Source organism: Cetorhinus maximus, chromosome 7, assembly GCF_964194155.1.
Source record: "Cetorhinus maximus chromosome 7, sCetMax3.hap1.1, whole genome shotgun sequence".
In the NCBI taxonomy this organism is placed as follows: Eukaryota; Metazoa; Chordata; class Chondrichthyes; order Lamniformes; family Cetorhinidae; genus Cetorhinus; species Cetorhinus maximus.
In genome coordinates, this window is record NC_135885.1 from 21,832,030 (window position 1) to 21,948,124 (window position 116,095).

The 116,095-nt window shown below is 42.0% G+C and overlaps 1 protein-coding gene and 2 long non-coding RNA genes across 5 annotated transcripts; 1 reads left to right on the forward strand and 2 right to left on the reverse strand.

The window, feature by feature from the left end:
• Positions 1 to 1,401: 1,401 nt before the first annotated feature.
• LOC144682406 (uncharacterized) lies at positions 1,402 to 6,777 on the reverse strand. The gene is made up of 2 exons (XR_013577024.1): positions 6,743 to 6,777; positions 1,402 to 1,975 (listed from the first exon to the last, which is right to left on the reverse strand). It is a non-coding gene; the product is annotated as an uncharacterized LOC144682406 (long non-coding RNA).
• A 17,695-nt stretch (positions 6,778 to 24,472) lies between these two features.
• Positions 24,473 to 51,583, reverse strand: LOC144682634 (uncharacterized). The gene is made up of 4 exons (XR_013577080.1): positions 51,465 to 51,583; positions 43,943 to 43,994; positions 42,322 to 42,479; positions 24,473 to 24,818 (listed from the first exon to the last, which is right to left on the reverse strand). It is a non-coding gene; the product is annotated as an uncharacterized LOC144682634 (long non-coding RNA).
• ube3a (ubiquitin protein ligase E3A) lies at positions 34,346 to 93,679 on the forward strand. Of its 3 annotated transcripts, XM_078545155.1 has the most exons (12): positions 34,346 to 34,800; positions 37,208 to 37,321; positions 52,688 to 52,732; positions 61,978 to 62,291; positions 71,139 to 72,385; positions 79,072 to 79,216; positions 81,683 to 81,888; positions 82,431 to 82,595; positions 84,489 to 84,644; positions 84,753 to 84,826; positions 89,735 to 89,878; positions 91,827 to 93,679. In XM_078545155.1, coding segments are annotated over exons 3-12 (2,574 nt in total). In that variant the 5' UTR covers positions 34,346 to 34,800; positions 37,208 to 37,321; positions 52,688 to 52,730; the 3' UTR covers positions 91,948 to 93,679. The 3 variants fall into 3 exon arrangements, with proteins under 3 accessions (XP_078401281.1, XP_078401279.1, XP_078401280.1); XM_078545153.1 differs by lacking the exon at positions 37,208 to 37,321; XM_078545154.1 differs by lacking the exons at positions 34,346 to 34,800; positions 37,208 to 37,321 and adding an exon at positions 42,354 to 42,467.
• Positions 93,680 to 116,095: the final 22,416 nt, after the last annotated feature.

The following is a 116,095-nucleotide window of genomic DNA, read 5'->3' on the forward strand; positions in this document are numbered from 1 at the left end:
ATCATGCTTTGATCATAGAATTAGACACTCCAATGGACAATTGTAGCTTAAGGTGGATTTTGATAGGACAGTATGACCCTGTCAACAGAACACCCTGCCCACCTTGGAAAGAGTAGTATAAAGATCATTGTAAAGGTGATTGATGCTGCAGCCAGGCAACTTGGTCAGTTATTGAAGAGTACAATCAACAGGAGGTGACTGCTCACTGGGTGAACGTACGTATAATTTCTTTAATGTATTTGAAACTAATAGGTATACTGTATTACTATCTGGTGTTCCTACCAAACTTAGTAAAGGCATTACCATTTAATTTTGGTGTTGAATATTGTTTCACAACTTCTTGTAATTCTCCAATCCGAACCACAGAGTAACCTGTCAAGGATAGAAGATCACGTCTTATAGGAGAAACAGTTTCCACTTAGAGGAGGGTTGATATCAGATTTAAGAAAATTGCCAAAGAACCAGAAGGAAGATTAGTTCTTTTTTCATGTAGTAAATTTCGATAAACTGGAATACACTGCCTGAAAGAGTGGTGGCAGCAGATTCAATAGTAACATTCAACAGGTAATTGAATATATGCTTTAAAACAGGGGGAAAATGCAGGGCTTTGGGGAATAAGGAGGAACGGCATTCAGCAATTTTCTTTTTCTAAGAGTTGGTACAGGCACAATGGGCTGAATAGCCTTCTTCTGGGCTGGACAATTCTACGAAGAAGCAGTTTTATATTAGCTGAGGGGGCTTTCCCAGCGGGATTTATTTAATCTAAATTGCTGAATCTCTTTCATATCACTGGAGTAACAAAGAAACAACAGTATATGCATGTGAATCAAAATCTTGATGTTATTTTCTAGATTCTGGACCATCAACGTTTATCTCATGCATTTTCATGTAACAAAACAAGTCCCCAAAAAGAAGCAAAGCACGTTTTGGTTCTGTATAGGAAAGCCAAATCACTCATCATGCCAACAGCTAATAAACATGGCCGTGGATTTCAATGGCCCTGAATGAATATAGCGTGTGGGCATGATTTTTGCTCTAGGTTATTTGATGCAACATAGTTTTGGTAGCAAAATGGTAGAAGTCAACCAATCATGATTTATCTATACCAGAGATCTCTTAACAATGCTCAAGCATCCAAATAGCATCTTGAGTGGGATAAATGACCGCATGTTTAGTATTCCAGCTTTGGGATGGGCAAATATTGGGTGTAACAGTTCCACGAAGATTAAGAAAATCCCAATGTACTCATAGGCCTGACACATAGTAAGAATTCCAGCAATAATTTGAGAGATTGTTGGGTGGTTCCTTGCTGATTCAATCTGAAAGGAAGAAAATAACAAAAGTGGATATGCATCTTAACATACAATGGACTTTTATTATAAAAAACAAAATGGGCCAGAATTTGTTACAGTGAGCAAACCATTTATTAGTGTCTAAATATTCCAGTAACTTGTGCTGAAGGAGACATATGCCATGAGTTGCAAGTTGCTGGACAATTTAGCCTTGCAAAAATGGGAGCTTACCATCAACCTCTCCATGGGTTTCAAGAAATTTGCCACATTTGTACATTAATTACAAATTAAAGCCACCACAGAAAGTTACAGTAGATACTTAACAGCATAAGGACCCTTTTAATGATGAGAATTATGTTCCTGCAATGCAAGTTAACCTCTCTGACCCAGACAACAAGGAATTAAAACTTTGGAGTGTCATTCCTGCAGATAGTAAATTGCTCTTAAAGTGTCTTAACATTTAATTTTTTCTTAAATTTCCTTTCTGTCTCTTTTGTCCTCTTTCTCATAGTCCAACCTTTCTTTCCTTCTCTTTATTTCTCTTTTTGTTCCTGATTTGTTTCTAATTCACCCTCTTTTTTCATCGTTCTTCTGTTTCTATCTCAGTTGGTTCATCTCAGTGGTTGGTCCAATTGTTCACGAGGTCTCAAAAGCCCCATTATCAGCTCGCACCTCCAGCAATTCTGTAACAATAAAGTTATTTGAGCTAAAGCGTGAGGGAGAAAGTCCAACTAGTGGGACACATCACAAGATGCCCCATTCCTGCAAATTCTGGGCCATTATGTATTTATTCTTCACAGATCATCCTATGATTAATACGTTGGCACAAGTATTCTAATGTATGTAGCTTTCAAAGAACAGAATCATAAAAATTAAATCAAAAAAGGTTGGAGGACACAAGAATTTTACAAAGTTGGCAGCTCAGAAAACACAAATGTTTCCATCTTTATACAGTAATTCATAACATTTATATTGCATATAAAATCAATCATTATCATTGAAATTATTAATGATAGATCAACCAAAGATAACTTTCCGAGGGAAGACATGGCTCCTGATGTTCATTATGGTCCCTCTACAGCCTAAATGTAACACCCCCCACTGAAATGTAGCAAATTTACTGAAATTGTATGTCATAGGATTGATGCAAACAAGCTAAACATGTTTACTGATACCAGAATGTTCAGGGCCTTAAATATCTGTAATATATAATTAATGCTTTACCAAACTTGTTCAAGATGTTCGTAATTTAGTTCTTCCCACCTCAAAACTTCTTGGTCTTAGTTATTTGCATCAGGGTCTGTTTAATAAGGAAAAGAAATGGGCCTGAATTTCACACTTGGCGTGTGCGCCAAGTCAGCAGGAGCAAAAGCGGATGTGGAATCCGCTCGCGGCCGTAGTCAAGTTGCAAACGCAATTTCATGCTGGATGGCCAATTGAGGTCCGCCCTGCGTGAAACATGTCTTCTGAATGGTCGGGAAGGGCCGGGCGAGGGTGGGAGCCTGTAGGGCGCCGAGTCCAATGGCGACCTGGTGGGCACTTTAAAACCAGCAAAGGCAGCTCTGTGAAAGCTGCCAGGGGAAGACCTTTAGAGTCAGTCTGGAGACTGGGACAATGGCCTCACCAGCAGCAGGAAAGATCAGGCAAGAGAGCAAGTCAGGTGGGCACTCAGCACCCCCCCCACCCCACCCCCACCCCAGCCCCCGACCGTTTCTCAGGCAAGTGCCTCGCGGTCCTCGTTTAGGGGGTCGGTGTCAGGTGGGACATTCTCGTACCCAGGGATGGCAGGAGGAGGCCACTGTACCAGATCAAAAAAGCCTGGAAGGAGGTGACAGCCAAGGTCGGCAGCCACGCCATTGCGCAGCGCACATGGGTGCAATGCCACAAAAGGTTCAATGACCTGCTGCACTTGGCAAGGGTGAGTACCGAGTTGACATTAATCAATGTAGGGAAGGGCTGGCTGACCCCTGTGGAGCTCAGGGGTGTTAGAGTCTGAGTGCCAACTGTCAATGATGTCGGAGTTGGCCAAAGGGGTGGGCCCTGGCTGTTTGGCCTGAGTGCCTTGCAGATCGAGGGCCACGAGTCAAATGTGCCCTGCAAGGTGTTCCTCAGGCGGGCTTGGCCAGGCTACAATGGCGCTGCAGGTAGACAGTGAACTAATCAATGCTCCTCTGGCCTTTCAGGAGAAGATGAGCCATAAGATCAAGGACAGGCAGAGGACCCCAAACCTCCTAATCTTGATGAGGTACGAAATAGACGCATTGGAGCTGGAGAGCCGCCAGACACCTCGGTCAGTCAGTCATGGGGAGGCAGGGTACAAAGGTAAGAGGGACGAAGGTAAGGGTGCAGTGCACAGAGGTGAGAGTGTGGAATTGTGCAAACATTCTTGTGTAGTCTCCTCATTAATGGGAGCCTCAAACCTGGAGTTCACACTAATCATTGAAAGATGATGGACCTTGATGCAGATCTCCATTGTGCCCTCAGGGCACCTGTCATGCACAGTGACAGTGTGATGGCTTAAACTAATGACATGTCGTTGTTCTCCCTTAGACTCGCCAGTATGCACGCAATCGCAGGACCCCGAAGAGCCAGCCTTGAGGCCAGAGGACCACGGGACTCTAGATGCACCTCTCTGAACCAGGCATCAGTGCCAATACCAGCACCTCGGTGAGCATTAGATCATTGGCTAGAATGTTGGTGCACAGCTTGACACTTCGCACTCGCTTGAAGAGCAGGCGGAGGCAGAGAGTGCCCAGGGCGCCGGCAGTCGGAGGACTGCTGGAGACCATGACCATGCTGAACTGAAGGCAGATGATAAGCCTCTGGAGTCATCCATTAGGCGGCAGTTGCTGGATCTCCAGCGGGATGTGCGGGAAGATCTGGCGGAGATCCATGGGGGTATGCATGCCTCGGTCTCTGTTGGGGAGGAGTCCATGTGGAGCATGAGCACTGCGTTGACCCTCATTGCCGAGTGCACTGCTTCCTCCATTGAGAAAGTGGCAACTCTCATGGAGAGTCAACTCCAGGGATAGAATCAGGGGTTCCTGGGGGTGTGCTCGGACCTGCAAGCCCTCACACGTGCAATGATCTCAGGTGGTCAGTGTCACTGTGGGAGATGGATGAGACACCCAGTATCCCAGTTAGATACCCGTCCATCAATGGTGAGCAGGAAGGTCCAGAGCGACCTCATGTTGGCACATGAGCTGCTTGTCGTCTCTGCGGGTTCCTCTCAGGGCACCCTGGAGGATGACAGCAACTCCTCCGCCCCTCTGCCAGTGGCTGTGGCATCTGATGAGGCTGCGATCTGTTCTGCCATGTTTTGTTTATTTGTTTACTGGTGTAACCTTTAATACCATGTATAGTTCTGTTCATTTGATGTGAGTGTCAAAATGATACAAATTTTGTTTTTGTCTTAATGGCCTGAGTATACTTCACTTGTTTCGTAGGTACAGGGCACGCCAGTACCTAATGCTGGATGTGAGTGGCTCTAAACTTTGTTGCACAGGCACTGAGTGGACTTTGGGTACCCCTGGCATGAAGTGGAAGCAGATCTTTGGCAGCCTGATTAAAGAAGCGTTGGGTCAAGGCATCCCTAGTGTCCCTGCCTCCCTGAATGATGCAGAGGTCTGCCTGCACATCCTCACCATGCTCCTCTTCTGACTCACCACTGGATTCTTCACCATAAGACCATAAGACATTGGAGCAGAAATTAGGCCATTCGGCCCATCGAGTCTGCTCGCCATTCAATCATGGCTGATAAGTTTCTCAACCCCATTCTCCCGCCTTCTCCCTGTAACCTTTGATTCCCTTACCAATCAAGAACCTATCTATCTCGGTCTTAAATACACTCAATGACCTGGCCTCCACAGCCTTCTGTGGCAATGAATTCCATAGATTCACCACTCTCTGGCTAAAGAAGTTTCACCTCATCCCTGTTTTCAGTGCTCTTACCCCCACCAAACCTGCTTCCCCTCCTGTCATTCTCCCATTGTAGTCCTTCACTTCATTCTGTTGGACGGATTTCAAACTTGAGGGTATGCAAAACTATCCTAGTTATTCATCAGCAGATCAAGCTTAGCCTTTTGAGTGTTTCCCCCAGCCAAACTCAAGGCCATATATGTACCTACATCTGCTTAACTTTTTGTTCCTCTTGATCCAGGGCTTAAATCCAAACCCCTCCCCGCCTCCATGTCTATCATCCACTCCAGCAGTAAGCCCTTGTCCTCTGCAGTTTCACCCCTGTCCTCTCCAAGCTCATCTCTTCTATGAAGCCTACCTCCTGTTGTCTTGATTCTCTCTCTCCTATCCAACAATCTTCCCTTCCTACCTTAAGCTAACAGGTATCGTCATGCTTTTCTTTCATACAATATCTTCTCCCTTTCAAAATGGCTGTTATCGCTCTCTGCTCCAAAAAAACAATCTACTTGCTCTTCCATTCATGCCCATTGACCCAAATCTCAACCTCCATTCCTCCTGATTTATTGCTTTGGGATATTCTGAGGTTGTGAAAGAAGCTATATAAGATTTTATTATTTCCTTTCTTGAACACGGCTTTTCTGTATTCTTAAACAGGATGTACACCTAGGGCTTTTAAAAAAAAAACATTTAAAGGCGTTATGTAAATGCCCATTGTTATGGTTCAGTCACTCGCCATCATATAGAGTCATAGAGGGCTACAGCACAGAAAAAGGCCCTTCGGCCCATCGAGTCTGCGCCAGTCAAACAAGTGCCTAACTATTCTAATCCCATTTTCCAGCACTAGGCCCATTGCCTTGTATGCCATGGCATCGCAAGTGCACATCCGAATACTTCTTAAATGTTATGAGGGTTTCTGCCTCTACCGCCCTTTCAGGCAGTGAGTTCCAGATTCCCACCACCCTCTGGGTGAAAAAAATTCTACCTCACGTCCCCTCTAAACCTCCTGCCCCTTACCTTAAATATATGCCCCCTGGTTATTGATCCCTCCACCAAGGGGAAAAGTTCCTTCCTGTCTAACCTATCTATGACCCTCATAATTTTATACACCTCAATCATGTCCCCCACCTCAACCTCCTCTGCTCCAGGGAAAATAACCCCAGTCTATCCAATCTCTCCTCAGAACTAAAACTCTCCAGCCCAGGCAACATCCTGGTAAATCTCCTCTGCACTCTCTCTAGTGCAATCACATCCTTCCTATAACAGGGATTCTAGAACTGCACGCAATACTCCAGCTGTGGACTAACCAGCGTGATGGCTGAGTTATCAGGGTGCTTTTGTGAAAAAGTATTTTTGAAAACTTCACAAATGTTTTCAATGTTGAAAAATAACTTCCTTTCAAATCAAACGTAAACATCTGGTTAATTAACTTGACACAAAAATACAAGCCCCAGAATTATATGTTTGAAAACATATCATCTGTGTTCATGATTTTTCTGGGTCACATGTTTTCATTGTGTGATGGAGCTACTTACTTCTTGGTGCTTTCACCCTCAATAAATCCTCTTCAGTCTATAACAAGGAAGGAAGGAGAAGGAGAGACTTTATGCTATCTAAAAATGAGAAAAGCTTCACAAAATGAGATCTAAGTTATGATCATTGTTGTGAATTGTACAGAGGCAATATCTTACCAGTTCCTTTATCCTCTTGTGCTTTCTGTGTTTGCCTTCGGGTTTATTGAGATGACTTGTTAAGTCAAACAAGGTGGGTACTGCATTATCCTTAAGGACTGTTCTGTAAGGGCTCTGGAAACAAGTTTACGATTTTAAATAATGTTGGATGCTTTTTGCTGATGCCAAATGTTTTTTTTTTAAATTTTCCCATCTACAGTTTCTCCATTGATCTCTCACAAGCTCTCTAATGTTTCAGTCAATTTCTCATGTTGGAACCAGTCAATGAGCACTACAAATTATTCAGAAGTTACAGGCGTCATAGCCCAATAATGCATAAAGCAATTAGGATGCTTTGAGAGGCTAATTCATTTTGAAAGGCTAACAATTCAGCCAAAAAAGAATGAACTAATCCTGCTGCTTTATAATTTTTTGACATAATCTCACTTAGATTACACTGTATAGTTCTAGTCAGTTTAGTAAGAATAGTGTACCGCTCCAGATAATAGAGAGAGCAACCACATTGATTTAAGGGATTGAGGAATCAGATTATGAAGAATGGTCATGAAAATTGGGCATGTTTCCACTGGAAAAGGAAGCCTAAGATTTTATAGGAAACAGATAATGTAGGCCAGGACAGGCTGCTTTATTTTGTCCAGGACAGTAAAAGTAGAAGGCAGAGCACGTATATTTTAAATATATCCATAGATACAGCATTTCAGTAAGTGGTCAATCTACTGAACTGGCTTCTTTGGGAGGCGCACCTGTGGCCTGTGGAGCTGCCTCAGGATCCTCTTCCTCCAGTGGGTCCCTCCTTGCCAGAGCCAGATTGTGGAGAGCGTAGCATGCAACCATGGTCATTGACACCCGCTCTAGGGGCTATTTTAGTGCTTCCCCTGAATGGTCCAGGCATCGGAAGCGCATCTTCAGAAGACCTATTGCCCTTTCTATCAACGCCCTTATGGAGGTATGTCTCATATTATAAAACTGCTCTGTTTCTGTTCTTAGGTGGCTGAGAGGCACCCTAAGCCACCTTTTCAAAGGATAGCCCTTGTCACCCAGCAGCCATCCATCCAGTCGAGCTGGAGCAGTGAACAGCCTTGGCACCTATGAGTGTCATGGGAGCTGCCAAGTTACCTTGCATAGACCTGCAGTTTTTGCATCTTGTGGTCACAAACTATCTGGACATTCATCGAGTGGAAGCCCTTCCTGTTGACAAAGGCACTTGGCTGACCCGCTGGCGCCACATGTGTGCAGTCGATTGCACCCTGGATGCAGGGGATCCCAGCAATCACTGCAAACCCCCTGGCTCGATCAGCTTGGCTGGCCTCGTCCATATGAAAGTGAATAAATGTCATTACCCACCTGAACAGAGCTTCTGTCACCAGCCTGACGCAACTGTGGACAGCTGATTGGGAGATTCCACACAGATCTCCCATAGACCCCTGGAAAGAGCTGGAGGCATAGAAGTTTAGGGCCACTGTGAACTTCAGAGCCCCAGACATGGGGTGTCCACCGACACAGTTGGAGATGATTTCAGGCCTAATCATCTGACAAATAGTGGTCACAGTCTCCCTGTAGAGGCCGAGCCTCCTTCAGCATTGCACCTCGGCTATGTTGAGGTAGCTGCATCACTGCCTATAAACCTTGGCAGCAGGATAGTGGCATCTTCTGCGGCCCCTTCCGCCTTGGACTACCTGCTGACCCTGCTCCCCTTGTGCCTGCGCCTCTCCAACCACAGGTCACTCCCTTGGAAGCTGCTTAGCGACACCTGGCCCCCTTTCCCTTCTGCCCCTCTCTTCCTCAGAGGAGGAGGTGCCACCAGTGGAGACCACAATCCCATTACCAAGGTTACAGAAGGCTGTCTGGTGCCTGGAAGGATCCACATGGTCAAAATCCTCCGGGGCCCTGGAGACACCAATGAGTCCTGAAATGAAGCACAGAAATGCTAAGACTGAAGCTCAGAACTGGGATGAAGCTGTCAAGTTCAAATAAGCAACCAGCAGCAAATTAACTTCTAAACTCCTCACTACTCACACTGGCAATGCTGCTGACCCTTTTTATCCCACCCTTGGATGAGGTTTTGTTAAGAGTGGGCTGCCCATTTGCCTATTTTGCCCGTGCAAAGAGCGCAAAATCACATGGGCAACGTAAAATCGGGATCAATTGCCTTTTCAATGGCCTTAAGTGGGCCTTTAATTGTTGGCGGGTGCAGCTCTGAGACCCGCGCACACCCGCTGACCTGAAGATTGTTCGGGACGCTCGCCCGACGTCATCTCACTCTATTTCACGTCCGTTCATGTCGGGTGCACACCCGCCCGCAAGAAGTAAATTTCTGGCCTTGCATTTTTATAGTGCCTTTCGCAACCACAGGACGTGCCAAAGTGCTTTGCAACCAATTAAATACGTCTGAAGTGTAATCACTGCTGTAATGTATTAAATCCTTCACCATAAAAATTAGATGCGACAGTAGCTGCTTTTTCAGGTACCGCTTTGCCTTCAAAATGGACAGTATGTCTCACGCGTACACTTCTGACGCTGGCCCTGCCTGATGCCTTTTGGTGGGGGCATTGGCGGTGCACAGGGACCATCCACTAGAAGTATGCAGTCTAGGCAGGTCATGATGCCAATCAGTGGGTAATGCTGATTTGGTGCCAGTGGTGACATTTTAGAGATTAACACTCTAAATAGCACCTTCCCTTAACCTCAAAAAGCTGAGTATTAATGAGGTAGCTGTAAGAACGACCCACCAGCGCACTTTAAACTACTTTAAAACGCATACATACGAAGATATGAATTAGGAGCAGGAGTAGGCCATTCGGCCCCTCAATCCTGCTCCGCCATTTGATAAGATCATGACTGATCTGATTGTGGCCTTGACGTTGCTTTCCTGCCTACCTCTATACCCTTTGACTCCCTTGTTAGTCAAGAATCCATCTAACTCTGCCTTAAAAATATTCAATGACCCTGTCTCCACCCCTCTCTGGGGAAAAGAGTTCCATAGACTCATGACCCTCTGAGAGAAAAAATTCTCCTAATTTCCCTCTTAAATGGGATTTCTATTTGTTCTTGCTGTGATTGTAGAAGTGTTTGGTGGTTTCCAGAGTCCTTTAAAGTTGCTGAAGTCTACAAGGAATGGTGTGCTGAAGGACATTGTCCTGTTTTTAAGGATTCTGCACACCTATTTGCTCCTGAACAAGAGAGTGCCGTAGTTTTCACCCCCTTGGACTACAGCATGACAAGGAGAATGAGAAGAGAACACAGAGCAGGACAAGATGCTGGAAGGAGGTGGAGTGGGGGCAGGGTTCTCAGAGGGGAGCAAATCTCTTATCCAAACCTCAGCACAATGCCTTTGCATCAGCAAGGAGGTCCTCACTGCTGCAGCCAGAACTGCTGCCGCAGAGCAGAGAGAAGGTGGCATTGCCAGTGGCAAAGAGGGTGAGAACAGGCATTATTTTCAACTTCCGTTGTACACTGTTGCTGAAAGGAGATTATTGAGGATTCGTAATCCAAGACAGCTGAATACAATTTCATTCTCTCTTGCCAAAGGGAAACAGACAGAACAAGCGTAACGTTTAATGATTGTGGACTTTCCAATGGTGCCAGGTGCCAACGACTGTGTGCAGATTGCTTTGCTGATGCTGCAGACCAAATCTGAGGTGTGAGGCAATTGGAAGGGATACCACTCCCTCAACAACCAGCTAGTGTACAAACATACAAAGCATATCATGCAGGTCAATGACCAGTATCCTGGCACTAGTCCCAGCACTATTCTTCTGCAGTTCACTGTGCCAGGTGCACTTGAGCCACCATGATGAACCAGATGGTAGCCATTCAGCGAAATGGCTATCCGCTAACCACATGGCTCACAGGTCCCATGCACAACCAATCAGAACAGGCTAGCATGTATATAATGAAAACAATGCAGCCACATGAAATGTGATTGAATAGACCATTGGGGTGCTTTAACCACCCTTTTTATGCTGGACTGCACTGGGGAAGCCCTGCAGCCAACAGCAAAGTATCTGTCAAGATTCATTAGGGTCTCTTGCGTTCTACACAACTGTATCATCATAAGCCTTGCCACCAGATATACAGTGACCAGTGGAAGAAGCAACCAACAGATCCCCTTTTCTGGCTAGGCTCTCCATGATTGGCTCATCCATCTGCAATAAAAGTGAATGCAATCCCAATTCCCCATTCACCAATAGAGCCACACCCTTTCTTACCTCTATTACTAACTGTCACAGCCTCTTATTGGCCACAATGGAAAAACAAAAGCCAACACAAATGAATATTCCAAACCAACCTTACAATTAAACCATGCCATGTTGCAGACAAACATCAGCTAGTCATCCTTGTGCATTCATTCTCTTTTTGCCTGTCATCCAAGTGCCTTTGTCTATCCTAGTGCTCCTACACAGTGCTAATCCCAGGGCCTGCAGCAAGGCTGGTGGAAGCAGCTGGCTTTCAGCGGGCGAGATTGTAGTTGGCCTTACAGGACATCAGCCCTGGCCCTAGAAAGCCTAGCTGCAGATTGCACCATCTCGGCTTCAGCAACAGCAGTCTGGGCTGGCTGGCTGACAGGAAACATCAAGGGCACTGGCTGAGTGGCAGTGGTCTGAGGATGAATGCTATCACCCTGAAAAAAGTTCATGCCTTGTGGAGCTACTGCCAGTCCCCCAGAACAGTGCCTCAGCAATCCTAGCAATGTGTTGGAGCACAGATTACTGGACTGCTATGACACGCTGCAAGCCCATTTGAACTTTAGTATCCACAGCTATGATGGTAGCAGTCTGCAAGCTGAGTTTGGGTGACTTCAGTCTGTGCTTCCATTGTAGCACCCAGAGCTTGAGTGGCTTCTGCTATGCTGCAGTGGAAGCTGAGGAATTAGACACTGCATCATGGTTGGGCCCCAAAGGTGTCCTGCATCTACTTCTGCTTTGGCTGTGTTGACATCACAGCCTAATATTCATATTCCGCCAACATATATATGGATAGCGCTAGCTAAACCAGACTTGACCTTCTCATGGAGTTGGCCACCACTTCCACACTGAAGAGGATGGGCTCCAAGTTCCACACAAAGCCTTGAGCCAAATTAGATCTGGACTCTTCCATGGACTTTCTCATTGAGCTCAGGCTTGTCGGCAGGCCGACCAACAGACCAAGCATTTCATTGGTGCATATCCATCAGCTTTTTTCTATAGGCTGTCCCATCAAAATCCTCATCTGAGTCCTCTGCAGCAGAAAGTGCGTGTGACTTTGCCTCCCATAGACCTGCATCTATGCTACCATTGTCCCCTGTCCTTGCTGTAGGACACCCATACCCAGTATCTCACCATGTGCAGGCCCCTGTTCTGTGCTATCCTCTAAAGTAAATTGAGTGTCAGTATCTGGGATGATGACTGTGAATGTGAGAATTCAGCGAATAAAGGAAGATAAATCCCCCGGGCCTGACATGATATTCCCTCGGACCTTGAGGGAGACTAGTGTAGAAATTGAAGGTTCAGACACTTGGTATCCATGGAGAGGTTGTAAACTGGATTCGAAATTGGCTGTGTGGGAGAAGACAGAGAGTGGTAGTGGATGATTGCTTCTCAGACTGGAGGTCTGTGACTAGTGGTGTGCCTCAGGGATCTGTACTGGGACCATTGATGTTTGCTGTCTATATCAATGATTTGGATGATAATGTGGTGAATTGGATCAGCAAGTTTGCTGATGACACTAAGATTGGAGGCGTTGTGGACAGCGAGGAAGGCTTTCAAAGCTTGCAGAGAGATCTGGACCAACTGGAAAAATGGGCCAGAAAATGGCAGATGGAATTTAATGCGGAAAAGTGTGAGGTGTTACATTTTGGAAGGTCAAACCAAGGTAGGACATACACAGTAAATGGTAGGGCACTGAGGAGTGCAGAGGAACAAAGGGACCTGGGAGTTCAGATACATAATTCCCTGAAAGTGGCGTCACAGGTAGACAAGGTTGTAAAGAAAGCTTTTGGCATACTGGCCTTCATAAATCAAAGTATTGAGTATAGGAGTTGGGATGTTATGGTGAGGTTGTATAAGACATTGGTGAGGCCAACTTTGGAGTATTGTGTGCAGTTCTGGTCACCTAACTACAGGAAGGATATCAGAAAGATTGAGAGAGTGCAGAGAAGATTTACTAGGATGTTGCCGGGTCTTAAGGAGTTGAGTTACAGGGAAAGATTAAACAGGTTAGGACTTTATTCCTTGGAGTGTAGAAGAATGAGGGGAGATTTGATAGAAGTTTACAAAATTGTGAGGGGTATAGACAGAGTAAATGCGAGTAGGCTCTTTCCACTTAGATTAGGAGAAATAAACACGAGAGGACATGGCTTTAGGGTGAAAGGGGAAAGGTTTAGGGGGAACATTAGGGGGAACTTCTTCACTCAGAGAGTGGTGAGAGTGTGGAACGAGCTACCATCTGACGTGGTAAATGCGGGCTCACTCTTAAGTTTTAAGAATAAATTAGATAGATACATGGATGGGAGAGGTCTGGAGGGTTATGGACTAGGTGCAGGTCAATGGGACTAGCGGAATAATATTTCGGCACAGACTAGAAGGGCCGAATGGCCTGTTTTCTGTGCTGTAGTGTTCTATGGTTCTATGAGTTTCTTCTTCATCATTACTGTCTTCCTGCTCTTATCTCTCTCTTCCACCGCTACCTGGCCAGGTTACAGTTCTAGGGTACATGAAAGGAGAAAGTTATAAGGGTAGGGTTATGGTGAAGGAAATGGATGAGGGAAAGTGAGAGGTGCATTCTTACACTTCCTGAAGCTTGTCAATCCAAAGGGATTGTGGAATGAGGGGAAAGTGGGGTGTGAGAAGGAGGTTTAGGCAAAATAATATTGTCATCTTCAATGGTTTCAGACCACAGCTTCAGTCATGGCTGCTCCAATGATGGCAAGCACCATCTCCTCCTTATAAGGATATGCAGCCATTCCTGTTGTCACCCACCATCCCCCTCCTCCCCCCAAACCGCCCCCTCACCCCCACCACCACCCCAACCCCCATAACCATTCCCTCTCCTCTCCAGCCTCCATTATACACTGGTTTGTCCTGTAAGAAAAAGAGAAGTCTGTCAGCCAGTGTAGTGCAATTTGTTTGGATGATATGCCTGTCATGGTTGAATAGCTGCCAATGTGTGCAAGCAGTGAAATGCAGACATGAAGTCTGCAGAATTGCTAATGTATGAGGGTGAGCTGAAGCTATAAATGTTAGGTATGAATCATTATTAATAAAGATTATTAGTAGGTCAGTGAGGGGGTTGTGGTGCATTGTGCAGTACGTGAGGCTACTAGTGCAACTGGTGAGAAATGGCATTTGAAAATACATTCACCGAACTCGACCACTTGTGTGAGCTCATTGAGCTTCGTGCGATACTGCACCAAGTCGTCAGGGCTTTAACTCCTGTCATTGATTGCCATGTCTATCTGCTCCCACAAGCTTTGCAAAGTTTGTCTGGGGGAGGTGCCTTCTGACCCCATGTAGAAAAAGGACCTCCTCGTCCTCTTCATCTCCTGTACCAAAGCCTCCAGTATGGTATTAGAAAATCTTGGAGTCTACTCCCATGGTATTGTTATGTCTTTTCCAAGTCAAACTCACTTTTGCAATAAATTCCAGCATCTGCTCCAAGAGCTGCAGGCTGGCTTTAAATAGCTCAGGCTAGCTTGAATTACTGCTGGCCTCTTACGAATTTGAATCCACCCCCTGCTCAGGAATGTAGCCATTCAACAGCGCGATTTGAGTAAGCTGTAGGCTACAATCATTTAAATGAGCAGGCAGCATGAAGTTTGTCTGCAGCCTGCACCGCAGTGAACCTACATTTAACCATGCATGGCAATGCCTGCACCCATTTTAGGGTGCTATCCAATTTTGCAGTACTAGCCCTTGACTCATTACAAGTGTCCAGCCAGACCTTCGAAATAATGGGAAACACTGTCCCACTAGTATAAAAGCAAAATACTGTGGATGCTGGAAATCTGAAATAAAAACAGAAAATGCACAACTGGGAAACAAGTTTGTCCTGGGGGAGGGGCCAGAGGTTCTGCTGCTGCAGTGAGGAGTGTGAGGTTATGAAATCAGGGGATGGGTGCGCAGTTGGGAAACAAGTTTGTACTGGGGGAGGGGAAAGTAAAATAGGCATTACTGTGATCGTAATAAAAACAGAAAATGCTGGAAAAGCCCAGCAGCATCTGTGGAGAGAGAAACAAAGTTAACGTTTCGAGTCCATATGACTCTTCTTCACAGCTACATGCTGCCAGACCGGCTGAGTTTTTCCAGCATTTTCTGTTTTTATTACGATCACAGTAATGCCTATTTCACTTTCCCCTCCCCCCAATACAAACTTGTTTCCCAACTGCGCATCCATCCCCTGATTTCATAACCTCACACTCCTCACTGCAGCAGCAGAACCTCTGGCTCGTCGTGAGAGGGAGATCTGCTGGTACATTAAAATAATGGTCCATCTAACATGTCTCTGTTATACTTCCTATGTCCTTCAGAATTTCAGTTCTCTTCTAGTGCTCATTTGCATTATTTTGCTAATTAGCATAATTATCAATGGTAGTAAATGCCACCTCAGATAACTCTAGATAGGACACTAACAATAAAAATGCAGGTAAATTGAATTTAAATGAATGTGGATCACAACTGAGGGACAAAAATTCAGAGAGGGAGAAAAGGCACCTCAATCCTTAACCAAGGCTGAAGGGACAGAGACTTTAAAAAGTGACAGGCACTAAAACCAATCATTTTATCTCGTTTAGTTGTTGATTTATTTGTTGAGAGAGTAGCAGCCTAGTGGCAGTGATGCACTTAGCAGCAAAATTCAGACCAGTGTTCAGAGTTCAATAAATGCAGATACAGGCCTCCTCATAACGTTGCTTTAGTGTTCTTCTTATCACTTGTTAGTGTATATCCATTCAGCTTTCTTAAACTATTGAAGTCAGTGGAAGTAAGACTGGGACAGGATATGTGGGGATGAAGCTTTGGTCGAGGGAGGATTGGAGGCCAGCAAGTAAGACATTGGAGCAATTGGATGCACTTTTGGCAAAAGTGTGATTGAGGTTTTGGTGGGGTTGGGGTGTGGTCGGGGTGGAGGCAGGCAATGTAGCACCTGGTGGAAGCATGCAATCTTGGTTATGGATAGGATGGGTTTGGAGCCCAGCTTAGGGTTGAACCAGACAGCAAGCTGAGGTGGACGAAGGAACCAATGCATTCTTACAATGGTATTATTACAACAACTAACTTGGAAAGCATCACATGTCTCAGGTGTTAACCCTGCTTTACTCCCTAAATATCTTGCTGTTTACATATTGAAAAATCCAAACCCCCTAAACAAGGACAAATCACGAATCTATTAGGATGCCATGACCATAACACCAGGTTCACTATAAACATTAATCATCTTGTTTAATAAGTTATGAAACTGGGGTCAAAAAACTGAATGTCTGTATGCAAAACTTAATAAAATCTATGGTGAATTTTCAGTCTACCACTGGAAATGGTTAAAAGAGGAATGTGACCCCAATCACTCCCAGCTACAATGAAGTACAGATCACTATGGAAATTGTCTGGTTTTCAAACTGAAATGTGCCAGATATGCCTTTTAATACCAGCATCAGTGTCAAGCTATAGAGAAGCAAAAACAATCATATTAGCACATCTTTCCTCCAAACCCACAGATGCAATTTAAATTTAATTAAGTGAATAGACTCATGAACCCCTTGAGTGTGCTTTGTGAAAACAAATTCTGCATACAAATAAACTTTGAGATATTTTTTCTCATTTATTATTCTGTTTTGCCCCAGGGATTCCTTGTTAATCTCTTAATTTACAAACCTGCAACCAAAGATCTGATCTTCAATGAGAAATTCCAATTGTATTGACCCAATTTGGATGGAAACAGTTTAAATGGCGAGGTGAGAGTGACTGCCCTTAACATCAAGCCAGCATTTGACCAAGTGTGGCATCGAGGAGCCCTAGCAAAACTGAAGTCAATGGGAATAAGGGGGAAAACTCTCCGCTGGTTGGAGTCATACCTAGCCTAAAGGAAAACGGTCGTGGTTGTTGGAGGTCAATCATCTCAGTTCCAGGACATCACTGCAGGAGTTCCTTAGGGTCATGTCCTAGGCGCAACCATCTTCAGCTGCTTCATCAATGACGTTCCCTCCATCATAAGGTCAGAAATGGGACTGTTAACTGAAGTTTGCACAATGTTCAGCACCATTCATGATTCCTCAGATGCTGGAGCAGTCCATGTCCAAATGCAACAAGACTTGGACAATACCATCACTGAATTCCCCACTATCAGCATCACGGGGGTTACTATTGACCAGAAACTGAACTGGACTAGCCATATAAATACTGTGGCTACAAGAGCAGGTTAGAGGCTAGGAATCCTGTGGTGAATATCTCACAGAATCACAGAACCTTAACGGCACAGAAGGAGGCCATTCGGCCCATTGTGTCTGCACCAGCCCTCCAAATGAGCATTATGGCCTAGTGCCATTGCCCTGCCTTTTCCCTGTACACCTGCACCTTGTTTCTATTCAAATAATCATCTAATGCCTCTTAAATGCCTCAATTCAACCTGCCTCCACCACACTTCCAGGCAGTGCATTCCAGACCCGAACAACTAGTTGTGTGAAAAAGTTTTTTCTCACCTCCTGATTCCCCAAAGCCCGTCCACCATCTACAAGGCACAAGTCAGGAGTGTGATGGAATACCCTCCACTTGCCTGGATGCATGCAGCACCCACAACACTCAAGAAGTTTGACACCATCCAGGACAAAGCAGCCTGCTTGATTGGCACCACATCCACAAACATTCACTCCCTCCACCACCGACATACAGTGGCAGCAGTGTGTACCATCTATAAGATGCACTGTAGGAATTCACCAAGCATCCTTAGACAGCACCTTCCAAACTCATGACCGCTACTATCTAGAAGAACAAAGGCAGCAGATAGATGAGAACACCACCACCTGGAAGTTCCCCTCCAAGTCACTCACTATCCCGACTTGGAAATATATCGCTGTTCCTTCACTATTGCTGGGTCAAAATCCTGGAATTCCCTTCCTAACAGCACTGTGGGTGTAACTACACCATATGGGCTGCAGCGGTTCAAGAAGGCAGCTCACCACCACCTTCTCAAGGGCAACTAGGGATGGGCAATACATGCTGGCCCAGCCAGCGAAGCCCACATCCTGTGGATGAATAAAAAAACAAAATCAATTAAAAAAAAACTTCATAGCTTTGCCCGCATGACAGCCAATCCATGACAAAATAATTCATTGGATGTCAAGATTTTAAACATTTGAGAAATATGATAAGGAGCTTTATGTCCCATCTTCCATACACTTGAGCTCATCCTCTGCTGCATCTATCCTAATTGGTATCTAGTCCTATTCACCTATCACCCCTGTGCTCACTGACTTACATTGTCTTCTGGTCCAACAATCCTTTGTTTTTAAAATTCTCATCCTTGTTTTCAAATCCCTCCCTATATCTGTAAATTCCTCCAGCTCTACAATACATGCATTCCTTCCACCACCAATACACTGTGGCATCAGTGTCTTCCATCTAGAAGGTGCATTGCAGCAGCTGACCAAGGCTCCTTTGACAGCACCTTTGAAATTCGTGACCTCTACCACCTAGAAGGGAAAGGCAGCAGGTGCATGGGAACACCACCACCTTCAAGTTCCCCTCCAAGTCACACACCATCCTGACTTGGAGATATATCGCCGTCCCCTCACTGTCGCTGGGTCAAAATCCTAGAACTCCCTTCCTAACAGCACTGTGGGTGTACCACAACACATGGATTGCAGCAGTTCAAGAAAGCAGCTGACCACCACTTTCTCAAGGTCAGTTGGGGATAGGCAATAAATGCTGCATCTGTATACTCAAAGCACTGAGCACACGATAATATGCCACAGTTATGTAAGAGGAGTCAAGCATAGCACAGAGGGTATGCATGCTCTTCAATACAGACTGAAAAACATTTAAACCATTATTTCCACCAGAGCACAGGAACACTGTTGGAAAAGTGCAATTGTCTTTCATAGCCCAAATAATATGTCTTGAAGATCCCTTCAGCTATTTTGGGGCTTGGTATTTGGATTGTAGACATTTTTTGTATTTTTTTTAATGTTTTGCTTGCATTTTTATTCATTTCTTTGGTCATATTGGATTAACTTTTTCAATTTTTATCAATCAGCCCATGTACCATCTGCTAATGTTTACTACACTTAAGCAGATCAAGAAGGGTGGTACATTATCATTTGGAAAGGCCCTCAAGATCATTGTAAGTTTGTCTGCAGTGGCACCATCCAAATAGGCATTGCTTGAGAGCAGATGGTGTAAAATGTCCAAGCACAATCTCTGCCGCAATGGGACTTCGACCAGCAGCTTGAGGATATCCATGCACTACCTCATTCACAGACACCAAGAGTCTCGTTGATGACAACTTCACCTAAAGTTTTATGCCCAATGAGGTGGAACAGTTTTTTTTATTCATTCACGGGATGTGGGCTTTGCTGGCTTGGCCAGCATGTATTGCCCATCCCTAGTTGCCCTTGAGAAGGTGATGGTGAGCTGCCTTCTTGAACCACTGCAGTCCATGTGGTGTAGGTACACCCACAGTGCTGTTAGGAAGGGAGTTCCAGGATTTTGACCCAGCGACAGTGAAGGAACAGCAATATATGTTGAAGAGTCAAACGGACACGAAACGTTTATTGTATTCCTCTCCGTAGATGCTGTCAGACCTGCTGAGTTTTTCCAAGTATTTTTATTTTTGTTTTTGTTGCAATATATGTACCATCTTGTAGATGATACACATTGCTGCTGCTGTGCGTCAGTGGTGGAGGGAATGAATGTTTGTGGTAGGACTGCTTTTTCCTGGATGGTGTCAAGTTTCTTGAGTGTTGTTGCTCAAGGAACAATTAGGCATGACTCAAAGCATCATTATGTGATGAACTTCTCAAAGCAGAGAGGCTGGGTCCTTGAAATGACACATCAGACAGAGAATTCTGAGGCAGAAGATGAAGATAATGATGAATCTGAGCAAATTGTACTAGTCACATGGAGTCCAACGATGAACGCATTAGTCGCAGACTAATTCAACTCTGCTGTGCTAGATAGCACTTGCATTTCAATGTTATCTGGAAAGATTAGTTACAATGTTATCTAGATTCACTAAATAGTGAGGATTGATGCAAGATTCAGGAGTATACTAAAGAGAGTTGTAAATCCATGTAAAATAGCTGGAATAAGCCACTTTATCAGTGCTGATATAGTTTCTAGTGAGATACCTTTGCTGTTGAACAAACCTTCTATGAAAGAAAGCACAAATGAAACTTGACATAGAACATGATAAAGCAATTATTTTTGGAAAGTTGGTGAATTTGCAGGTTAACCAATCAGGGCATTGCTTTATGCCCTTAACAAAACCTAATGTTTCTCATCAGAGTGTTAGACAAGTATTAATGGAATCAGATGATAAGAATCAGAGAGAAAAAAAACAAATTGTCTTAAAGTTACATTGTTAATTTGCTCGCCCTGCTTGTCAAAGATTAAAACCCTGCTAAAGGATGCAGGTGTAGGTGAAGAGTATACAGGGCTAATAGAAGAGCTTAGTGAGAAGCATGAAACCTGCAAAGGCATTGGTGGATGCTGCCATGTCAGATAGTAAGCCTTCCACTGGCACATGACTTTAACGAGGTAATTGTCTTGGAATCTCTCTCTCTCTCTTTGAGAACTGACCACCAGTTCTAGGAACCAGCAGCCTGCCCATACACGACAGCTTAGCACAATTCAGCAATTTAAATGCTAGTACTGAACCAGGGATCCCTAAATAGAATTTCTTCAATCTTTTATTCTCCATTGAATAGCCATCTGTTTTCCGAAATTTAAAAAGTCACACCATGCCTCATAGGCATTTAATAGATCACCTTTCTTGCAAGTCTCATCCAAGAACTTTAGAAGATCTAAACCTCCATCAGTAGCCAACAGACAGGCATCCAGTTCACACGAACATACAAAATAGGAGCAGAAGTAGGCCATTCAGCCCCTCGAGCCTGCTCCACCATTCAATAAGTTCATAAATACCTTATTCCTGATCTTACTTCTTGAAGGAAGTGATATTGCAAAAGCCATACAATGTTTCCGCTTTGATAGGAATGTAACCCGTGTCCACATACCCACTTCATTCTTCCAATGGCCATATGGTTCAAACTCTGAGAACATTGGAGGGCAATCATAGCCCTACAATTTACACTTGCTTTCTGCCATTTCTCATGATGGCTGCAGTCTACTTTCTGATCTTTTTTTGCCTTGCAACCTTCACCTTTAGGCAACTATTCTCTGCTACCAAGTCCTGTACAGGAAATCCAGTTGGTGAAGGATAGAACTAAAGTCAATCTTACTTTAATACACAGAGTGAAACATTGCAAGCATTGCTGCAGTGATTTTACGCTGCAGGTAGCCTAAGTAAGAAGAGAGTGGGACTTCAGCCCCTCAATAAAAGGAAGTCAAGCCCTCAAGATCTCTTGCAGTCCCAACAGTGCCAGTACTCAGTAGTGGGAAATGCTGGGATTGCAAGCAGTCCCTGGGAAGAACATGACAGTTTTTGGTAGACTTGATAGGAGACAGGTAAGTTGGGCCTTTTTGGGCAAGGAGGGATCAGGCATCCTAGGGAGGGGAGCGAGACAGGTTGGGGGAGCGGGTTTTGGATACTAGATGTGGAGGCACAAGAGGGAGATATGATCTTAGGGGGTTGACCCTGATGTGCATAGGGCAGCCCCCAAAGGATGTACCCCTCCGTTCCTTCCTGCCCTTCATCAACTTTGTTAAAATATGGCCTTCCAATTCTCGCCTGCCTTCCACTGCCCAATGTATTATGGCAGTGGAGGCAGAGTGAGGTCCTTAAGTGGCCATTAATTGGTATGATCTTGGGGGTGGTGGGGTGAGGTGCCCCTCATGCGCATAAGCCATTAATTGGCTACTTAAGTGCCTCAATAGGTCTAAGGATGGGCAACCTAGTGGGCACCTTACCCACCCACTGTATTATGGGGACCATTTGGGGGTGGGTTGGAAGACAGTGGTCTACCCGCTCCATCATATTTTATGTGTTCCCTCCGCACCCCCGCCCCATCGCCCCCGTTCTATTCCCTCGCCGTAAACACGCCTGGCAGGAGACCACCAAATCCAGTTCCATGTCTCTTCAGGCCTATTATGTGGCAATTTATCAAAGGTCTTTTGAAGTCCATATGCACCACATCAACTACATTACCCTCATCAACCCTTTCTGTTACCTCATCAAAATACTCAATCAGGTTGGTTATACATGATTTGCCTTTACCAAATCTGTGCTGGCTTTCTTTAATTAATCTACACTTGTCCAAGTGACTGTTAGTTTTGTTCTGGAATATCATTTCTAAAAGCTTTCCTGCCACTGAGGTTACTGACTGGCCTGTAGCTGCTGGGTTTATTCTTACATCCTTTTTGACCAAGGATATAACATTTGCAATTCTCCAGTCCTCTGGCACCACTCCTTAACTGAGGAAGATTGGAAGATTATGGTTAGTGCCTCTGCAATTTCCAGCCTTACTTTCCTCAGTATCCTCAGATGCATCTCATCTGGTCCCAGGATTTATTAACTTCAAGTCCAGCCAGCCTTTCTAATACCTCCTCTTTATCAACTTTAAATTATCCAATGTCTCAACTACACCCTCATTCACCATGACTCTGGCACACTTTTTCCTCAGTAAAGGCAGATGTAAAGTACTCATTTGATAACCTCAACCATGCTCTCTGCCTCCATGCATCAATCCCCTTTTTTGGTCTCTAATTGACCCTCCCCTTCTTTTATTAATTCTCTGCTTATAGAAGACTTTTGGATTCCCTATTTATGTTAGCTACCATTCTCTTCTTAGATACTCTCTTTGCCTCTTATTTCCTTTTCCACTTCCCTTCTAAATGTTTCATCCCAGTTCTCACTTATATTATCTACCTGACACCTGTCAAATGCAATTCTTCTTGCTTCATCTTACTCTCTATCTCTTCTGTTATGCAGGGAACTCTGACTTTGTTTGTCCTACTTTTCCTCCTCATAGGAATGTATGTACATGGGCCATTTACACTTTAAAGTTAGCCCAGTATTCTACTACAGTTTTGTCTGCCAATCTTGCAGTCCAATTTACTGGGGACAGGTCTGTTCTCAACCCACTGAAATTGGCCCTCCTCCAATTAATTAGTTTTAAACTAGATTGCTCCTTGTCTTTTTCCATAGATCAGTAAATTCATTTAAAAAAAGCAAACAAAACACTGGGGTCCATTTCTAAAGGGATGGAATTGATAAGTAGAAAAGTTATATTAAACCTGTGTAAAACTTTGGTTAGACCACACTTGGAGTACTGTGAACAATTCAGGTCTCCAGATTATAGAAAGGATATAGAAGTGCTGGAGAAGGTGCATAAAAGATTTACTAGAGAGATATCATTTTATACCTGTCAGGAAATATTGAACAGACTGTGGCTCTTTTGTCTAGAAAATAGAAGAGCTGATAATGATCTTTAAGATTATGAAACAGTTTGATATGATAAATGAAAAGATGTTTCCTCTTGTGGAGGAGATCAGAACTAGGGGCTATAAATGTAAGATTGCCACAAATAAACCCAATAGGGAATTCAGGAGAAACTTCCTACATTACAATAGTGACTACATTTCAAAAAGTCCTACAATGGCTGTAAAGCGCTTTGAGAAGTCCTGTGGTTGTGAAAAGCTCTACATAAAATAAAATCTTTATTTTATTCTTTTTTACCCAGAGCCTGGTGAGAATGAGGTATAAGCAAAGACAATAAGCTGCTAAGTTAACTACTTGCAGCTGAGGGAAAGGGGAGGGGGGAGGAGGGGATGTTGATGGTGCTACAATTGGTCTCAGCATCACTGAACTAGTGGAGAAAAAAAAATCATCTAGGGTTCCTGATTACTATTCCATGATACTTGCTGGGAAGTGCAGGGAAGCCAGGATGGTGCTTTCCAAGGTTAAATAACCTGACCGCACTCATTGTGTGAACTGGCAGGTGAACAATATGGACAATGGCAACTTTGAATTGAGACAACAAGGATTTCCAACAATGGAAATAGGAAATAAGAAATGGAAGTAGGCAATATCACAAATCATCCCTTCAGGAAAGAAAGCAAGTAAATTGAAGAAAAGAAAAGAAGCTTGCAATATGGCACATATTGTACAATCTTGTTCTCCCATTACCCCACGCCAAAAATATTAAGCATATCTTTAAGAATAAGCGCTATTAATTGGTTAGCAAGTAAGGGTTGATCTATTCCGGAAAGTAAGTTGATTTTGGAGCCAAACCTTACTCAGTCTTACATTTATTTACATAATGAAACATTACAGGCACATAACCAGTTTCAGTAAGTGCCTCTTTTTGTGCGCTCGGGTGAAAATCCAATTAATGCCCTCCACCTGCTTATAATTAAACACAATTGACATACAATTAACGTTGTATGTTTGAGTGTGTTTGTCAGTGTGAGTGTGTGTGTGCGTGAGTGAGTGTGTATGTGATTGTATGTGAATGTCTGTGTGAGTGTGTGTGTGCATGAGTGTGTGTAAGTGTGTGAATGTGAGTGTGATTGTGTGTGTGTGTGCGATTGTGTGCGCGTTGGAACATAGCTTGTCAAACTTTTCTGGAGTAAGCTAGTTCAAAATGCCTCTGACTCTCCTGAAGATTCCATCTTCTTTCACTTTCAAGGAGTTGGCATCTCATCTAGTGCTGTTTCTGGCAATCTTGAAATAGTACTGGGGTACACCTCTACCTCCTCCTCCATCCAAAGAATTTCCAAGCATCATTATGCATTCTTGGCTGAGAGCCCAGACATCCATTAGTCTGTTGAAACAGCTGCACACAAAGGAAAACTTTGCTTGATTGACAGTTCTTTCTCTTAGGTCTATTTTGTCAATTGCACAATGTTTATTTACACAAGATAAAGAGGTGTCAAGTGGTTGTTGTTTCTGCTATTGAGAATATAAAGGTTTGGTTGATTGACACTTTAATAGGGCTGTAGTAAAAGCAGATTTTTAAAGAAAATTACGAATGAATGACTTTTAAAAATAATTCTCACACATGCCATTGTTGCTGTAGGGTTCATTGGTTCTGCACATAGTGTATACTGGGTAAATGGGCATGGAGGTGCCATAGGTTGGCATGGAGGGTGTGTGGAGCCATTGGGGGCGGAGGGGAATAAGTTGGATGGAGGGTATGAGGGGCCACTGGGGGTGGGTGGAGGGGCATATGTTGGCATGCAGCGTATGGGGCAATTGGGGGTGGGTGGAGGGGCATAGGTTGGCATAGAGGGCATGAGTAAGACCATTTGAACTTACCCTTCAAAAGGTTCTCTCACCCAGACTATAGTTCATGGTACCTCTAAGGGGTTGTGAACCACAAGTCCCTGAAAAGCTGGCCTGACTCCATGAAAATTGCAGGAGGTTAGGAGATGCCTATCTCCACAATGGACTGGTCCGCTTGAGAGTGCAGGGTGCAGACTTGCAACTCACACCAGCCCACACCCTTATCCCACGCTGATGAAAATTGGGGATGTCGGGAATGCGGTCAGGAATCCTGGAATTGGATCCCGTCAAACATTTTCAAAGGTACACAGAGTCTCCCAGACTCCATAAAAATCCAATCCATTGAGTGAGAATATGGGCAAATAAAAAGAAAATATATCCAATTTTACAGAACTTTATTATATCTCTTGGAAAAATCTCAACAAAATAAATAACTTTAAAATGGAGGGATTGTTACGCTGGAACTGATGGCTATTTTGTGCACAGCAATATGCCACAAAGCAGTAGAATAAATGGCCAGCTAATCTGTTTTGGTGGTGAGAGAAACAGAAAAGGCAGGAATTAAACAACAGATCAATTGGAGGAGGGGCAAACACCTGAGACACCAATGAACTGTCTTCATTCTTTACAGATACTGGCTAATCTTTTGTGTCTTTGTAACATATCTATTTTTGTTCCAGGCTTGTCTTTGGCAGGTTTTCCTTTTCATTTTGATGGTTTTGGTTGTCTTGGTTGGGTGAGGAATGCTGGTCAGAATGAAAGGGAATCTTCTCCTCTTCTTTGAGTAATGCCTTGAAGATTTTGTTATGCCCGCCTGTGCAAGTGTACAGGACTATGGCTTAGGTGTCTCATCCCGAAAGACAGCAGGTCTGTAACCAATGATTAATTTAATTAATGATTCCTGTATTTTTTTAAATTACAGTTAAATTAAGAGGAGGAAGGTTTTCCTTTTGATAACAATGGTTATAGTGGTCTTCTTCGGTTTCTTAAAATTCTTACGGTCTTATGTATCATTGTTTGATCTCCTCTGTCATTGCACATGGGAACTCAAGACCAATTCCAAGAAATATCTCAGAATACTGCTCCCATGCTTCTGCCACCACCAGTCAGTTTAACTACAGTGGTGGGGAAGCTTGTAGAAACTATTATTCGTGATAGAATTAGTAGTCACATGGAAAAATGTGGGTTGATTAGGAGTAGCCAGCATGGATTGCAAAAAGGGAAATCGTGTTTAACTAACTTGATGGAGTTTTTTGAAGAGGTAACAGAGAGGGTAGGTGAGGGTAATGCTGTTGATGTAGTGTACATGGACTTGCAAAAGGCTTTCGAGATGGTGCCACACAACAGACTTGTACGAAAAGTTATAGCTCATGGAATAAAAGGGACGGTAGCAACGTGGATACAAAATTGGCTGAATAATAGGAAACAGCGAGTAATGGTCAATGGATATTTTTCGGGCTGGAGGAAGGTTTGTAGTGGAGTTCTCCAGGGGTCGGTATTAAGACCCTTGCTTTTCCTGATATATATTAATAATCTAGATCTTGGTGTGGGGGGAACAATTTCAAAGTTTGTGGATGATACAAAACTTGGAAGCATTGTAAACTATGAGGAGGACAGTGTAGAACTTCAAAAGGACATGGACAAATTGGTGGAGTGGACAAATAGGTGGCAGACGAAGTTTAATGCGGAGAAGTATGAGGTGATGCATTTTGGTAGGAAGAACATGGAAACACAATATAGAATAAGGGGTACAATTCTTACGGGGGTGCAGGAGCATAGGGGCCTTGGTGTATAAAAGCAGAGCGGACCCGCGGGGGACAATCGGGAGCTGAGTTAGAATGGAGAGACAGGTGTTATGTTGCAGCTGTGAGATGTGGGAACTTTTGGACGCTAAGGTGATCCATGACAAACATGTCTGCAAGAAGTCTAAGCAGCTTGAGGAATTCCGGATCGGGGTTATTGACCTGGAAGCCGAAATGCAGATACTGCGCAACCTAAGGGAGGGGAGAAATACCTGAATACTTTGTTCCAGAAGACAGTCACACCGCTTAGAAGAGGGACATCTGTTTTGGTCAGCAGTGAGGGACAGGAGGATGTGGCTGTCAGTGAGGCAGGTAATGGGACCAAGCAGGCAGTAGGGGAGGAGCCTCAGGCTTTGTAGTTGTCAAACAGGTTTGGGGTGCTCACAGCCTGTGTGGATGAAAGCGAAGTCTGCAAGGTGGATGAGCTGGCTGACCATGGCACTGTGGTACAGGAAGCCGTTCAAGCGGGGTGAGCAAAAAGGAATGTAGTGGTAGCAGGGGATAGTATAGTGAGGGGGATTGACACTGTTCTCTGCAGCAAAGAGCGAGAGTCCAGATGGTTTTGTTGCCTGCCCGGTGGCAGGGTTCAGGACATGTGCTCAGGGCTGGAGAGGAACTTGCATTGAGAGGGGGAGGACCCAGTTGTCGTGGTCCATGTAGGTACCAATGACATAGGTAGAACTAGGAAAGAAGTTCTGCAAAGTCGGTATGAGGAGCTAGGTACCAAATTAAAAAGCAGAATCTCAAAGGTAATAATCTCTGGATTATTATCTGAGCCACGTGCAAATTGGCATAGAGCAAATAAGATTAGAGAGATGAATGCATGGCTCAAAAACTGGTGTGTGAGAAGTCGGTTGAATGAGTGGGCAAAGATCTGGCAAATGGAGTTTAATGTGGGAAAATGTGAAGTTGTTCACTTAGGCAGGAAGAACAAAAAAGCAGAGTATTACTTAAATGGAGAAAGCTGCATAATTCTGAGGTGCAGCGGGATCTAGATGTTCTAGTACATGAGTCACAAAAGTTAGACTGCAGTTACAACAAGTAATTAAGAAGGCTAATGGAACAGAATCACAGGATCACAAGTGCAGAAGAGGCCCTTCGGCCCATCGAGTCTGCACCGACACGTGAGAAACGTCTGACCTGCCTACCTAATCCCATTTACCAGCACTTGCCCATAGCCTTGAATGTTATGACGTGCCAAGTGCTCATCCAGGTACTTTTTAAAGGATGTGGGGCAACCCGCCTCCACCACCCCAGGCAGTGCATTCCAGACCGTCACCATCCTCTGGGTAAAAAAGTTTTTCCTCACATCCCCCCTAAACCTCCTGCCCCTCACCTTGAACTTATGTCTTCTCGTGACTGACCCTTCAACTAAGGGGAACAGCTGCTCCCTATCCACCCTGTCCATGCCCCTCATAATCTTGTACACCTCGATCAGGTCACCCCTCAGTCTTCTCTGCTCCAACGAAAACAACCCAAGTCTATCCAACCTCTCTTCATAACTTTAAAATGTTTCATCCCAGGCAACATCCTGGTGAATCTCCTCTGCACCGCCTCCAGTGCAATCACATCCTTTCTATAATGTGGTGACTAGAACTGCACACAGTACTCCAGCTGTGGCCTCACCAAGGTTCTATACAACTCTAACATGACCTCCCTACTTTTGTAATCTATGCCTCAATTGATAAAGGCAAGTGTCCCATATGCCTTTTTCACCACCCCACTAACATGCCCCTCCGCCTTCAGAGATCTATGGACGGACACACCATGGTCCCTTTGTTCCTCAGAACTTCCTAGTGTCATGCCGTTCATTGAATACTTCCTTGTCAAATTACTCCTTCCAAAGTGAATTACCTCACACTTTTCAGGGTTAAATTCCATCTGCCACTTATCTGCCCATTTGACCATCCCGTCTATATCTTCCTGTAGCCCAAGACACTCAACCTCACTATTAACCACCTGACCAATCTTCGTGTCATCCGCAAACTTTCTAATCCTACCCCCCACATAGTCATCTATGTCATTTATATAAATGACAAATAATAGGGGACCCAGCACAGATCTCTGTGGTACATCACCGGACACTGGCTTCCAGTCACTAAAGGATCCTTCTGTCATCACCCTTTGTCTCCCACAACTAAGCCAATTTTGAATCCATCTTATCAAATGACCCTGTATCCCATGTGCATTTGCCTTCTTTATAAGTGGGACCTTGTCAAAGGCTTTGCTGAAATCCATATAAGCTACATCAACTACACTACCCTCATCTACACACCTGGTCACCTCCTCAAAAAATTCAATCAAATTTGTTAGGCATGACCTCCCTCTGACAAAGCCATGCTGACTATCCCTGATCAAACCTTGCCTCTCCAAGTGGAGATAGATTCTCTCCTTTAGAATTTTCTCCAATAGTTTCCCTACTACTGACATGAGACTCACTGGCCTGTAGTTCCCTGGCTTCTCTCTACAACCCTTCTTAAATAGCGGAATGCTATCCTTTATTACAAGAGGGATTGAATATAAAAGTAAGGATATTATGCTTCAGTTATACAGGGCATTGGTGAGACTGCACCTCAAATACTGTGAGCAGTTTTGGTCTCCTTATTTAAGGAAGGATGTAAATGCATTGGAGGCAGTTCAAAGCAGGTTTACTAGATTGATACCTGGAATGAGTGGGTTGTCTTATGAGGAAAGGTTGGACAGACTGGGCTTGTTTCCACTGGAGTTTAGAAGAGTGAGGGGTGATTTGATTGTAGTATATACAAGATCCTGGCTGGCCTTGACAAGGTGGTCATCGAAAGGATGTTTCCTCTTGTGGGTGAGTCCAGAACTAGGAGGCACTGTTTTATAATTAGGGTTCGCCCTTTTAGGACAGAGATGAGGAGAAATTTTTCCTCTCAGATGGTTGTGCGACTTTGGAATTCTCTGCCTCAGAAGGTGGTGGACGTGGGGTTCATTGAATATTTTTAAGGCAGAGGTAGATAGATTCTTGTTAGGCAAGGAAACCAAAGGCTATCGGGGTTAGATGGGAATGTGGAAATCGAAACACACGAAGATCAGCCATGATCTTATTGAATGGCGGAGCAGGCTCAAGGGGCCGAATGGTCTACTCCTCTCCTATTTCTTATGTTCTTATAGATCATTGAAGGTGGCAGGACAGGTAGAGAGAGCAGTTAATAAAGCATACAGTATCCTTGGCTTTATTAATAGCGGCATAGAGTACAAGAACAAGGAGGTTATGCTGAGCTTATATAAGACACTAGTTAGACCTCAGCTGGAATATTGTGTATAGTTCTGGGTGTCATACAATAGGAAGGATGTGAAGTATTGGAGAAAGTGCAGAAGAGGTTTATAAGAATGGTTCCAGGGATGAGAAACTTCAGTTATGAAGATAGGTTGGAGAGGTTGGGACTCTTCTCCTTGGAGAGGTGAAGGCTAAGAGACGATTTGATAGAGGTGTTCAAAATCATGAGGGGGGCTGGATAGAATAGATAGAGAGAAACTGTTCCCACTCATAAAAGGATCAAGAACTAATGGGCACAGATTTAAAGTGATTTGCAAAAGAAGCAAATGTGATGTGAGATAAAACTTTTTCACACAATAAGTGGTTTGTGTATGGAATGCGCTGCCTGGAAGTGTGGTGGAGACAGGTTCAATCAAGGCATTAGATGATTATTTGAATAGAAACAATATGGAAGGGTATAGGGAAAAGGCAGGGGAATGGCACCAGTCCATAATGCTCAGTTAGAGAGCTGGTACAGACACGGTGGGCAGAATGGCCTCCTTTTGCACTGTAACAGTTCTGTAATTCTGTGACTTGCCATGATCTTAACAATGGCAATTCCAACCAAATTCCAGAACCAAGTAATGTCATCAGGAGAAGCAGAGCTCGAGGTAAGGGAATGATTGAGTCAGAGCTCACAGATGTAATTCAGCCCCCATTTTAAAGTCATTTAGTCTGTCATTATTTCAATATTTCCATTTTGACTTATTATGTTCACATTTAAAATGGACACTTCCTACGTAAACTTATTACATTGTGATTCATTCTCCCCTCACCTTCAGTGCATCATAACTGGAGGACAGGTGCAGTTACAGTGCAACAGGTTTACCTTGGTGTTAGCCTTGACTCACTGGTAGCTGTCTTGACCCTGTATCAGACGACAGTGGGTTAAAAATCCACTCTTGAATTTTTGCTTTAATTCTTTCATGAGATGTGGATCCTGGGGGTTACCATTGACCAGAAACTGAACTGGACTAGCCATGTAAATACCGTGGAATGCTGTGGCTACAATAGCAGGTAGAGGCTAGGAATCCTGCGACAAGTAACTCACCTCCTGACTCCCCAAAGCCTGTCCACCATCTACAAGGCACAGTCAGGAGTGTGATGGAATACTCCCCACTTGCCTGGATGAGTGCAGCTCCCACAACGCTCAAGAAGCTTGACACCATCCAGGGCAAAGCAGCCCACTTAATTGGCACCACATCCATAAACATTCACTCCCTCCACCACTGATGCACAGTAGCAGCAGTGTGTACCACCTACAAGGTGCACTGCAGGAATTCACCAAGGCTCCTTCGACAGTACCTTCCAAACCCATGACCACTACCATCTAGAAGGACAAGGGCAGCAGATAGATGATGGGAACACCACCACCTGGAAGTTCCCCTCCAAGTCACTCACCATCCCGACTTGGAAATATCTGGCCGTTCCTTCACTGTCGCTGGGTCGAAATCCTGGGGCCAGAATCTTTGGCTCGGCGAGCGGGGGCGGGGACTGCTCACTGGCACGTAAAATGACACGTGGTGATGTCGGGCGTGTGTCCCGACGTCACCGTGCATCATTCCGATTTTCAGTTCAGCGCGCATGCACCTGAGTCGACTGTGTGCCCACCGAACTGTCAACTGTTAAGACCATTTAAAAACTAATTAAACCACTTAACATTGTTGCCCGTCCAACCTTAAGGTTGACGAACAGGCGAAGAGCCCAGGCGGCCTTCACATTTTTCATGAAACCTCATCCAGGGCGGGATGAGGTTTCATGAGTGATCTATAAATGAAATAAAGATTTTCATTAAAATTCATAGACATGTCCCAGCTCATTTGACACTTTCACATGAGGGGACATGTCCTAAATTTTTCTTTTATTAAAATTTTTGAAACTCAAACTGATCTCCCTGAGGCAGCTCTGTGCCTTAGGGAGATTTCTGCGCTCTTTCTCGCACATGCGCAGGCCCCGACTCAGCCTACTCCCCCCGCCCGCACAGGGAGCACTCAGCGCTTCCAAGTGCGCGTCATTAAGGCCCGCCCACGTAAAATGGCAGCGCGTAGTCAATTGGCTGCGTGTCCGCCCACGCCCGCTCATACCCAACCCCCCTGACGGGGAGAAAATTCTCTCCTGGAACTCCCTTCCTAACAGCACTGTGGGTGTACCTACACTACATGGACTGCAGCAGTTTAAGAAGGCAACTCAAGGGTAACTTGGGATGTGCAATAAATGATGGCCCAGCCAGCGAAGCCCACATCCCATGAATGAATAAAAAAAATGTTTCTGGTCAAGCCAGCATTTATTGCCCATCCCTATTTGAGAAGATGGTGGTGAGCTGCTTTCTTGAACTGCTGAAGTCCATGTGCTGCAAGTACACCCACAGTGCTGTTAGGAAGACAGCTCCAGGATTTTGACATGGCGACAATGAAGGAATGGCAATATAGTTCCAAGTCAGAATGGTGTGTGACTTGGAGGAGAACATGCAGATGGTGGTGTTCCCATGCATCTGCTGCCCATGTTCTTTTTGGTGATACAGGTTGTGGGTTTGGAAGATGCTATGGAAGGAAGCTTGGTGCATTGCTGACATGCACCTTGTAGATGGTACACACTGCAGTCACAGAGCAGCAGTTCTGGACGGAGTGAATGTTTAAAGTGGTGGAAGGATTGCCGATCAATTGGGTTGCTTTGTCTTGGATGGACTTCTCTGAGGCCAACAATGTCAAAATTTGGAGTTTTGACAGCTCACGTGGCATGACTGCAGTTTTTCTTTTTGGACGTCACCCTTGAGTGTTCTAATGTTCCAAAAGGCAAAATTTAAAGGTTTCTTTCTTTGACCACAAAGATGGTGATCCATCAGGGTGTGGTTCCCCAGCCAGAAGAAAGTGGGACAGCTTTTTAAAGCTCCTTTTCTAGCCCCGTTCCCATTTGGGTTGAGCAGAGGGTATCCTGAAGAGGACTGCTCAGTCACAGATGCTGCTGCCAAAACACACTTCTGTCCTAACACAAATATCCAATGATCTTCTTGCATCTGTCGCTTGACTAGGGACTCCCAGGTTCACAGCCCTGTCCTCATCACCAATTCTCCATCGACACAAGACTTGGCAAAAGGACCCTGGTAGAAGCCTGCACATGACATTGTTTAACGTGGGGACATTGGGGGACTGTCATTGTCCACATGATCTTGATTGCTCGGTGGTCAGATTTCGGTGTCATGTTGAACCACAATGACCAGGACCACCTTGCCGCTGCAGCCCTCTTACTTCTTCACAGCCGGTGAGATGCACAGTCTTCAGCCTTTCCTGTCTACTGTTGTGCACATTCTTACACCTGCCCCTAAACTTGATGCCATGGGTGGCCTACCAGGAGCAAGGAGCTCCCAACAGCATTACTCAACGGATCGTCAGAGCGCAAAAGCATCTCCACCATATCAAGGTGGTGATCCATGCGGAATGAAGAAAACTGTAAACAGCATATGAAAGCACATTTCTTGAATTTTTAAGTGTTCAAAGTTCTTGCCTTCGTCATAACTGCCATCTCTTTGCATAACATGGTGCAACCTGAGAGGAATTGCTCATTCGGGGAGCCGGTGCAGACAAGATGGGACAAATAGCCTCCTTCTGCGCTCTATCAATTTTGTGTGATTTCCCAAATTGTTGAAAACATTTGTCCCGTGACTGATTTCAGTCACAATTCAAAAGGTTTCTCTTTTCTTCATTCGATTTTCAAGTGGGTTTGTTTTTCTTTTGAAAGTTCATGTTTTAATGTTAAGGCATGAAACATTCAAAACAGAAACTTGAAAATCGAATGAAGGCACTTGCTGAATTCGTGTGCTGTTTGCTTTCAGGGTGTGCACATGCAAAGTTGGAAAGTTGCACAAGGACTTTGGCCAGGCTGAGCTCTTGCTTTGGGAGCTGAGCCTGGGGTGGGCGCTGTCCCTTTAAGAGCCGTGGGGTGGGGTGGGGGGGGATGGGGGTTGGAGAGGCTGACACTTGCCATGCGCGGCGCGGTGCAGGCTGGGAAGCGCCAGCGGAGAGTCGCCCTCACATCAAGATGGCGGAGCGGGGAGGCCAGGAGCAGCGGCGGCTGCAGCAGCGACAAGAGCGAGGCCCGGGCCAGCTGGAGTATTAGACAAGGGCCACCGAGGAAGCGCGTCTCGCCGCCTTTCAGAGCCGTTGCCCCCCCGAACTCCTCTGGAGCGACATTAAAATCTCCAAAAGCTCCCCGGGGGGGGGGGAGTGAGTGAGCCGGACATATACACACAGGGACAGAGGCTGCTCGGTGCGGGGACACACACACACAGACAGACAGACAACACCCTCCCTCCCCCCCCCCAAAAAAAAACACCCATCCACACACCGGGCCTGGAGAGGAGGGAAACCCAGGCTGAAAGGCGACCACCTCCACTTTCGTATGAATTCCGCCGAGGCCAGCTCGGAGTGTGCGCCACCAGAGGCGAACGCAAGGTCGGTGCTAGTTAAACCCAACTCCTTAAGCTCGGCCCCTGGTCTCCTTCCCCCCACCCCCCCTTCCCTTGTGACCAGGACTTGGGGCCTAGTCTAGCTCTGCTTCTTAAGCACACAGGCAAAAAGGGCTCTGGTAGTTTAGCCCCGCTGCTTGGCACTATTTAAATGGTCATTTTTAAAATTAATTGATGTTTTTTTAAAATAGTAATTTGTTGCTTTGACATTAACTTTTTTTTATGGTCAGTAAGTTGTTTGATTTATGTTTTCTGTATACCTAAACTTTTTTTTTTTAAAAATATGATGCTTTCCTGGACCAGAACTTGCTCAGCTCCTGCTGGGTTTCTTGCTGAAGGGTCACAGGAGACTCCCAAGAAGTCTGATTGCTTTTTGGAGGGCTGGCAAATGGGGTTATTTTGCTCCAATAGAAAAAGAAATGTTGGAAATGCTTAGCATGTGTGGCAGCATCTGTGCAGAGAGAAACAGGCCAGTGACCCTTCATCAGAGCTAGTGCAGATAGTGGATCTGAAACGTTGGCTCTGTTTCTCTCTCCACGGATGCTGCCTGATCTGAGTATTTCCAACGTTTTCAGTTTATATTTTAGGTTTCCAGCATCTGCAGTACTTTGCTCTTCTATTATATGCTCCATGCTGGGCTTTTGTATATGTGCTTAGTTTCAATTTAAAATGAGAAAATATTTATAATTCGATGCAAATTGTAATTTTTCTATTAAAGCCAAATTGTGTGAATAGAAATAGTATATTATTACAGGTGAATTGGTGCAAATTTACTGGAAGTTTTGACATTTTTAAACTTGGAAGTGAAACTAGGGGCCATGCGCCAATAGAATATGTCACTGTTAGTTCAAGGTATTATTTGTGTATGGGATATTTTGCAGTACATGTGAGGTTTAAGTCTTTTGGATGTTGCTGTCTGGATATCACATAGGGCCAGGTTCAAAGAAGCAGTGCTGGTTGCATAACATGAATGACCAAGTTGTGTGTAATTGACAAAGCTGTGGGGTGTAAAGTGTATCATACTGTACTGAAACCTTAGCTTTTGATGGGCTTTGTAAATGAAGGCAAAGAGTTCAAAAGTCAAGAAGTTTTGCTAAACCTATATTAAAAAAGTTTGACCCCACTGTGACTATTGTTCCCAATCCTGGGCATCACACTTTAAGAAGGGTGTGAGGCTTTGTAGAGAGTACAGAGAGACTTACTCAAATGGCTCCAGGGATGAAGGATTACAGCAAAACTGGTTGTTCTCCTTGGAGCTAAAAAGCCTGAAGGGATTGGATGGTGATTAACATTTATGGAGGGTTTAAATGGAATAAATAAAAACTTTCCAGTGGCTGAATGATCAATAATTGGGTAAGATTTAACTTGGCAAAAGAACCAGAGGTAACATGAGGAAAAACTTTCCACAAGACTGGTTAGAATTTGGGAATCACTCCCTGATAGTGTACTGGATAGAGATTAAAATTAGTGCTCAAAGAGAATTGGATAAATACTTGGAGTAAAAAATTATAAGGAGAGAGTGGGAGGGGGTGTGTGATAGGATTAACTGGATTTCTCTTTGAAAGAGCTGGCGCAGACACGATGGGCTGAATGGCCTCCTGTGCTGCACTATTCAACGATTTCAGCTGAAAACGTTGATGAAAAGTTCCCCAGTTTTGAGTATGTTACATAGAACCACCACTTGTAATATGTATTGGGAGGCTTGTATTTTGTAAATTAGTTTCTTTTTTTGAAATCATGATTTGATTAGACAGTGATTGCAGTAGTGTAAAATACAAATGATATGTCATTCATGTTATCCAGTCATTTCCACCTGTTTAAACCTGGCACTTTAGGTCCTGTACAGTACACACTCTCCAGGAGCATCAAATGTAGTTCCCAATCTTGTGAAGGAGTGTGATTGTGTTGCTGTAAAAGGCTGCAGGTGTCTAAATGTCATCCTAAATATCGGATTGCCCCAGATAGCTTCAGGATGTAGTAAATCAATAATTTTAATAAAGGTTGATTGATGAGAGCAGTGGTATGTTGGTTGATTTTAATGATCAAATGTGAGTATTGACCTGCATCACTGAAACTACCATCACTTGCTCAGTGGTGAGAAATCCTCTGTTTTGCAGGTGTCGTATACCAACAATGAAGTAATTATTTCCACAAATTGCTTCTGGAGTTTTGTCATTTCAAATTTGGACTTGGTGCACCATGTAGAAAAATATAATCATAAAAAGGGGTCTTTCCCTAGAAATGGAATAATTTCTTTTTCTGGAAGCAGTGATGGATCAATGGGTATTTTCTACCTAATTTATTGCAAGGGAGTAAATTTATCGCAGAATTGGCTATAATGATTATTCTGCTTGCATTGAAAATAACTTTGCTATGAATTATTCTGTATTTAGGTCGTAAACACAGTAGAGTTGCCACATTTAGTTGGACTAGTGAGTTCTGATCACATACATTTGCACAGACAAGACCAGAATACCTCAGATCGGCTGTCCAGATGGTGAAGTTATGTAAGTTTATCTCCTCCTTGGCTTAGCACCCAACAGACCAGGAATGTCCTAAGTTGTAAGCCGTCTCTGCTAGTCAGTGGTAGGGGACCACTGCTGGTCATGAAGTGGAAACTTCCTGTTCCTGATTCCTATCCATTGACCCCTCCAGAAAATGTGCACATAGATACAAAATTGGATTCTAATAATGACCCTTGTACACTCGAAGTCATTTCTGTGGCTCACACCTAAGCAATTTAGATAAGGTACTGAAGAGTTGCTGAAGAGAAGAAAATGGGGGTAGAGAATAGGGGAATAAAACCTCAGTGGGAATTACATTGTCTTGTGACTTAACATTTCAAGTAATATTGAAATAAATATTCAGGTAATGTGCTGGTCATACACTAAAAATAGCATTCTACTCATAGCTCCTAATTTTTTTAACTACTTTAATACGGTAACTTTTTGTTTGACTTTTTTTTGCGCTGAAGAACGTATTGAATGTTCTGTGGTAAAGTTTCAAATGTAACTGCAGCTTTTAAAATTATTTATAGAACCGCATTCTGCCAGGGCTTACCATTTTGGTCAGACAGGTTTGATTCATTTTGTTAAATTTGAGTTGATTGTTATGCATAGATAAATAGCATCTGTGAAGAAGGCTTAATCAAAATAGAGGTAACAACTTTTGGTAAATAAAAGCTCAGAATTAGAGAACCTCAAAGTTAAAGTAATTTAATATTCGATCATTGTTAATTTAGAATGAACTGTAATGTGCAGCTGACTTCAATCTCACTAAAATCCCATTCTAGGAACATTAAAAATGCCAACAGCACTGGGCACATTCTTAATCACGAATGCTGCTTGTGCAACTGAAACAATCCGCGTTACACCCTTAGTTTTGTAGCATACGGCTTCTAAGCTGGAGTCTGAATTTCCAAGGGTAGAAATTCTACTAGTTTGTGCTGGAATCTGGATGAACTAGCACAAAAGTTTGTGGAATTTAAAACGTATGCTACATCCAAAACACACTGGTGCTCGTGCTTTCTGCCATCTTTTCTGCTCGTTGAAGATTCAGTATTCCTAAATCAGGCTCTGCACGTAAATCCGATCACCTCCCCAGGTCAAAATTGACAGATTTTGCTCCTTGCACTGATTCTGGGAGGCTCTTCAAATTGCATTCAGTTATTTAGGTATGCAGGCACCAGTCGGCAGGTTTTAAAAGAATATTTAATTTACTAAGGAACTGACTAGTGGACACCAATTAGTTTATAAAACTATGAATCATTTAAAGTCACTTTCAGTGATTTTTTTTTTAAAAGTCCGATTACTTGCAAGTGAAAGTCTGAACTCACTTAAAATGTCTTTTAGTGATAAATCCATTTTCAGCAATATTAATAAAACTGCATCAGGTTACCGCTTTTAAACATATCAAGGAATACTTTTCAGTATGGGGGAAAGGAACAAAATCCGTTCTAATACTCTGCCCGATTGTCTGCGTTTTGGTAGATTTTGTGCTTGTGATTATGAGGACGCATTTTAGCAGAAATTTGAACTGTGAATGTGACCTGTGCAATTTCAAGTGTATTTTCCAGATTGCATCCAAAGTGGAAACTATACCCCCTAGACTTTAAACTTCTTCTGTATCTCCTTACACTAGGAACGTTACTTTAAAGGATTCTGGAATGATGTACCTGAAATGAATCAGTGCAGATGAACTTTTTTGAGTACTGAATGTCTTTTGGAACTTGCACGTTTGTTAACTACTCTCAATGATTTTTCTCCAGATTTCTAGATTGGAAGGAAGTTCCCTGGTGACTTTATAAATTTACCCCATATAGCTGAGCTATATAGACCAAAAAGGCTCTGCATCCGAGCCCAAATCTGTGTTGAGTTAGGTGAGTCTGTGCCGGGGAATTGGCTGGGATCCTACAGTTCACCTCAGAATCAATGGGTTAGGAAAATGAAAATCAGCTCAGCCTGACCATTATCTGTAAAACCCTACTGAACACGATTGTCAGGTTAAGATTGGATAGGTTCAATTTCAATAGCCACTTGGTTGAGCTGTTCAAAGGTGTCCTTAGGACTGTACCAAGAAGTTGATGCTGTCAGGAACAAAGCTGAGAAAAGTGACAAAGAGAAAAGCAAAGTGGAAATTGCAGCCTGTAACCAGTCACTCCACATAAAGTACCTTTTGTGGGTTTTTTCAATGGGGATCTTGGTTTGATTGCTGATATCCTCTATTTAGACTCTTCGGCTTATTGCCGAGTCGATACCATGAGCTTCTAACAGAGAGATGTGCGATAACCAGATTTGTGTTGTATCATTTTCACAGACCATGACTGCAGTATTGAAATGTCCCGAGTAAGGCCTCCTGTGCACCATAACAATTCTATGAAGTATTGTTTCTGAGCAGCCTTTGAATTTAGCCTGAGCGGGCTATCAAAATGCTGATCTTTGGTAGGAACGTGAAAATGTACATAATCAGAAAATCCCAGTGTAGTCTATCCAGTTGGTTTCATTGACTGGGAAATATAATTTCCAACAATATTGCTTTTATGCCACATATCAAATTTTTCTCCACATACTATTCAATTCTCTCCCAGATTTTCTAGTACAATATTTGTCGAAGGAATTATTTCTAATGGGCTGCTTGTGTTGAACTAGTGTAACTCATTTCTGCTTCCGTAAATCAACCCTGAAAGTACTATTATAACTCAATTTTGCATTTTTTTTATTCGTTTGAGATTTGAGCAGTAGCATAGCTATCATTTAATCCCTAATTCCTCTTGAGAAAGTGATGGTGAGCCGCTTTCTTGAACTGCTGAAGTCCTTGTGGTATGGGTGCACCCACAGTGCTGTTAGGAAAGGAGTTACAACTTTTTTTGACCCAGCTACAATGAAGGGAATGGTGATTATAGTTCCAAATCAGGATGGCATGTGGCTTGGAGGGAAACTTGCAGATGGTGGTGGTCGTCCCATGCACCTGCTGCCCTTTTCCTTCAGTGGTAGAGGTCACAGGCTTGGAACGTGCTATTGAAGGAACTTTGACGAGTTGCTGCAGTGCATCTTGTAGATGTGCACAGATAGGGGAAGGAGTGAATGTTTAAGGTGGTGGATGGGGTGTTGACCAAGTGGGCTGCTTTGTATTATATGGCGTAAAGCATTATTTGACAACGGGGGTATTATTGTACAAAGCAACTAATGAACTGAAGCACATGCAAGAGAAAGCAGCTAGAAAAAAGGTTGATCAGAGGCTATCTGTCTTAGAATGTTGCCAGTTTATTTTCTCAAACTCTTGTGGTTACTGAGGAATAAGTCTAGTTTGGAGAGTTTTTCTCATGCTGATTAATGGTCACTAACAAATGTTTTATCAGCGGGGGAGAAATATCCATGCATTGTTGCCCAGGATTTTCTCAGTCCCACTCACGTGGAAATTGTGCTGTAATCTACGCCTTTTTTATGCCAGTTTTGCCAATGGCAATGTGGATGAAATTATCTGATCTTTAGAATCATTAAACAAATGAAACTCAGCATAAATCGGAAGAGAGCGCAGAACCCGCATCATAATTCTTTATAGAAAATTATGGTTTGAGCATCAAACTATTTGTGCACATTAGGCACAATTTTTTAAAAAATGCTATTCGGTTTTTAAAGTCATGCATCCTGATGCCATAAAATGTATTCTGATACACAATGTGCTGAGCTGGTCTTGGTGAAGAAAAAAGCAATCACCAGAAGTTTGGTTTCTAGTGTGCCTAAAATTTTGGGTATAAATTTATAACCATTTACAGAATTGGTGTAAATACAGGAAAGTTGAGTTGTCTGGACTTTTGGGGACAGAGCTAATGATGGAGAGAGGGGATTGGCAGAGGTTCACCTTAATTGGCACAAACATTCAAAAACTGTAGTGTAAAATGACAGCAAACGTTATGCAAAGGAGAATTTCCTCAGTCTTTTGCTGAACATCTGTATCATGCTGGTAATCTGACACAAGTTTTGAAGAAATTCCTGGCTTGTTAGTTATTGGAGCAGAGGGTGGGAAATGAATTGAATTATGAGACACAGCAGCACCTCAATAAAATTGTCACTTGTAGCTGGGCAAATGGGGTGAAACTATAAATGCATTGCTCTTTCAGATCAAATGTCATTTTAATGCCAGTTACCCAGGATTTTTGTAGTTGTTTGTGCTTATGTGTGTTAGAGTTACTAGATTATACTTCAGTAAATTTCTCATGACATTGCTGAGTCAGTCAGATACTGCGTTACAAGGAGATAGACAGACAATATTCCGTTTTTAAATTGAACTAACGCACCATCTTGATTCTGAAATTTACAGGCAGCTACAACTGCCGCCTGACATCACTGGGTTTCCGTTCCTTAAAAAATGGCTAAATCCAAGTTGTAGCAATGGCTTTAAACACACAGGCTAGGTTAGCAGCTTAAATATCAATGTTCCATGCTACACGGGAGCCTCACCATAGGAGACCTGTTAGTATCTTTCAAAATTAGAGTTCTGTTAGCATTCATACACCAGCTGAATTTTGCTTGTGTTTTAAATCCAAGTCTTTTGAATTGTAGCTCTGCAGCTTTCAATGCCTTACAACCGAACTAGAGAATATGGGCCCTTCGCGTGCTGCAACATAATTTGGTTTATCTTGATGAGGATGGATGTTGTGGGTAAGAGAAACTTAGTGGATGCAAAAGTGGAACATGCACAATTGGGAATAATCGCTAAGCAAGCCACTACTAACCAGACAGTGAGCCAGAGGGTTGCCTAGCCTCCGCTCCCCAATCCCTTATCAGGGATATTGAGGCAATCTGAAGGGGGCAACAGCAATAACTTTACGTTAAGAGGTAACTCAATGAAACAGCCGTGCCCTGAAACAGCATACTTCTGCTTGTTGAATTTAAATATGCTTTGGCTATAAAGCAATCTTTCCCAGTGCTAGGTGTAAATATTATGGGTTTGTAAAAGTTGCAACATTAACTGGTGTGTTTTCTCCACAGATGCATGCCTGACGTACTGAGTCTTCCCACATTTTCTCTTTTGTTTCAGTTGCAGTTGCTGCTTTTGAGCAACTCCCGTATTGCTGCTGGCACACTGATAGCTGATCCACAGTTATTAGGCAGAGAACCTCAGTACAAGAAGCCCCAGTGCACCTTGCTTCAAGTAAGGGCAGATCTACAATTTGAAACGGAGCACAAGTTAACAAATAGCGAGTCATTAATCTTGGGTACTTCGTGCATCTTGCCTTAGTTTAAGGAAACTTGAGCTTACAATTGTGGAGAGAGAAACAGAGTTAACGTTTTGAGTCCGTATGGCCCTGCTTCAGAGCTGTTTCTGTCTCCACAGATGCTGCTAGACCTGCTGAGTTTTTCCAGCATTTTCTGTTTTTGTTTCGGATTTCCAGCACCCGCAGTATTTTGCTTTTATCTTGAGTTTACAATTGTTGGCTCCATATGTATTCCCAAATAGCTCGGTGTTTATTAGCTAAAAGGCAATAAAGATAGGGAAAACCAAAAGGAATTTAATCTGTATCTTTAATGGAATTGTTGATGGTTTGACTGCTACTGGTAAAATCTCTCTTATACCCTTGTATATTTCTGCATTGCTGCCCCCGCCCCATGCCTGCCCAGAGTGTTATAAAATAAACTGGATTCCTAGTATTTTGTGATGCTTCAAAACCCAATTATCTGCTAGACTTGAATCAAATTCTGCAGGTAACGAATGTAGATTATGCAGTGCATTACAAAGTAATCGCATATTTATACGTTAGAGTGTGAACAGCATTTTTAGCTTTATCAAAAAATATTAAGTTTGGAAAACAGCACTTAAATTTAAAGTACCCAATGAATTCAAGTTTGGAAAACAGCACTTAAATTTAAAGTACCCAATGAGGAAGAGAACAGACAGAGCAGAAGATGAAGTAAAGACTGTAGCAGCCAACAGCAGATCGGAAAACCTGTTGCAGGCAACCAAGACGTAGTCAGCCAGCACTACCAGTCACTCCCATTAGAAGCAGTAAAAAGAGTTTGGGTTTCTCAATTTATGGGAGCAAGAGCAATAGAACAAAAAAGTTGGCAATTTTGGGATAGACAGTGGGTGAACTGAAGGCTACAGAAGAGACATGAGAGACAGGAATAAGAGAAATACCATTTCCAACCGGCTTTTACAGTAAGTCTCTTGTTTAATAGAGCTTGACTCACTGGTAGCATACTCACCTTCTGAGTAAGTTAGTTGTGATTTCAAGCCCGATTCCAGAACATAGAATGGGCTGACACTTAATGGGGATGATTTTGGAACGAGAGATTAAATCAAGGTTTTGTCTGCTCAGGTGGCTGAAAACAATCCCTTGGCAATACTGTTCAAAGAAAAACAGTTTCCCCCCAATATTTATTCTTTAATATACAGGAGCAATGGATTCACTGGTCATTTATCTCAATGCTATTTGTCAGACTGCTGTGCACAAATTGCTTGTTGAATTTTATTGACGCACAAGCTTTTAGTTTCATAGAGGTCTTTCGCAACTTCAGGGTGATTCAGTTTTTTTTTTCCCTTTTTAAGTACAGGAACCTCTGAGTCCAAGACTTTCCTAGTAACTGAGATTTACTGCAAAAGCCACCTGTATTTCTCATGGTTCTCACCTGATTTTTTTCCACAATTCTTCCGCTCTTACCAGCTCTCCTGCTCCTCATGCTGCAGGGGACAAATTGTGATACAAATTCATAATTCATTTCCTATCTCTGAAGGCAAAAGTTTGCAGATACTAAAGGTTAACTGCTGTTGGGTGTGCCATTTGGGTCTGGCCATGAGAAACCTAAGCTTGGTTGCTATGTCATCGGTGCAATTTTAGCTTTGTTGGCCTGAATGAACATTCCCTCATGTTGGCAAAAAGTCCATTGACTAACATGGTTGTAAATATGTAGAAACTGCAGCTGCAAATTGCTAAATCCACCTTTTTGTTTAGATGGGAGACTTTGGCACAACAGGAGTGGCATCATTGAATGTCTTGTACTCCATTTACAATCAGATATGCCAGATGGGAAACTGACAGTTCAGTTCAAGAAATATTTTTTAAAATATATTCATTCACGGGATGTCCCTCACCCAGAGAACATTCTGTGCCCTTGCCACCCTCAGTGCCTTCCTCCAAGTGATGTTCAACATGGAGGAGCACTGACTCATCAGCTGAGAGAGGGCGGTACGTGGTAATCAGCAGCATCCCCCATAAATTCCCATTCTTCTAAGCTCATTTTGCAAAGGTTTGAGAGTTCTTGTAGCTTTGGAAATTGGTAAATGGTTAGTATTGGTCTGGATTTTGTGGTTGTAATCGTGGCAGAACTGTCAAATGTTCACCATCACTACAACTGTGAGGTGTCAGCTGTGGCTCAGTTCATAGCACCCTCGCCTTTGAATCAGAGGGTTGTGGGTTCATGTCCCACTCCCGGAAACCAAGAACTGTGATTGTACTCAAAAGAGTTGCAATCTGTGACTGTTGATAACTCGAAAGAGTATCACTACAACTGTGGAACTGACAGTAACCCCTGTCATCCACACAGGCAGGTAAACATGAATCCAGAAATAGCTATTGGTGATGCCTTGCTCCTCTAGGTGTGCTGTTAAAGTTCTCGCAGATGACCAATCTTTAGAAATCACTGAATTGACAAGAACTTTGCAAAAAGGAATGTAATATTGTTAACAGAGCCCTGAAGAAGTTATGCCTTGTTAATGAGGTATAACTGGATTTTTAATTGTGTCCTAAGTCATAATTACTGCTGAAGAGCCTCTGGCCCTGTTAAACTAATTTTATATTTGTGTGGCATCAATTTTTTTCAGTTATGATTCTATAGTTTAATATAAAAACTATTTTAAAGTTTAAATTGTGTGTTGCAATCTTTATCTCGGTTTGTCAAATTCCTAAAGGGGAAGGGTGATTAATGCATTTGACCTCTGGTTTGCTGTCTGTGAAAAGACTTCAGTGTGCTTAGCCTGCTTAATAACATCAGTGCTGCAAACCTGGAGATCCCCTTGAATCAGCATGAAATTCACGCAACAGGTATTGTTAAATCTTTGTGGGCAGTTTTATTTGAGGTCTGTCGCTTCACCGCTGACTGCAAAATCCGAGCTATTGTATTGCAAGCTTATCACAAGGAAGTATTGGTTTGCAATCTATTCATGTTAACTATGATTCAGTTTTTAATGATTAAATTCCTATTTTGCTCTTAATTATGTTCCTTAATGGAAAACTTCAAAATGCAATGCGTTGAGGTACAGACTACCTTCAATCCATTAATCTACAATGGATGTCATGAATCATTAGAATTTTGTCCATATTTGAAAACTAATTGGATGCATTGTACAAACTGGTTTTAATTCACTGAGTTCAAGTATAAAATCAAGAATAAACAGCTGATAGAAATCTGGAATTGTTAGTTCACCGAGATATGCTGGTTGTATTATTTCATTTCTGCAGTGGAAGCCTTGCACCTCTTGGGGACTGGCCTTCTCAAGTTAAAAAGGTCCTGTATGGGCAGTTTCAATTCAGTTGTAAGCAGGCATGGACCAAAATGAAAATGGGTGCCTAAAATCCTCACCACTACAGTTGAATGCTCTAGTAGGTTTAGGGCAGAAGCATATTTGGTGCAGAGTAGATGAATTTTGCTTGCTACCCTCAGAGTACCCAAAATTTTTTTGAGCCTGTAAATTGTCCATTATTTTAACAAGTAGTCACTTGCATCTTTCACCTTTCATATGATTGTCACGTTTTGCATACAAATTGTACACCGAGAACACTGTACATCACAATGTATAAGTCAACTCAGTGTATAAAATGCCCCAATTTTTTCAGTGCCAAAAATCATGCTTTTGCGTATACTCGATATGTAAGTCGACTGCGCTTCCACCCCCCACCCCCCCATCCACCTTTCAGCTACAAAATTCTATGCTTGCATTAGTAGTTGGCCTCAATTTTTCACCCCAGGAATGCATATTTTATTTACCTTACACTGTAAATTGACACATGGTATCAAGCAGGCGATACAGGTTGTCTTGCAAAGAAGGTGCACAGGAGTTTAAGATGAGCCCACACAAAGCCGACTGCGCAAGGCATGGGGAGCGATGAACTGGGTCTTGCAGCACAACAAATGAAATATGAATCTGCTTTCAAATTGAAAGTCATAATATTTTCTAACTTGTCAAATAATTGCTGCAGCAAGGAAATATGATGTTAGTGAAAAACTGGTGCGAGAATGGAAAAAGGAGGAATTCGTCTAGAAGAAGATTCCCAAACCAAATGTGCCTTTAGAACAGTGGCCAGCCACTGGCTGAATCTTGAGAAGCATTTATCAGAATGAGCCCTCAAATTGTTGGAATGGTTACATCATTACCAGGAATGCAATGTGTATATACGCAATTAAGTGGTGCAAATTAAACCAAGTCCATCAAAGGTTTCAAGCCAATTGCAAGTTGGTGTAGCCACTTTATGGAGCGGAACAGTTCAGTTTTGTGTAGATGATCAAGCTTGCTCAGATTACCAAAATACCTTGATGCCAAAATTACCAGTTTTCAGCAATTTATTAAAAGCTGCAAAAACACACATGCCCATTAACTCACATCAGCAACATGGCTGGCACACCCTTGAGGTTCAATATGTCCAGCAGCCAAACTGGAGTGGAAAGTTCTGAAAGCTGTCCTAACAAACGATAGGACATGAGAAGAAGAGATTCGTGGTGATACTAGCTTTCATAACCAACGGAACAAAATTAAAGCCTATGGCAATTTTCAAAGATAAAACCATGCCGAGCATCAAGTTCCCTACAGGAGTTTTTGTGCATTGTCATGACAACGGTTGGATGGTTGAGGATGGAGAGTTGTTATGGAATTCTCTACCCCAGATGGCTATGGAAGCTCAATCATTGAGCATGTTCAAGACAGAAATCGATAGATTCCTGGATACTAATGACATGAAGGGATATGGGGATAGCATGGCAAAGTGATGTTGAGGTAGATGATCAGCCTGGATCTAATTTGACTGGCGAAGCAGCCTCTGGGCCAAATGGCTTACTATTGTGTTCCTATATTACGGCTTGATAATGTGTGGTATAGGCATCCTGGTGGCCTATATAAGGAATGCAACTTATTAGTGTGGGACATGTTCAAATCCCATTATAACAAATGAGATTAAGAAGTGCTTGCAAAGAAATAACACCCACATTGCAGTTAAAATGGTCGGTTGTGGGGGGAAGTCCAACATCCGCAGTTCAACCTTTGGATGCATGCTTCAACAAACCATTTAAGGATTATGTTGACGCTGAACGGAGTAAGTTGACGGAGGAAAAAACCCTGCGTGAAAATGTGTGCTGCCCTGCTTGATGTTTTGTGTGGTTTCGTTACCAAATCATGGAGTGCTGTTAGTGCATCAAGTGTCATCAGATCATTTAAAAAATGCAGAATATCCAAGTCAGTGTGTGGAGAGGAAGATGATTTGTTCTGGAGGGATAATTCTGAAAGTGAAAGGGCCACATCTGATCCATAGTGAGATCATTATGATGATGCCATAGCCAAAATGACTCAATGAATACAATAACGCTTGGCATCGGATGCCAAACAGAATGAATGTGGTTTTGAAATGTTTTGTTGTTAAAGGTATCTTCGTAGAATTAATTAATTCATCCAATGAACAATGCCACAATATGAATTATCGGTGTTACTTTATTTTCAAAATGGTGATCGCTCGCACCCACACTGGCAGTTCACGTTTTATACTGTATAAATGCGTCCCCGTTTTTTTAGAGTTCTTGGGGATTTCAAAGGTCATCTTGTATTCTGCATTCTATGGTGAATGGAAATTTCAAATAATTGCTATGGTTAAAAATTCTTTATGGGATTAATTTATTTATTAAGTAGCCCTTAATACCGGTGATGAATGGACTAAACGAATCCTCTGCTTATAGTCACTGAAGCTGATGCAGAAATTACAGGTGGCTGAGTAGGATGGGGTGTTTGAAGTCGATCATTTCCTGCAAGCACTCTGGGCAAATTTCTGCTGAACTTAGATATTTATATTTAAGTGAGATATCACATTAATATGACCTTTGAAAAATTGCATTTGTACAGATAGTCAGTTAGAATATTACAAAATTGTAATGAAGTTCAGGCATCCTCTGGGCAATTAAGTTTATCTGTGTGGCAGAAATTAGTGAGATACTATCAGTAGTTTACTTTTGTTTAGGTGTCAGCTTTGCTCAGTGAATAGCACTTGCATCTGAGTCAAAACGTTGTGCAGTCTAGCTCCATTCCAGAAACTTGAGCACGCAGCCTTAGCTGACGCATCAGCACAGTGCTACCCTGTTGGAAGTGCCATCACTCAGATGAGACATTAGATGGCAAACATAGAAGATTCTATGCCACTATTTGAAATAGAGCAGTGTGTTCTGTAGGAGTCCAGGCTAACATTTATCCCTCAACCAATACCAGTAAAAACAGTTTATGGTCATTGTTTTTGGTGAGACCTTGCTGTACACAATGGCTGCTGCATTTCCCAACAATACAAACAGTGACTGAACTTCAAAAAGTACTTGACTAGCTCTGAAGCACTTTGAAACATGATGAAGTAGCAAAAGGAGCTATAATATTGTGAAATTCCTGCTAGTTCTGCAACTACCAAGCTAGCATTCTAGAATAGTTATGCCAGCCCAACACGTGTTTTGTTTCAATTTGTTTATGGCATGTGGACGTCCCTGGCAAAGCCAGCATTTGTTGCTTATTCCTAATTGCCCCTAAATTGTTTTTCTTGATCGTTGGCGATTATTGCAACCCAACTTTTAATTAATACAGTTAAAGTAAGTTTATGATCCATAGATGAAGAGCAAAGGAAAATGATTTGACCTTTTTCGTTCTAGCTTCATCTACATGTAAATATGTAGTGTAGCCGGAAGTGAAGGGTAGAGAACAAAATCTTTAGTTTCAGCTAGTTTAAGTCTTGAAGCTTGCAGTTGCTTGTGGGAATATCCCAAGTACAGACAGACAAAATAAATAACATCTATTCTTAAATGAAAGATTTAACCTGGAACGTTTCAAGATTTTCCATAAGTTATAAAGTTCTGAGAATGCAAAATGATGTCAGCTTATACAAAAAAAATGATTTTTTGAGTTCTGTTTTATCCAAAATGGTTCATTCTCAGGTAACGTGTTTCCCCAATTCCTCAATCACGGCCACACCCTTTTTTTAGCTTTGAACCTTCTTACCCATCCCTAACCCCCCCTCCCCCCTCGCCCTCCCCCCCCCCCCCCCCCCCCAAACAACTTTATCTTCCTCTGACCATTGTGCCTGCCCCCTCCCTTTGTCCCATCATTGATGGTTGGGCAGTGAGTTGCCTCAACTCTATTATAAAATTTACTCCTAGATTTCCTCAGTCCCTTCACTTCTCTCTTAAGACCCCCTTCAATCCCACTACTGACCAGGCTATGGTCATTTTCTATTTTTCTATTCTATTTTTCTAATGCCTAGGAAGCACCCTGGAACATTTTCTTATGTGAAAGGCACTGTATAAATGCAAGTTCTGTTGTGAACGGTGGTTTAACTATTCAGTCACATCTTGCTGTTCCAGCTTTAGTTTCACCTCTTCGCTATTTTGTTTCTTACTATACTCTCGTAAACTGCTTAGAAATATATATCATTTTTGTTCAATTTTTCTGTCTTTCATTTCAACTTTTGTTTCTTACTATTATCTAAACAAACCTGTGGCACTACCACGATGTGCACTTTATGCTGTTACCATTGATTGAAGGGAGAAGGAGATCAGAGGCTGTCATAACACTCAGCAAAGGCTGAGATCTGGGACAACTTGATATACAGTTGTGACAAACTAGAAAGTTAGGACAGAACAGGACAGCTGGGCCTGGGACAAATTGGAGAGCTAGGATAGAGTGAAATATTGCAAGGTCAGACAAGGTAAAGGAGGCAAATATGTATTTGTGTTTTGCAAATGTTCTATAAATAGCACTTTAAACACCTATTTCATTAATATGCTGTAATAAACCATGTAACCTTTGTTAAAACAGTGTAGTTACAAACTTCTATATGAAAATAGAATAATTGGAAATTTCATTCACTCAGTACACAATGTGCTGTGTGACACTAGGCATCCACATTTTAACATTGTTACAGTACATAGTAACTCAAGGATTTAACTTAATTGCCATTTTGATGACAGTTCTTGTGGTACCAGGACCAGTAATGAGACATCTGTGAAGTGTACAAGTTCAGAGGGTTGCTTTATGGTTGCCTTCTGGAGAAAACTTAATTCTGTAGAATTATTTGCTGGTTTGCCAGCTACAGAAGATTTGGATGGATTAAATCTAGCGATGGGCAAATTATACAGGCAGTGTAGAGGGAATGGATTGGATTTTTTTTTTTGACCCCACCCTCCCTTTACATTCAATGAAGACGACTCGGAAGGAAGGTTTATGAAGTGAAGCAAAAATGACTTTCGCAGAAAGCAGAGGAATTTGTACTGATGGTTTAAATCTTGAGGATAAGTCAAGTCACTACATATATACTTGGGCATATGAAACAAAGCTATCATCTCTATCCCAATTTCAATATTAAAAGAAAGAAAGCTCCTTTGAGTTTCATCCTCCTTTGGATAGAATGTTTTGTATCATGCCCAGACAGTCTACTTTCAGGGCTCGGCCTAAACTCATTGCTTTGAGCTGCATATAAAAGCCCTGATTTTTGTGGGTCCTTCGATTGTAAAAATGCTTTGCAACTGCATTCTCTCGTGATCAAAAATTTGTGGTATGAAAGGAATTGGAGCACAGCATTCTATTTAGTTATAGCACGCTGGCGTAACATTGTGCTGTCACTGCAGAAAAACCTTCCTAAAATGCTTTTGAAGTTTGGAGACATTTTTCTTAAGGTAGAAAATAGGATGCATGACAGGGAATGCAAATTGTGATCTAAATTTTTATCTTAAGTCTGCCCAGTTTACTACTCAGTAAATTGCCTCTTCCAAGCCATCCTTGTACTCATGCTGCACATAATCTTCAGATTAAATACATGGAAGTAACCATGTCACCAATTTTTCATTTATCACAAGTTCATTGTTACATTTGGAATAGCCTGTGCTATTTTGCTAATAACTGCCATAGAATTTGGAGTCTTACCTACCCAAGGTCTGAACCTCCCAGCGTAAACAAAATCTTCATCTTGCTGTGGTAAGGATAAAACCATTGTAACTGGTTTTGCCTCCACCAGGGATTAGTCAAAAATTCTTGGTACTGTTGCCAGCAAAACCATTCTTAGTTCCTGTCAGAATAAAATCTAGTTCCATCTCCTTTTATGGAAGGACACATGCTATGTGATTTCCAATAAACCAGGTACAAATGCCTTGACAAAGATCCACTTTCCCGGTTAAAAATTTAAAATCTTTCCTGTTGGCCAATTAAGTTGATGTAATTTAGATTTTTCAGATTATACTTAAGCGCTTTGCATTTTTGAACTTAAGAATGAATAGGATGGACTGTTCAGTACCTGAAACAGTACAATTCTCTAGCCATGTGTTCCAAAAGTAGTGCAGTGCTATCACTTTAGAATTTTAAAATGATCCGGGCTTCACTTCCCATTGCAATCCAGTTGTACTGCTATACAAAAATAATTGCAGCATTAGCAGGTCCCAGTCACTGGATTTATATTTGAAACACTTTACTACTGAGTTCATTTTCCTACGAGAGTCTATTTCCCTTGTGAATTTCTGACTAGGGAATAAAATATGATTTTGAATTTTCAATTTGTATCTGTTGCATTTATTCATTTTCAAGTGCTTTTTTTGTCAAGTATTACAGGTTTTGTTCTATTTAACTGTAAGACTAAATTCCTGATACGTGATCAGTATCAGAAGTCGTTCTGCACTCAATCAGGCCGAACTATTGCCCCTGACAACAGCCTGACTTGACGCCAGTGCAGTATCACAAGTGGAGCGGCATTGCTAAATGCTGGAGGAGTCGAGGACCACTTGGTTGTTTTTTTTTTCTTAACCATACAGCTGAATTTTTCACTCTACGGACTGCATCACAAAAGAGTAGGAGAGAAGATGATCAATAATGGACTTTATTTCCAAGCTGGTGTCTTGAAATAATGTAGCCGAAATTGATCTATTTTTGCTTCTGAGATATTTGTTTCAGCAGTATATTTCGGTGTCTACATTTTAATCTGTGTTTCCATTGATCATGGATGTTAAATATTCTGAAATCTGAATTTTGATTTACATTATTACATAGTCATGTAGATATTATTCTCAAACTAATCTATTTTGTAACAAAGCAACTCGCCTATGAATAATGGTCATTCTCAGCACATCTAGTAATCACATTGTTTCTTTTAATTGCAGTGAACAGGGAGAACCTTTAGCAAAAAACCACACAGCAAGCCGAATGTGAGTAATCTTCACTTTTTTAATTTATATATTTTTTAAGCTAAATCTATTATCAAGTTTAAAAGGGATTTTCATGCTGTCAGTTAGGAACATATTGACAAACAGTCGCTTGGTGGTAGAGTTTGAATATTGCTGAAAGGAGAGACATGTTGCCAAAGCTCTTTGTCTTGCATTTATCAGGACAAATGTAAGAGTGCCAAATTTCAAACTATCACAACAATTTATACCACATGAGAAAAGGGTGCTGATTGATTTGCCAAGATGTTGCCATGAAGAAAGTGACAGATAATTCAGAAAAGGTGCATGGCTTGAGCATATTCCTTTTGTTTGCAGAGAACAGGTCCCTACGTATGAATGTATGTCATTTCTAGCAAGCGAAAATGAGCCACGTTATTGACTGATTATTTTAAATTGGTGGTTAGTGTAACTATGAGCATATTTGGGTTTATTCAAGAGCTTCCCAATTGCAGAATTGCATCTCATGGTAGATGTTTTGTTTTGAGCTTTGCAAGGGCCAGCAGGTTGTGTATGATCTGTACACTACCTATTGCGAACAACCAAAGGAACATGGTGTTAGGCTGATCAATCAATCGCTGGAATACAGAACATCTTTTTGGACTGACAGTAGAAAGTTGGTTTGTTCTTTCCAGAGTAGCCCTGAGATTAGTCATGTTCTTATTTAACTTGCTTTGTGAAAGGTGAAAAAAATACTCCAGATCGTTCACATAGTTTGTCATGTTTGAAAGATACAAAACCAGGGTAGCCCATTGGAAATTTGTCTTATTAAGGCCAACAGGGCAGCAAAGTACTGGAAAGACTTTATTTGCTTGACCACAGCAGTGATTTTCCCCTAGGTTTTGAGATTAAATGACTACTATTTACATTACCTAATCAAGCAATGCAATTTTAAAATTCTTTTCATGGGATGTGGGTGTCGCTGGCTAGGCCAGCAATTATTGCCCATCCCTAAGTGCCCTTGAGAAGGTGCTGAGGAGCTGTTGCCTTGAGCTCCTGCCGTCCGTGTGGTGTAAGTACACCCACCGTGCTGTTAGGGGGTGGAGTCCCAGGACTTTGACCCAGCGACAGTGAAGGAACAACGATATAGTTCCAAGCCAGGACGGTGTGTGGCTTGGAGGGGAAGTTGAAGGTGGTGGTGTTCTCATCCATCTGCTACCCATGTCCTTCTAGGTTTGAAAGGTGCTGTTGAAGGAGCCTTGATGAGTTGATGCAGTGCACCTTGTAGATGGAACACATTGCCACCACTGTGCATCGGTGATAGTGGATTTTGCAGGTGTTGGATGGGGTGCCAGTCGAACAGGCTGGATGGTATCAAGCTTCTTGAGTGTTGTTAGGGCTACACTCATCCAGGCAAGTGGAGAGTATTGCATCACACTCCTGACTTGTACCTTGTAGATGGTGGAAAGAAGTTGGGGAGTCAGGAGTTGAGTTACTCGCCATCTGCTCTTGTTTTTATATGTCTGGTCCAGTTTCTGGTCATTGGTAACCCCTAGGATGTTGATAGCAGGGGATTCAGCAATGGTAATGCCATTGAATGTCATGGGGAAATTGTTAGATTCTCTCTTGTTGGAGATTGTTGCCTGGCATTTGTGTGGCACAAATGTTACTTGCTACTTGTCAGCCCAAGCCTGAACATTGTCCAGATCTTGCTGCATATTGGCACGGACTGCTTCCGTATCTGAAGTTGCGAATGGTGTTGAGCATTGTGCAATCATCCCCACTTCTGACCTTATGATGAAGAGAAGGTCATTGATGAAGTAGCTGAAGATGGTTGGGCTTAGAACACTACCCTGAGGAACTCCTGCAGTGATGCCCTGGGGCTGAGATGATTGACCTCCAACAGCCACAACACATTCCTTTGTGTTATATATGACTCCAACCAGCAGAGAGTTTTCCCCATCATTCCCATTGACTCCAGTTTTGTTAGGGCTCCTTGATGTCACACTCGGTCAAATGCTGCCTCGATATCACCTCACCTCGGGAGTTCAGCTCTTTTGTCCATGTTTGAACCAAGGCTGTAATGAGGTCAGGAGCTGAGTTGTGCTGGGAGAATCCAAACTGAGCAGGTTATACGTGAGTAAGTGCCACTGGATAGCACTGTAGACGGGCCCCTTCCATTACTTTTCTGATGATCGAGTGTAGACTGATGGGGCGATAATTGGCCGGGTTGGATTTTCCTGCTTTTTGTGGACTGGACATACCTGGGCAAGTTTCCATGTTGCCGCTAGATGCCAGTGTTGTAGCTGTACTGGAGCAGCTTGGCTAGGGGCACAGCTAGGTCCGGAGCACAAGTCTTCAATGCTGTTGCCGGAATGTTGTCAGGGCCCATAGCCTTTGCAGTATCCAGTGCCTCCAACTGTTTCTTGAATTCACCTGGACTGAACTGAATTCTGTTATCTGTGAAACTGGTACCTCAGAAGGCTGAAAATGGATCATCCATTTGGCACTTCTGGCTGAAGATTGCTTCAGCCTTGTCTTTTGCATGATGTGCTGGACTCCCCCATCATTGAGGATGGGGATATTTGTGAAGCCTCCTCCTCAAGTCAGTTGTTTAATTGTCCACCACCATTACAACTGGATGTGGCAGGACTGCAGAGCTTAGATCTGATCTGTTGGCTGTAGGATTGCTTAGCTCTGTCTATTACATTGCTGCTTTTGCTATTTAGCCTGCAAGTAGTCCTCTGTCACCAGGTTGACACCTCATTTTAAGTATGCCTGGTGCTGCTCTTGGCATGCCCTCCTGTATTCTTCACTGTAACAGGGTTGATCTCCTGGCTTGAAGGTAATAGTAGAGTGGTGGATATGCCGGACTATGAGATTATAAATTGTGGTTGAGTACAATTCTGCTGCGGATGGTCCACAGTGCGTCATGGATGCCGAGCTGCTAGATCTATTTGAAATCTATTCCATTTAGCACGGTGGTAGTGCCACACAACACGGTGGAGGGTATCCTCGATGTGAAGACAGGACTTGGCCTCCACAAGGGCTGTGCAGTGTTCGCTCCTACCAGCTGTGTCATGGGCAGGTGCATCTGCGACATTTAGATTGGTAAGGATGAGGTCAAGTATGTTTTTCCCTCTTGATGGTTCCCTCACCATCTGCTGCAGACCCAATCTAGCAACTATGCCCTTTAGGGCTCAGACAGTCGTGGTGCTACTGAGTCACTCTTGGTGATGGGCATCGAAGTCCCCCACTCAGAGTACATCTTGTGCTTTTGCCACCCCTCAGTGTATACTCAAGTGGTGTTCAACATGGAGGAGTACTGATTTTGTTGGCTCTGGTGGGTGGAGGATGGGTGCTAACCAGCAGGAGGTTTCCTTGCCCATGTTTGACCTGATGCCTTGAGAGTTCATGGGGTCCAGAGTTGTTGCTTGACTAGTCAGTAGGACAGCACTCCCAATTTTGGCACAAGCCCCCAGATGTGAGGAGGGAGGACTTTGCATGTCAACAGTACTTGCAAGTAGTGCAGTATTGTAGCTTCACTAGGTTGAGAGCTTATTTTTAGGTATGCCCTCCTGCACTCTTCATTGAACCAGAGTTGATCCCTTGGCTTGATGTTAATAGTTAAGTGGGGAATATGGTAGGCCATGATGTTACTCAGTGTTTGAATGTAGTGCAGCTGCTGATGGTCCACAGCACCTCATGGATGGCTAGTTTTGAGCTGCTGGATCTGGATTACCCCATTTAGCGCAATGGTAGTGCTACACAACATAATGGAGGATAATGCTCAGTGTGAAGATGGGACTTCATCTTCACAAGGACTATGCCTGCTTCATCAATGACCTTCCTTCCATCATAAGGTTAGAAGTGGGGATGTTTGCTGGTGACTGAACAGTGTTCAGTACCATTTGCAACTCCTCTGATACTGAAACAGTCCATGTCCAAATGCAGAAAGACCTGGACAATATCAAGGCTTGGGCTGACAAGTGGAAGGTAACATTCACACCACACAAGTGTCAGGCAATGATCATCTCCAACAAGAAAGAATCCAACCATCGCCCCTTGATGTTCATTGGCATTACCATCACTGAATCCCCCACTGAAAACATCCTGGGGGTTACCATTGACCAGAAACTGAACTGGACCAGCCATATAAATACTGTGGCTACAAGAGCAGATCAGAGGCTAGAAATCGTGCATTGAGTAACCCACCACCTGACTCCCCAAAGCCTGCCCACCATCTACAAGGCACAAGTCAGGAGTGTGATGGAATACTCCCCACTTGCCTGGATGAGTGCAACTCCCACAACACTCAAGAAGCTTGACACTGTCCAGGACAAAGCAGCCCACTTGATTGGCACCATATCCACAACCATTCACTCCCTCCACCACTGTCGCACAGTGGCAGCAGTGTGTACCACCTACAAGATGCACTACAAGAATTCGCCAAGGCTCCTTTGGCAGCACCTTCCAAACCCACGACCGCTACCATCTGGAAGGACAAGGGCAGCACCACCTGCAAGTTCCCTTCCAAGTCACTCACCATCCTGACTTGGAAATATATCGCCATTCCTTCAATGTTGCGGGGTCAAAATCTTGGAACTCTCATCCTAACAGCACTGTGAGTGTACCTACACCACATGGACTGCAGCAGTTCAAGAAGGCAGTTCACCACCACCTTCTCAAGGGCAACTAGGGATGGGCAATAAATGCTGGCCCAGCCAGCGATGCCCACATCCCATGAATGAATAAAAAAAAATGCACTGGTCACTCCTACCTTTACTGTTGTAGATTTACCTGCAACTGGTACATTGGTGAGGGCAAGGTCAAGTAGGTTTTACCCTCTTGGTTCCCTCACCACCTGCTGCAGGCACAGTCTGGCAGATGTTTTTCAGGACTTAGTCAGCTCGGTCAGTAGTGCTAGCAAGCCACTCCTGGTAATGGACATTGAAGCTCCCCACCCAAAGTACATTCTATACCCTTGCTACACGCAACACTTACTCCAAGCGGTGTTCAGTGTGGAGGGCTACTGATTCATCAGCTGAGGGAGGACATTTGGTGGTAATCAGTAGGAGGTTTCCTTAGCCATGTTTGACCTGATGGCATGAGACATCATGTGCTCCAGAGACAATGTTGGACTCCCAGGGCAACTTCCTCACAACTATATATCGCTGTGCTGCTGCCTCTCCTGGGTCTGTTCTGCAATTGCAACAGGACAAACCCAGGGATGGTGGTGCCTGGGACATTGTAAAGTATGATTTGGTAAGTATGACAATATCAGGCTGTTTCTTAGATGTGTTGGACCCATGTCAGCATAGGGTTCAGATATAGGGAAACTGAGATCAAGCAGAGAAGGGCATCACATTCTCAGGATGTGATCAAAATGACATACCAGTAAGAGTTGTAGGATAGATACTTTGTCTTAAACAGGGAGGATAGAGAGAGAGAGAAAAAAAGTTAAAGCTAAGAGAAAGGAAGACAGCCTGAAGGAAAATAATTAAGAAAGGAGGAGTGTGTTGGAGGATTTAAGGAGTGAGAACACTCCTTATTTGGGTAATTACCTTTGAGGAAAAATTGCAGTCTATAGGGAAAGGGTAGGGGAGTGGAACTAGTTGAATTGCTGTTGCAGAGAGCTGACACGGCCACAATGGCTTTCCTTATGTTGTAATCACTGATTCTAAAAAAAAATGCAGCAGACAGGAGGGGAAAAATTTGGAGCAAAGGAAGAGAGATGCAGAGGAAAGAGAGGAAGAATGAGCTGGAGGAGGGCAAGGGAGAGCGAGACAACCAGTCATGGTTGGGAATGGCAAGAGACAGTATTTAAACCCGCCAGCCAAACAGAGGAAATAAAGCATGAGTGAGGCTGCCAGAGTAGAGTTGGCGTCTGGGGATTGAAGGAGTTTGTAGGGAGGAAGTGAGGGAGATATGGATGTTTGAAAATAGGGGAGGAGGGAATGACAGTGGAGGAAGAGGAAGGGCATGAGCCAAAGTGAGAACTCGTGCAGAGGAAGCCATGGTGTAAAAAGGGAGAGAATGAACAGAAAAGGAACAAACAAGGTCGAGGAGGGAGGCAAGTACACAAATGTGGAGTGGGATAAGACACCGCTGGAGTAAAGGAGTTGAGTTCAGCAAGCTTAGAGGTACCAGTAGGATGAAAGGAGTGAGTGAGTAGGATAGTGGGTGGGAGACAGAGAAGGGGAGAAAATGGGCTCTCATGAGAGAGATGGGCAGAAGTAAAGGACAACCAATATTGGCACAGGCCACAAGCTGATTGTTGCATATAAATCTGTCTCTCTGCTCCAAAAGGCTTGATGTGCTTCTGTTAAATACATGATGTCAAAACAGAGATCAATAGTCTAAGTTTCATTACATGCTGGATAGGTGCTTGGACCAATTGGGTAACTGCTAGTTGACTCATTAAATCTTGATCAGTAAGGAGTCACAACAACTTTGCAATCCAGTGTGCAACAGCTCTTGTTCAACAGTGCCCACAAGGCAACTGCTTATCCCAACTTGTGTTGTGAGCAAGCTTTATTGCCTAAATCTAACTGGTGCTGGCACACTCTTAAGCTGACCTGCATATTTAATCAATTCTTGATATTATTTGGACGCATGGTTGGATAATAAGAATACTATCTCTTTAACCCCCATCTGAAGTACTTTACAATGGGCGTCATTTTGGGAGGATTGGGGGAGGTTTGTGCATGCCTCCACTGGTATCTTGCTGCCTGTGCTGGTCAAGAAATTATGCAGCTCACAACTCAAAGCATCTGCATTCAGTTTCTTAAGCTCTAAATTTCCCCCTTGAATATTGTTTCTGTTTAACTCCACATGCAAAGCAAACAGCTAAATGGATCCCTTGGTTTTTCCTATCTGGTTGTTTTTCCCACTAAAATGGTGGCTACCTCTAGTTTGCAAGGGTGATTTAACTACATTCACAACTTGCTATTGGTTAACAAACATTTGAAATTGCAGGGTATTTGGATCATGCTGAGAAAGAATGAACAGAGAATTATTTCTGGAGAATTATTTTTGCTCAATGACTTGCAAGTTTTGATTCAATAAATTTGAAATTGTAATTGTTAGTTGGGAGCAGCTTGGACTGTAGCACTGAATTTGATAGCTCAAACGGCAGTGGTAATCTTTGAATATTTAAGTAGATTTAAGGCAATTGGTAGTAGGTTTAGAGGGAACATGAAATCTTTTTCACCCAGAGGGTGGTGGGCATCTGGAATTCACTGCCTGAGTTGGTGGTTGAGGCTGAAATGCTCAACTCATTTAAAAGTTACCTGGGTCTACATCTGAAGTGCTATAACCTGCAAGGCTACAGACCAAGTGTTGGAAAATGGAATTAAAATGAGCGGCTAGTTTCTTTCTTTTTTTCGCTGGCGTAGACATGTTGGGCTGAATGGCCTCTTTCTGCACCGTAACGTTGTTTCTAAGTAATCTTTGTCCTAGAATATGAGAGTCATTTCCAAAATTGGTGACCAGCCTATTTTGTCCCTTGTTAATTTTAGAAGTGTTAAATGCACAGGTAATTGATCAAGAGTAACAAAAGTTGAGTTAGGGCTACCTCTTTTTTTTATATAAATTTGTTCTCCGGCTTCTCTTTGCTGCAATTTACCTTTTAAAGCAATTGAATATTTAGTTGAAAAGTTAATGCGTACTAACATGAATACATCTGGAAGTATGAAGAGTTGAAATGCTATTTATTGAATAGGAATCCAGATGTTTTGGAGAATTCTGCATGACACCTGTTACTTTAGAATTGATCAGTTTTGTGAATTTTAAATTGTACACGCCAGCCAAGGGGGATAAAGGGAAATAAACAAAGTTTGAAAGGCGTGCCTGCGCTGGAAATGTTTAATATTTAAGTTGCTGAATTTGATTAAAGGTAAGCACAAAGGATGAATGTGCGACTTGAAATTGCTTCTTATGTGACATGACCAGTTTGATTTTTTTTTTTGAAGAAAGCATGTTGTTGTGAAAGGATTATGCCTGTTAAAACTTCACTACAAAAGTGGAAAATTTAAAAGGAACTAACTCTAGCTAAAAGGAGATGAAGCAAGAGAGACAATCTATCCAACAGTGCATGAGAATTTCTGTCGTAAATCTCTTACTTAGGCTTAATATTTCATTTCTGGTACAGACAAACTGTGTGTATGTTTTGAATTCAGTTGGGCTGAAGTAAAGATTGTAGGCTGTTCTTTGATTTGTTTCGGAAAGGCTTCAAGTGAGTTGAATAGGCACTTGCCATTAATTTTCTTTATACAGTAATTCCTCCAGTTAGCGGTGGAAACTGTGGATGAAGGATGTTTGCGCATTCTGTGCACATTTATGTAGTGGGTCAGTTTGTCCCTATAAGTGCACAGCACCTTCTCCATACATTTTCCTCCTCCTACCTTTTCAAATCAAGTTCTTAAATTTCAAGTAAAATGTTGCTTAACCTTAAAGAAATAGGCTTTTTGAGGTTAGTCATTTTGTGTTCCTATTTGATGATCAGCATTTTGAGGTCTATGTCTCTTGTAAATTGTAGGTTTTGTAAATGCATGCTTGTGGTATGTGCCATTGCATACACTTGCAGTCTGTGAGATTTACATGTGAAATTCTGAGGATCCGAGAACAAAATAATGCCACATTTAACCTCATTAAGAAATTGTTTCAGCTGATCTGACCTTTGGAGATGCTTTTAAAGGAATGGTTTTGACACTACCCAATACAAATTTATAATCACAATGCATGATTTAGGGGATCTGTCTTTCTATGCCTATAACCCTCAGGAATAAAACGTGATGGGATCCCCCTGTGTGTGTCTGTGCAATGTTTCATTTAAAAACCTCACCCTCACATCAAGTGAGGAAAGTGGGAACCAGGGCAGATCCAAAGGAATCATGTTTGACTTAAAATGCTGCTCTCCACAAGTCTCTGCTGGTACACAGTGTCATTGTACACATGAATTAGATTCTACTAAGGCTTTGTATTGTAAAATAATTGCAATTCTACTTCAAAGGGATGCTAAATCAATTTTTGTCAACTCTAGGGAACAGTAGCTTCCATTCTGTTCTTTATGTTTCTCTTCAGTTCTTGTTTCAAGTAAAAGCCTCTTTACTGTTAGGTTCTGCAGGTAGTACAATTGCTGTGGGGAAGAGTATAGTTGAACATTCAGTCTCAAACATATTATTGTGCAAGTGATTTAAATGAAACATTGCCATGCTGCTGCTGCACTGAGCTTGATATCTGAAGGCTATACTAATCCCTCTGCCTACTATTTTAAATGTTTGCCACAGGAAGCGAGCAGCTGCAAAGCATCTAATAGAACGCTACTACCACCAGTTAACTGAGGGCTGTGGAAATGAGGCCTGCACGAATGAGTTTTGTGCTTCCTGTCCAAGTTTCCTCCGTATGGATAACAATGCAGCGGCCATAAAGGCCCTTGAGCTTTTTAAGATTAATGCAAAACTCTGTGATCCTCACCCTTCCAAGAAAGGAACCAGCACTGCCTATGTGGAAAACAGCACGAAGAGCTCCCACAGTATCATCTGTTGTTCAGAAACAAAAGTGAATAAGCGAGAGATGCAGGCTCAAAGAGAAGATTTTAAAGGTGAGTCTTAGATATGTAGTAGATGACCGTTTACCATGATGCATGGTGACCTAAATAAGGATCTTCAAAATTTCAAAAAGTTTTCATAGCATATGTTTCCATTGGTGGGGGAAAATAAAACTAGAGGCGATCGATATAAGTTAGTCACCAAAAAAATCAAACAGGAAATTCAATAGAAATGTCTTTGCCCAGAAAGTGATGAGAATGTGGAACTTATGCATAGGGAGTGGTTAAAGCAAGTAGTATGAATGTACCAAGAGGGGGCTAGACAAACATATGAGGGAGAAGAGAATAAAGGCTATGTCGACGAAGTTAGATGAAGAAGGATGGAAGGAGGCACAAGTGAAGAATAAATGCCAGCATGGATTGGTTGGTGAAATAACTTTTTTCTGTGTTGTATGTTCTATGTTTCCATTCATGATCAGGCAGAGTGAGTTTAGGAACTTCATGGTTACTTCAAGTTGTTAAACTCTAATTCCCATTTTGAGGTAAGAGGTGGAGAGAAAGTAGTATTTTGGGGAGGGGAAAATTCTGATTTGTTTACAGTACATTGATTGTAGTTCAGGTCAGAATTTTAAACCACAATGGCAACAAAACAAATTATGGTAAAATTTTAAGAAGCAAACAATATTACAACAATTATTTGAGAATGTCAAAGCTATTAAGTATACATACAGAATGTAATTCATTGAAATGAAGTTACAGACTTGGAAGCTGTCATAGATTGAGGATAAGAATTTAACACTGCCACAGCGTGAACAAGAAAAGAGGAATCCAGGATGGCCAGTTCAAGCTCTTGCAGCACACCTTCAATGTGAATGCTTACCAGTATATGTTCAGCTATTTATGGAGAATGAGTGCATTGTAGCACTGTTGGCAGTCGTGCCAGCTGTAACGCTTGAGTGAGTTTGGGAACACAGCTTGAGTTGGATCTGATGGGAGTAACCAAAGCAGATATTATAATTTTGTGTACCAATGGTCAAACCTGATATGTATAAAACTGTATATTTTAATCACTCTGTGATTGGTGGCCTTACCTTCAGCTGCTGAGGTCCTCAACTCTGTAATTCCCTCCCCACCTCTCCGTCTCTTTACCTCGCTCCCTTTAAGATGCTCCTGAGAACTCACCTTTTTGACCAAGCTTTTTCTCATCTGCCCTAATAGCCCTTTGTGGCTTAGTGTCAAATTTTGTCTGATAATGCTCCTGTGACAAATGCTATTGTAAACAAGAATACCAGAAGTCCCAAGAATGATGAACCTTGTATTTGTGAAACAATTTTTCAGATCAGCAACTTTAAAACATAGCAAACTTGGTAATGGGTTTTGTCAACTAGCGTTTCACCATTTCTTTACATGTCACAAAGGTAGTTTCCAAATTGACTAACATTCATGAAATTTTAAACACTGATTTCCAACCTCAAGTCATGGCTGAGTAAATTTTGGAAGAAATATTACGCTTTGTCTGATTAACCCAGCCAGACATTGCACTAAATTTGCTTCAAATGCTCATGCTCACAAATGCGCCCATTGAAAGGGAACCAATGAGTTAAATTAAAAGCTACTTCAATTTTATTCACACTCGGGCAGGTTGGCCATATGAAAAACAGGAGATTTCAAGTTTGTGAATCGTTCCATAACACTGTATTTTGAGCCCCCTCCATTTCCTGTAAGAAACCTGTATCCTTTTCAGTGACCCAGTCTACCCTGTTGACGTTAATGCTTTAGTGTCCTTCAAACAGAGATGCGTATTTCCATGTGCATTTTTAAAAATTTAGTTGCTCTTACTCTAAATCTAGTTCTTTTGAATCAAATTTTATGAAACTCTGACCTAGTTTCATCTCCCATTACAATTTTGATGCCATTTTCTGACAGAAAAATGCATTAGCAGTTGTCCATGTGAAAACTTGTTATTGTGCTGCTTTTTCTCCTTCACAAACTAGTTTCCCTAATGTTATTTCTGCACTACATTTGGCTGTGTTGACTTGAAAATGTTTGTCATATAGTCTTCACAGGGCAGTTGAAAATTGCCCAGTTCATACACTGCAGCAGTTTTTTTTTAAAACTTGGATTTTGGACCTGCACTTAAAAATATGCTACTTATACAGCTGGTAGACCTTAGCATATTTTTCTCCTGAAAATTGAATTTATAGGACAGCTTTTTGTACTTTTTGGGAAATCTTTTTGCTTATCAAAAAAGGTTGTTCACAATGGGGATTGTAGATTAGTGTCAGCATCACATGCTTGCAAGTCAAGCTCCCTAGTCTGTCTGTAACGGTATGACCTGGACACATGAAGAGTACGTATAATTTGCACTGGTGTAATATTTCTATTTTTCATTTTGGGCACAGTCAGCCTTGGTTCAGTAGTAGCAGTCTCACTTTTCAGTTTGAAGGAGGAGGATTCAAGCCCCATCGCAGGACTTGAGCAATTAATTTAGGCTGACAGTTCAGTGCCATAATGAGGGAGTGCTGCACTGTTTGGAGGTGTGCTGCCTTTGGATTGAGCTTATACCACAGAATCTCAGAATTTTAACGGCACAGAAGGAGGCCATTCGGCCCATCTTGTCTGCATCAGCCCACTGTTCTGTTGAAGAGTCATACGGACTCGTAACGTTAACTGTGTTCCTCTCCGCAGATGCTGTCAGACCTGCTGAGTTTTTCCAGATATTTTTGTTTTTGTGTTGAGCATTATGACTTAGTGCCATTGCCCTGCCTTTTACCCATACTGCTGTACATTGTTTCTATTCAAATAATCATCTAATGCCCTCTTGAATGCTTTGATTGAACCTGCCTCCACCACACTTCCAGGCAGTGCATTCCAGACCTGAGCCACTTGTTGTATGAAAAAGTTTTTTCTCATGTTACATTTGCTTGTTTTGCAAATCACTTGAAATCTGTGCCCTCTCATTCTTGGTCCTTGTACAAGTGGGAACAGCTCCCTCATGATTTTGAACATCTCTATCAAATCTCCTCTTAGCCGCCTTCTCTCCAAGGAGAACAGTCCCAGCCTCTCCAATCTGTCTTTTTAACTGAAATTTCTTATTCCTGGAACCATTCTTGTAAACCCCTTCTGCACTTTCTCCAATGTGTTCACATCCCCCTTATAATGTGGCGCCCAGAACTGTACACAATACTCCAGCTGAGGCCTAATTGAGTGCCTTATATAATTTCAGTGTACCCTCCTTGCTCTTGTACACAATTCCCTATTAATAAAGCTCAGGATGCTATATGCTTTGTTAACTGCTCTCTCCACCTGTCCTGCCACCTTCAATTATCTCTCTCGCGCTCGCTCTCTCTCTCTCTCTCGCCCCTCCCCTCCCCTCCCCATATCCTTGGATGCTTCTCGTCCGGTCCGGGTGCCTTGTCAACTTTAAGTACTGACAGTCTATTCAACACATCCTCCATATCAATTCTGAACCCTTTTAGTGACAGAGTTGCCTTGTTTGTCACCATGGCCTGGGTAGCATCTATTTCCTTGGTAAACACTGATGCAAAGTATTCATTTAATATCTCAGTCATGGCCCCTTCGTCCATGTGTAAATTCCCTTTTAGGCTCCTAATCAGCCCTTCTCCTTTTACTATTTATATGCCTATAGTAGACTTTGGGATTCCCCTTAATGTTGGCTGCCAGTCTTTATCTTCTTTGCTTCTCTAATATGCTTTTTCACCTCCCCTCTGAACCTTCTGTATTCCTCTTGGTTCTCAATTGTATTTTCTACCTGATACCTGTCATAAGCACATTTTTTTTTCTTTTTTATCTTAATTTCAATCTCCTTTTTCATCCAGGGAGCTCTGGATTTGTTTGCCCTACCTTTCCCTTTCGATGGAATATACCTTGACTGTACCCGGACCAATTCTTTTTTAAAGGTAGCCCATTCTTTAGCTGCAGTTTTTGCTGCCAGTCTTTCGTTCTAATATATCTGGCCCAGCTCCGTTCTTGCCCCATAAAGTCAGCTCTCGCCCAGTTAATTATTCTGTCATCATCCTAAAACGTACAATACAATGATCACTGTCCCTAAATGTTCCCCCACTGACACTTGATCTACTTGGCTCACCTCATTTCCAAGAACCAGATTCAACAGTGTGTCTTTTTTTGTTGGATTGGTCACATACTGCTGTAGAAAATTTTCCTGAACACAATCTAGGAACTTTTGTCCCTCTCCACGCTTTACACTACCACTGTGCCAGTCTACATTCAGATAATTAGTCATCCATTATAACTACTCTATAATGTTTGCTCACTCCCTAACTCCCTGCAGATTTATTCTTCTACGTCCTTCTCAACAGTTGGCGGTCTATAGACTACGCCAAGCAATGTAATTGCACCCTTTTTGTTCCTTAGCTCTAGCCAAATTGATTCTGTCCTTGAACCCTCTGGGATGTCCTCTTTCTCCAACACTGCAATGCTCTCCTTAATCAATAGTGCCACCCCTCCTCCTTCCTTTCCTATCTTTTCTGAACATCTTGTTCCCAGGAATATTTAACACTCAGTTCTGCCCTTCCTTGAGCCAGGTCTCTTATCGCCACAGCATTATATTTCCACGTGGCAATCTGTGCCTGTAACTCCCCAATCTTATTTACTATACCCCATGCATTCACATGCATGCATAGTAACTTTGATTTAGATTTTGTTACTTTCTCCCTCACCCCGACTTCACCTATTAACTTACTATTCCCTATACTAGTGCTATCTGTCCCTGCCAGTATTTTGTGCACCCTGGTGTTCCCCTCTAATGTTTTCTTATGGTTCCCACACCCCTGCTGAGTTTGTTTAAAGCCCTCCCAACAGCACGAGCTAAATGCCCTGCAAGGAACTCCATCCCAGCTCTGTTCAGGTGCAACCTGTCCAGCTTGTACAGATGCCATCTTCCCCAGAACCAGTCCCAGTGTCCCAGGAATCTAAAGCCCTCCCTCCTGCACCATCTTTCCAGCAATGCATTCATGTGCCTTATTCTCCTTTTTGTGTAGTCACTGGCATGTGGCACTAGTAGTAATCCGGAGATGATTACATTTGAGGTCCTGCTTGCTAATTTTCTGCCTAGCTCTCTAAATTTTGATTGCAGGAGCACATCCCCCATAAAGTCATTGGTACCTATGTGGACTACAACCCTTAACTGTTCACCCTCCCCCAGAAGAATGTTCTGCAGCCGTTCTGTTACATTCTTGACCCTGGCATCGGGGAGGCAACATACCATCCTGGAGTCACATCTACGGCCACAGAAATGCTTGTCTGCGCTCCTAACCAATGAATTCTCCCGTCGCTATTGCTCGCTCTTTCTTCTTCCTCCCCTCCTGTACAGCCGAGCCGCTTGTGGTGCCACAAACTTGGTTCTGACTGCACTCCTCCGGAGAACCAGCACCCTCACCAGCTTCCAAAACAGAAAACAGATTTGTGAGCGGGACCACAGGGGACTCTTGCACTACCTGCTGCCTACTCTTGGACTGCCTGGCGGCCACCCATTCCCTCCCTGTCTCCAGGCCCTTGAGCTGTGTTGTGACCATCTCTCTGAATGTGCTATCTGAGCTGCTACTCAGCCTCATGGATGGGCCACTGGGACTCCAGCTGCCGCTCGAGCTCTGAAACCCAGAGCTTCGGTTTTTCCAGCTGGCGGCTCTTCCTGCACATGTCGTCCAGGACACTGGTAGCGACTATGGCTTTGCACATATTACAAGACACGCATTCCACTTGACTGAGCTGCCCTGCCATGTCTTAACATTGCTTCCCTTACGCTAGCTTTGTCCTACTTTGGATTATTTATATTACTTTATTATATTGGCCCTAAATTTCCCTTATTCCTGGCGCTTCTCAGTTAAATTCAAGTACAGCAACTTGTTTAAAAATATTACACTTTTCTAATTTACTCACCAGGTCCTACTTAGCAAGGCCTGCTCTTCTTTCTGAGGGAAGGTAGAAAAGGAAAGGAGTACCTCCTCCTTCCTCACTGAACTCCCTCAGTCAACTCTGCTCTTGAACTCTCGCTGCTTTATAGCTCTTCTGCTCCCCTTGGGGTGCTGCAGATTGCCTGTCCCAGGGTTGTCCCCTCACACTCCTAGCAGGGACATCAACTTCACAGATTATAAACGATCCCATAGCACTATTCAAAGAAGAACTGAAGAGTACTCTAGCTCTGGTCATCAACCAAAACCACCAAAAAGGGATTAATTGGCAGAGTCAACATAGTTTTATAAAAGGGAAATCATGTTTAACCAGTTTATTGGAGTTCTTTGAAGGAGTCGCATGTGCCATGGATAAAGGGGAACTGATGGATGTACTGTACTTGGATTTCCAGAAGGCATTTGATAAAGTGGCACGTCAAAGGTTATTGCAGAAAATGAAAGCTCATGGCGTAGGGGTAACATACTGGCATGGATGGAAGATTGGCTAGCTAACAGGAAGCAGAGTTGGCATAAATGGTTCTTTTTCTTGTTGGCAGGATGTGACGAGTGGTGTGCCACAGGGATCAGTGCTGGGGCCTCAACTTTTTACAATTTGTGTAAATGACTTGGATGAAGGGACTGAAGGAATGGCTGATAAATTTGCTGACGACACAAAGATAGGTAGGAAAGTAAATTGTGAAGAGGACGTAAGTGACATAGGTTAAGTGAGTAGCCAAAGATCTGGCAAATGGAGTATAATGTGGGCAAATGTGAAATCGTCCATTTTGGTAGGAAGAATAAAAAAGAAGCTTATTATCTAAATGGTGAGAGATTGCAGACCTCTGAGATTCATGAATCTCAAAAGGTTAGTATGCAGGTACAGCAGGTAATTAGGAAAACTAATAGAATGTTTTCATTTATTGTGAAGGGGATTGATTCAGTTGTACAGGGCATTGCTGAGACCACATCTGAAGTATTGTGTACAGTACTGGTCTCCTTATTTAAAGAAAGATGTAAATGCTTTAGAAGCAGTTCAGAGAAGGTTTACTAGACCAATACTGGGAATAGGCAGGTTGTCATATGAGGAAAGGCTGGGCAGGTTAGGCTTGTATCCACTGGAATTTAGAGTAAGAGGCGACTTACTTAAAGCCTTTAAGATCTTGGTGGGTCTTGACAGGGTGGATGTGGAGAAGATGTTTCCTCTTGTGAGAGAATCTAGAGCTAGGGGTCACTGCTTTAAAAAGGAGTCATTCATTTAAGACAGATGAGGGGAATTTTTTTTTCCTGAGGGTAGTGAGTCTTTAGAACTCTTCCTCAAAAGGTGGTGGAATCAGAGTCTTTGAATATTTTTAAGGCAGAGAAAGGTTCTTGATTAACAAGGGTATGAAAGGTTATTGGGGGTAGGCAAGAATGTGGAGTTGAGGTTACATTCAGATCTTATTGAATGGCAGAGCAGGCTCAAGGGATAGAGTGGTTTACTCCTAATTCGTATGTTCATCTCATTTTTGTTTGTGGGACCTTGTATTATGCAGATTGGCGACTATGCTTATGTACAAATCAGTGACTGCACTTCAGTTCTTGATTAACTTGTCATGGAATTGAATGTGTTATATAAAGACAGAATCTTAATTATTCAGTATTGAATTGACAGAGTTTTGGTTGACGGTGGCTAAATCTGCAGTTCCTGCAGAATGCTTACATCCAACAGGTGGCTTAATTTTAATCCACTATGTTTTTCTTGACACTAGCTGTGTTGAACTTTTGTCAGATATAGAAGTGAGTGAAACTGTTACTGCTAATGAGAGAATCACAGTAGAGCCATGAGATTTTTTTCAGAAATGAGAGAATAATGGAGACAGGAATGGACTGGAATGAAGAACCAAATTTAAGGCATCAGGACCTTGCTCTATATATTCTATTTTTTTCCCCCTCCTGTGTTAAACTTAGATTCCATTCGTTGCTTAAGTACAAATTGTCAGCTTTGAGTCCTGGAGGAACACCTGCTGATTGCACTTCCTGATTGAACTTTTCAAAAAATTGAGAGCACAAGTACTGGTAATGTATAGTTGCCCATCAGCATCTGAAAAAGAAGGTTCATATTTCCGGTATCAACTCTTTGTCAGAATGCTGACTGAGGTTTTTCAATATGATATGTAAACCTATCTTGTTTCTTCAGGTACCGATGGGCCCATCATGCTCTTCCAGCATTTTCTGTTTCAGCTTTCTGATGTCACTTTATTTTTCTCTTTAGCTCAACTTTTCGCAGGTTCTTTTTTTTTTTGAGCGTATGTTCTGTTCTTCAGTAAGAGGCCTGAGAATTAACGATTTCACTCTGAATTGAAGTGCTTAACTTATTTTTCTCCAAGCTATTTACCGCTTAATTGACCACGCTAGGAAATTATACTGATTGCTGAATCTGACTGTACATCAGGAGAACATGTTTCAATGTGCATTTGCTGTAATTGTTTTTACGTTGTATATCTTAATTTAAAATCATTTCCATTGAGACAGATTCACTTAGTGGAAGAAAACTTGTTTTTCTTGCTGCTTTGACTCTAATTTCCAGCGTGTACAAATAAACTGCTTCTGGGTCACTGTCAATGCTGCTGTATAATCTGTCTGTTGGTAGATGCAAGAGATGATCCTCTTCTGTTTTTATTGCTTATTTCTCCCTTTGAGAAATCATCTGATAACCGACCAAGATCAGGAATTCGCCATGTGTGAAATATATTCCATGTGTACCAATAGTGAGAAATATATATCTTAATTATGCCAACTGTTCTGGCTCATTCTATCCAACTATCTGTAAATCATATTACTTATTGCAGCAATATTCCCATTGAGAGGCAGCTTTATAAAATATTCTGGTATAAAGCTCAAAACAAACTAAGGAATGAAGCTGTTTCAGGTTACTCTACTAAGTATTGTAATAAGAATCATAACCATGTTTCCCATTGTGTTTCAAATGTAGATGTGAATTACCTGACTGAGGAAAAAGTGTATGAAATCTTGGATCTGTGTGGAGAACGTGAAGACTATTCACCATTGATACGTGTCATTGGTAGAGTTTTCTCTAGTGCGGATGCATTGGTGCAGAGCTTCCGAAAGGCCAAGCAGCATACTAAGGAAGAGCTGAAATCCCTTCAGGGAAAGGACGAGGACAAAGATGAAGATGAGGAAGAAAAAGCTGCTTCTGCAGGGTCCATGGATGATGCAGAGGCCTCTTCATCAAGAAGCTCCTTTGGGGGCACACAGACAAGAGACAACAATGTTCATAAATTAGGACCTGATGAAGTGTCTATTGATGTTGATGCAGTCAGACGGGTCTATAATAAATTGCTTTCCAATGAGAAGATAGAAACAGCTTTTCTTAATGCATTGGTGTACTTGTCACCAAACGTGGAATGTGATTTGACTTATCATAATGTGTATTCAAGGGATCCTAACTATCTAAACTTATTCATTATAGTCATGGAGAACAGCAACCTTCATAGCCCTGAATATCTGGAAATGGCTCTTCCACTATTTTGCAAAGCAATGAGCAAGCTACCCCTCCCAGCTCAAGCCAAATTGATTCGACTATGGTCGAAATACACTGCAGACCAGATCCGTCGAATGGTTGAAACCTTTCAGCAGCTCATTACATACAGGGTCATAAGTAATGAATTCAGTAGTCGAAATCTGGTGAATGATGATGATGCTGTTGTTGCTGCTACAAAATGCTTAAAAATAGTGCACTATGCAAACATTATTGCAGGCGATGTGGACACAGGGCACAATGAGGAGGAGGAAGATGAGCCAGTTGCAGAATCCAGTGAGATTACTTTGCAGGAACTACTGGGTGAAGAGCGGAGAAATAAAAAAGGACCCCGGGTGGATCCCCTCGAAACAGAGTTGGGAGTGAAAACAATTGATTGCCGCAAGCCACTTGTCTCTTTTGAAGACTTTATTAATGAACCACTAAACGATGTACTAGAAATGGATAAAGACTATACTTTCTTCAAAGTAGAGACAGAAAATAAATTCTCCTTTATGACCTGCCCCTTCATTCTCAATGCTGTAACCAAGAACTTGGGACTTTACTATGACAACAGGATACGCATGTACAGTGAGCGCCGAATTACTGTCCTCTACAGCCTAGTACAGGGGCAACAACTGAACCCTTATCTTAGACTTAAAGTCCGACGTGACCACATCATTGATGATGCGCTTGTTCGGGTAAGTTTATTTTTAATGTGCTATGCAAGCCAATCATGCTGGAATGAGTGGATGTTTTGAACTCGACAAAGTAATACAAATAATGGTTTTTGCTACAATTAATAAGGAAAACAAATAACATCATTTTCCAATTTACAACAGATATTTTTCCCTGTGTTTTGTGGGGTGCTTCATGTCAAACCCCAATGTTCCAGTAGAGTGGTTGTGAAAGGTTTACCATGGCTCTGCTCTGCCTACCAGATGATGATAGGAATTCATAACCTCAATTAAATTTGACTGGATACTAGCTAAACTTCATAAGTGTTTTTACTGTATGGAATGCTGAGTCCTTTTCAATGAGGTGCATTCCTAAACTAAATTTGGGTTTGTGGCTGGAAGAAATGTATCAGTGCAGTTTTTGTTTCTCCTTTTGCCAGGATGGGCAATAAATTTTTTTAATGAAATGTGCATGCAAGCTTGCATCTAATCATTTGATACTTAAATGCTAAACAAATTAGCATAAAGACCAGGAAGGTCCCAGTTTCAGTTTTGTGAACAGATTTAGCTGAGAATCTGTTTCGGTTCCACATCAACGTACAGGCCTCTGCCATTTGACAAGATATCATAAGGTATCTAACCCTTCATTTTCTGTAAAGAGCACCTATAGGCAAAATCTGGCTTTGCAATGGTGACCCATACAGTCAAATAGCCCATAAAAGCTCTCAATCTAGGGTCACACTTAAAGATTGCTGACTCACTCAAGTTACCAGATGAAACAATACCTCAGTGTGAGGCAGATTCAGGAGATTGCGTCATAAGCTCATAGACTTAATTATTTAGGAGCAATTAATTTAACAGCTAGTAAGATGTTGATTGGTTCAGCACTTAGCTGCTTTGCTCCATTGGAGACCAAACATATAGACACGCCACTATGATGAAACTATAATCGGTACAATTTCTGCTTGCATGCAGTTTAAAGACAGTGTTCCTCTAGCCCACTTCGGGGAATAGTAATAAATGAATGGCTTGGCTTTGGCTTGCACTCTCATGCCCTTGCTCACGTGCGGACTCGCTCGCATGCTCACGGATCATTGCATGGTCATGCTCTCTGGCATGTGTTTGCATGTACGCTTCAAGCTTGCTCTATCTGGCGCTCATTCACATGCTCAGACTCTCTGGCGCACACCTGCAAGCTCGCTCTCTGGTGCTGCTCACCCCCTCTGGCGCACGTGCACACAGGTTCGTTCCCTCTGGTGTGTGCTCGAAGGCTCCCTCTCCATTATCTGTTCGAACAGCCAGGGCAGAGGATGCATGACAACACCCGTATGGCTTGCTCCCCTGAGTTCTGTTGGTGGTGATTTTTTTTTTAAGTTCTCTCAAAGACAGGCACAAGCACCACATCGACTGCCGCAGTTCAGTAGGCAACTCACCAGAAGGGAAATTAGGATTGGACAAGAAATGATGTGCTTCCCAGTGATCGCCTCATCCTATCAGTGAATTTAAAAAAAATTTCAAACTCACCACAAAAATACTGAATTTTTCCTGAATGACCAGGCATTACTCTCAAGTGGGCTATTCACACAACAACCCATCCTTCATTTAACACATTTTTAATTGCCATGGGACGACAACTCCTCATGGGACAGCCTGTGTAGCATTTCTGGCATTCTTCTCAAATCACATTTGATGATGGCTAATAACTGAGTCCTATTTGTTGGAGGATGAAGAGGCATGGTATACGGAAACGGTCACTGTAATATGGTGATACTGACCAAGGTTCCTTATGATTTTAGTTTTAAAGTATAATTTTGACTTCTAACAATCTGTCTTAATTTGATAGGTACATTTTGTGATGACGCTTTGACTGAAGTTAAGTTATATGGGAAATATATATTTCTAACATTATCCTCAAAGATTACAGTTAATGTGCTTTGCAGTTTTAATACATTATGTAAAAGGCCTGTTCCCATATTATTACTTTTTGCGAGCTAATTTTATTCATTCATGGGATGTAGGTGTCACTGGCAAGGCCAGCATTTATTGTCCATTCTAAGTTGCCCTTGAGAAGTTAGTGGTGAGTCGCCTTCTTGAATTGCTGCAGTGTACTGCAGGGTCTACATAGAACTGTTGGGTTATAATCCTGGAACCCTCTACCTAACAACAATGAAGTAATAGTGATTTAGTTCCAAGTCATGATGGTGTGAGACTTGGAATAAAACCTGGGAGGTTGTGGTGTTCCCTTCCGTCTGCTGCCTTTGTCCTTCTTGGCGGTTGGTTTGGGAGGTGCTGTGGAAGAAGCCTTGGCTAGTTGCTGCAGTACATCATGTACACTGCAGCCACTTTCCGCCACTGGCACAAGAATACAAGAATTCGGTGCAGGAATATATCATTTGGCCCTTGGAGCCTGCTCCGCCATTCGATCAGATTATGGCTGATCTAATTGTGGCCTCAACTCCAATTTCCTATCTGCCCCTAAAACCCTTGGTGGAGAAAGTAAATGTTTTAGGTGGTGAAGGTGGGACCAATCAAGCGAACCGCTTTCCCCTCTGATGTTGAGCTTCCTTAGTAGTTTTGGAGCTACATTCATCCAGGCAAGTGAAGGGTATTCCACTTATCAGTCCAAGCCTGAATATTGTCCAGATCTCGCATGTAGGCACAGACTGTTTCAGTTGCAAATGGAACTGCACTCTCTGATGTGATCGGTGAACATCCACACTTCTGATCTTATGTTGGAGGGAAGGTCATAAAGTTGGTTGGGCTGAGAACAGTGCCCTGAGGAACGCCTACAGTGAGTCATAGCTTCCAACAGCCACAACCACCTTCCTTTGTGTCCAGTATGTCTCTAACTAGTGGAGAATTTTCCCCCTGATCCCCATTGACTTCAATTTTGCTGGGGCTCCTTAGTGCCATATTTGATCAAATGATGACAAAGGCAGCCAATCTCACCTTGCCTCTGAAATTCAGCTCCTCCTCCACTGTTTGGACCAAGGCTGTAATGGGATCTGGAGTCAGTGACAGAATACAAGCCGAGCATCAGTGAGCAAGTTGTTGCTGAGCGAGTGACTTGATAAGCACTGTTGACATCTTCCCATCACCTTAATGATCAGGAGTAGACTGATGGAGTGATCACTGGCTGAATTGGATTTGTCCTGCTTTTTCTGTACAAAGACCTACAAAATTTCCATTTTGGTGGGTAGATGTCAGTATCGTAGTTGTACTGGGACAGCTTAGCTAGAGATGCAGCTAATTCAACTCTGTTGCTAATGACCCACAGCCCCTCATAGATGCCCACTTTAAAGTTGCTTTGTCTTTTTTGAAGCTTGTAGCATGGTGGGGGTGGGTTGTGTTGTGGTCACTTCTCCTGGTGCTGTTGTGGGACAGGTACACCTGTGACAGGTAGATTGTCGAGGACGAGGTCAATAGGATTTTTCCCTCATTTTGCTTCCCTTGCCAATTGCTGCAAGCCTAGTCTGGTGGATATGTCCTTCAGGGCTCGTCAGTAGTGATGCTACTGAGCCATTCTTGGTGATGAACATTGAAGTCCCCTGTCCAGAGTAAATTCTTTGCCCTTGCTTCCATTTAACATGGAGGAGTACTGACTCATCAGCTGAACGAGGGTGTGAGGTGGTACAGGTACTGGACTCCTCATCCTGAGTAGCAATTTGAAATTCGCATGCAGAGTACTTCATCAATCTGCTGCTTTGTTTTGGTGACCCAAAATCCGTAAAATCCCCAAATCCGGCATACATCTGGTCCCAGGCTTCCTGGATACGGGGTCCAGTACCTGTAGTCAGCAGGAGAGTTCTTCGCCCATACTTGACCTGATGCTGTGAGACTTGGGGTCTGAAGTAAATGTTGAGAACTCCCAGAGCCACTCCGTCCCAACTGTATACCACTGTGCTGCTATCTATGGCAGATCTGTCCTGCCGGTAGGACAGGACATACCTAGAGATGGTGACTGAGGAGCCTGGAATGTTATCTGTAAGGTATGACTATTTCAGGCTGTTGCTTGATAAGTCTGCAGGACAGCTCTCCCAATTATGGCCCAAGTTCCCAGATGTTAGGTGAACTTTGCAGGATCGACTGGTTTAGGTGTACCTTTGTCATGCCTGACTCGATCCCTGGGTTGACACCATGCACACGTAACTTGCATTTACATGACATTTTGGTAGTAATTGCCATTTATGCCCTGATTTAAGAGAAGCTATTTTCATATGATCCTCTTGCCTCTCTAATGTTCTCTTGTTTAATTCTGCTTCGGTGTTTTTAATGGTTCTCCTATTTTTGCCTCTCCTTCACGGCCACCTGACTTTATTCACTGCTTGTGAAGAGTAGATGAAGCAAAAGAGAAATAGACAAATCGACACTTGGTGTTTGGAGTGGAGAGCAAAAATGGGAGAGAAGAGCAAATGAATTGCTGGTGAACAAAATGCAAAACCAAAAGGCAAAAATAATTTTTTAGAACAGATCTCTCAACAACTCATGCACTCAGACTTTGCAAGGGAAGGTGTACTGCATTTACACAATTCTTTGCGCGCACTGATATGTATCTGCAACAGCAGTGTATATATTTTTTTAGTGCTACCTTATTCAATGGTGGTATTCAGATTTTTCTCTGCTGTCTTGAGTACTCATTTCCAGAATGTAGCAAACACCTTACTGTTGCTGCTTTTGAGTAAAATATTGATGATCTTGGGAATTTTTTGATCATCCCTAATAGGATGATTAAAGACAAAAAAAAGTAGCCTTTTAGTCAGGATTGCACGTTAGTTCTGATGACAGCCTTTGACTCTTATGTAAGGCACACTGTAAATTAGCTGCTTAACACTTGTGTCCTACAAATGTGAAAGGAGAATTAGGGAAATTATGGAACAGCATAATTTCACTTATTACTCTAATTGGGTGCAGTAATCCAGTCTGCAGGCTACTGGACTGGCAACCCAGAGGTTATGAGTTTAATCTTGCCAAAGCAAGTGAAACTCAGTTAATTGAAAAAGAAATAGCGCTTTTCACCACTGAACGTCTCAAAGCATATGAAGTACTTTTGGTATGTAGTCACTTTTGTGATGCAGGAAACATGGCAGCCAGTTTGTACACAGCACACCCCCACAAACAGAAATTTGATAATGATCAGATAATCTGGTTTGTGATATTGAGAGATAAATATTGGCCAAGGCATCAGGGATAACTCCCTTGCTTTTTTTCAAATTGTTATCTGACCCTTTAAGGTCCATTTGAAAGGGCAGGCAAGCCCTTGATTTAACATCACAAATGAGAGACTACACCTTTGACAGCGCAATACTTTCTCACTCTTTTACTGGAGTGTCAGCCTTGATCTTTGAACTCAAGACCTGAAGGGGGACTTGAACCCACAATCCTGTGACTGAGGCAGGACTGCTACCAACTGAGCTGTGGTTGCTGGCATGGTGGCTGTAATTGTGAAAATTATGAACATTCTCATGGTTCATTAATGTCCTTCAGGAAAGAACCTGCCACTGACGCGAGTTCTGTCCCATGTTACATGGTTGGTTCTTACTATCCTCAAAGCAGATAAGCCCCTGGAGTTGCCCACATTATGTAAACAAATATCAGCAATTGCAGATAAAAGCAAAATACTGCGGATGCTGGAAATCTGAAACAAAAACAGAAAATGCTGGAAAAACTCAGGTCTTAACAGCATCTGTGGAGAGAGAAAAACAAAGTTGATGCTTCGAACCCATATGACTCTTCTTCAGAAGAAGAGTCATATGGACTCAAAACGTCAACTTTGTTTTTCTCTCTCCACAGATGCTGTCAGACCTGCTGAGTTTTTCCAGCATTTTCTGTTTTTGTTGTAGCAGCAGTTGCATCTTGTGAATTCAGGTTGCTCCTTATTGATTTGCTGATGCATGAATCTATTTTTGCATAAGTCTTCAATTCATATTAACTGTGTAGTTTATCTAATAAGATTGCTGCTAAACACACACATTGCATATTTTCTAAATCTATCACCTTAGACAAATTTTATGAAATCCCATTTCTCATAAGTTGTATGGGTAAGTACTAACTAAAACTTGTGAATGAACTACAGTAGTACGTGATGCAGTAACCCTGTTTATGATCCATGGTTGAATCTGGGTTAAGATTTTAAGGCACCAACTGCTGTTTTGGCTTCACCAAACAAGGGAAGGAAAAATATGTCTGTACACAATCATCTGTGAACAGATTTTAAGATTTCTAAGCTCTCCCCCCAATCCCATCTCCAGTTTAAGTTGCTTTCCCTATTTTAAACTAAATTCAAACAGCAGGATGAGTATTATCAGAAGTTCAAAAAGGCTGGTGGGTGGCTCTCTTTTTAACTCTACTAGAAAGTCAGTTATACCACCAAAAGCTTCAAATGCAGTACCATCTGAAAAAATCCACTGTAAGCATTTTCATTTACACCAGTTCTAAATTTGCTAGGCTTGTAATTATTAACAGAACCTGAATTGCTTTTCTTTTTGCCAATCTGGCTCCAATTTGCACCTATGCATCAAACGTGAGGCTTGCTTCAGTGATGGACCTGGTGTACCTGATAAATGAGAATACATTTTATAACTGTAAGTGACCAGCTCAAACTCGTGTTTCCACAATGTGCATGAATTATCAAATCTGAAGTATTTTGAAGTGGGTGCTATCTGATATCAGAGGTAAAATGCTAATTAATCAATATTAAACTATTTATAAAGCTGGAGATGATTGCCATGGAAAATCCTGCAGACCTGAAGAAGCAGCTGTATGTAGAATTTGAAGGCGAGCAAGGTGTGGATGAAGGAGGCGTTTCCAAAGAGTTTTTTCAACTTGTTGTGGAAGAAATCTTCAATCCTGACATTGGTATGGATTTCAGTTTTGTAGTGCTTCAATTTTGGCATGCTGGCAATAACTGCTTAAAGAGTTGCCCATATGGCTCTGGTTGCTAAAGATGTGTAACACTGAGTCATTTAGACCAAGATGGCCCCAAATTCCATTCCTGTGTGCTGAGTTAGCCAATCTTCATCTGGTGGTAGTGGAAGCAACACAATTGGCCTCTGTACCCAGAGGGAAATCATCCATGATCCTTACTCCTGTTTCTTATTTAGTGACTGCTGATGGAAGTATCTGTATTTGGACATCCAAGTGAGGAAATTGTTGGGCTCGACTGCAATGGCCATCATGGGCGAATATCACTACAATGTTTGTTAATCATGGATAAAACAATTACTTGTAGAGTTATAAGTGCTCATGGAGTTTTAACCCTGCATCATCGATACCTTCAGGAGAGCAGAAAAACAGACTTGGAGGAGAGCGATAATTGCTTTCACAGGGCTAGATTTTTATATGAACAACAATCACAGCTTGCTACACATGGAAGCAAGGTGCTAAAGAACTTTTTCTAGTGTCTTTTCCCCCCACTTAGTGCAAACACTTTATAGCTTGCAATAATAAGTAATTTCTAGTGAAAAATAAACTATAATAATCTAATGCCAATCATTGAATATGATCGTGGTTTATTGGCAAACCAATTGAATCACCCAAAATGCTTTTGAAGTGATTTCCTGTCCACCTGCTTTCCCTCCAGTAACTTCAGCTAAACTGTAATGGCAAACGACATGTTGGGATCTGACTGGATATATCAAGGATCCTGAGACAAATGGGGGAAAATAACTGAGGCCTGAGAAATTATATTTCTAGGCTCTTTTTGAGAATGGATGTGTACTGCAGAGGGCCAATGTAGTATCCATTTTCAAAAAAAAGAGCTTATCCGAATAATTACAGGCTTATTCATTTGACATTTGTGGGGGGAGAAAATATTTTAATCTTTAAATTTGAAATCATTTGAGTATCTAGACAAAGGGTAAATAATGAGAAATAGCCTAACTGGATTTAAAACTGGTTGGAAGGGAAAAATCTGCTTAAAAGCTCTGGGCAGTTTCTTAGGAGTAGAAATGGGTGTAGAAATGGGTGGTAATGCCCCACATGGCTATGTTTTGGATTGTTCCTGTTCACTGGGTACAGCAGTGATTCGGGCTAAAGAAGTGATGTCTAAATTTGCAGATGATACTAAAGTAGGAAGCATGATACTTAATTCTGAGGACTGCAGGAAGCTACAAGAGAATCTTGAAATATTGAAATAGGCAAAATAAAACGTAACAGACAGAATTCATTGTCAGTGAAACTAAGGTGTTATTTCTTTCAATTCAAAGTGTCAGTGATAATTATAAATTAAATGGGAGAAGAACAGGGAAAGAAAGCAGAAGGTTTTGGGACTTTGGGTTCACAAGACCTAGAACCAACACATCAGGTTGGTAAGTCGATAAATAAGCTAATGGAACACTGGGTTTCATTTCTGAAATATAGAAGTTGAGATTTAGCAATGAATCATAAAACAAGGTAGCACAAGAGATGGTCATTCGCTTTATTGTTCCTGTGTTGGCACTTTTTGGGGCTGTCAAATTAATCTTATTCTTTCAACAACCCCATAATTTTTTCCCTTTCAAATAGGGAATTGGATAATTTCTTAAGTTCTTGTTGATTCTTTCACCACCGTTTCAGACCATGTATTCCAGATCTCACCAACTTGCTGTGTTTAAAAAAAAAAGTTTCCTCGTGTCACCTCTAGTTCTTTTGCTCATCACCTTAAATCTTTAGACACTGACCTCTCTGCAACTGGAAACAGATTTTTCTTAACCCTGTCTACTCTAGGGACACAACCCCAGCTTCTCCAGCCTCTGGCCATAACTGAAGTTGCTCTTCCCTGGTCCCATTTCTAGTAAATTTCTTCTTTAAATTGACAAAACTATTAATTCCATGTTTCAGAATTTGAACTACACTCTCCAAGGCCTTGACCTCCTTCCTAATGTGTGTTGCCCAAAATTGAACACCGTTGACGCCTAACCAGTGCTAACCAAAGGTTTAGCAGAACTTCCTTGCTTTTGTACTCTTTGCTTCCATTAATACAGCTAAAGATCCTGAATATGTTTTAACAGCCTTCTCAACTTGAGCTCTCACCTTCAAAGTCTCCCCCAGGTATCTCTCCCTACATCCTTTTTAAAATTGCACTACTTATATTGCCTCTCCTCATTCTTCCTACCAAATTGAATCTATATAAATAAAACCTTAAGTAAGACCACAGTTGGTTCAAGGACTAATCCCAGCTGATTGGTTACCCAGCTAACTTTCTCCCTTGTAGTAAGAAGTTTCTCTGCACAGCATCTTTTCTGCCTGAACTGACCGAATGAGCCTACGTCTCACCATTCCATGGCTCACTGAACTTTTCAAAATATAAAAAAAATGTTTGTGCTCTTTTTCCCCCTTCCGCAGGAATGTTCACATATGATGAATCTACAAAATTGTTCTGGTTCAACACTTCCTCATTTGAGACTGAGGGACAGTTTACTCTAATTGGCATAGTTCTTGGCCTAGCCATTTACAACAACTGTATACTGGATGTGCATTTTCCTATGGTCGTTTACAGAAAACTGTTGGGCAAAAAGGGAACGTTCCGTGACTTAGAAGACTCTCACCCGGTAACGTACAAACATTAAACTTAAATTGTTTAAAAAAAATTTTTTTAAAGACAAACTCTACAACCAGTGTAGGTTATAGAGCATTTTTCCTCTTGGCAGGACTGAGTTTCTCTTAGTTTTGGGTCTGATTGCCTTAATCTGCGGAGGTGGGAGAAGTAATAGCTAAGTGAGAAATGAAGGAAGAGGGATAAAAAGCAAAATGAATAGGGAAGCACGTGGTGTCCTCTTAATTCAAAGCCAATTTTTGCTCTATCAGATACCTTCTAGTTTGGATTAGGCAATTTGAATAAAACAAGAGATGTTTTTGCATGATTTTGATTTAAATTAACAGACCATTTGACTTGAACAACTTCAGGTTAAAAGTTGAGTGTACTTCACATGCTGATTAGTGACATTCAGGATTGAGCTTTACCAAAATCCTATTAACTCTGTCCCCATATACTACTCTGTCTGAATGCTATAAATAATGCTTTAACTTTTTGAGTGGATATTATCAACAACTGCCGCAAAAAGCCGTAAATAATGAATGATTTCTTTCTTAGGTCTTGCATCAGAGTCTAAAAGAACTTACTGAGTACGATGGCAGCGTAGAGGATGACATGATGATTACTTTCCAGATATCACAGACTGACTTGTTTGGAACTCCAATGATGTGTAACTTGAGGGAGAATGGCGATCAGATTCCAGTGACAAATGAAAACAGAAAGGTAATGTCAGGATAAATCCCAAAGTTTGAAGTTAAAGGAAATAAGGCTGCAGTAATAGTGTTACTTTTGCATCGAGGTAAGGGAGCAGGACATATCTGGGTTCAGGTGCTGATGTGACTCCAACATTAGGTAAAATAAAGATGGTTCAATGTCTTCTCCATAGGGCCTATCTTAAACATGCTGTTACAATTACTGATTCTACAGTATGACATGGAAATATTGTAGAGGAAGTTACAAAAATATCAAGGCCAATCATATTAAAGTTTCAATACCACAAATAATCACATAAAAATGTTTCCCCTATAAGATAGTACTGCGTGAAGTATAGCCCCAGTATGATATGAAGCAGGGTCCTTCCCTCCCCATTTAACCCTTCCAAGACCATTTTTTTTCGTCTAGTATATTACAGCAGGTCTTAGATGGCCTTTCCCATAACTCTCCTCTGACCTGATATATGATGGCTGCCACCTTGCTGTTTGGCTGGATTTTTAAAAAAGGAAAATGTCAGTCTGGATAAACAAGGAAAGGAGTATGACTAGGAGAAGATGCAGAAGAGACTGGCAGAAAGAATGAGAAAAAGACCTGGGAGGGAATGTGACAAGGATAAGGGAAAGTTAGGTAATGGCCCTTAATTTGCCGGCTCCAGGGCGTCGTAACTGGTGGGAGGGGTACACCAAAGATGTGTTGGTGAAGCCCCCAGGTAAGGATTGCCCAGGAAGTTCAAACTTCCTTTGGGCAATTCCCCTGCAATCAGAACCACCCGAAAATACAATTTTAAATTGCAAACTTCAGATGGTTCCGACTGTCTTACATTAATGGTTACCCAGGAAAAGTTAAAAGAATTAAAACCAATTGTAACTCCTGGGTAACTATAGCACTGACCAATCCACCTAACCCCATGACTGGCCACCTTCCCACCTCCATCACTAACTAACCACCCACCCACCCACCCGCTTCTCACCCAACTCCTCTCCCCCCGGCCACCCCCACCCCTTGCAATCTTTGTCCATTTACCTTACAAACCTTCCGTCTCCATGGCTTCTGAAAGTGGCTGGACCTTAAAACTTGCCTGCTTTACGGCAGCCAGTGCCATCAATAGGGGGGGTGTGGCTTTCTTAGCTGCAACTCTGCAGCCCCCAACTGAAGGCCTTAGGAGCATGCAGCCTGAGTTAGAAGCTTGGGCGAGAAAGGATTGGCTGGATTTTCAGGTAAGAAATTAGGAGTGGAGTGGCAATCCAACTCTGCCATTCCTTGGAATTTCAGGCCCATAAAGAGAGAGAGAGAGCAAAGGCTTTTTTAAAAAAGACATTGCAAGATGAATAGCAAAACACAGGAAACAAAGAACTAGAGAGTAAGAAATAAATGGGACCCAGTTGCAGGAAGAGACTTTATTCCCCACATTTGAGCAATGTCATGGGAGATCAATGGGTAAATGGTTATTTTGATTGCTGCCTTGCCCTTCGCATCAGCTTTACATAGCTAAAATTTGTGACATTTCCAATAACTACCTATCCTTGTACAACCCTAGCTTTCCATTTACGAGTTAATAAAAACCCAGTGAGTGATTCCAATTTTGTAGTCCAACATAGTTAACTTTGCCTAGCCTACGGAATACAATATTTCTTTTGAATTTGAGGACATTATTGCAAAAAGGCGCAACACAAGAATAGTCCCAATAAGTGGACAGACATTTAGTGCACAAAAAATAAGTGCAGGAACTCGATATAGAGAAAAGATTAGAGATAACAAACTCCTGAGTTGATAGAAATGGAGGATGCACCATCATTTACAGTAGAAATATAACTGAATCATGAATTTGTATTGGCGGATATATTGATGGTTGTTTCCTGTTTGTTATATAGATCTAATATAATGTTGTTTTATACCAAACAGGAATTTGTTGACCTTTATACAGATTATATTCTCAACAAATCGGTAGAAAAGCAATTTAGAGCCTTTAGAAGAGGTTTCCATATGGTAACCAATGAGTCACCACTGAAGTATTTATTCCGACCGGAGGAGATTGAGCTACTCGTCTGTGGAAGTCCGGTAAATCAGTATTAAAATCCTTCTCTCTCAACTTCAACTTTCAGCATTAGAGGCCATGAACTTTTTTGTTGTTAAATTTGATAATAAAGAGAGATCTCTCAAATTTAGAACCTAGATTTTCAAGCACTTGAAGATACTACAGAGTATGATGGTGGATATGCCAAGGACTCCCGTATTGTAAGGTATAGTTTTAGGTTCATTCTAATTTTTAGGTTTGCAGTTTTTAAAAAAAAAAAGTAGTTAACATTGTCGCTCTTTTTTCTTCACCGTTGAACTGTACATCAAATATTTGGTTCTCCTGGAAAATTTCTTGTCCTATCTGTTTTATTGTTACTGATCTCACTTTGCATGCTACCCTATAGGATGCTGCGACTTAATATAGATCTCGTGACTCAATTCAGAAATCAAATTGACGGTTTCAATACGGATTTCTGCCTTTGGAGGCGAGTGGGCTTACCACTCTTTTGACACCTTTAAATGCAAACCATGCTGTATGATCAACTGATATTATTCTGAGCCAGTGATTTTCAAAGATTTCTATATTGGCACCCTTTCCAAATATCGAGGCACTCCAAGGGGCCCCTGCTATATACTTTAAAAAGACAGACTTGCTAAAGAATAACAGCGTCTGAATGGCACAAGCCAATTATTAACATGCAAATCGACAAGCAAACTTAAGCAAGGAAAAGATAAATCAGGAAATGCAAGTTGCTGGCTGACTCATGCAGTTCTCCCTTCAGCTTCGCAGAAACTGTATCTATCCCAACCTCTCCATCCATTTCAACACCAAGCCCAGTTTAGTAATGATCAGATCTGGACAATATCCAGGCTTGGGCTGACAAGTAGCCAGTAACATTCGCGCCACACAAGTATCAGGCAATGACCATCTCCAACAAGAGCGAATCCAACCATCGCCCCCTGATGTTCAACGGCATTACCATCACTGAATCCCCCACTATCAACATCCTGGGAGATACTATTGACCAGAAACTGAACTAGACTAGCCATATAAATACTGTGGCTGCAAGAGCAAGTCAGAGGCTAGGAATTGTGCAATGAGTAACTCACCTCCTGACTGCCCAAAGCCTGTCCACCATGTACAAGGTACATGTCAGGAGTGTGATGGAATACTCCCCACTTGCCTGGATGAGTGCAGCTCCCACAACACTCAAGAAGCTTGACACCGTCCAAGACAAAGCAGCCTGCTTGACTGGCACCACATCCACAAACATTCACTCCCTCCGCCACCAACGCAGAGTAGCAGCAGTGTGTACCATCTACAAGGTGCACTGCAGGAATTCACCAAGACTTCTTCTACAGCACCTTCCAAACCCACGACCATCTAGAAGGACAAGGGCAACAGATATATGGGAACACCGCCACCTGGAAGTTCCGCTCCAAGTCACTCACCATCCTGACTTGGAAATATATCTCCATTCCCTCATGTCGCTGGGTCAAAATCCTGGAACTCCCTTCCTAACAGCACTGTGGGTGTACCTGCAGCAGTTCAAGAAGGCAGCTCATCATCACCTTCTCAAGGGCAGTTAGGGATGCGCAATAACTGCTGGCCCAACCAGTGAAGCCCACATCCCGTGAAAGACTATTCTTACTCGCAGCATCATGCAGTAGAAATAGGAGGATATGGCAAGTTAATGGGAGGCTGCATAGATGATGTAGGAGGGGAGAGTTTCAGATTCTGAGGACATTGGGACCAGTTCTGTGGCGAGTGAGGCCTGTTCAGGATTGAGCTGGGACCAATATCTTCGCAGATAGGTTGTGAATAGAGATCAAAGGTTGCATTCACCCTTCTGTTCAGTTGGCCAGGATTATGATATCTCACTCCTTGTTGCTTAACTAGTGTCTAAATCCTGATAGTAATTATTTGAACAAGGCTTGCAACTGTTATGATCCCCAGCTGAGGTTACCACTGGACAAGCCTGATCCCATGGTGGAACCCAGCTTGATAGATCCTAACTTTTATTTGCTTATTTAGATATGTGGGGAGGGGCTACTAACTAGTCACCAGAGTTAGCTAATGAACTTTTAACAAAGGCATTAAGTAATTATTAATGAACTATTTTACAATGCTCCTTCACCCACAACTATACCTTTACAGAGATATACTGATTTGTAAGGATAACACAAGTTACAAAGCTATCTTATACTCTAATGTTCGCAGTGAGTTCACAGTCCATGTAAACCAATCGACGCCCTTGCTGAGACATCACACTCTGAAACCAAGTGACAAATGCCACCTCAATCAGATGCTGTGGATCTCTCATTAACTCCCCCAGACTCTTGTCCCACCAGGAGCCAACCGTCTCGCTGAATTCCGTTTTTCACACGAGGCCAATCTCCACTCTCCAAGAACTGGCTTTGGAATCTTCTCCCAAATCGATGCTTTCTCTCAGACACCTTCCGCAAGGGTTTACCTCCAGGGTTTCGAACTCTTCTTCCAATGTTCCTCTCCCCTGGGTTGCCACATGCATTAAAGCCGCTTTCCATGCACACACTCTCACCGACTCAGCTGTCAACAATACACCACTGCTTCGCATGCCCATTGCAAAGATTTACAGACCTTCAGTTGCTTCTTTGGTCCTTCTGGCCTCTTGCAAGCTGTTCTCACTTTAAATCTGCTTTCTGCAGCTTTTGTCTCTTTAAATTTGACACTTGGAGCCTTGCCCTCTGCCCCTCACTCTTAACTTCACTAACAGGGCCTTTTCCAGGTTCCTGTCGATCCTTTGACTAGAAGGTCTGCTTGGGACTTCCCCTGTTTCTGTCTCATTCATTTGGCCTTGGAACCTTTTGGTTCTTTTGGGAAATCTGCTCTCACTCTGCAATTCCCTCTCCCAGGGTCCAGTCTCTCTGGACTCCTGGCTTCAAGCTGACTCAAAACTCTTGCTTCTTTAGTTTTTGTGTGTCTCTATGGGAGGGACCTGCCTCTCTGGCCCCCTGTTGCTAGGCAACAGCCTAGTTTCTCTACTCTTGCTTGTTTAACTTAGCTGCCACAGTTGTAAAACTCTCATTAGAAATGCAGGCACCTTTTAAAGTGAAACTAAAACTGAATTTGACCTTTCTTAACACAGAAACTGAAATTCAAATCAAACTTAAACTTTAAATCTAAAACTCATTTCTAACACCTCCAAAAATACAAATATAACTTAAAGTATCTCTATTTCCTCACACTAATTGGTCTAAATTTGAACAAATTTGACTGAGTTGGGCACCAAGATGTGGTATTTAAAAAGTAGAAACAATGTTTACAGGACTGGACAAGACAGTTAATTGGAAATAAAACTGAATTAGGTGGGGTCATAGAAAATACAAAGAGGTCTAGGTTAGGTTTAGCATACATATGTCTAAGTGCAGTTAATAATGTTGGTGAGATGCAGACGCAAATAGCCATGTGGGAATATAATGTAGAGATTACTTAGATCTCACTCAAAAAGTGGAGGATTGGATACTTAATATTCAGGAAAAGGGAAAAAACAGGCGTAGCACTTTTGATTCATGAAAATATTAGTGCTAGAAAGAGGGAATGTCCTGCTGGGCCCAAGACCCAAATCTATTTGGTTGGCGTAAAGAAACAATGAAGAATCTGCTACATGTATTTTCTAGGCTACCAAATAGTAGGAAAGAGGTAGAGGGACAGATTTGCAAATAAATTACTGAGTTACAAGAACCATAGTAATAATGGGAGACTTTAACTACTCCAATATTGAACAGGGCAGAGAAGGGGAGGAATTTCTAAAGCGTATACTGGAGAATTTTCTGAATCAGTATGTTTCTTGGGGGTTTGCAAGAATAGGGAGACCTGAGGGTGTTTGTGCACAAATCTTTGAAGGTGACAGGACAGGTTAATAAAGCAGTTAAAGCATATGGGACCCTAGACTTGATAAATGTAGGCATAGCTTGCAAAAGCCGGGAAGTTATCCTGAGCCTATATAACACACTAGTTTGGCCACAGCTGAAGTGTCTTCAAGTCTGTGTGTGATACTTAGAAAGGATATGAAGGTTATGGAGAGGGTGCAGAAGAAATTTACTGAAATGGTTCTAGGGATGAGGGATTACAGTACTGTGGATAAACTAGAAAAATTGTGGTTATCCTCTTTGGGGCAGAGAAGGCTAAGAGGAGATTTGATAGAGGCATTTAAAATCATCAGTTTAGATTGTGTAAATAAGGAGAAACTTTCCAATGGCTGAAGGGTTGATAACTGGAGGGTATAGATTTAAGGTAATTGGCTAGAGAATTTAAGGCAGCATGAGGGAAAACCTTCATGCAGCAAATGGTTAGGACTTGGAATGCATTGTCTGATGGAGTCATAGTTACAGATTCAGTAGTAGCCTTCAAAAGTGAAGTGGATAAATACTTGGAGAAAAATTGCAGAGATATGGGGAAAGAGCAGGGTTAGCCTTTGAATGGGCTGGCACATACATGAATGTTCTCCTGTGTGCTTTTCTGTAATTCTGAAAATAGAAAACTGATTTCCATGTTGTGATAATTTGGAGAGGAAGCCAGTGATGAAGGATGGTATATTTAAATAGAGACACACTTCATTTATAACGACTTCAATAAGGCATCAATTTCTCATCAAATGGCCATTCAGCAAGAGAATTACTTTTGTGGGCCCTGATCCTGAACTTTAAGAGCCTTTAAGAGCAAGCTGTCATAATTGTCGTCCCCACCCCCCCACCATTGTTTACAGTTTCCAAATGAGATAACGTTTACTTTGAGTTTTGAGTTAACACACTAAAATGGTGAACTTTGTGGTACCTTCATACCTCACTATGAAAAGGTTAAATGGCATGTTGTCATTTTGTTGTCACAAATTTGTACATAATACCCCACTATACACGCCCCCAGCTAATTGTAATGATGCTATGCATGAAGACTTTAAATAGGAGGGTTTATAGACCTCATTGTTTCACACATGGTAATTTTCAAGATCCATTATTAAAAGGCATTGAAGAAGAAGTATATTGCTTGAATTCCTGAATATTTGAGCACCTTGCATTGAGTTGTTTGCTTGCATTTTCCTAAGTTTAGGGATATTAATTTGTAAAATAATTTTTGTTAATTCCTGTATCAGGGAGTTCTGGGAAATTGTCCACGCATTTACAGAGGAGCAGAAACGACTCTTCCTGCAGTTTACAACAGGCACAGATCGCGCACCAGTTGGTGGCCTTGGAAAACTCAAGATGATTATTGCAAAGAACGGACCAGATTCTGACAGGTAATGTGTCTCCTAGGTAATTAGCCAAAGTCCACAAAGGACCATAGGCACCTCTCCATCAGAGAGAGACAATTGATTATATAGCTTGAGGAGCACTGCTCCGCATCAAATGTAGGGCAAGGCAAGAGGCAGGCCTCCATCAACTACCACAGCCGGTACAGGGATTGAACCCATGATATTCTGCACCGCACTCTTATTCCACAATGTATTTGTTTTCCAAAAAAATCTCCTTGCAGAACTTCTGCCTTGCTGGTTCAGTTTTGAACAACTATGGATTACAATTTTGGTGCAGACAGCTGTTGGGAATCTAGCATTGTTGTTCTGACAACTTTGTTCATTTAAAGCAATTGAAAACATTTCTGGTGGGGCACTGCAGGTGTCTGCATTAAATGCATTCAACTCACCACTACATACCTGTTGAGTCTTGCTATGTAAAATGTATACAAAGGAGGTTTTCTCCAAAGGTGACTGTGTGTGTGTGTGTGTGTGTGTGTGTGTGTGTGTGTGTAAAGTCAACATCTGAGGTAGTATTGAGCCATAAAGGTGTTGAAATTCCTGAGTTCGTTCTCGAATTGTAAAATTTTACAGCACGGGAGAAATCCATTCTGCTTATCAAGTCTGCTGACTCTCAAAAGAACCATTTACTCCTCCATTCCTGCAAACTTTTTAAATCTTAGATGTTCAAATAATTATCTAACCCTAGTTAAAAACTCAAGGGCCAGAATTTTACGCTCGGTGTTCGGGCCACCGATAATTGAAAGGCCCATTAAGGCCATTAACGAGGTAATTAACTTGAAATTTACGCTGCCCATCCAACCTAATGGTTGGCGGGCAGGCGAAAAGGCCAAGCGGTCTTTACATTTTTTAGGAAACCTCATCCACAAGAGGGACGAGGTTTCCTAAAGCTAATACACATTAAATAAAAACTTTATTTTAGAATTAAAAATGTCCCATCTCATGTGACACAGTCACATGAGGGACATGTTTTATTAAATTTTTATTGTCTTTATTAATTTTTTTTGTGCTTCAATCTCCCTGAGGCACGGAGCTGCCTCAGGGAGATTGAAGCGTCTTTCGTGCGCATGCATGAACTGTGCACCAGGCCCGTTCTCCCTCCTACCCCAACCTGCACAGGTAGCGCTGCCACTCGCGATCCACACAGGGCGGGCCTTAATTGGCTCGCCCACGTGAAATTACAGAGTGGAGCCGATTGCGGCTGGTGGCCAGCTTCCCCACTGCTCCCGCTGAGCTCGCCCAACGAGGGAAAAATTTTGGCCAAGGATTTTGCTTTCATGGTGATTTCTTAGTTAAATAAAAATTCCGTTGTCTTCCATCTTTTGGTTACCAATAAATGTATGTCCTTTCGTTGCTGAATCATTGACCGGTAACAAAAGCTTCTTCCTGGCTTGCCATACCAAAGCCCTTTATGATTTTGAGCACCTCCATTACATCTTCTTTTATTTAAATAGAGCCCCAGTTTCCTCATCTGCAACTTAAACCTCTTATCTCTTCTATCATAGTGAATTGCTTCAGTACTCTGTATAACTTGACATCCTTCCTAAGCTAGGGCAGCCAAAAACCCACAGGTATTCTAACTGGCTTAACCAGTGTATTTTATATTAGGAGGGAAAATAAATCAGCCTAGTTTTTTTTCCCCTTCTGATTAAAATTCCTCTTGAAAGAGTTGAGTTCCAATACGTTGATTCATGATTCAGTTATTGATTGATTCAGTTATTGATTCAATTATAATCCATGACAGCTGTCAGCAAGAAAATCATTTTTGCTGGTGGCTACCTCAAATATTTATTTCTCCAACTTATCTTAGTCTTCAAATTAACTCAAAATATAAATAAGCAGTGTTTACAATACAGATTTGTAATGAACAACCCTGGCTCGTTTTGTATTTCTCTATTACTGAACTTAATGTGTCACTTTTTTTTTCTTCCAGGTTGCCAACATCTCACACATGTTTTAATGTCCTCCTGCTTCCTGAGTATTGCAACAAGGAAAAGCTCAGTGAGAGACTACTAAAGGCCATTACCTATGCCAAAGGATTTGGCATGCTGTAAAAGATATGAATGTAAAGCGTGTGATAAAAAAAGTAAAATTATGGGTGTCAGTGCCCCTGTTTTTTTTTAAAAATAAAGGCCATATGATAGTCAGCTACAATAGTCACCCATGTCTGTGCCTCCCCTCTGGGGACACTGGGTTGGAACAGCAGATTTCAGCAACTTGTATGAACAAATTTTTTTGGTTAGTGTGACTTCCATATCATTTGCTTGTATGTATAGTAAACTTTTTCTGAATATTTATTTTAAAGTTCAAGAAAAAATTACTCGATCATATGTTTGTTACATTACTGAATTGAGCCTTTTTGAATTTATAAAAGGAAATCAAATTCTCCTGGATGAAGTTCCTAGGATCATCAATGTATTTTTAAAATATGTACTATCATTTCCTTGTATCCACTTGGTTCTGGGTGCACTTTTTATTTGTTCCAGTCCACTGGCCTGCCACCTGCCTGCCCACCCCCCCCCCCCCCCTGCCCCCCACAAACCCCAGCCCCCAGCATTGCTTTGGAGCTTAGGTTTTGGAGTGGTTTGATGCAAGTACTGCTGTTCTAGTCCCAGAGAGCAAATTTTTACTTACCTTTAGGTCTAATAAAAATGGAAGGGAGAACCTGGAATGTTAACAGCGTTCTTGAGATCTTGCTTTAGTTACAGCACAACAATTCTTGGAAGGTTTTAGAAAAAATAAAAGAAAAACTTAACTGTTGGTAGTTCTCACAAGTCTGGAAATACTATATTTTCTGTCTGACCTTTCAACTCGCACTGGAATGCTGGGTTCGACTGACTGCATTTTTTTTGAAGTCCACCTCTTGTTTGATGCTTTCACACAACAAACCCACACGCAATGGTAGAAAAGTTAGCAACTTTATTGCAAAATTGTAAGTGGAATTAGCACATGAAGGTGCCCTTGCGAGAATTGGAGCCCGAGTTTCATCTTTTGACTCTCTCCCAACAAATATCTGGAATTTTGAGCGCTTTTTTCCCTTTTGTTTTTGTTCTTGTCCTTTTATTTGCTGTACCTAAACAATTTATTCTTCAGGAACAACATTACATTTAATCCTATAGGCCTTACATTAGTTCTAATGGAGGAAAGGCTCATTGCATTTGAAATAGTATATGATATTGCAGAGTGTGGGTGCTGATGAAATAAGGTTGACAGCACTATTTAAACAATTTTTACTCATTGACAAATGAACAAAGGATGTTAACATGAATGATACTAAATAAAACAGACTAAAACCATTTCTTTACTGTTTACTGGCACAACAGCAATGACTCAAATTAACTAGACTTTAGAATATTTTATTAAATGCCTTTCTATATGTAAAACATGAAACTAAAAGAAATGTTTCACAATGATGATTGCAAACAAATTGTGGTGACAAATGGATTAAGAATTTGAACACGTTGATTTTCCATAAAAAAACATTTACAGAAACAAATACTACCCTTTACAGCTTTTAAAAAAAATGGTTCTTTCATACTGAAGGAATCCTCACGCCCTGTGTTGAATTTGTTTAACTTTCCCCTCATATGTTTATTTTTCTCCCATGTTGCAAATAAACAGATCTCTGGAGTTGTTTTAAATTCTTGAGTCTCTTTGGAGATGCCGATGAGAGGTGGATTTTTATCACTCGGCTCTGGCTTTATTGAAATCTAGGTTTCAGTGATGTTCAGTCATACAGTAACTTACTGCATTAGTAAAATTTTAAAATGGCTTTATGTACCACCACTTTGCTGTCTGATTTGTTTCTTATTGAGATATTTAATGGATTAATCTTGCAAGTAGTTCTTAACATTGGCCACCTGCTAGACTATACTGCATTTTATTTTGTTTATCTACTTTTAACTTCTAGAAAGGCTGATATATTGCATTTCTTGTTTCCACACATAATGAAGCAGTCCATGAAATGCTCTACTAAACAGTTGCATGGGCACTATGGACACCAAAGTTGACAGAGATTTGATAGAAAACTTTAAACCTGCTCAATCTGATCGTACATTTTATGCAAAATAGGATTAGTATGCTCTACACTATTTAAAATATGTTCCACGTAATATAAGGAAGCTTCAGGCAATGCATGTAAAATGAACTGTGCAAGCAGTGTCTCTCTTTTGGCTAACCAAATGTCTGGCACTTGTAAATACTCCACTATTTGCTAGACACCAAATGTATCAGGAAATTACAACAGACTGAGGTGTGGTCTTCTGGACCACTGCATCTGATAAACCATCTTGTTAGTCATGGCAGCTCAATCATTTTAATCCCAGTTCAGTGCCTTTTTTCAGTATCTTTTATCTTCACTTGCCAAACAAGTACTTCCCTTCAAACGCCTCAATTGGTTACGCGTCTATGACTGTCTCCACTCCATTCTATATTCTTGCAACCTTTTTATGGAACAATTTTCTGGATTCACTTTTAACTAGTTTAATTTGAATTTTAAGATAGTTCAGCGTTCCCTTACTACATGCCCACAATTTGTCTGCTTCCAGTCATCAGTGGCCAATCTACTCCCATTAGGCTCCCCTAATCTACCAGGCTGGCTAATCAGTTACTGAAATATTGAAGATTTGTTAGGTTAGTGTATTGGATTACTGAGTCTGCCATATGTCATGTTCTTGGAATACCTAATGCTGGAGTACACTGCAAACATAGAGCACAAACAAAAATAGCAATGTTAAAGTTAGTGAAAGCCTAAAATAAAATAGAGCTACAAATTAAATTTCACCTCTCAGCTCAAATGTCAGTTTTTAAGAGGTTTAAGGTATGTGTACATTTTATCTTAATACCTTTAATAAACTAATAAAATCAGAAATTGGTTGATGGAAACATGTGTACAGGTTTGGCATAGATGCTTTACATATGTAAAGATTGTTTTATTCATGGGATGAGAGTGAGCTTGCAAGGCTGGCATTTGGTGCCCATCCCTATTTGCCCTTGAGAAAGTAGTGGTGAGGCATTGCCTTGAATTGTTGCAGTCTATGTGATGCAGGTATACCTACAGAGCTGTTAAGAAGGGAGTTCCAGGATTTTGACCCAACGACAGTGAAGGAACAGCGATATATTCCCAAGTCAAAATCATATGTGGCTTGCAGGTGATGTTCCCATGCATCTACTGCCCTTGTTCTTTGAGGTTGTGGGTTTGGAAGGTGCTATCAAAGGAGGCAAGTTGCTGCAATGCACTTTGTTGCAACTGTGTGCAAGTAAAAGGTGATGGATAGGGGTGCCAATCAAGCAAACTGCTTTGTCCTGAAGGGTATCAAGCTGCTTGAGTGTTGTTGGAGCTGCAGTCATTCATCCAAGTGGAGAGTATTCCACCCTACTCCTGAGATGATGGACAGGCTTTGGGGATACAGGAGTGGCTACTCGTCTCAGAATCTTGTACTCCCTGCTGTACCAGATACTGGAATGCAGCATTAAAATGCAACTGGGATGGTCATTAAGAAAAAAAAACACCTGGCATTAAAATATAATTTTAAGGCTACATAAATCAGGGTCATGAGAATGGTGTATTTTCCTACTAATAAAAACTTTGGGTTTTGAGAATGTGTTTAAATTAGTTCAATCTGCTAATGTATACACACACATTCTGAATATTTGGGCTTTCTGGATTTTGTTGCAAAAAAGAACTAGTCTCTTTGGTTAGGAATAATTGTCCCATTAACCAGTATTCTAATATGTGCAATTCAAACTTTAAACAAAATGTACATTTGGAACATATTTTGGCATAGAGGCAATGAAAACATTACTTCAAAAAAATTGCTTGAAACTAGGACCTGATGGGAGATTGGTGAGGGAGACCAATTTTAAGTGACAAGATTGCAACCCCACTTTGTAAGTTATTTAAAATATTTTAAAGTGCCTCATTCAGTGATTTTTCTTTACATGATCGTAAGTGCAAGTGAACTTATGTTAATTATGTCTGGAACTTGTGTGACTAATCCAGTTGAAGGAACGTAGGAGCAGGTGTCAGCCCTTCGAGCCTGCTTCGTCATCCCATAAGGTTATGGCTGTTCTGTTTGTGGCCTTGTCTATCAAAAATCTGTTCAACCCTGCCTTGAATATCTGACACATTTGAGTTGTCTTGTTGGTCAGTAGCTGTCATGCACAATTTTCATTTACATTTTTGCCATCAAGGATTCTTAATTTATTAATTCAGTTAAATAGCTGGATTCAGCTCTGCCAGATGTTATTCAGTCCAAGTTCTTTGACATCCATGGCAGATAATTAAGTCAGCAAGTGTTCCAAAGAATGCCCTGAATAGGTCACAACCCTGCCCAAATCAGCGAGCTGAACAATTGCTCCATTAGCTTATTTGACCAAAGAACTAAGCAGGCAATTTCTTTGTCCTCATTGACACAGACTTCACAACCATCATTTGCAGTGATCTTTTGATCCTGATCAGCCATAACAGTGAATCTACACCACAATGTCATAATTTTCTGTGCCCAACATCCAGCATAAGTCTGTCTAGAAGGTGAAGGTGGTGAACCCCTCATTATGCATTTCTGAAAGAATTAATTTGCTGTATTGCCCTCAAGCTGTGGAAATTGGTTCTTATATGCAGCCAGCTTTCCTGACCTGGTTGCCTTTGGCCTTGGAGTTGTTCCCAGCATGGCTACCTCTTAGAATAATGACCCTGGCAGCACCCCCTGTAGAAATTTGAGCTGCTTTCATATTACATGGAATAGTGGCATTTTCTTGTTTATCGGTCAACTTTCCCCCATCTTGTCTAAGAGGAGAGAGAGGGGTTTCTCTTTCAGGTATAGTATAGGGCAACTTTTAGCTCTGGGTCTGTTTTCTATCATAGGATGTAATAATGTGCTTCCTGGCTTGAGCATGAATGAAGAGAGGAAAGGCAACATTGGCATACCACAATTTAGGTAAGAGGTCAGATGTGTCTGGTGTATTTTCATGGTAGGGAATTTCTACAAACTTCTCCAGAAATGTGGCAAGGCAGGAGTAGTACCAAGAAAATATCTGGCATGTTTTAATGCTGATGCGTCAATTACTACAAGGCTTATTTTGAGAGTACTAAGCTGAAGTTCCTTGAATTGCAAAAGGGCCTTCAATTAGCCGGCCAATTTAAAATTCACCAGTCGTATTTTGAGTGTGAAATGTAACAAATTTCATATCTGGATTAAGGCTATAGTACCTTAACCATTTGGGGGACAATTCATTAATATGGGAGCACTTTAGGGTATGGATGAGTTTTTATCAGGTTCAAAGGATATAATTAATCAAATTGACTCAGCCACTGCACTTCAGAAGTGGACTAGGTTACTACAGACAACTATGAGCATTTTAAACCCGAACTAGAATGGGGTGTTCCATTATTTTTCACTTTTGAGGTCTTGAGATATTATAGGGATAATCAGGGCCAGGAGCTGAAAAGTGAAATTAGGCTAGCTAATTCTTATTCAACATGAATGGTGCCCAATGGCCTCCTGTGCTGTAAATATCTATGTTTCAATGTTATTTAACTTGAACTGTTCATATTCATCATCTCTAATTCTGTACCAATTTAGCAACTACTAGGGTACTTACAGATAAGTCGATAGACGAATTTGGCAAAACGGCTATAACCTTATAAAATAAATTAAGATATTGCTTAGGAATGTTGTGTAGGCGTAGAGATAGTCAATACTTGGTCATCTGCCGCTGTGATCATGGAGATCAGCTATGAAAAGGATTATGGAGATTTGACCAACTGTCGGGAAGAAATTTTACAGGACTTTCAGGTAGTTAATTATGTGGTGTGAATTCTATGATGTGGCAGATTTATATGGAAGAAGCAGGTGTGTCAATTAGGGATGGGCAATAAATGCTGGACCCCCATGTCCCATAAATGAATATTTTTTTTTAAACTTCAGAAGGGATGAATGGTGCTGGTGTAGGGTGATTTAGTTACCAGGTGGATACCAACTTGGTCTTCAAATACGTTAGGCATACAAGCAATGCAAACTGAACAATAAAAGTCTAATTTAGCAGGTAATCTACTATTATCAAAAAGTGGTTTCCCTTTCAAAGAGAAAATTTACCAAGGGACAAGGTACCCAATGAACTGCAGTGTGTCCAAGGAGTGGTTTCTGCCATGTAACATTTACTGAGCTTATTGTCTTTCCTGATTGTTAGTGTTGTCAAAGAAAAAGTTATGGAGAAAGACTGGAGGAGTGGGACTATTTGATCAGTTCTTTGAGCTGGTTCATGAGTTGAATGGCCTCCTGTACTGTAAGATTCTATATTTCTAGTTGTCTCCTTACCTCCATGATCCAAAAATGTTGAAGAATGGTATTCAAGGTGTGACAGAATCTGTGGTTTTAAAGCATGTAATCTTTGTGAGACACTAACTGAAAAAGGAAACTAAGACTGAAACTGATTTTAGAAAGCAAAACTTCTTGGGAAACTGAAACTGGTTGCAACCAGATAAAAAGACAGAACCACCAGAGCTCAGATGATGATCCCAATGGTGCAGTACAGGCAAGCTGAGAAGACGGGGGCTGCATCCAGGAGCTGGGAATAGGCAGATATACAGTTGCTTCTGTTATTTGAAGATAATAATGGATCCACACCATGAAGACCAGTAGCAGAGTTGCGGAGACTTTGCCAACGTGCTATTTTGTTGAAGACCGTGCCCCTGGAAGTCAGATTGGCATGCTGGGGATCAGGCTCAACCCTGGAAGATGAGGAGCTGGAATTCTACGTGAGAAAGGCAGAGTTTTGAAGGACTTCAGGGCTGAGATTGACTACCTGAGAAGCCAATCTACCTTTGTTGGATCAGCCATTTAATGTGCAATTTATAGTTTATAATCAACTGCAATTTGCCTATTAACTCCTGTTTAACCTATGTTGATTTTGAGTTTAATTGTAGATTTGATTGTTACAGCAAGAGTTTTAAGAAGTGAAATCTTGTCCATTGATTTTTCTCATTGGGATCATCAGAAAATTCAGTTCCTGATTTGTTGGTCTCCATGGGGATCATAACAGGACAGTACAAAAATGCATAAAACACATTTTCTGTCACAAGGTACAGAGTTGCTACTCATTACAGCCATAGAAAGGACTCCAGCAGACAAAATTTAAGATTTTACTTTTTTTGATGGTACTAGGAGGATTGGCCGATCATGGTTCTCTGGGTCTTAAATGGCTTCAATCTAGAATTAATATTTTCAGTCTCCCACAGATCACGCAGGCAGTTATTCTGCCCAAAGTAAAGTTCAAAATAAAAATTTTCATAAGGGATCGGAACTACACTAACTGTACGGAGGTATAGTTCTTGGTACTGTCCTATCAACTTTGGCCGTTTATAAAGTTTTCCTATTTCATACGAGAACTAGGAAAACTGTGCAGGCATATGTCAATTAGAAATATTTTATTTATTTTTCACATCTGTCACAGCATTCTCTAAAAGCTTACATCTGGGAGTGCATTTTTTTTTGAAAAACAATTGGCTTGAGGGTGGGAGATAAGAATTTTAAGCAGTGGTTCCTATTACGTTGTCATCCAAGAAGGCTTACTCTGTGAACTGGAAGTTTGTCTATTTGTACTAGAACTGATTTAACCTTAGGATGTGAAGTACCAATAAAATTGGGCATGATCTGAGCTGAAGGACTGTCCATGTCACTACATTTAACCTCCTGACTTATACCTGTCAGGACCAGCAGTATATGAACACCCCATTGAAGCCTGGTTTATGAAAGATATTTGTAAGGTGTAACTCTATGTTGTTCTGGGGACTTGAATTTGGCTCTGAATAAGCTGGTGTTGGAGACCTTTAAATCTTATTGTCTTTTTTATCATCCAAAGCCAGTCCTTGTCATGAATAACTAGCAAGCTGTATATAACATCATCTTGCCAGTTCTAAATCTTCCAATTTTCTTGTTCCCAGTTCTGGAAGTAGTTTTCATTTCCAGTTTCTTCCATTAACAGGAATTTTACAGTAATCTTTGCTCCTGAAGGAATATATGGCCAGTGACTTCACCACATTCCTATTAAGATGTTTCATGTGGAATAGCAGTACAAGGGGAGATATAGTATAAGACATAATAGTAGTGTCACTGGACTAGTAATCTGGAGCTCCAGGCTAATACCGTGGAGACACAGGTTCGAATACCACCATGACTAAATATAGATTTGATTAATAAACCTGGAATTGAAAGCTAATCTCTGTAATGATGACCAGAAGACTATCATTGATAGTTGTAAAAACCCTAATATTTCACTAGTGCCTTTAGGGAAGGAAATCTGTCATCCTTACCTGGTTTGCCCTAAATGTGACCCGAGTCTACAGCAATGTGATTGGCTCTTAACTGCCTTCTAAAATGGCCTGGCAAGGGCAATTAAGGATGGACAACAAAAACTGGCCTAGTCAACGATGCTCACATCCCTTGAAAGAATAAAGAGAATTGGAGACTTGAAGATTACAGGAAAAGCTATTTCCAGCTCCACTTTAATCAAGTTCATAACCACAGAAGTAGAGAGATGGGTTGCATATCATATTTGCAACTTCACACAGGACTTTCTAATGCTATAAGTTCGAACAATGCTTCCCCCTATCTTTTAATTACTAGATTAGTCAATTTGATTTTTTATATAGCCTGACTTCAATCTCATTTTGCAGTTTAATAAGGAAAGACAGCTGTCGTCTTTGCTCGTGTTTTCTTTACAGCAAATTGTTTTAATAATATATTTGTTTTCAACGTCAAACAGCTATATTTTACCATGCAAACGTTTTTTTTTAGAAAACTTACTTCTTTACAATTGGAGAACATCAATAAAACTGAAATATTCCCTTCAGTGGAAAGGATTGCAGGCATCATTAGTATATATTCGCAACACAAATTTCCTGTTGGCAAAATTACTACTCGCACTTGTATGAAGAAAAGTATGGTTTTGAAGCATCGGTTCTATAGGTTTTTAAACTAAAGCATTTTTTCAGTTTTGAATTATAAAAAGTAAAAGCTTAATGGTAAAGATGGTAAATAATATATTAAGTAATAAAGTGAACCCCAGATATAACTTTAGAGTAGAACAAGAGCTAAATTAAAATTGGCGGAAGTGAATTTACATTTGGTATTGGAAAAGTAAGAAATATTTAGAATAATCTGTTGATAAATATGAAGGTGGGGGAAAAAGGATAGGAACAAAAGCAGCTCGTCAGTCATTCCTGTCCATGTTACAGTCAAAGACATTGAGCATATTTTGGCGAGGCAAGGTTTGATCAGGGATAGTCAGCATGGCTTTGTCAGAGGGAGGTCATGCCGAACAAATTTGATTGAATTTTTTGAGGTGACCACCAGGTGTGTAGATGAGGGTAGTGTAGTTGACGTAGTTTATTTGGATTTCAGCAAAGCCTTTGACAAGGTCCCACATGGGAGACTTATAAAGAAGGCAAATGCACATGGGATACAGGGTAATTTGATAAGGTGGATTCAAAATTGGCTTAGTTGTAGGAGACAGAGGGTGACGACAGAAGGATGTTTTAGTAACTGGAAGCCAGTGTCCAGTGGCGTACCACAGCGATCTGTGCTGGGTCCCCTATTATTCGTCATTTATATAAATTACATAGATGACTCTGTGGAGGGTAGGATTAGTAAGTTTGCGGATGACACAAAGATTGACCGAGTGGTTAACAGTGAGGTTGAGTGTCTTGGGCTACAGGAAGATATAGGCGGGATGATCAAATGGGCAGGTATGTGGCAGATGGAATTTAAACTTGAAAAGTGTGAGGTGATGCACTTTGGTAGGAGTAATTTGACAAGGAAGTATTCAATGAACAGCATGACACTAGGAAGTTGAGGAATAAAAAGACCTTGGTGTGTGTGTCCATAGATCTCTGAAGGCGGAGGGGCATGTTAGTGGGGTGGTGAAAAAGGCATATGGGACACTTGCCTTTATCAATCGAGGCATAGATTACAAAAGTAGGGAGGTCATGTTGGAGTTGTATAGAACCTTGGTGAGGCCACAGCTGGAGTACTGTGTGCAGTTCTGGTCGCCACATTGTAGGAAGGGTGTGATTGCACTGGAGGGGGTGCAGAGGAGATTCACCAGGATGTTGCCTGGGATGAAACATTTAAGTTATGAAGAGAGGTTGGATAGACTTGGGTTGTTTTCATTGGAGCAGAGAAGACTGAGGGGCGACCTGATCGAGGTGTACAAGATTATGAGGGGCATGGACAGGGTGAATAGGGAGCAGCTGTTCCCCTTAGTTGAAGGGTCAGCCATGAGAGGACATAAGTTCAAGGTGAGGGGCAGGAGGTTTAGGGGGGATGTGAGGAAAAACGTTTCTACCCAGAGGGTGGTGAAGGTCTGGAATGCGCTGCCTGAGGGGGTGGTGGAGGCGGGTTGCCTCACATCCTTTAAAAAAGTACCTGGATGAGCACTTGGCACGTCATAACATTCAAGGCTATGGGCCAAGTGCTGGTAAATGGGATTAGATAGGTAGGCCAGGTGTTTCTCACATGTCGGTGCAGACTTGATGGGCTGAAGGGCCACTTCTGCACTGAGAGATTCTGTGATTTAGCTTGAGGCTCAGTCAGCTGAAATATTAGACAAAACCACTGAACGAAGTGTGGGTAAAAATATTCCAGGGGAGAAGACGACCAAACTCATATACTCACTCATACATGAAAAATGACCACTTAGATGAGGTAATGGGCAGCCACTATGAAGCTATTGTGGTAGCTTTGGACCTGGAAGAATTACAGTAAGGAAAATTTGTATCTTCTGTAAAAGATCTGTAAAAATTCTGTAAAATCTGTAATTATTTTTATGAATGTTTGAAAACAAGTTTAGATCAATTGTAATTTCCTTGGATGATAATAAAATACTGATCCATGTAACCTGGTGACCCTTGACCTGGAAGCAGTACCAGTCGGAAGGAAGTTGAGATATGGATGCCATATCGCCAGACACAAAGGAGAGCTATGATCAGAGGAGCTGGAGGGTGCAAGCACGGATGCAGACACAAAGAGAAAACATACAGAGGCAGACAAAGAAGCTACTGATGTGAAGAACAAAGGAGAGCTGCAGAAGAGCGGAGAACAGAGTGCATGTTTACAAAGAGCAGTTCAATACAATTAAAAGGAACAGAAAGCTGAAACCAGGGTTAGAGCAGAGATTGTGAATTACAATTGTACGGCTATGTTTCAGTTTTGCCAGAACTGACCAGATTATTTAACATGGTTTATTAAAGGAGTTGGATGAAGAAGTCTCTGGAAATCCTGTGCCATGAAGGCTGTCGTAAACCTGGCTAAGGAGGTTCTGCAGGAGTGTGCAGAATCTTAAAGATCTTTCACAACCACCCACATCTCCAGGGACCTCGGGTAGAAAATGCCCGCTGGTGCACATGACTCCAGGTCCCAAACAATTTAGTGGGAAAGTGAGAGATCTTATGTGCCAGAGGCTGAGTTAGAGAACTTCGGAACTGTGCATAGATCTGCGAGGAGTGATGTGGGTGCTTGTGGTTGAGAAAAATCTATCTTTGTAGTATCGACTGTTTAAAGTGAAATTCATCTTGTTTTATGAAGTATCATTTGTCTGTTAATGTTTAATTTGCATTATTAAAATAAAAGTTACGAAAAATGAAATCTTGATCATTTCATTTGGGGGAAGGGCAAATTTGTTTATTTTAGTCTATGGTCTCGCCACAGGATTCATACATTGAAACATGTTGCAACATGAATCTTTAATGAAAAACACGACTGTCTTTGGCAAGGGGTAAAATGTCATTTTGGGGACAGAGTGCTTGAAGATGACACTTATGCTCAGTGATTTTTTTTTCTCTGTTAGCTAGCTATCTGATGGTCATTGATATCCATGGGCATATGTATGAGACTCCAAACTAAGCTACTGAGAAATGCATAGGTAGAGTTTGTCTGCCCAATATGGACTGCAGATATTATGCCCTTGCAACACACCAGACTTAACCCAAATCCAGAGAGCTGGTTAATAAGAGACTCTCAAATGTGTGAAGGGATTTAATCACCAGAAGCCACTTTGTTACCAACACAGATCACTGATAAGTTTCTAACTGCCTTTCCAGCAGGAGCTATCCTGCCTCCCATTTGCCATCATATACTTTTTAAGTAGAAATATAGGACTTGGGAGCAGGAGTAGGCCATTCGGCCTTCAAGCCTGCTCCACCATTCGATAACAGCACGGCTGATCTGATTGTGGTCTCAACTTCACTTACCTGTCTGCCCCCCATATTCCTTGACTCTTTTGTCTATCAAAAATATGGTTGTCTCTGCCTCATTTTGAATGTGAGAAGGCCAAATTTCCCTTGTTCTCAGAAGCAGCCCCCATTGCAAAGGATCAACCTTGTGCTCTTCACTGAGCTGCTTCCAGGGCTCTCAAGAGCAAGTCAGCTAATCCCTTTCCCAGTAGCCCTTACAAATTATTTTCTCCACTGATAATTATCCATTTCCATTGTTAAAGTTACCATTGAATTTTCTTCTACCACACACATAGGCAGTGCAATGCAATTGCCATGTAAAAAGGTTTCTTTTTGCCATGGCTTTTTTTTTTAACCATTCACCTTAAAATTAGTGTCCTCTGGTTCTTAACCCTTCTGCCAGTTTCTCCCTATTCTACTCAGTCCAGACCCCACATGATTTTGAATGTCTCTATCAAATCTCCTCTCAACCTTCTTGAAGGGGAACAATCCCAGCTTCTCCAATACATCCATGTGACTGAAGTTTGTCATCCCTGGAACCACTTTCATAAATCTTTTCTGCACCCTCTCCAATTCCTTCACATCTTTCCTAAAGTGTAGTGCCCAGAATTGGATACAATATTCTGGTTGAGGTCAAACCAGTGTTTTTTAAAGGTTCACCATAACTACCCTGCTCTTGTACTCTGTGTGTATATTTTATAAAGCTCAGAATCCTGTATGCCTGCCTAACCTCTTTCTCAGCCTGCCTTGGCATGTTCAATTATTTGTCTGCCCCTGCACCCCTTTTATAACTGTATCCTTTCTATTGCCTCTCTTTGTTCTTTCTACCAAAATTCTTCCTACCAAAATGTATTACTTCACTGCTGCATTCAGTCTCAGAAGCTGTATATCTGATGCAATGTTCTGTTGGGGAACATGGTGGTGTTGTGGCAATGTCACTTGGCTACGCTCCAGGGACATGTGCTCAAATCCCACCAAGCCAGCTGGTGGAATTTAAATTCAATTAATAACTTGAATTGATAACTCGTCTCATTAGGGGTGACCATGAGTCATCAATTGTCATAAAAAATCTCGTCTGGTTCACTAGATGTCCTTTAGGGAAGGAAATCTGCTGTCTGGCCTGGCTCCAGGTAACCTCTGTGGTTGACTCTTAACTGCCCTCTGAAATGGCCTAGCAAGCCACTCAGTTCAAGGGCAATTAGGGATGGGCAACAAATGCTGGCCTTGCTAATAACACCCACATTCCATGAAAGAATAAAAAAAGACAGTAGGAATTTTGCATTTTTTCCCCCTGTACCCCACTCTATTTGAATATTCTGTGGTGCACCCATTTGTCTTCCTGAATGAAAGTTCATTGATAAATTGTGTGCGTATTTACATTAGCATGGCGGGCACACTGGTGAACATCATTCAATTGGATCAATAAAAGCAAAATGCTGCAGATGCTGGAAATCTGAAATAAAAACAGGAAGTGCTGGAAATACTCAGTAGGCCTAGCAGCATCTGTGGAGAGAAAAGTAGAGTTAATGTTTTGAATTCAATATTGCTCTTCAGAACTGAAGGAAGGTTATGTGCCATTGAAATGTGGGAGGGGGAGAAAGGAAAAAAGGGAAAGTCTAGGATAGGGTAGAGGGTGGGAGAAATTAAATGACAATGATGTCATAGAACAAAAGGCAAACGGAATGGTAATGGTTGTAGTAAAAAGACAAAGCATTTGTCCAGAATGAGTGCAAGTGGCAGAATAATGAACAGCTCTGAAAGCAAAAACATGAAAAACAAGATCCAAACTGGCATGTGGCAAAAAAAGAACAGAATCAAAATGGAGGACGGAATTCATGGTCTGAAATTGTTGAATTCAATGTTGAGTCCAGAAGGCTGTAAAGTGCCCAATCGGAAGATTAAGTGCTGTCATTTGTGGGCAGAAATTAAGGTCAGTTTACCTACTTTGCCTTTTAAACCTTTCTTCATTATTCCAATCAATAGTAGCAACTTAATGTTACAAAATATAATTTAAAACAACCATAATTGAAGCTTTATTTCATATACATCAACTTTACAAGAATATTGATGATACATTATACTTTGGTCACATGCTGTACTTTGGTGATGGCAAATCCTAAATGTATTGGTATGAAATGCCCTTTGGATATCTACTTATGGTTCTTGTCACCTGCAATTATGCCTCCAGGAGGAGTTCTTATCATTCTCATACTGACCGATGCAATAATTTGACTAAACTCTGACCAAAGAAATAACTTTTGTCTTTACTTTGATATTTTCTGTAATAAATATGTCAGTATTATATAGGGGCGAGTAATCGCACTTCAAAATTAATTTAAGGACTATGTCAACTATGTGACTCAAATGGTGGTGTCCTTGCCTGCGAGTCAGAAGTTTGTGGGCTTGCCCCAACCCATAGAGACTTAAGCATGTAATCTAGGTCGACACTTCAGCGCAGTTCCAAAGGAGTCCCGAGCTGCCAACTTTCCGATGAGACATTAAACAGGTCCCATGCCTTCCCAGGTGGGCATAAAAGATTGCATAGCAATATTTTTAAAAAAGAACAGGAGAGTTCTCCCTGGTGTCCTAGTCAATGTTTATCCTTCATCACTGAAGTTGTGAAAGGTACTATATAAATGCAAAATATCAACTCATATTCATCTACAGAAGCAGCAGCAGAATCTGTTCATTTTTGCATTTAAGATGTGGCTGCCTGAGCCTTTTTTTTGCTCTTCCTTTATTGACCTATGTCGCTTAAAGACCACTGCATCTGCAAGTAACCACTTATCCAAGTCGTTCTCCACTATGCCTAGTTTAAACAGAATAAAAGAGGTCTTTATGGGTATTTTACCTGTTTTCCTCACTTTATTAATGAAACTAAGGAACAGGGGAAGCAATCAAGTAACCCCAAAGTTTAGACAATCTGCTTCATTGTGGATTCAGCTCAACCTATAAACTCCAAGTATAAGTTCCAAAAAGATTGCCCTACCTTCCAATTCAAATAGGGCTTTACATAGCCCTCAAATCCCATAAGACGCCCTATGAGGAGCTGACATGAACAAGGAGTTGAAGCCTGGGGCAGATCAGCCATGATCTTATTGAATGGCAGGGCAGGCTTAAAGGGCCAAATGGCCTACTCCTGCTCCTATTTCTTATGTTCTTATGTAATATGAAACAATACTCTGGGTGTACCTACAGCAAATGGAGTGCAGTGGTTCAAGAAGGCAGCTCACCACCACCACCTCAAGGGCAATTCAGGTTGAGCAGTAAATGCTGGCTTAACCAGTGACATCCACACCCTGTAAATAATTTTTTTTTTAAAATCTGCCCACTTTCATTATTCAGCTGTGACCAATCATTTTCCACGTGGTTCCATTTCTCTGGTCTCAACTGTTCAGAAACAGTCATGTTCTACATTGTTTTTGATCATTCCTATTTCAATCATCCTTATTGGTAGAATCTGCATTTTAAAATGCAATTAAATATTTAGGCAGCTCTTTAAACTATACTATTTAGCACAATACAGGTATCTATACCTCTTCACCAAGGGAAGGGGGAAACTTGTCATGTTTAGTTTCATTTAAACTTCCCGTCATCTACATGCTCCACATTCAGCGTTTTTAAGGTCAAAGTCCATTTTTTTTGTCAATGAAAATGTCATTGAGAGTGCTCTTCATAACATAACCATAAATTCTAAAATTATTCTTCTCACGCTTGAGCTTTCTCCAATGCATCAACATATAGATTGGATAGATTCAGTTAATGTTTGAATTTGTACCAAATTCAGATGTGTTTGGCCCCTTTAAAATAAATGCTGCCTTGCAGGAGACTATCACGGACTTCTCACCACAATTTTATAAAGTTGGCAGGAGATTAGAGAGAACCTGGTGTCAGCAGTCAGAATAAGGTGTGTTTATTTATGTGTTAATCACTTAATATCCAATGGTCCCTTACTAGGGATCCAGTTCCTGGTAATAATGGGAATGCATCCAGTTTAATTACTATTGTTATTGTGTTCATACACTGTGGCAATTAAGTTGATTTTGAGATATTCCCAAACATGGTTTTTTTCTCATTTTCAAAAGTAGGTTTCCATTTCATTTCTATGGGCTGAACTGGATCCACCAGTAACACGAATGAAAGGATAGTTTTGTAATCACTGCGCCGTTCAACCCTTTCTGCCCAGAATCAGAAGTTATTAAATATATATATATATTGACGTATATGTTAAATATATTGTTGAGTTCTAGCTCTTAAAATAACCAGGTCAGAAAGTTTTTTTATTTTAAACCAATACCCAATGTCTAAACTCACACTTATAACTACGAGTTATAATACCGGTTTTAGCCAAATGGAAATTATCCTATAGTTGTAGGGCAGCTATATCAAAAAAACATATGCAGTGTGCTCCATGCTAGCTGTGCTGAGTCATTGTGGGGAAGTCAGACCCAGTGATAAGGAAACAACCTACAAAAAGTTGTAAGCTGCCCCACATATCTTCGATTTCCCACTTTAAATTTGTAAAAATACATTCCCACATCTGTTAGTTCATATCCGCCCAGTGAGGTTGGGGACCTTGCCCTAAGGTCGCGAAAGGCGCTATATAAATGCAAGTCTTTCTTTCGAGCTACGTTTAATAGGGACAACAGGGGGAGATTCAAACCCACCGAGGACTCACCCCCTACCCCACCCGTTATTAAAACTGTGGATGATGTGGCCACAATTCCTACCAGGGAGCAATACATTTAGGGGGTGGCTGGAGTGGGGTTGTTGTTGCGAGGTTTCTCTCACTGCCTGGTAGCTGCCCCGAAAGCAAGAAGTCAGGGGGAGGGGGAGAAACTCCAGTCCAGTTTTTTAAAGGTGATGCTCCGGTAGTTCAGCTCCTTACCGACAAACTCCCAGCCGGGTGTGTCCCGGTGCAGTCCGGCCGGGAGCCGCGCCTTGCTGCCCGGGCGGGCGAGCGTGGCGAGCAGCCTCTCCCAGTAGTAGTCTCCGCCGCCGGGGCTGCCGCCGCCGGGGCTGCCGCCGCCCGCCTGGCCGCTCCGCACCGCCTGCACGAAGCTCCTGCTCTCCTCTTCCAGCCCGGTCTCCCGGGTGAGGCGGGCGTGGAGCTCCAGCAGGGAGGGCTTGGCTCGGGGCTCTCCCAGGTTGAGGAAGAGCTGGAGTGGGGAATGAGGTTTCATCGCTCCGGCTCCCGCTCCCCTCTCCCTCTCCCTCTCCCTCCCCGGCTTGGTGCCATTCCCCCCGGGCCCCACACTCAGCCCCGGCGCTGTATCCGGGCGGTGCCTGGGGCTCCCGGACTCCAGCCCGGGAGGGGTGATCAGGGTAGGGGTCGTGTGCGGTCTCGCCGCAGGGAATCGGGGCTGGGCTGAGTCAACCTCCCCCTCAGCTGCCCCAGCCCCTGACCCTCCCTCGGCGTCCCTTTGGCTCGGGGGGGTCAGGGCGCCTCCCAGCCCTTTGCACCTCGCCCTGGCCGGGGGAGCTCCCTGTAAGAGCCCCCTGACCGCTGCCTTGCTGTCGTCCGTCACCGTGGTGTTGAAGCCGGAGAAGGCGTTGACCTTCAGCTGTTGGACCAGCTCTCGCCTCCCCATCAGCCGGGCGTGGGCAAGCTCCGAGCGCCTGAGTTTGGACCGGAATCTATTGTACAGGATCCTCTGGTCCAGTGTGTAAGAATCCGCCACCTGCCTCTGCAGGGAATCCAGGAGGCTGAGTCTCTTCTGCAGCAACATTTCCTCGTTCCAGTTCATGGACAGGATCAGCTTCGATCTCTCTACTTCCCTCGGTCTCTTCCCCTGAGCCATTCTTCACCAAATGTTACAACATTCCCACCACCGATAGCTTTCCAACACCGAGATAGCCTCTGAAAGGTGTTCCCCATGTGTGGGTCTAGCGAGAAGCCACATCCCGACTAGAAGATGGTAATCCAATCCCTTTAATGTTATTAGCAAGTGAACCACAGTGCGAAAGGCCAATCCGATCGTGCTCTGTGCTCTTCCAGCGTTGTCAGGGCGTCAGGACCTCAGGTCTCTTGTTTTGGGAACATAAACACTTTACATTCTTGAATGCACGGAAGCCGCTGATCGGTGGAACCCAACATCCCGATGGCAACTTGAAACTGAAAGGAGGCCGGTCAAAATTGTGCGGGTTAGAAGGGCGGGGAAAGTTAACTCGCCGGCACCCGGGTCAAAAATACTTTGTGGAGTTCACGACAAACTCTTTCAAAGATCCCCAAAGTGTAACCAAGAAATACTCTCACCAGGCAAGCTCTTGTGAAATATGATCCCGTTCATTACCGCTGGATTTAAACAGCAATGGACCATAGACTGGCTCAGGGTGATCACATGGATGCATTTATAGGAAAGCTGGATATACAAGGGGAGAGTACATGGGGGCACAGAGGAGAGAGGTTGTGGTGATGGGATAGAGGAAGCGGGTTGAGGGGAGGGGAGGCTCTTGTTCAGCATAGACCTGGGGGTGAGGGAAATGAGCTTTGTGCTGGAAATCCTATATGCAATTCTATTTTTAAAACACATTCAGATAAATTAATGAATAATTTTCTTCCACCACATGTGAAACCTATTGAACAAATTGTGAGGTAATGTTCTTAAAATCCCTTATTTCGTTGCATTAACTTATAATTAACGGCTTATCCAAACTAAAAAGGAACTGCATTATTTTAGAAATTCAATTATTTTCTGGCTGTGACAATCCATTTGTTATGGATCTACACAGTAAGTACGAAAAATGATTGACTAACTCAATAGGGCACGTACACATTTATGGGAAAGGATAGTTCAGAAGACACCAACCTGTGTTTTTCCAACCAGTGGAACGTATTTCTAAATACGTTTCACAAATGGCACTTGTTCTACGTGAAATGTGAATTGACTATTTATTCAGATAGTCGGGCACAATTTGGGAACCACAGGAGTCAGTTTTCAGGCATTTGATATGCCGGAATCGCATTTTTACGTTGGTCTCGCTCCACATTTCACAGGGAGGACGAGAGAGTCAGCAAGGAGCTGATAGTATTTAATGGTTGGGTTGAGATATGAGGAAAAATTATTTTCATTTCCTTTGCAAAAACCTCCAATAAAGAGCTGGTACAAGTGGCTGCTTGGACACTCAGGTCCACCCTGAGCAGCCCCAATGGTTATCAGCTTGCTTTCTGCGGGATTTCAAGAAGGGTTCAATATCTTTACAGCCAGCTTCTTCCATTCTGCAACCATCACTTGAAAGTCCTCCAAGGACCTTTTCATGACCGGGGTATAGGAGCTTTATGTTGCTAACAAAGCTTGACTCCTCTCATCCTTCTAATTGAGTTTATCATTTATCAGTGCTCCTTTTCCCCTGGGTGGCGTCACATGGCCCACGTCACTTAACTGAAAACACAGATTAGCCAGCATTGGTAATGAAAAAGGGACATGTACCCCACATTAGAATAATTCATTAGGATGATTGGCACCACATCCACAAACATTCACTCCCTCTGCCACCAACGCACAGTAGCAGCAGTATCTGCCATCTACAAGATGCACTGCAGGAATTCACCAAGGCTCCTTAGACAGCACCTTCCAAACCCATGACCACTACCATCAAGGGCAGCAGATAGATGGGAACACCACCACCTGGAAGTTCCCCTCCAAGTCACCCACCATCCTGACTTGGAAATGTATCGCTGTTCCTTCACTGTCGCTGGGTCAAAATCCTGGAACTCCCTCCCTAACAGCACTGTGGGTGTACCTACACCACATGGACTGCAGTGGTTCAAGAAGGCAACTCACTACCACCTTCTCAAGGGCAACTAGGGATGGGCAATAAATGCTGGCCCAGCCAATGAAGCCCACACCCCCTGAATGAATTTTCAAAAAGCAGCTCTTTATATTGTAGGTTTCTAGTAATTTGCAGCACTTTTTCTTTGTAAAGATTCATCTGTTGCTTGCCCTTCTGTCCAACATGTAATGGTACGAGCTACAGCAGCCCCATGTGCCTGTAGAGATCCCAACCCAGTGGACATTGCAAGAAAATGGGCAAAAAGGTCCAATGCATGGGATTGAAAAGTAACCACCTTACATATACAATAAAGCATCACAGGGAGCCTTGGAACTCACCTTAAGTCCATTGCTACAACATCAACATCACTAAAACTGATGACCTGGTCAGCATCAAATTGCTGTTTGTGGGATAAAAACAGAAAATGCTGGAAAAACTTGAGAAAATCTAGCAGCATGTGGAAAGAGAAACAGAGTTAATGTTTCAGGTCAAGGACCTGTCTTCACAGCTGGAAGGAAGATTTTCCCTCAGCTCTGAAGAAATTTGAAACGTTAACTCTGTTTCTCTCCACAAATGCTGCTGGACCTGCTGAGTTTCTCCAGCTGTTTCTGTTTTTATTTCAGATGTCTGGCATCCAGTGTTTTTGCTTTTGTTGCTGTTTGTGGGACCTTGCTGTGTCTGCTAAATTTCCTGCATCACAGCAGTACCTTCAATTCAAAAGAACAAAATTGTTTGTAAAGCCAATATGATCATGAAAGGTGCTATATCAATGCAGGTTCTTATCTTCACCTTTTCTAATAGAAGTAAGAAAGATGAGACGGAAGTATTGAAAACAGTCCGTACACCATTCTATTGTAATAGGGAAATTCAGTTTATAGCATTGACTATCTCCACTACTTGCTGGGCCATCCATCCTCCATCGATTCTATTAATTACATTACAACCAAGGTAGACCCAACAGGGACATGTTCATGACACTTACCGAATTATTTTGTTAGCATCGTGAATACGTTACTTATTTTTTAATGCAGTAGCCTGGAAATTGAAATAAGCAGCATACTTTTTAATCTAGTTTAGATTAATTATTCTGTGTACCAAATATAAATGCCTAAATCATATTTGTAGATACTATGCTTATGAAGGAAAACTGGTCAAGTGCTGAAAGGAAGGTATGTGGTGTGAACCATAGAGACATTACGGTGCAGAAAGAGGCCATTCAGCCCATTGTGTCTGTGCCAACCCAAAAGAGAAAAAAGAAACTAGCTGCTCATTTTAATCCCACTTTCCAGCACCTGGTCCATAGCCTTGCAGGTTACAGCACTTCAGATGCAGATCCAGGTACCTTTTAAATGAGTTTCAGCCTCAATCACCAACTTAGGCAGTGAATTGCAGACACCCACCACCCTCTGGGTGAAAAAGCTTTTCCTCATGTTCCCTCTAACCCTTTTACCAATCAGTTTAAATTTGTGTCCCCTGATAATTGACCCCTCAGCTAGGGGAAACAAATTTTTCTAGTCTACCCTATCTAATCCCCTCATAATTTTGTACACCTCAATTAGGTCACCTCTCCTCATCTTCCATGTGCTTTCTTTACCATCTTGTCCACCTGTCCTGCCACCTTCAAGGACCTGTGGACATGCACTCGAAGGCCTCTCACTTCCTCAACCGCTCTCAATAACTTCTATTGAGTATGCCCTTGCTTTGTTTGCCCTCCCCAAATGCATTACCTCACACTTTTCCGGATTGAATTCCGTTTGCCACTTCTCTGCCAACTCAACCAAACCATTGATATAATTCTGAAGCTATCTTCTTCACTATCAACTACGTAGCCAATTTTTGTGTCATCTGCAAATTTCCTAATCATGCCTCCCACATGTAAGTCTAAATCATGAATATATACAACAAGCAGCAAGGGCCCCAACACTTAGCCCTGTGGAATACCACTGGACACTGTTTTCCATTTGCAAAAACATCCATTGACCATTACCCTTTGTTTCCTGTCACTGAGTCAATTTTGGATCCAACTTGCCATCTTCCCTGTATCCCATGCGATCTCACTTTCCTAACCAGTTTGTCATATGGGACCTTGTCAAATGCCTTACTGAAATCCATGTAGGCAATATCCACTACACTACCCTCATCAATCCTTCTTGTTACTTCCCCAAAAAATTCCATTCACTTAGTAAGACACGATCTTCCCCTAACAAAACCATGCTTACTATCCCTGATCAATACATGCCTCTCTAAGTGACAGTTTATTCTGTCCCTCAGAATTGTTTCCAAAGTTAGACTGACTGGCCTATAATTTTCTGGCCTATCCCTCGCACCCTTTTAAAATAATGGTACAACGTCCACAGACCTCCAATCCTCTGAGACCTCGCCTGTATCTAGTAAGGATTGGAAAATGATCTTCAGAGCATCCGCTATTTCCTCCCTGGCTTCCTTCAGCAGCCTGGGATACAATCCATCCAGCCCTGGTGATTTTTCCACCTTCAAGGATGCCAGTCCCTCCAGTATTCCCTCTCTCACTATGTTTTTTTGTATTTAATATTTCACACTCCTCCTCTTTAACTTGAATGTCTGCATCATCCCTCTCCTTAGTGAAGAAAGAGACAAAGTACTCATTGAGAACCCTGCCCACATCTTCTGCATCGGCCCACAAGTTACCATGTACATCTCTGATAGGCCCTACCTTTTCCTTAGTTATTCTCTGGCCCTTAAAATATCTTAGGATTTCCTTTGATTTTACCTGCCAATATTTTCTAGTATCATCTCTTTGTTTTTCTAATTTCCATTTTTAATTCACCCTTGTCCTTCTACATTCCTCTAGGCTTTCTATAGTAGTGAGTCTTTTATGACTGTAATAAGCTTTCTTTCTCTGCTTTATCTTGGCCTGTATGTTTCTGGATAATCAGGTGGCTCTAGATTTGGCAGGACCACCCTTTTTCTTTGTGGGGACATATCTACACTATGCCCGTACAATCTCGCCTTTGAATGCCTCCCACTGATTTGACACTGTTTTCCCTTCTAATAGCTATATCCAGTCCACTCTCGCCAGCTCACCTCTGTTTTGTAAAATTTGTCTTCCTCCAATTTAGAACTTTTACTCCTGTTCTATCTTTGTCCTTTTCTATCATGATGCTAAATCTAACTATATTATGGTCACTAGCTCCAAAATGGTCCCCCACTGCTCCTTCATTCACTTGCCCAGCTTCATTTCCTAAGACTAAATCTAGAGTGGCACCCACTCTCATTGGGCTTGATACGAGCTGGCTAAAAAAGCTCTCTTGAATGCAGTTCAAGAATTTTCCGCCCCCTTAGCCCTTCAAACTGTTCGTATCCCAATTGATATTAGGGTAGTTGAAGTCCCCAAAGATTGCTGCCCTATTTTTTTTGAACTCCGAAATCTGTCTACACATTTGCTCATCTAACTCCCTTCCACTATTTGGGTGATTTCACAAGCATTACACATGAGCAATTTACCCAAGTTTGATATTTGGGGAAGTCTGCTTATTGTTCAAACACAAGAAATATAGGTTGGAATCAAGATTGTCACTGGAAACTAACCTATTTCTTCTCTTACTCATGCTGACTAACATTCTGTTTATTTCCAAGAGTTCCATGAGTGCCTTGGGATATTTCATTATGTTAAAGGTGCTATATAAATGAGTTGTTGTTGTTTTCTTTTAGATTTTTCTACCATTTGCAGTTTTTCATTTGATCCCAGGAATCTTCTTTTTAAACTACAGTTTGTTTACAACAATTGAGGTAGAGAATTGAATAATAGTCACTTGTCAAAGGGAAATAGCAAGCAAGATGGTAAAATGATACGTTAAAATGTGACACATTTTGATATGTAATTTACTCCAGTATTAAAACAGTAACAGAAAAGAATGCCTGACAACATATTTCAATTCAAAGGAAAATTGACAACAGGTTGTAAGACTTAATTTAAGCTTACATTTACAACAGCCACAAACAAGATCTGTATTTTTTTTAAAAAAGAAACTAAAGTCACTGTTTAGAAACAAAAAGGAGAAAAACCACCAATCTCTGGGTAGTAAATAAGTTACATTAGCTCATGTTTATATAAAAAGCTGAGATAAAAGCATCAGGTCCAAAAAAGTTCAGCTTATTTGCTAGATACACTTAGTTAAACACATTGTCAAAAACTGGACAGGTGAGGTACGCGATTGGAG

Excerpts from the sequence above, each read along its gene's own strand:
- ube3a (XM_078545153.1), top strand. The coding sequence starts at position 34,748 with ATGAATTCCGCCGAGGCCAGCTCGGAGTGTGCGCCACCAGAGGCGAAC. Across the intron at positions 34,801-52,687 it reads CCACCAGAGGCGAACGCAAG|TGAACAGGGAGAACCTTTAG; the intron begins GTCGGTGCTAGT and ends TTTTAATTGCAG. Across the intron at positions 89,879-91,826 it reads AACGGACCAGATTCTGACAG|GTTGCCAACATCTCACACAT; the intron begins GTAATGTGTCTC and ends TTTTTCTTCCAG.